Source organism: Puntigrus tetrazona, chromosome 21 (genome assembly GCF_018831695.1).
Source record: "Puntigrus tetrazona isolate hp1 chromosome 21, ASM1883169v1, whole genome shotgun sequence".
NCBI classification, from domain to species: Eukaryota; Metazoa; Chordata; class Actinopteri; order Cypriniformes; family Cyprinidae; genus Puntigrus; species Puntigrus tetrazona.
The window spans coordinates 520875-665053 of NC_056719.1; the positions used below are offsets into that span (position 1 = coordinate 520875).

Here is a 144179-nt window from a genome sequence, read left to right on the forward strand (position 1 = left end):
AGGTGTGAAAATATGCTGTAAACAAAGAATGCTTTCTAAAATAGAAGTGTTAAACATTTATTTTCATAAATGAACAAAATGCAGTGAAGGAACAAAAAGAGAAATCTAAATAAAATCACTATTTGGTGTGAGCCTTTGTCTTCAGACCAGCAGCAGTTCTTTTAGGTACACTTGCACACAGTTTTTGAAGGAACTCGGCTGGTAGGTTGTTCCAAACATCTTGGAGAACTAACCACAGATCTTCTGTAGACGTAAGCTTTCTCACATCCTTCTGTCTCTTCATGTAATCCCAGACACACTCGATGATGTTGAGATCAGCTCTTCCTGTACTTCTTGTTCTTCTTTACACTGAAGATAGTTCTTAATGACTTTGGCTGTATGTTCGGGGTCGTTGTCCTGCTGCAGAATAAATTTGGGACCAGTCATACGCCTCACTGATGGTACTGCATGATGGATAAGTATCTGCCTGTATTTCTCAGCATTGAGAACACCATTAATCCTGACCAAATCTCCAACTCCATTGGCAGAAATGCAACCTCAAACGTTCAAGGAACCTGAACCATGCTTCACTGTTGCCTGCAGACACTCATTATTGTACCGCTCTCCAGCCCTTCGATGAAAAAACTGCCTTCTGCCACAGCCAAATATTTCAAATTTTGACTCATCGGTCCAGAGCATCTGCTGTTTTTCTGCACCCCAGTTCCTATGTTTTCATGCATAGTTGAGTCGATTGGCCTTGATCCCACGTTGGAGGTATAGCTTTTTGGCTGACCAGACTTCTCCGGACAGTAGGTGGGTGTACCTGGTTCCCACTGGTTTCTTCCAGTTCTGAGCTGATGGCGCTGCTGCACATCTTCCGATTTAGAAGGGTAATAAGCTTGATGTGTCTTTCATCTGCTGCACTAAGTTTCCTTGGCCGATTACTGCGCCTACGATCCTCAATGTTGCCCATTTCTTTTCAAAAGCAGTATAACTACCTCGTGTCTTGTTGCTGTGCTCAATCTTGCCACAACATGAAACTGTTTTTCACAACCTCACCTTGGTAGCAGAGTTTGACTGTTTCTCACCCAGTTTTAAGCTTCCTACACAGCTCATGACTGGGTTTTAACCTACATGTGACACTGATGATCATTAGCACTTGTTTGGTATTATTGGTTGATAAAAAAAAGTATTCTCTGTGTTCTGTTATTATTTATATATATATATATATATATATATATATATATTATAATTTTTAATGGCATTGTCACTTTATACCATCTTTGAAAGCATTTGTAAAATATCAAGCTTTCTGTTGTGTACTTTATGAGCAGTCAGTGTGGTGCATTTATCTCAGGACTGTAAAAAGTCCCTTGGGGAAAGTTTATTACAGTGATTTACTGGCTAAGACTCAGGTTTTCCTTTGATTTGTTGTACTTTAAGGAGCAAAATAGGCTTGATATTTCACATTGAGGAAAAGACGAACCGCAGATCCTGGTGTATATTTTCCCCATGTGTAAAAAATGCTTATAACGAAACTCATTGTTTTCCTGAGCATCCGTCACTGCCACAAGCAGGAGCCGTGCTGTTATGCAGCTCTTCTAGCTCTTCGGCTCTGAATGGTCTGGAAAATAAATCAATACCGGGCAAAATGGCCCAGCCAGCCCAGAGGGTATTCAGCACGGTTAGCACTGCACCTCCATGCTGCTCCGCTCGTCGCTGCTGTTACGACTGTCATGTTTAGCTCTGCAGACGCAGCCCTAGAATACCGAATTACTGCTATTGCCTATCCAGATGGCAGGGTAATTAAGCATATAAGTATCAAAAATGGCTCAAAACAAGTTGAATGATATAAAGACTTTTATTTAAAACTAGAAGTTCCTCCTTTATGTCTTTACTGTATGTTTAAGTGACACCAGTGGTTTTTAATTTTTTATTTTTTTTGTGATTATATATCAATAAAATAACAATGGATGCAACCAAAATTAAAAAAATTAAGTAATTAATTAATTAATTATTATTATTTTTAAAGGTATTGTTTACTCAGCGGTTTTTTGCATTATCTCTTAAAATACTCAAAAACGTAAAATATACCCCCACCACCACCACCACCACCACAGATACAAAAAAAAATATACTTATTTGAATTTATAATTATTTAAATTTCATATTTTGTGCAATATATATAAATGAAATTTATGATAAAGCCTTTTTATTGTGATGAAACTGGATGGAATCCAGGGGCAAAATACAAAATAAAATATAAACAAATATAAATGAATAAATGACATTTACATGAGCTTTCAAAATTTTGAATGTGAGATTTTTCCAATTTTTCCTATAATAGCTTTGTGTAGAAAACCGACAGCAATTTATGTAATATTTACTTAAAATCTTGCCGGAGTAAAACATTGTGCACTGTTTCTCAGACGTGAGCGCTCGAGTTTAGACAACATGCTCTGATTGCCACACAATTTTGATACAAACATAATTACTGAGCAAAGAGAAGATAATGGCCAGTGCTGATTAAAATGATAAAGTCTCTGAACCCCGTGAATCAGAGAAATAAGGTGTGTTTTGACTGTAAGATGCTAGTAATATGTTTGTGTCTATTTTAGGCCACTAGCATGACGCTGTGTTCTCGATATATTTTCACCAATTACTCTCTTTTTATATTTCTCTCTCCTGCCTGCCTCTCTGGAACATCTTAATCCAAACCTTTCTTACCTTAGCCAGGGTGATTTCAATAGCCTGACAAGCTTTTAAATGTTAGCTTCCTTTGTTTTTGGTTCTTGCTATTTTTACATATTAATGTGAGATGGGAAAATAGCTTTAGGATGAATAGGATCAGGTATTTGCATCAGCGTATCCATCCATTCTTCAATCCATCCCTTATTATAGTCTTCCATCCATCCATCCATCCATCCAACGTTATAGTCTTCCATTTCTCCATCCATTCATCCATTCGTCCAATCTATTTCTCCATCCATCCATCCATTCGTCCAATCTATTTCTCCATCCATCCATCCATCCATTTCTCCATCCATCCATCATCTATCCATCCATCCATTGGTCCAATCTATTTCTCCATCCATCCATCCATCATCCATCCAATCTATTTCTCCATCCATCCATCCATCCATCCATCCATTCGTCCAATCTATTTCTTCATCCATCCATCCATCCATCCATCCATTCATCCAATCTATTTCTCCATTCATCCATCCATCCATCCGTCCATCCAATCTATTTCTCCATCCATCCATCCATCCATCCATCCATCCATCCATCCATCCATTCGTCCAATCTATTTCTTCATCCATCCATCCATCCATCCATTCGTCCATCCATTCATCCAATCTATTTCTCCATTCATCCATCCATCCAATCTATTTCTCCATCCATCCATCCATCCATCCATCCATCCATCCATCCATCCATCCATCCATCCATCCATCCAGTCTTTTTCTCCATCCATCCATCTATCCATCCATTCGTCCAATCTATTTCTCCATCCATCCATCCATCCATCCATCCATCCATCCATCCATCCATCCATCCATCCCCTGTTACTGATAGAGCCTGTAATAAGCTAATCTTCAAACACTAAAAAAGTAACATCCATCAATCTTTATTGGATGCCGCTTTATTGGATGACTATATACAAATAAAATAAATACAATTTATATTTAATAAAGACATTTGTAATTTAGCATTTATGTTTAAAATATATGATTTGCTTGTTTCACATTAGCTTGTGCTTGATGAGTCACTTTACAACTGTGAGGGACTCTGTTCTAAACCTTGTCTCGTGCTCTTTGGCCTGAGAGGTGCTGAGAGTCTCATGGCGCTGGTCTTGATTGACTTATCTCTCTCCACAGACTTCATTATCAGACAGAGATCAGGGGGCCAGGACTCTCTACATGACCTACGCAGAAGCCGTTGAACCCGACGCCTCCACAGCCCAGAGAGCAGCATTTTACTGCTGAAGTCAGGAAAGCACATCTGCAGAGTAGGCTTTTACCTTGGTGGGAGGCTTGGTCCACTCAATCCAGGCTGCAGGATGTGTATCATGGCTACTGTAGAAATATTTAGTCAGGTAGTCATGTATCTGATCTGATTTAAACAGCTTTTTGTATTATAATTTACTTCAATTAGCCATCATTTCAATGATCCAGCGTGCCTGCAAGCACAAGTCATTTTTATAGAGCAGAGGATGTAGAAATTGCTCCTTTTGCAATCATTACTCTTAAATTGCTTTTTTACCAAAGCAGTTTTAATGCATTCAGAGTATTCCATAATTATATGAACGGTATGATTTCAATTCTAATTCTATTAAGAATTTGCAAAGATTTGCTAAATTTGCCTCCTAAAATATCATTCAGTGTAACAATCTTTTCAGGCATATTCACAACAAAAATCTATTTATGACACATTAAACGTTTAATTACTTTCAACCTAAATACTAATTAGTTGTAATTTAACATTGTTATATGTTTTAATATGTAGTTAGAATAAGTATGTTGTTTGAAGTTTTACATAAATATTGTGTTACACTGAAGTTCTTCCAAAACTTATTTGAAACCTTAAAAACAGACACTTAAATTGCGGACATCTTGATGTCTTTGACACACACACACACACACACACACACACACACATATATATATGGGTCAAAGATGCAATGTAAGTAAAGCATGGGTCTGTGTGTGTGTGTGTGTGTGTGTAAGTAATAAAATAAAAATATATATTTTGTATATATACCCATTATATATTGTTTATAGCCATTAAACTATTTCTTGTTATGATTTTAAATCTTTATTCATCCTCAGAAGTTTGATTTTGTGGTGGCTGTGACTGAAAATATGATTATTCTAATCTTAATTCAAGTGATGAAGGATTCTGAAAGTCTGTCAGTAATTAGTGTTGATTGTAAGGTTAACCCTGACTGCTATAAATGTTTCAAAATGATTAACAGTTGAAAGTGTCCTTTAGAAATTTAGAAAAATAATCATCAAGTAATTAAATGTAATTAGTTGCATTAATAAAGTAATTGAAACGACATTTTAAATAGGGTAGTTTATAATCTGTAACCTGTCACATTTACTTTGCTCAGAGCAAGATAGTAGCAATATACAGATAAATAAAACTTGCTTAAAAGCTGACAATATATTTTCACTCCTAATAGTCCACAGCGGTCATTTTTTGGAGTAAAGGCTATTTGTTTTGCCGGCTCTGTTTGATTTAGTTGCGTTTCGAATCTTTAAAACTCAGAGGACAGAGCAGATTTCTTGGGCTTTATTGTGCTGCTTTGAAGTGCCTTTGGTCAGAACTTTTAATAACAGAAAATGTTTGCTCCAGGTCTCCGTGACTCTGCAATGACTCCGAAGAGAATTACAGGAAAAGCTGAAATCGGCGAAGTGAGAAAAGGACGAGATGGATGAGGAGCACCGCACGCGCTCTGGGGATAGACAGGTTCTTTTGTTTACAGGAAATCTGCTTTTGCGACGGTAGAACTACAAATCACAGAGCTGAAAAATAATTTGGGACTCCATTTGGAGATCTGGAAATGGATCCACTTGACCGCTCCATCGTGGAGCAACCTTGGGTCAGAGATTTGTGAGTGGGAGAGGTCGAGCTTTTACACATCTATTGAATGAAGCACAATCAAAAAATGGACGTATTGAATTTATAATTTAGAAAAGTGTTCTAAATTCACATAGTAATAATTATAATAATAGTGTTATTTATTTAATGTTTAATGTCAATTAATTTTTTTTAAAGTGAATCTTTTTGAAATTAATAAATAAATTAAAGTGACTTAAGGGGTTAAAACTTGACTTAAGGGGTTATTTTTATTTTGCATCTGCCCAGCTAACAAAAATATATTATAATAACTTTTTTGCTGACATTCCCATTAAGTACTCATATATCTCTTAATTTTATTCTAATGTTCAAATGATGATTATTGTAATTACTTGCAAATGTTAAACATTAAAAGATCTGTCCAGTTTTTAAAAACTATTTAAAAACATTTTATTAATTGCACAAATGTTCGAGAAAACATTGATCAAACTTTTTTTCGCCTCTGGTTATACCCAATGAACGATCCATTTATATCTATAAGCTAGACGAACAACCAAATAAAAATTAAATTAAATCAGAAAAAGGTTTCATAAATTAAATATAAATAACAGTTTTGTGCATTTAACATTTTACGAACATATAAGAAGTATAGGCCACATATAAACCGACATCCTATTATTGCTGCATTATTATATTGACAGAACATAAATGAACTTTTAGCTCGAATTTTTCGCCAGAAGTGATGATTTTGTTCCCCTAAACACAAATTGTTTTTGATATTCTTTTCGTTTGTATTCAATAAGTATACAGTGGGGTTTTTTAATTTAGCAAATATAATATTTTCACAAATTTGTGCTCAACACCGATATTCCAGTTTTGCCCATTCATTAAATCCCCAACTCGTATGAAAGCATACTTAATGATTCCGATCTTAGAAAGCATTGGTATAAAAAAATAAAAACCTTGGAGCCACAGTGATGTAAACACTGAGATGCGAATCCAACAAGCCGCCTGCAATCCTTGCATCATGACCGGGTTAGGAACCGAAGGCCGATATCTCTCTGCTAATTTCATTTCTGGCTCCATTTCTCAGTGAAACACGGAGATATGAAAAGTGTACCCGTGCGTTTCATAAGCAGAACAAATCTCCAGGAAGGAGCTAATGAGTCTGACATATAAAGGCAGTGATCACAGAAAACATCTTTCCAGCTAATTAAGAGAGCCAGTATGTAGTGAACGCCTCACGGAGAGAAAAGCAATGCTTACGAGAGACAGCTCAGTATGAGAGATCAGAACGGCCTCGGCTTTTAGAAGAAGCTTCCAGAGAACGTCTGATGTTCTGTTGGTGCTGCGTGAAGCTTTTCCCTCGGCGTCCTTTTAACCTCTCGCACCTCGTTTAAACTGAAATCTCAACCAGTGCGAGAAAACTAGAAAGCTCCCATTGCATCCGAGGCGCCTTTTGACGCGCGGCTTCGTCGATGGCCGCGTTCTAGTTGTTTGCTCGCACCTAGCAAGCACATCTCTGGAGATGCTAAAGCGCAGCCCCGGCGTGGCGCAGGTCACGGTCGCCTCTATTTTTGTCTTCTTTCAGAGCAGATAAAGCCTGTAATCTTGCTGTCGGACCGCTGTGTTGCGAGCAGACAGGAGAGCATCATTTTAGATCAGCTCAGATGAGCGAGGATCAGGATGTGAACTTCAGTTAAAGGCTTAGTTTATGTAACCGGACCTGTTCATATGGGACATCTGTCGGGAGTGCTGCACGGAAACACGGGTTGTAATAAATAAAACCATTACGAAGAGCGGTAACACTTTACAATAAGGCTTCATTCGTAGTTAAGTACATTATAGTTAACATTAACTGACAATAGAAAAACTATACTTCAGAAGCATTTATGTTAATCTCACGTTTATTAATACATTTTTTTAAATAAAAAGTTAATATTAGGTAATGCGCTGTGGAAGTCAGTGGAATAATATGTATATTACTCATTAATGTTTCATTTTAGGCGATGCATAAAATTTGACCAAACAGTTTAAATAAATGTTATCTGACATTAAAATAAAATATAAAGCTTGCTTTTTAATTTATATTATTTAATCATAATGTCATTATTATTAATTCTCGTTTTCATTTAGATGAACTTAAAATTGCTTGACTAATATAAAAAAAATTATTAATGAACAGGTCTGGAGATATAAGTACAATATAAAATATTTTTATTTATTTATTAACAATGTATTGTTTAATTCTCATTTTCATTTAGATAAACTTAAAATCACCTAATTAAATAATAACAAAAGTCACACAAACAAGCAAATAAAGGGACAAATTCGAAACTAATATTAAAACAGCCAATAGAAAAACTGAAAATTACTTGATGTGTTAAAAAATATGACAGTATCTCTTTGTGACTGAAATAACATCATTAAGATTCTTTTTGTGTATGGATGCATGTTGTGCCGTATTGTTTTGAATGAATCATTTGAATGAAGACTAGATGCCTTGGGCGTATTTATGAAAATGCAAATTCAGCTTTTCTCTATTGCTTAGGTGGTCAACTGATCGGTTGTCCTCTTCTGTTCTACAAATGCCCTTCATCGGTATCAGACCCATCTATTTCCTTCATGTACCCTCTGTGTACACTCATCAGGACCCTGCTGCCCGGACCAGAGGCTCCCAGTGGGGCAGCGGACCAAACAACCTCGGTCAGTGAGCAAACTGGTGTTCACAGCCAGAATGTCACCTTGAGAGCTGCATACACGAGTTCTCCTTTCATACTGTACTGTACTAGATATCAGATGACTGAGATCTATTTATCTTGTTGGCCTCATTTAAAAAAAAAAAAAAAAACATTCATGTGTTCACTGTGAAAAAAAGAAGAAAAACTACATCTTTAAAAATAGAAGTACATCTGTAATTTTGTGATAAAGAGTGTACATGTTTTTGTTCAACATGCTTTCTCTAGTATGTTTGGAGTATAGCCCATCACAATTAATTTGGTAAATTAATAAAATAATAATAATCACAATAATAATAATTATATATATATATATATATATATATATATATATATATATATATATATATATATATATATATATATATATATAATTATGTCTTGCTGTACTACCAATTTTTATATTAAAGATTTAGGTAATTTCAGTGGTTTATATATATATATATATATATATATATATATATATATATATATATATATATATATATATATATATATATAATATATCCTACGTTTGAAAAGTTTGCATACTTTCCTGCATTTTTACTGCCTTGAACTTTTAACGATTTTTATTATTATAATATGTTTATATTTACTATTCCGAATTTTTGTAGATACAATTTATTAGCTAGTGTTAGCTTTAAACCTATACAGTTTGCAATTTTAAACTCCCATTTAGAACTACCCTAGACAACATTTTAGAGGATAAATGCATAAAATAATTTTTGTTACGAATTTAAAAAAGATTACTAAAATGATGTTGGCAGTACTGCAGGACTAATATCTCATTTATTCTCTCATTTAAAAAATGCCAGTGCCTTGTTTTTTCATAAACTATAGTATCGCGCTTAACATATTAACCTCAAACAATTTCCCCAACAACCTCTGCGAATTCAATAAACTTTAATAACGCGATTAGCTGGAGGAAGCGGCATAAATTGATCTCAAGCTCTTGACAAAGCCGTAATGAAATTCCGATGTATAAGCAATCAGATATTAAATCCATACAGCGCAAATCTTTCTGGAGATATATATATATTTTAATTCGCTCCCACTATCAACGCCACCTATCTACGATACACAGCCATTATGAAATAATGAAATTACAGAAGTCACCTGACACAGAAGATTACAGAGCGGCGGCATCCTCCATTACCCAAAGGTAACCTTCAGCGGCGCGGGAAACCAATAAATCAAGAGCTCGTGTTTATCTGTGCTGAGGCTAACGCTAATTCTCTCTCTGCCAGCGGTTATTTACGTCGGCACACATTCTGATTAGATGCTTGAGAACGTCGATAAATATTCATATTCTGAAGATAGTATATCTATCTGTGTGAAACTTTTGCAAACCTATATTTACTTGAACAATGCGACGCGTTTTTGAATGAATATGGTCGCCATGATTTTGCCAAAGACTTGATCCTGGATCAACATTACTGTCCAAAAATATTGATTTATCCCAAACCCTACCCAAAATGTATTCTTAAAATCAGTGGGAAATGATAGTTCACTAACAAGGGTGTAGAAGCACACTGTCCATAAGCCTAAAACAGGTATTTCCTGAAAAATTATCCCTCAAATGAATGGTTGATTGGAATGTTTCAGGATCAACAAGAGGACGGTTCTAAGGGCCCGACGATGGAGGGGGAACCAGCGGAAAACGATTTGTAGCTACAGCCGCGGACCGCGATCTCGATTTCTACCGAGGAGGAATCAACGACCAGTGAAGGTATGTTAAGTGTCCAGGGAAGATTGACACCAAGTTACTTGAAGCTAACCATGCATTCCACTTCATCCCCGTCATAGATCCAAAACAATAGGTTAAATACAGGCTAAATCTACCGCCCTATCAATCGTTTTGCTATTCAGTAAAAAAAGAAATGCATGCTATAATAATAATAATAATAATAATAATATATAGACCTCTGAATGGCTGTACTGATATGAAAACAGTTGCATTGTTTCATAACCACCGACTAGCTATATACAGTGCTTATGAAGACTTGCCCTGTTCTTTTGACCTTTTCCAAACCCACAGCTTGGTTTCTTAAATTACTTTTGGAATATAAAAAAGTGCTGAATTGACATTTGCGACTGATAGAAATTCTAGCTGAACTGGTGTCATGCGAACCTCTTCTGTTTCTGCTGACGTTTAGAAGGTTGGGTTACGGAACGGATGAGAATAGCGTTTAAAATTAGGATGTACCGTTATAGCGTGAAGTCAATTTAAACAACGAATCCCGCCGAAGTTGCATCGTAATGTGTAGACTTTTCATTTAATGAGATAATTAACTTGGTAATAATTTTGCAGTCGTTTAATCACCCTCGTGTTGTTCCCCACCACCTTCTTTCTGACATCAAATTGATGCAGTACACTTCATGGAAGAAGGATTTTTCAGATTTATGTTGCGGTGTATCTTTTTCTAGTTTGTTAAAGCAAGGCAAGTTTCCTTTCTGAACTTTACAGTATGTGTGAATTATCCTGCTACTCTCCATGTCACGGTCCTCTTTAATGGATTCATCTGTATTCTGCTTTGCATGAATTCCATTAAGAGCCATTCGAATTCCGAGCGTGCGGATTTGGCTTATGTCAAAGGGCTCTCGCCTCGGCTGGTTTTGCGTTGCCATTTCATCTCCTCTGTGAAATAATACGTGAATTTGATTTACAGAAAAAGCCTGTGTTGTCAGTGTTGGATATGTCATATCTTGATAAATCACACTATTTAGTGCAGCATGTAGAGTTTTGTTGCGTTTGGTTTGATTCGCTACGCTCGTGGTTACGGATTGGCTGTGGCAATACTTTGCAGTAGTCACCTTATTTAGCTTTTAACCTGATCCAAAATGCACATGCATTTTGGTTATTAATAAAACTCTTGAGGATTTACATATGAAGAAGAGATGCAAATGTTTCATTCTATCTCAGACTTATTAGTCATACAGAAGTCTAATAATCCCTATTGTGGAGTTTGAATTATGAATCCAAACTGTGTGTAAGGTGTCCTGTTAATCAGGACCAACCGTGAGAGGGCTCTGTCTCAATGTATGAATACTTCATGACTGATAACAGCATCCGAGGGTAATGAATGGAAATCCTGACTATCCCAAAGAGATCATTTTTCATTTCGCCACAGGAGTCACTGACATCCATTCTCTGTTCCTTTCCCCAAATTTATATTTAATTCCTTCTCACTGTCACTGTGTCACACACTTTTTATCTCTGTACACAGAAAGAAGGAAAAGGATAACCAAAAAAACTATCATCTATATTGCTGCAACACATTCATTACGACATTTAATCTGTTTAATCTCAGTAATTCATTTTTTAAAAAGCGTAAAGGCAACTTCACTACTTGAAAAAACTGCTTTTTTTCCCAGCTTTTTTTAGGATTCTGGACACAACAGGAAGTGTAGGGGACTTACAATTTGGTTTCTTCCACCTGTATTTTCTTGCAGGTGTTAATAATAAATAAAACAAGTCAAAAATGAACAAATGGCCACACGCTACCAAAATAAAAAACACTGAAGCCCGGTGGTAAATGGCAATATTTCTTTTATTTTTTCTCTATATTTTAAAGGTTTATTATTTACAAAGAAACAAAATAAAACAAAAAAAAATGAAAATCAAAATAATTTTTTGACAAACACCGTTTGTCTGCATATAGGTGTAAGAAAGTATACATTTATCTTTCTTTATTCAGGATCAAGTAACTAATTGTTCATGTATATTTATTGAATGATTTTTCCCCATTTTTTTATTCTTTTTTTATTTTTTAAACCAAGCATTGGTGTACATGAACAAGCGTAATGGAAAAAAAAATAAAATAGCTGAGATTAAGAAGAGCTTGAGGCCTGTTCTAGTATTTTCCATCATTTGCATCACATCATTGAACATATCAAACAAAATGATTTCACCTGAATCGTGGAGGCTGCAAACCAACCGTTTTGGTTTTCCCTTTATTTAACCGTCACTCCTCCTTTTTCCTTTGCATTGTTCATTTCCCATCACATAAACACATGTATGATAAAAACAAATAATAAAAAAAACAAAACAAACAGACATAAGAAAATATGTGCTGGTTTTCTTAAACGCCTTTTCGGAAAGTGACAGCATTCTTTTTTTTTTTTTTTTTTTTTTTTTTTTTTTTTTTAATGTGTATTGTTGTATGAACGCCTCTCCTTCCTAATCCGCAATTCTAACAGAGTTTAAAGCTGAGAGGAAAAAGCACATTAACACGGGAAGCGTTCCCCTCCGAAGGCAAGTACAGTATCAAAAAAAAGTAGATACCCAGAGTACCGCTGACCGTCCTATCTGTACACTAGTTTTTATACACTATGGCATTGCAGGAGTTAAGCGCTTTTTGTTGCGTTTGAACACACAGGTCCTTCCGTCGGCCTAGACGCCACAGGCTGTGTTTCGGGATGATATAGCGCACCTATCAGATCTCATGAACGTGGGTATAAATTGTACGCCAAATAAAAACGAGAGCATTGATATGCAAAACCGGACTTTGGCGTGTATATGCTATGCGATGGGTAGGATCAGGCTTGCGGGGTATCATGTGTACGCGAAAATTGCTTATCATATGCACGACAACAAATTCCGTATCATATGCACACAAAAAACTGCGTATTATATGCACGCCAAACACGTTTGTATCATATGTAAGCCAAAGTCCCCTTTGACGTATCAAGTTTTCATTTGGTGTACTATTTATTTCGTGAGACCGGGCTCAGCAACCCCTTTAATTAACCAACTAATGCATGTGTTTCTGCTTTTAGGTCTCTCTCTCTCTCTCTCTCTCTCTCTTTAAACAGAAAGTGCAATTCACAATGAAAGTTAGTTTGAAATGTTTCACTTTGGCCAGTTTCGTTCCGTCAAACCCAACGTCAGTGGCTATACAGTTAAGTTCCACACACATTTAACCGACGCTCCGTCGTGACTCCAGCCGATACTGATTTGTTTGCGAATAGATACACTTTTGCTAGTACGTTAATCGCACACGGTCGAGCAAATCTCATCCTTTTGCTCCGATGCGTTTGGCCATTCCCATTGCTTTTTGTTCTCATCGGAAAACATCGAACATACACGTATACACTCGTTTACATACACGTGTGCGCGAGCTTGCGCGCACACACGAGTCACACTCATAAAATGAACAGGATGAAACATGGCTATAGTTTAGGCACAAATACTTAAGAATGTCCTTTTTCGTGAAAATTCAATGTTTCTGATACACACAGAGAACGTCTAGGCAGACAATGAACAAAAAAAAAAATTCACAATACATTTAAACGTCAACGTTTTTTTTAAAATAGTTCCTCTTTTTAAGTATCCGTGACAATGCATGCGTTTATGGTCGCTGTATGGGATTTGCACTGGTACAGTACTGACACAAGTGGGTTTTTTTTTTGTCTTTTTTTCGTTGTTGGAATATTGTCGTCTTTTTAACATTGTGCTAGGGGGCTTGGAGACTTTGCACAGGTCAGATGAGTTTTTGCGTTATTTTACCGACTTTTGGTAGCGGTATTGAAAGGATAACTTCAAAATAGATGGGGGTGAATGTTGCTAGTTACCCCTAGTAAAATCTGTTTTACCACCAATATGGATGACTGACATGCTATTTCAAAGTCTTAAGCCCCAAACTGAATGAATCGACGTACGGGAGAGATAAAAACCTTAATGCAAAGCAGCTTTTCTTTAAACGTCTATATTTGTTCATCTATGCATTGTTGGATTCACGTAGTTGCCCTTAAAAACATACAGAATAGTTCTGCTGGCCGTTTTCATAATTGTGTCTGCTGTGCCACGAGTTTACATATTTTTATGTTTCATAACTTAGACTTAAAGGTTGAGGTGTTTTCGTAAATCTAGCAGAGCGTTAGTATTAAATACATAAATAAATGTTAAGTTAGAATGTTTTTCACAGTCTTGAAATGCAAAAACAATGGAAAGTGCATACCCAGAACATCTATGTTTATGTAATATTACGAAGTTTGTACATCCATTAATACTGATCCATGCGGAAAAAAACCCACCAAAAACATATGAAACTATTATAAATCAAAGCATCTTTCGATGTATGCAGGCAGCCTATGGCTTCCTTGTTACATTACGCCAGGAAATGATCAAATCAATATTCTAAAATAATGATGTAAAATAGGCAAAATGCATTAAGCCTTGCTGCTGCTGCTGCTGATGATGATGATGATGAAGATGCATACCCCCCTCCCCCACCGCAGTGGTGTCATGCCGGTGTAATAACTCATCTTGTACCTATCGTTGACCAGCGTGATATTTTGGAATACAGATATTGTCTTTACTACTACCTACAGTGTAATGCTTCTATTTGCATTAAGGTTTTCTTATCTCTAATGAATGTTTCTGATGCTTGTTGTCACATATTACCATTTGAATATATATATTTATATATATATGCATATATAGGCATTACCCAGGCGGCTGACAGAGATAAGACATTGCCATGTTTGAGAAATGCACCACACATTACTTTTGTAAATACTAGTTCTACAAAACTATGTACAACACACATATAGGTAATCTTTATATCACAGTCTATTGCATAATGGTGATAATCTTTAGTTTTATAAATATTGTAAATGTACAGTCTTTAAGTGACATTTCATAATGTCCATCTCATTCTGAAATCAGATATAGAAAATAAAACCATCCGATTTGACCACACATCCTTTGTAAAAATAAAGTAAAATAAAACAAAACACATTGATTCCCTTTAATGCACAAATGCTGTCTTGAAACGCAACGCAATTACTGCACAACACAAAGTATTGCAGCGATCGAAACTGCACCTTGATCTGATGCTCCGAGCATTTTTTTTTTTTTTCCAGCCGCTAAAAGTTTTAGATGTGCTTTTAAAACATTTCAGTATTTCCCAGGTTTGATTTGCGCAAACATTTTCCACAGTGATGCCAGAAGCTGCTGAATGCTGGACTTGTTTTGTCATCTTCTTGTTGAGAACAAAAAAACGGTAACGAAAACACATTCAAAAGCATTCCAGTACCAAAAACAATAAGGAAAATCCGAACCGTAAAGGAAAAACATCAACAGAAAAAAACATCTTCAGACACGTTATAGTCACATATGTTAGAGAGGAAGACTTGCGTTTATACTAGAGTTTCTTTTTTCTTTCCTGTATGGTCAACGCCAAATATTCTAGTTGGATTTGAACACACACACACACACACTATATATATATATATATATATATATATATATATATATATATATATATATATATACATATATATATATATACATACATATATATATATATATTTATATATATTTATTTGTATAATATACATTCTTAAGTTGGAGGGGAAGTGTGTCTAAAATATAGTACAAGGAAATTCTGTACAGGATAGCTATGAGGTTTTTTTTTTCTCAGAGGAAGTTGGAGAAAAAAAAATAAGTGTCTTTTCCCCATTTTTTTGTCTCTCCGTAAAAATCAATCAAAATATCTTTTAAAAAAATGAACATGGAAAAAAAGTAAAAGCGGGATCATAAATTCGATGCGAACCGCATCTTGTCTTGTTCCGTCTCTGTACTACTTAAGACTGCCGACTCTCTCCTGGAGCCCGTGGAATCCCTGTGCTGGGCACTAGAGGGCGCCGTGCGCACCGGCGGTAATGCGCCCGATGACATCTGCCGGAAAAGGGCAACCCTCTGTGGAACATTGGTGCGGATGCCGCTTTGCAGAACGGAGCCCGGGGCCTGGACGCCTGCCGCGGATCCCATGGGTGGCTGGATGGAAGCGAGCGATTCGCCCGATGTGGGATGTGCCCGGGCAGCCAATGAGGTCTCGTGGGGCAGTGACGGCTGCGAGGCAGAGAGGTGGCGTATGTCCTTGCTCAGACTGCCCGACTGGAGCGCCTGCGTGCTCTTGTGGACATCGCTCCTCTGAGGGGACGCCCCTTGCTGTTGTTGCGGTGGCTGTTGCGGTATGGAGACGGGCGAGGGCTGCTGGGGTAAGGGCTGCTGTACAAGGGACAGTTGGGAGGCCGTCGGCGATCCGTACTGGAATGTTCGGCTGGCTATAGGGGTCTGCACCGGGGGACTGCAAATGGATGTGGTGAACGAACAAGGTGACATGATGGCCCCCACCGGCTGCTGCAAGGGCGTAGGAGGATTCTGGGAAGAAGTGCTCAAGTTGCCGTGAGAAACGCTCGGCGCCGAAAACGTGACGCCCTGTGAGGGCGGTACGCGGCCTGACGGGGTTATAGTGGCAGAGGTGCTGTAGCTTAGTGGGGCGGCCTGCTGCTGTAATTGGTTGTTCCCAAGAATAGCAGTCGCTGTAGTGAACGGTGGCTGGGCGGGAGAGTTAATGATGGAGTTTCCAGACATCGGCGTGGAGTTCATCCCCGTGACCGATTGTTTCCGATCCACCATCATCACCATCTCTCGGTCCTGCCGGATGATCTGCTTCAGCAGCTCGTTCTCCTGAGTGTTGAAGACGCCAGCGTTCAGATCCTTCTGGAATTTCTGGAGCAGGAGTGAGTTCTTCTTCCCTGTTTGGGGGGCGAAACCGGAAGATCGTCAGTTTTTAGTCTGGGCCGAGAGGGTAACATTTAGCCCAAAATGGGGCAACAAAGGGTGTTGAACAGTGAGAGGAGAAGCACAAAGGTTTCACAAATGTAGAAAGGGGAGGCTAGTCACTACTAAGTAGAGATTTTGAAGTAGGACTGACATCTGGAGGCGCTTACCTCATATGGTTATGCATCTCAATGCACATTTGTTTTTTTGCTATCGCTAGAGCAAATACACACATTTAGAGTCTAAAAATTCACAGTCTCCAAGCACATCATAGATACAGTACGAGTGTTATTACCCTGTTGAAGAACAAGCTTAAAGCTTTCCTGGTTTGCTTGTCTTCTCTGATCTCTTAGTCTGGTCGAGTTGGTCTGTTTGCTGTGGACAAGCTTGACCAGGCTAGGAGATGAGATATAAAAGGTATGGCTAAGCTGTTTGTTTTCCAGCAGGGTATCTAGTACTACTTTAAAAGGACAAACACACAGTCTTATTGCACTACACTAAGTAATAGTTGGCCTTTACTCTGAAAAAAAATATTTTCGTCAGCAGCTAATGATCCTATGAGCCTCTTCTGGGACATTTTTGTGTATAAATTTAGTTGTAGTTGTTTCACGTTTTTTGTTTTAATTGTCCATCTACTCTGAGAAGCTAGGATTTTGCGTTTCACTATGGAGGACTAGGAGTGTCGTTTAAAAAAAATAATTGACAAAAACGAAAAAGTTTTGTGTTAATGTAACGGTGAAAGTTAATTTGATTTAGCAGAAGGATAAAGAAAGGTATTTGGAAAAGAAATTAAAGAAGATTTTTTTAAATCAATTCAAATATATATATAAAAACTGATTTTAAATAAATTATTTATATTTTTATTTATACTGAATATGCCTATTTTAAATTTTGTGGGTTACTGTGAAATAGATGCCAAGGTTTAAACCAACAGTAAAGAAAATTATTGATCACCTAATGCTGTAAAAAAAAAAAAAGAATATTATTATAAAATATGAATTTAACTTCACTCCAGTGCCAAATGGACTTAAATCTGCCTCTTTTGCACTAGTCACAGTTTTGCTTCTATCATAAATGAGGGATGTATCGATTTTTCCATGAACCTCTACTATTACTGCCCTTTTGTATACAATAGCTGAGCATAGCTCTATTGTTACATAAGATGACTGAGTAAGGCTGTTATGAGCTGAAGGCATAAAGCAATAGGCTATCAATCTCTCAGTTGTAGCCGTAAGAACGAATCAGGCAGGATGCAGAGTTTCACGATCTAGCTGCTGTGGGACATATAAACTTTTACAATCAAGCTGTCTGCAGTGTTGAGCGCAGAAATGTTATATATTTAATCATTAAGGAAAGACTATTACACACTTTTCTGATTAGAGAAAAAATGCTATTTTAGTCCAGTTTTGGGAGCAAATGCTAATAGTTTTTCAGTGTATTATGTCAGGCGGTCACTGAATCGTTGTTGCATCATAAATAATTATCATACTTTGCAAAACTTTAATGCACAGTGCTACGGAGTTAATGGCACTAGCATTTATTTTTGATTTTTTTGAAACCCATTCTTAAATCAAAATTACCTGTCAGCCATCACTAAAATAGTGATTAATTTCAGAAATGACTTGCACAGCACAGGCATTTTATCGAGCTTTTAATACAGATTTCAAAATGTAATTATATAAATTATAATTAAAATTATAATTATATAAAATTATTATTATTTTTTTATAAAAATAAATGGTAAAAAGACTTTACAAACCAACCAAGACAGCTTAAAAGTGGACAGGCACAGATGATACGAAAATAATGCTTTTTTTGTCTAAACATATAAATAAAAATATGAATCTGCCATTAAGAGCGCAGGGCAGTAACTGTCAAGATGAAGGAATTTAAACACTCTCCTAATAACTTACTGTAATATGTATATTTGATTTAAGGCCCTTCCTATGGAGGGAAGCGATCAATAACGCAGTGTTTCAGCACTATATCATTTGTTAATATCTACGGGAGAAAATGAGAGATATCATATGTCACTGTAGAAAGAAATGGGCTCTTGAGGATGAGCAAGTCTGGTCTGGACAGGAACGGTTATTCAGGGGGACAGGAACAACGTGTACATAACTGCAGTAAGGGCAAAGACCTCCCTGGAGACGTCTCTGAGGTTTTACAGGCCTGTTGTGTCCTTGCATATCCAAATATACACAATTTCCTTGTTCACGGTTGCGTATCGACTAGTCTGGTAGCGGTAAACAAGGCTGGGTGAGTTTTTGTAGAGAGGCAGTCAGACCTGTGATGCATTTTGGTGTGGGGAAAAATAGTGACTGATCGCTCCTGATGTTTGCAAACCACCCTGAGAGAAACGGCCTTTGCGTATTCGTTCTCAGAAGGCAAAGGCCACGCTGTGTAATCTACTGGCAGCCACAGCGAAATGAATCCAGATGAACACCGAAAAAAACTACGGTCTACTTCTAAACGAACACGCATTGTATGCCTACAGACTTACGTGAGGTTTAAAAAGAGGTCTGGAGGTATCGTGAATTCTGTGAATGAGGATTTGATCAAAAACATGTTAATCACAGGATTCTAAAGGGCCAGTGGAGAAGCTCCTTCCAGATCAATCATGACCTCTAAGAGGTTTAACGTTCTGCCGGATATGTTCGAGGTGTAGATGTTCTCTGACACCCTTGCAGGAACTTTGACTTCGTGTTTTATTGACCGAGTGTTGCCTTCAACCAAATCTACAGGGGTCTTTGCAGGAAATTACATAATCTTGGGTTGTACTAAACTAAGAATTTGGCTCGCAGTAACCCAAAGATATTTAGACACTTCAGTCACATTTAAAAATGCATGAATGTCGTTGCATTACATAACAAAATATGAAAACCAAGTAGCATTAAATGGGAAGAATGCCATCTCAAACTGTGATTTAATTAGTAATTTAACCAGCTTCTAAAACATAAACATTTGTAGGTCTCTGATGATAAAATGCTTATGAACCCTTTTAGGCTTAGAGAATATTGAATTAATATGTCGATTTTATTTCAGTTAATTAATCAAATGAATTGCAGATGTTCAGTACTATTATATTTAAGTGTGAAAAATTTGTATTTTATGTCAGTAATAATGAATTCACTACAAAAATCAACAATATTCTCTATATAAAACATGATAAAGAAACCATTTCATTAAATCTTTATAATTTAATAAAAATGTCAAATTAGGTAAATGCATTTTAATATAATCATAACATTTCTATAAAATGGATAAATGTATGCTATTATATTTCTAATATGCTATAGATATAGATATAGTTTTAAATGTGCTATAGATGCTGTCACATGCTGTCAATGTTGTATTGTTTGTTCAGTTTATCTGACTGAATAAAAATGTAAACATTAAGCACAAATAATACACATAAAAAACAATTGCATCTTTACAGTATGTGTGCTTACTTGCACTTACTATGTACTTACCCAAGACAACAAGGTAAGTGCATGGGGTAGGGTTAGGTTTACAGACAGGTTCAGAGTTAGTACCTAGTTATTACTTGGTTATTGTACATGAATAAGAGGACTGTGAAATAAAGTGCTACCAAAATGATCACGCATATGTCTCAGATGTTTCAATAATTACAAGACAATTGCTAGGAGTCTTGGAAGAATTGAATGATGCATTTTATTTTATATTATAATAACTTAATGGCAGACTTATTTTGGCTTATCTAACCAAGGTTTGAGACACCGTTGAAGAACAGGGCTCAGATTTAAGTAAAGCTTTTATTGTTTTTGAAGAAACAATTGAGCGGTTTTTCGTTCCTGTGGGAAGCTTGAGCAAAAATATAATTCGAGACTGCCACAACATTTGATGGTGAGCAAGAAGACTTCTAAAAAGACATTCTGAACATTGCTTTAGCATTGATTTCACAGTAACCCACAGTCTCTTTTAAAACAAAATCTATTACATGGGGCTTGTATGGAGAAACACGCATCTCCACCGAATGTTCTTAGACATTCAGCAGAACGGAACCATTTATTTCACCTCTAAGCTTGACGGCCCCCGCTGAGACACATTAGCCCTCTGCTGCATTCTTCTGGGGCTGAATGGGGATACTGGGCTTCATTTCTTTGTATCTGTGTCGCTAAAGATGCCTAATAACCTGGAGTCTGCCTCCCATTCTCTAATTAATGAGTGGAACACAGTGAGCCGTGAATGCAGCACACCATTGAGCTCAAACACCTTGCCAGGTGGCCGCCATGACGTTTGGACCACGGCTATAAATAGGCAGAGAGAAAGCTGCCTACTGTATATTTTAGATTTGGTTTCTAGCATTTTGCGTTTAGTTTGACAATCTGCAATTTGGTTAGTTTGAGAGGTAGATGTCTAAATACACAGTCAACTTGAAAATATCTGAGAATTTGAAAACTGTCATTTCCAAGCCAGCGTTAAAATAACAGAAAAGTAATGGTTGTAATTCGTTGTCTAAAGGTGTGGGAAATCTGTGTTTGAAAGCCAAGTAGCTTGAAAGCTAATTTTATTACATTTATCAGTAGTGTAACAATAGCTTATCTATATTCTTATCTGTTTAAGAGTTTAAAAGTCACTTTTTGTGGTAAGCTCTTCTATTTTCCTTTTTTCGTTTTTTGACACATTAAGCATTTTAGGTTAAGTCTTTTAAATTAAATGTCTTATTTTTTCAATGATTATTAAAAGTAAAGCTGCTTCAAAAGGCTTTAGTAGAACCTTTTTGTATAAATGGTTCCATAAAGAACCTTCAACATCTGAAGAAGTTTCTTTGTGGTGAAAGAAGGTTCCTCAGATTATAAAAAGGTAAGAAAGAGATATTTCTTTAAAAAACCTTTCATTCTTTTGTGTTCTATGGCATCTCTTGAAGCATCTTCATTTTTAAGACTGTAGACTCTCTGAAATTTATAATGAAATCTAATGTATTAATATATTACCCCTCTAAGCGTCTTATCTTTATGTATAGCTAACCATTTAAAGTAGATTGACTGTAACTACAGTAGTCATCATTTAAAGTGGATCAAAAAGTAGTAACGCATCTTGATGTTAGGACAACTTTGATTAAACTTTTTAATCCACTTCAAATATTGACTACTGTGCTATAAATAGACTTACCAAGCTCATTTTAAAGCACCATTAAAGATACAGACAAATAATGAAAACAGAATGAAGCATTTTGTGTGTGTTTAGCAACATCATCACAACAAGCAGCAGCGTTGTTATCATTCTGATTATGTTGTTGCAGTAAAAACTTTACGTGAAGCACATCTTTCGGGATTTCTAGAAGCGATCAAATAGCATGCATGCATTTATTATTATAAAGACATAGTGATACATAAGATAAATGCCCCAAACATGACATCAAAATTACTTGCCTTGACTTTAACAATAGCATGCAACCTTGTTTTTACTTACAATGGCGTTTTATTAGTTTGATTTAACCTTGGTTTTGAGGTCCACTGGGTGCACTGAACGCATGCTGGCTGCCTTAAGCCTGTGGATCGTTTCAGATGTGAGGGGGGGAAAATCTGGATCGTCATGAGGAATTTACCTGCTGCCTACTGGTCGGCCAGGACACTCTTGAAAACGAGATGAGCTCATCTCAAGAGGGGCTCCTGGTCAAATAATTTTTAAATAAAGATAGATACATCAATTGTACAACATGTCATTCTGGTTAATGCATGGTAACTTTAGTTTGCTTTTTTTTTTGTCAAATTCTTTCGCTTAGGACGAGACAAGCATTTGCAGTCCAAAAAACAGTACATGGAGCACCAGTCATGTCACGGTCCGTATTTTTCCCTTGTATGAGACAAGACCCCTTGTTTTAGTTGGACTTATGTCAAATCAAAAGTTGTTTTGTAAGTGCTGGCAACTTGCGGTGGCAATCTAGTACGAGCTCGTTCTCCACATGAAAGGACAAATGCACGTCTTGGCTTTGTTTACACCGGACGTCTCGCGTTGTGACTGGCGTTTAAAGGGTGTTAACGTCAATGCCACAAACAGAGATGGGTGTAGATGCGGTCCTAGTTTTGAATTCGGACAGCGTAATGCATACTGCCGTCTTAGGGGTTCGTTTAATCAAATTGAATTTGATTTGATTGGCCCGATTACATCAATTCTTATCTGGTATCGATTAATTGTGACGTGCATGTCACAATAGTGTGGGCATATTGATCCAAACCAATCCAATCCAACTTTTAGCGCAAGGCAAGTCAATAGCAACATGCCAGAATTTAGCAAATAAACACAAAACTAAAAAGAACCAAGGAAAAAGGTTAAAAAAATAACATTAGAACCTATGTCTAACTCAGTTTTTTGTTCGTTCGTTTTTTTTTCGGATGCAGGCAAGCAGGTGCTACTTTTTTTTTTTTTATTCGATCCCAATGACTGTATAATGGAACTTAAAAAGGGATATCGTTTTAGATTTCTAGCATGTTTCATGCACTCGAGTTGTGAAATTATGCAGGGCTTCATGCTATATTAGTACATGTCATAACCGATTCATATGCTTAAAGGAGAAACATTTACTTTGCGTTCTCAGGTCACATCTTAAATTATCTTCCGGTTTTATCTTATGAACTGTGAAAAGGTGCACAAAGAAACAAGACACAGTTTATACTTTGTACAGTTCAACCCCTTTTTTTAAAAAAAGAAAAAATAATAATACATATTTTGGAGTTGTGCTCGGATGTGACCACTGAATTTAAGATGCGTTTGTGCTTCACTTCAAATCTGGTCTGTCACAAACTAGCTAAATATTCCTACTGAATAAAAGATTCATGGAAATGTCGGGTGAAGAGTAACAGGGCTCATGCTCTAGACTCTACTGTAAACCGTAGTGACAGAGGATTCAATCGAATAGCACAAAAAAAGTGGTGACAAGGTCATAGACCGAACCCATTGAATGGTGCAGAACATCAAACCGATGTTCTACGAATGTTCAGAATGCATTAGCTCACATTTGAATTCCACACAATTCAAATTCATGATGGACGGTGGCCTGTATCTCAACAATGAGACAAAGACTAAAATATGCAGCGTTACAGAACCTGATGTGTCTTAAGACAGCTCCAATAAAAATCCCTTTTTTATTTTCCATTGTTCCTTTGAAACTGGTTGAAAGAGAAATCCTCCTTTTCAGTATTTCTATGAAGAGTGGTGTGAGTGATAATGGATTTGTGTTTAGTGGGGAAATGTTAAAGAAAGTACATCATGTCGACTTTTTTTTTTTTTTTTAAATCATAGTATAAAAGTAATGCTAATTTTAGGACATGTTTTTATGGAAAAGAACATTCAGTAAAGGAGTAAATGTGTTGTAGTGAAAAATGAGTTTCTTAAATTTAAGTGTGATATTACAGATGTTAATGCTGTCATTTAATGAATGTTGAGGCGACTCATGCAGATTCTGCACAAATAAACTACAAAAAAAATAACACATTTGTAAAATAATCTTTAAATGCTGCTTTGGAACAATATGTTTTGTGAACAGAGTTCAAATAATGTGGTTAACACTTTACAATAAGGTTCAATTTATTAACATTAGTTAATACATTGGGTATCATGATTTTTTTGAATTAATTAATGTTAATTCATAAACATGCCATTATATAAATTCATATAAACAATTTCAAGTAAAATAAATACAATTTTGTATATTAAAGTTTGCTTTAGAATGTGTGCTGTCAAATTATTAATTGCATCTAAAATAAAAGTTTTTGTTTGCATAATATATATCTAAATTCACACACATAGAGTATATATTTTGTATTAATATATTTTCAAAATATTAGCATGTATTTACATATAATTTATATTATAAATAAATACATTTAATATATAAACATACATATTTTTCATGTGTATGTATTTATATATACATAATAAATAAACACAGCACACATACATATATGCCAACAAAAACTATTATTTTGGGTGCAATTAATCATGATTAATCATTTGACAGCATTATTTAAAATACATTTTTAGTCGTTCCAATTCAAAATGTCATGTTTAATTAAATTTAGTTCAATTGAATTTACAAAGAGTACAGTGACAATTGTTTCTGCATAAACATCTAACAAGATTAATGAATGCTATACTGTTTAATATTAGATCATAGTTCCCAATCTACTAACTAATGTTAAAAATGGACCCTTATTATAAAACAGTTAGTACTGAATTAAACTGAATTGAAAAGCTTGTTACCGTGTTTCAAAAATAATTTCTTCGTTTTAGGAAAAAACAAGTAAACAAATATAATAAAGTAAGCACTTTAAACGAGCAGGGACTATACTAACATGTGAAGAACTGGTTCTAATTGATAGGTAATTATTTCAGCCCTTGCCCTTTAGTGCACCAGCTCAAACCCCCTCTAGGGGGCGCACTGCTGCGGCTAGGGGTCAAGGGAGGACGGGGTGGTGCTCATACCCAGGTGTGCGAGGTGGGGGAGTGGAACGGAGGCTCATGCTGGTGAGGGTTTGCCTCCGTCCACCCTCCATGCGTCCATTTGGGGATGACATTGAACCAAAACCAGCTGGTCCCGGGCAGAACGGCTACATGCACTGTCGCTCACCGACAGACCGATTACTTAACACTAGCATTTACAGTTAGTTCTAACGATTTACAATGGCTATAATCCATACGAAAAACATTTGGAGAAAGAAAAAAAGAGAGAGAACCAGGTAGCATATATAGACACGTCATGCAACACAATGGAAGATGATTGAGGTGCGATGAAGGGCAGGACAAACGCGCAACGAACACACACGAGGTTCAGGCATTAGACTAGAAGAGAAGGCGAGGGAGGGCTTTCTGGTCTTACCGATGCGGTCCAAGCGGTCGATAGCGACGGTTTCGAAGGCGCGCCGCATCATGGGATATTCCTCCAAGACTTCGTTGAAATGGTCCACGGACAGTGAGAAAAGTCGGCAGTAGGTGTCGGCGCGAACGCTAGCCGTGCGACGACCTTTCGTCAACAGGCAGATCTCTGCGGGAAACAGACGAATAATGCCATAAGGAATTAGAGGAACTCGTTTAGATGGTGAGGCTATTAATAACAATTTAATAGCGCATGCATCATGGCTTTCCAAAAGTAGAATAGACTTGTTTCCTGACATGTGATCCGACCGGTCAGATTTTAATACCAGGGATTACTGCGCACACGCACATCGATATCGCATCCTTTTTCTCACGCTCAACAACAATATTTAATGTATCGGCATTACTGTAAGGGAAGGTTTAGGGTCGGGGTAGGTGTAGACATTAATACAACTCAATTTAATCGGTGGAAAAAAATATTTATTATTGATTTCCAGTAGCTGCATACCTTATAGTCAAAACTGCAAATACAACACATAATTACTATATTTATACATTGTTTTACTAATTTATGGAGCTTCTAGAAGAGCTACTTTGTGTAGTTTGGTTGGTGAGCTTTCCAAGAACGTATTTTTATAATTACGAAAAAAAGTTTAGACTGACTAACCATACTTCAGCACTAAATAGTGGATTATGAAGTATTTTTGTATTTGTATCATCTGTTTGAAATAATAATAATAATAACAATAACAATAACAAAATAGTAGTAGTAGTAGATATTTTTTGCATTATAAATTAAAAATATTATTATTATTATTATTATTATTATTACTAATAAATATATAGAGTTATAGTACTACTATTTAAAATACTACTAATAATTTAATTTCCTACTGAAACAATTATTACTTTTGTTTTTATTGTTGTAATATAAATATTATTATTATTATTAAATATTAAATAATTATTTGTATAATAACAATAACATTTTATTTCTAAATATTTGTATTACTACTACTTCTACTTACTAATATTTATTTGTCCAGTTGATTTTTTGTTTGTATTTTAGGGTTATATTTACTTTATTTGTATATAGCAATGCATTTTTTTCATAATGCTATGTATTATTTCTGTATCATTAACAACTATTTATTATTACTAATATTAGTAGAAGTAGTAGTACAAAAGACAATATTATTACATTATTAAACAAACAACAAGTATTATTATTATTATTATTATTACTATTGCTGTTAATGTAAATATTTTGAAAAAGGAGTGTTTTATTTTTTACCTAAATACCTGAAACTGCGCCCCATCAATGTTCGAGAAGTGTTTCCTTGAACAAAGTACACACTCAAAGTGTTTCACAGAGAGATTTTTAATGAACCTTGCTGTCAATGTGACAGTTTAATCTTGTCCACAATTTGGTTTAATCTCTATGTGGCAAGAAAAGTCCTTAGTGCTTAGAGAAGTGCAAATGGCCCTGTCTTTCACTTTAAGATGTGCACTCTTATATGTAATGTCTGTAAGCTGGAGTAAATATTGCCGGATGTACATCCTGTGCAGATCCTCAAAATGACAGATTTGTAGCGTTATTTACAGAGTCTGGAGATGATACCCTTGACATTTTGTCCCGGACAGGAGAAATGCTGTGGAAAAAGTCTGTGTGGCCCGCGGGACATGCTAACAACACTCTCCAGCTGGGAGCGGGAACAAGGTGTTGGAGTTTTTAATGGAAAAGTGCCATTTTTCTTGCGTCATGCGGCGCGGTATAAAGGTGAGGACGGCAAAAGTACTTTGCGCTTGCTGTTCTATTTCTAATTGGTTCGTTAGGCTCAAATGTCACAGTGATGTACATTTTCCCGGGCCCTATAACAGCGACAGAAAAGTCAAGAGAGACGGAGAGGGTCTGAAAGCAACAACATGATGAAACGTCATGAAATTTCAGATTTCCGTAGTAATTGTCTTACTTTGCACGTCTGTGGCCGGTGGATGAGTGCCTGAACGAGTTAGCGCCTGAGCTAGCAAATGTGTGAAGGTGTCTCTCTCTCCCTGACAAAAGAGCGTCCAATCAACCAGCCCTCCTCTCGGGCCTCTGCAAATGGAAATGACACTTGACCTCATAGCCTCATAGGTCCGTGGGTTTGGCACGTATCCCAGCTGTGAGCTAACGGACGGGGTTTGCCTGATTTATCGGGATCAGCTCTTTACCTTAACTGGCCCTCATCTCTTTAGTTTACTTACATGGAGGCTTTGAATCACTGCATGTTTAAAATAAAAATAAATAAATATTACTATTACTATGTTATAATAATAACATGAATAATAATAATAATAATAATAATAATAATAATAATAATATGCAACAACAATAATAATGATGATTAAAGAATAATAATTATTATAATTATATATTTATATTGTGGTTGTTGCTGATAAACTACTGCATGTGTTTTAAGATGCAAGAATCAGTGATTTCAGATAATCAAAAGTCATCGTTATCATCTTTATAATAATAATAACGTTTTTGTTTGTATTTATTAGCATTGAACTAAAACAGTAAATACAATAAATTTGTTAATTATATTAAAATAATATCAATTGTAATAATAATCATAATAACACAATAATTTGTCATAATTGTCATTATTTATTTACTTTACAATAGTCCTACTTTTCTTCATTTATATTTATTATAATTAAATTTATAATATAAATTATTTTATTAAATAATAATAACATTATTCAAATTGAACCGCTCATGGTATTAAAGTACAAATAATCTGCACATACGTTTTGGCTTTATTGTCTTAATTACCAATTACCATTTGTAATAATAATAATAATCGTAGTAATAGTAATAAATTGTATTTAAATATTTAAAATATATATATATATATATATATATATATATATATATATATATATATATATATATATATATATATATATTATTCATATATAATTGTTTTATTATAAATATTATACTAAATAACTACCTGAAATTAAAAGCATTTAGCTAGAATTCGAATGTATTTTTTATTAATTAATTGCTGATGGCTATATTTTGCTATCGATCTATTTCTAATCAGTCAATAAATAAGTACTAGGCACTTTTTTCCCCGAATTTTCCGTTCAGTTCATTGGTCACTGGCGGTCAAAAAACTACGCTGAACGCAGCTTGTCCTAACGCGAGCCATTAACAACTCTGTTAATTGTTACTGTCCTGCATGTTTTCATATGATCTCCGTTGGATTTTAGGACCAAGGTCGATGTGCGTTGAGCTTCTATCAGAAGGCAGTGAGGAGGAAGAGATTTCCTGACACCGCCAGCAGCTTCGACACACGTTCGCCCCCGTGTTCAAACACACACATGCCAGCAGCATTCCCGCTACGGGCTAAAATACCAGTAGCAGATGGTTTTCCACTGGAGCAGGTGGCTGGCATCGCAGTGCACCCATGCTACAGCAGGCACAACCTTCATGAATCGTGAGAAAATATGATTTAATTTCAATTTTTGTTCTCACGCTCGTGCGGCTTAGGTAACACCGAAGAACATGTGACACCAAGGTCATCCGTGACGTAATCTCTGAATTATAAAACGCCGCGTGGCCGTTCTCTACAGTTTGTGCTGTGCCTGTTTGATCTCGGCCCATCGGTACGAAATGATGCACTTACAGGAACCGCATTGCGTCGGTTAGGGTTGATGTCTGTATTTTGGTTTGATCGCGCTGTAATTGCGCTTCAAGCCGTGAACGATTCCGACAGAAACGGAGGAAACTAGTTCTGAACTGACCTCCAAAGTAGGATCCGTCGGTGAGTTTCAGCTCTTTGTTGAATTTGGTGATGACGCTGGCCACTCCGTGCTGAATGAAGTACATCTTTTTACCCACGGTCCCCTCACGGATGATGTAGTCGTTAGGCTGGAAGACCTCGAACTTTAGCTTGCTCAGCATTCCTGTCACAAAGTTAGGGTCTGCGTTCGCGAACAGCGGCATGGTGGCCACCAGCTTACGGCAGTTAAAGTTCACAATTTCCTGTGGGGTGAAACAAGGAAAACACGATCAACAGACTTCAAAAAGTAAAGAAAGAATAATTTAGATTGTCTTTTAAAACAGTATTACAGTATCTACGATGTTATGTGTTTTTGAATAACAGTCTAAAATGCGTAATATGAGTAATATAAACATTTATTTGTTTGTTTATATTTATTTATATTTTATAAATATTTGGTATGTATTATAAATGAAATGTTTTAAAAGATATGTTATTGATATTGTTAATAATAATAATTTATTATGGTTTTTATCAAAAACCTTATCAAAAACAGTAAAAAAAAACTCAACACATTTAGAACAGGAAATAAATGATTAAACACATTAAGAGAGCCTTTCTTACGTTTTATGTAATATAAAAATGTAATATTAACAAAAACAAAACATTTATTTATTTTGGCTGGTTGGTTATTTATCAGATTGTTTTTCGATATTCAATCAACAGCAGAATAGCAATGCAACGAGTAAAATATTTGATATAATAATTGATTGATTTGAATGTTTTTGCATTTTGACTCTCAATATTTATACCTGAAGTGATATGACTTTTTTTCGCAATTCCTTTGGGACGAAACAATTTTTTTTTTTTTTTATTTCATTGTAAAATAAAGGTGTCATATAAAAAATATATATATATATATTTTTTAAATGTTTTTGCCTTCTGTCAGCATTCTATATGCATCTCCGTGTTTATTTATCATTATTTATTATGTATAATCACAGTGTTGCATGCTTTTGACCTATCAGCAAAAACACATATTGTAAATATTTAATATATTATATAGTCGGTCTGGGCAATGTCTTTTCGAAATGTCACAACGCCTTTTCTTGTAACCTTTTGCTTAGCTCTCCTCTGCGACAATCGCCGGCCTCTATAGACCGTCTTCCCACTGCATTGCAGTGAGCTTATTTTATGGCGCCCATACAGTCCGTGTCAAGCTCGCTTCAGCCATTAGCTGAAAGCCAGATGCACATAATCTTCCGTCTTTCTCGTCTCCACGCTTCCCGGGGTGAAGGATGTGTTTGTTTGGTGTGGCTCGGGTGTGAAGAATAAATTTGCGCCGTGCTTCGATTGGTGGCGCAGTCGGAAAAAAGCGTCAGGAAGGTTCTGACCGCAATCACACGGGAGGAATAATGAGTTTGATAGCCACGTCCAACCCTTTACCTCCACTAGGGAGACAAGCTGGAGACTTTATCTATTTAAAGCCGGTTTGTCACAAGGCGGTGCATGTAAAAATAGCAGCCCTGACCAACTGAGGGAAAGAGAGAGATGGAGGAGCGAGGGAGGATGGGAGGGAGAGTTAAAGGTGTTTGGGGGATGAAGGCGTCAGTGTTATCTCTCATTTTGCTGTGTCATAATACACTCTGATCGTGATCACGCGTGACGTGAGCGCTGCGTTCTCGGTAATCTTGAGACTTTTCCAGTGCATTTACGTCTACCGCACGCTAATGTTCTGTACTTGTACAATATCTAGATGACCTTTAATCTTTATTAAAATGTGCAGCGTACTGTACAATAAAGCGCGTTGTGTTGGGTACTGTATCCCACAATGCAAAGCGCTTGACCTTTCCGTCATTATTGCATTGAGGACTTCAACAATGCAGCTTTTTTTTTTTTGTTTGGCACTTAAGACAATCCTTTTATTATCGTGCAAAGCAACCTAGAAGGGTGCAATATTTAATATTTATATTTAGCAATCTGTTGAATCTACTTAAGACTGTATTTAACAGTGTTGCAAAATAACACAGAGGTATAATTTATTTATTGTACTGCAACATATCATGCGAACATATTTTAATATCGTGCAAAACAACCAAGAACGTATTTATTTATTATTTATTTATTTTAGCTTTTGCCTTACAATACTGAATACGTATCTTCGAGTTTTTATTTAAATAAATGCCACTTTTAATCACAATCTTTAAGACAGTTAAGGCAATTAAGACAATATTTTTTTATTTTTGTGCAAAGCAACCTAGAAGAATGTTTATTCTCAGTACGTATTTATTAAAATTGCACAAAATTGCTTAATTTTATAGTAGGACAAAACAGAAAGAAAACAAAAGCGACAATTGAACAGTAATGCAAACAAATTCGTATTATGACACAACCTTCTACCAATATTTAATATGTATCTCATATGTATTTTTGTGTTGTATTTATGGGATATAATTTTATATAATGTTGGTATGAAATTGACTATTAAAATACCACGTAAAATATTATATGTTGTTTAAAAAAATATGTATTTCTTTATATTCAATCAGACCTACAGTAGATGTTAATCTTCCTTATAACGTCATAAAAACCTTAAAAGTCTTCATTATTATTATAAGAACATCTGTGTGTTTTGACAGCTATCAGCTATCACTGTTTATGGCCTGATATCAGATTTTAATAAGTCTAATAAAGTAAATCTGCTATATATATATATTACTTGGGCTTAAAGAACTGTACGTGGCATTGAAGTAATAGCAAAGTAGTAAAGATCTAAGATATGTTTCCTTTCATATTGAAATGAAAGCGACTGTGAGTCCAGACAGGGAGATTATGTTAGGTTGAAACGTGGCCGTATAAGCTCTGACCCTACGAGTGTGTTTGTGCCTCACCTCTTTGAGCGGGTCATTGAGTTCGTTAAGGATGCTGTCCTCGTCGAAGATTTTTCCCTGGTAGCGATGCTCGTAGTAGTCGTGGATTTTCTGCCGCATGTCAGCCGGCAGCTTGTGGAAGGACATGTACTGCTCCACTTGCTTGTACTGTAAGACAGAAAGAGTAAAGAAAAATGAATAAAACCGAAGCTGGAACTGATGCGAGGAAGCTAGGCTCGCAGGAGCTATCCTCACTGTTGTTTCTCCTGGATTGCATTTTGATTAAATGGAGGGCAAATGGAGACTTTCGCTCGAGGCATGTCTTTTTCTGTCCTTTACTGTTGTTTCTTGTCAGACTGTACTTTGTGACGAGTTTTGGGGTGATTTCAAGCAGAATGTGCAACATCAGCTGTACTTCACTGATTACGTTCGGCAGGACCGGGCGTTTCGACCTCGGTGCACACCACAGGAGTTCATCTCCTGCTTCTTTTACAACAACTATCAAATAATCATAAACAAACAAAAACATAAAGCGCAATTATTTATCTCAGCAATTCAGCAAAATGCTATAAATATTTGTATTGTTGTTTATTATATCAAAAGGACACATTAAATGGCTAAAAACACAGTGATGAGAATATAATAAAATGAACCCAACATATTTTTATTTGAAATAAATGTTGTTCTTTTAAATAAATAAATGAAACTTTCTATTCCTCACATGGTGCTAAAATGTAATATATATGTTTATTGAACAGCAACATATTATAATAAATTAATAATTAAATTGCATAATGAGAATAAAAACAAATCAGCTTTGCATTATATAATAACATTTATAATAAATACAATTTCTAATGGAAAACTTATTTTAATGACTACTAATATTTAATTACATTTAATGATTTTAATATTAGTATTTTCCTATTTGATCAAATAATTGCAGCCTTTATGATCAAAAGAAACTTAATTTTTTTCTTTTTACTTTTGAAGAGTGAGTGTGCGTCGAATGACTAAATGCAATTGTTTAAATAGTTCAGTATTTCGTCACGTTCTTTCATTTTTGCAATCAAACGTCAGAGATTTTGACAGCTACATTTCATCAGATTCACCCAAGACAGAATTATCTTTGCTATTATTGTCTCGGGCTGTTTCTATTTTTATATCCCCCGAGGAATCGCTCCTTTCAATGAAACAGAACTCTGAACATTTTACCTGAGCAGTGAAAGAGCGACCTGGAGCAATGAAATGATCTGTTTTAATTGGTGGGTGATTTAGTGATGAATCCTGTGTAAACGCATGCAGACGCGCGCAGGGAAATGTGCTGGGTCACTGTCTGTGGGCAGGTGGTGCGTGCGGACGATAACTTCCTGTCTGCCAACTCAGCTGATGACATCAGAGCAGGAATGTCTAATCCAGCACCTGCTCCCTGTTACCTAGCTCCGGTTACACAGAAATTCAATTACGTATGCTTTCTGCAGCTACGCAGGCTGCCCACTCCATACCGTCACAGGAAATTATACCAACACAGTCTATATCTGTTCCAGAGCAATCTATTTTAAACTTTTACATTGATTGACTTGCATATCTGTATCAGCTTTTTTGCTCCTGATTAATCAATAAATGCTGTCAGATGTATGAACTCTATTTCTGTACGAGCTGTTTTATCTATTCCCTATCAGTGTACCTTTTTTTAAAGAGACTGTTTCACAATTTCAGACTGGCTGTATTATGATTTTTATTTTTTTTGCTTTAATAAGATAATTTTGACATATTTACTATTTGTAAAAAATGAAGATACTAAAACTGACTTTAAAAAAATATTATTATAATTTTTAAATGACTGTTTGCTATTTTTATATTATTATAAATTATAATAAAATTTATTCCTGTGATGCAGAGCGAATTTTCCACTGACTCAGTCAGTGTCACATGATTTTTCAAAAATCATTCTAATTTTGTGCTCACAAACTATTTTCTATTAATGCTGAAAAAAAAGTATATTAATTAAAATATTAGATTAATATATTCCGATATTACATTTAAATCGGTATTAATATAATTGTATATAAATATTATTTAAAATTTAATTAATGAATAGAAAGTTTAAAAGAACAGCATTTGAAATATAATTTTTCTGTAACATTTTAAAGGTCTTTACTGTTTTATCTTACTGTTAATAATTTTTTTTACTTACATGCACTGTTAACGTTTACAGTATTAAAAATGTCTTAAATGAAATAAAAAAAACAATTCGATGCATCCACGCTGAATAAAAATAATAAATTCTGTAAAATATCAAACAAATAAATAAATATACAGACAAATAATAAATCTTATGATGATCTGGCAATTGTAGTATTCCTTTTACAAATGGAAAATGTAAGTAAAGCAGTGTTTTTCACTTTAACCAATTATAACAATTAATTTTATTAGAAATCTGAAAAGAGGTAAACATGTATGACACAGCTTTGTTTGTGTTTATTTCCAAAATACTGTTTTACATGGACAGCAATGTATGTTTTATGTGATGCCAGTGAGAGGGAAATGCAGCAGCACAGAAACAGGACAGAAAAGACAGCGTGATCCTTTATCAGTGCGGGTGAAATGACTTTAAATGACAATTCAAGCACCAAGCAATTAGACTAATGTCCCAAGACCTCCCCGTCTCTCTCTGCTGCTTCTGCGGTGGGGAGACGGCTAGACCCGACAGGAAGCCTTTATCCTTGTCTCTTAGACAGAGGCCTTTGAGATTTTAAGAGCTGGTGTCTTCAGGCGGTGGGACACTAAGATGGGACAGCCTGCTTTAGCTTGACCATTCCGATTTTAGAATATGTCTCTGAGGAGACTTTGTGTCTCAGAAAATGAAAACTGGAATTCGAATGCACACACAAAGGAACGAAATCATCAACGGTGGTCTGTTTGGTGCCTGTGTGCGTCCCTAGCCGGTATCATATCATATATATGCATATATATATATATATATATATATATATATATATATATATATATATATATACACGAACATCAAACATGCCTCTTTTCTATGTAAATTATGCCTACTCGATTATGCCTTATTCACCGCATCTCCAGGCTATTTGCCTGGACTAGTTAACACTGTGCCATAATTTGCATAATTCAGGCAATGGAATTGAATGCTAAAACAATGCAAATAAGTGGTGCGGCCACAATTTATTCCTAGCGAATTCCCCACATTATGTTTCTAATCTGGACAAGTCAGAGTCAGTGCTGAATATTAATATTATGAGTAAGAGTGACCTGTGGTCAGGCAGTCGGTGGCGGCGCAAGTGCCATCAGCCTCTTGTAGAGATACAGTGAGTCACTGGGCGTCAAGGCAAAAGCTAAGCACTGATATGGTCTTTGTGTTTATTCTCACACGCATTTGTAGACCATCGTTCATGAGAAATAACACTAAAAAGGAGAACACTTTGTAAGATGCAGTTAAGATGGGATAAAAAAAAAAAAACAGAACTTTTCCATTTAAAAAAATTTGCAGTGGCGTTTAAATTTTTTATAAAGGCAACTCCGCTAAACTTTTTGAATGCGTATGTTTACATTTACGTTTATTTATTTTAATTATTCAATAAACGCAATTACAAAAGAAAAGATATGACTAAGCGCTGTTATCGGTCAAATCAAATCTAGATGGATTTATCCAGACTGTTTAGACCTAGATGAATGATGTTACACATTATAAATTGCTAAATATTTTGAATGTAAAAATACGTTGGAACAATATTATGTATTTTTCTCATGTTTTAATTTGCCTATATCGTATGAAAATGGTTATAATCTGTGCCTTCTCCTGCATTCCTATTCATATTTAGTGCCACAGTTTATCAGGAAGTGATGTTTTTGTTCCCTTTGACTGGAAACGTACGCGCAAAACTGGAATATCGCGTACAAAAATATGCAAATGAAGCACTTTATTTGCATATGTTTTCTGCGATATTCCAGTTTTGCGCATATGTTAAATTCTAATATTGTAATGCAAACATAGCTGCTGTGTCTAAAATGTAGCTATTAGTTCAATATTATATAATATCAGTTCAAACTTAGCCATTGTTTAAAATCCATTTATTTAGAAATGAAGCCTATTGTATTGTCCTGAGCAGGTGGCTGGACATAGTATTTAAAAAAACGGACTCTCCGACCTAAAACCGGACAGATGGCCATCCTACCCTTACACAAACACATATTGAAACTTTAGAAAAACACAAGCTGTAGACCAAAAACTTCAGAAACTCCAGAAACTCATCCATTTTAATCAGTCTGCTCACACACACACACACACACACACAAACGCACTCACACACACACAGGAAGCAGAATCAGGGGATCAGCCTGTTTGGTTTAACGGATTGTCACAGCCTGGTGACGACAGCACCTGTGAATAAACATCGTCTTGCACACTGCAGGCCAGTGACGCTGCTGCAAGACGGCGGGTAGCGACGAAAATGAGGGCGAAAACAACAACACAAAAAAAAACGATGTCACTTCTTGTTCTACATTGATTACAGCGCGTCTGTCGGAGCATGATAAGGCCTGTTTGTGTTTGCCGTGCGTTGATTTACGCTGAACTCACGAAGAAGGGCAACTTTTTGGGAAGTGCAGAGGCTTTTAAAGGAGCAGTCCTGAGGTGGTGAGATGCCACAGAGAAGTCAAGCTGTTTTGGGCATGTGGCTTAAAGCGCAAATATCATTGGTACTGCCAGAGCAGATAAACTCACTTCATCCTGAGGGGATTTCATAAAGCTTGCTTACATGGGCTTCATGATTCCCACTGAGGTAATGCTAAAATGTTTCAGCCGTCTGTGTGAATGACAGCTGGCGTCCTTTCAGTGTCAGCGGCATGTTTATATATCCGCTTCAAAAGGCCATCGACACATGATTTAGCAGCCTGTTCCTGCAGACATGTGCCAATGTTCCTCAATTCAGTTTCTCCCCAACTCCCTTTATTTTTGCCCATGTTTCATGTCCCCTCTTTCCTCCTTTCTTGCTTTTTTTCCATTATCTTTGGCTTTCTTTTTCCATTCTCATCCTGTCCCCTTTTTTCCTTTTGTCTCACCATTTTCTGTCCCCTCTTTTTCCCTTTCCTATTGATTTTCATCTTCCTTTCTTCCTTCCTTCCTTTTCTGTCTTTTTTCCTGTCTTACCCTATTTCTTTCTTTCTTCTTCCTTTCCTTTCCTTTCCTTTCCTTTCCTTTCCTTTCCTTTCCTTTCCTTTCCTTTCCTTTCCTTTCCTTTCCTTTCCTTTCCATCAATTTCTCCTTCCAGTCTTTCTTACTCTTCCCGTTCTGTCCTCTTCCTTTCCATTTCTTGTCCCTTTCATTTTCAAATTGTCTTTCATCTTTCAGTCTTCCTACCTTCATGCAATTTCCCCTTCCTTTTGTGTTTTTCCTCTTTACTTTCTTTCCTTTACTGTAGTTTTCCCTGTACTTTTCATTGATTTGAACTAGTCATTTCTCTCTTCCTGCCTCCTCTTTGATTCTGTCACACTCTTTTCATTACCTTTCCTTTTTTTGCTTCTCCTCCTTCCTTCCTACTTCCCTTTCTTCTTTCTCCTCCTCTTCTGCCTTTCATTGTACATTCCTGTCTCTTCCTTTTCCTTTTTTGTACCTTTTTCATTTTCAGTTTCCACTCATCTTCCAGCTTTCTTTCTTTCCTTACTTTCCTACATTTTCTTGTTCTTTCCTATTCCTATTCCTTTTCCTCTCCTTTTCCCTACCTTTTATTTATTTGCCTGTTCTTTCCTTCCTTTTTCATTACCTTTCGCTATCTTTTTGTTCCTTTTCTGTGTTAATACTAGACTGGTTTCAGATTTTTTTTTTTCTCTCTCCACTCGTGCAAGAGCACAGAAAACTAATCCATGTCTGGGTTTATTATCAGCGTGGGAACAGAAATGCTTTGGCAAGATTAGGTTTGTTTATCACCACTCTCTCTTTTCCATTTCTTCTTGCTGGAGTGGTCATCACATTAAACGTGTGCTGGGCTCTGGCAGGGTTATATTAGATGTCAGAAACAATCCACCCAGCCTGTCTGCATCTCTCCCGCGACTCGGCTGCTTGCAGTGAAGACACGACACAACTGCCCAAAAAGTGCTTAGTTACAACAAATTACAAAGTGACCTGGTTGGGGAAGATAGACTGTGGCGTTCGTGCGAGGAGGATGATCGCTGTTGCAGCCATGCTATTTCAGCTTTGATTTGAGCTGGTTTGTCGAACCATTTTACACAGAGCTTTTTCACCACTTAAGTGCATCGCCGTATCGCGAGAGCTACAGAGTAAACCTACCGTAGTCAGTCGTAACACAACATTCTGCAACCAACTGTGTAAAAATGAGCCTTTTTTAAACCAAAATGTCCATGTAAATCACACTTTTGTGTGAAAAGGAAGGTTTTACTGCCTCTAGTGTTCATTTCAACTGGTAACTACAGCGAATCAGTTTTGCAGAAATATAGGAAGAGGCACGTATTTCCAATGAGCCTAGATCGATAAAATGCCATATTCTGCGAAGATTTCTGCATATGCATTAGAAAAGTGAATTATGTTTTGAATTAAAAATGTTTTGCATGCATGCAATGATACAAAAATTAAACAAAGCTGAGGCAAAGCTGATGGCTCTTTGCGAAAATGTGCTTTGATAACTTACGGTTAAAGCGCCTACAGCGGTAAAAATGCTGGCCACTGTAATGCCTTTTATTATTTAGTCTTTTTGAAAATTAAAATCTATATTTTGAATTCTGTTAAAGTAAAAAAACACACAAAAATACACCTTTTGCTGCAAGTCTTTTACTGCAATTGCAGAAAAATAGCAGCCCAGCAAGTGCTTGCAGCGTTTATATGCTGTATATGCTTAGTTTCCTGTGTCAGCATCCAATACATATTTATTAGCAATAATAAAATATTTATGTTGCATATCATATATTGCATTGTAATGCATGTTAACGGCAATTTACATAATATTATGCGCAGCATAAATGTCATTATTTATTCCTCTAATGTCACGATCATACAATCAAAACGCCCTTTCCTTTTTCGCCCAGCAACAACAAAATTCAGACGCCTTTTCTGTTTGTTTGTGCAAAACACTGATAGCATCAATTCTGTGAATTATCACCTAGTCAACACCGTCAGTCATGACCAAAGTCCCAAGATATGTATCACACAAAGTGACATATAAAAGGCTGTTGATGTCGCAGCCTGCTTTGAATTTGAAGCTCTTATACCGGGGACGCGGAAGAATCTGACAAGCAACAATCACAAGGAAGGACAGAAAAACAGGTCTGCACCTGGCTTTAGATGTCTTGTAGCATTCAACAAACAATCCATCTGTTTAGCCTTCGCGTTCAATCGCACGGCAACATGCATTCGTAAAGCATTACAAAACAGGGCCGCTGATCTGACCAGGGATTCTGTTTATGCCGTTTTGAAGAAGATCCTCGCCTCGCTCTCCCGCTGCGGAATTCTCTGTAAATGCCAGGAACAATGGCTGTGTTTATTCCTAAACTGCTATCAGAAATGACATCGGGTGAATAAGGTGAACGTCGACCTGGCATCAGAGAAAGTTCTCCTCCAAGCTCTCTCCTGCTGATCTTCTTTGATCTCGCGCTTTGAAAGAACTCTCTGCTCAGCACACGCGGGTGCCACGTGCTCTCCGGGTCTGATCTCGTCCATGCGCCGGTTTGATCTGCTGATCATAAGAGATCTGCTGCTGCTGCAAAGCCACAGATGAGTGGACTCATGGGAGATAAGGCCACTGGAGTGTGGCTACCTTCCATGAGTTGGCTTTCTTATGTTTGTCTTTGCAAATGGAACAGCAGATAGGATCAGGAATGAGTCAGATAATGCAAGAGCTGAGTCAGAAAAGAACTATTACTACTAATACTACTACTACCACTATTAATAATATTATTGTTGTTGTTGTTTCATTTCTCAATTTAATATGGTATGGTAATCATTATTATTAAATATGGCAATAAATACATTATCATCAACAACAACAACAACAACAACAACAACAATAATAATAATAATAATAATAATAATAATATTCATATTATTATATACATGTTTATTATATTTTACATTATTATTTATTATTATTATGTATTAATATTTATTAATGATTTTGTTAATTAAATATATATATATATATATATATATATATATATATATATATATATATATATATATATATGTGTGTGTATATATATATATATATATATATATCATAAAACTAGTGATTTAAACATTTACTATTATTGTTATCACTGTTATTGTATATTATCATTTCTATGAATGTATTTATTATAAATTCTGTAAAATGCTAAAGTATTGTAATAATAATAATCTATCATAAAATCAATTAAGCATTATTGTTATTACTACTACTACCACTACTACTACTATTAATAATAATAATAATAATAATAATTATTATTATTATTATTATATTGTGTTCATTCAAAATACAATAATTGTATTTCATTCAATTGTTGGTGCTCAACTAGTATCTAGATCGTTTTCAGATGTTTTTTGTTAGTTTTGATATTTTAGCTGTAGTGCCTTGCAGAACTTTAGCTCTGTAAAGACTAGTTAAGCTAGTTTGGACATCAACACACCAGTATCCCAAATAAGAGTTCAGCGATGCTTTTCTTCTCAGCAGTATGGGGCCAGTGACATTGGCTTTGTCATTTGACCTCCGCTGTTTATATATAGTGACCACTGAAAGGCCCGTTCAATATGAATGCCATTTGCAGATCTCTGGGCAGGGGAGCCGTATCTAATATCCATTTGCAATGGAGCCAGATTTTAATTGGCATTATGGCGGGATGAAACCACAGCGGTGACATTGCGATCCTAAATGGAAGAGGAACGCGTGCCTCGTTTGTGTCGGACGCTACTCAGCCACCGCAAGGTCAAAAAATCATATTTAAATTGGAGATAAGAGTCCGTGTTGGGACAGGCGGAGAGATGTAAATTCACCAAAGCCCTTTGTCCGTTTCAGACCGCTGTGTCATTGTCACGGTGAAGGTGACACCGGCTACGTGTGCAGCTCAGATAAGCCTGTGCACGGCGGCCATGACAGGGAAATTGATGGTAGGCATGAGCCATGGATGTGCGCAGAACCCTGTTTTCCAGAGTCAAGGAATCTCATTAGCTTGGAAATCCCACACTTTGTTCCGCTAAAGGGTTTCAGCTAAATGGCTTTGCCAATCAAGAAGATGTAAGGGCCGGCTGTAATGAGAAAATGCAACTATATGAATGCGAGTAAACTCCTAGATGGTATTTTAAAACCCTGTAACAGCATCACGAATGAGCTACGCTGAAAATATCTCTGGATATTGATTGGATCGTATGTCCTAATGTGTATGCGCTACTACAATAAATTTAGAGGATGCTGACGTTTAGTTGGTTGTTTAGCGGGCATTTTATTTCCGAAGGGAGCTTAAAGTTCACTCGATAAAGGAATGCAAACATTTTTCAAAATTGCATGTAGAGTTTATGCTTCCGCATTAAATTGATTTTTTCAACAAAAAGAAATTGTGTGTACATATACACTCTTTTATTACTTTGAGTTTTTTTAGTATTTTAATTAAGTATAAACTGTTAAAATTCACTCTCAAATGTATTTTTTTTCTTTATTTGCTCAAAAATACAGTAAAAACTTAAATATTATAAAAAAGTACTGCTGTTTTAAATAGTTGTTTTTTATATATATTTAAATTTAATTTATTTTATGATTAGTATTAATATTTTAGCATTTATTTTAAACAAATACAATGTTTTTACAATGTAAAAGTCTTATATTTATGTTTAATAAATGTAAAAAAAAAAATTAAGTTATTAAATTAAATTATTAAATTAAATGAAAAAAATATTTTAGAAATACAATTTAGAAACCTCAGCAAAAGTCTTCATTTGCTCGCTAAATTTTGATTTCAGAACTTATCAAATTTCAGCATATACATTGTTGAGATCTCTTCAAAAACCTCTAGAAGTAAGACACATAGTTATAGTTATTAGTTAAAGTAATTTTAAATGTACAACATCTTTTCACCGGGTCAGTACGAATTCATAGTGGATATGATTTTTGAGGATACTGCCCCGTGACAAGCTTACAAAAAGGTACGGTCTTTCTCCGACAGTGTTGTGGATGTTTTCTATTTCATTCGGTCTGTGCCAACTCCCCAGAGCACAATCCCATTCTCTCTGTTTCAATCTCGTCTTTCCACTCATCCACTGTAAAAATGAGATTACAGTGCATTAAACGGAGAACCTGATGGCTGGTGTTGGCATGACGTTGTGTGTGTGTGTGTGTGTGTTGTGACGTTAACCCGGCTCACCCAGGTCGGGTTTGCCGCTCCAAACAAAGCCCAGATGAGATAAGGCTCCCTTCTCTCACGGGACAAAGCAGCTCCGGCTCCCCTCGCGCATGCTTTGGCCAAGAGAGAGTTTCTGTCGTTCACTTGGGATAAATCCTCTTTGAAAGCACAGGGATATAATGATCTACTGACGGTACAACAAGCTCTCAAAGACAAGACGCTAGAATGAGGGGTAATCTGCCAATCCGTCCTCTCATGGTTTCTCAGGGAGGAAATAGCATGCTGTTTAGAAGAAGTGAAATCGATACGCAGTGGCGTCTCTGAGTTGATGACTTAAGTATCACAATCCTCGATTGAGCTCGGTAATGAACTGTGCAGCTGAGGTCAGAGAACTGCAGGAATGTGTCGAACAGTCACAGCATTGTTTGAGAAACCTGTGGCCTCAACTACTATGTACTTACATTTCAGTTGATCATTTGGTTACATCATTTTTACAAAACTACATTGTAGTACATTAAAGTAAAGCACATAGTAGTTAAGGCCACCTAATATAAAGTCTGACGGTTTATTGTTTACAATTGAACTTACGCTTTGGATAACAATTTGACTTGAGTAGAAATTATTATACTATTAATAATAATAATAATAATAATAATAATAATAATAATAATAATAATACTTTATATAGTAAAAATATATTTATTATTTGTTAATAATTACACAACATAAACTAAATATCAATTAGTAATTCATATTAATATTATTATATTAATATTCCTATAATGATTATGATTTTTCCTTGATAAAAAAAAAAATATATATATATATATATATATATATATATATATATATATATATATATATATATATATACACACACAAATAATATTAATTACCAAATATTACTGTTTACTATCAATGTGTTTGTTTATTTATTTATTTAATTGTATTTATTATTATTACAATTCCACCAAGATTTTAAATAACGATAGTTATACTACTATATCTACTACTACTAATAATAAAGCAAAATATTTTGATATTAAATAATAAATAATATTAATCATGCTTCTTTGATTATTCAACAACAGCTACAATAGTAATAATAATTATTATTAATAATATTATTAGATTAATAATAATTTTGTTTTGTAAACAATAATATACTAATTATATATCATAATATTTTGGCAAAAAAACTAATATTTATTAAAGCAATTTACTAATAAGCAATAAATACAAAAGATTTTCGTAATTATTAAAAAATCTAAGACAATTTGATATTAATTGTAAGTAATGTTCTTGGTTATTCAAAAATATAATCAATAATTATAAATGATAACTTTCAATCGTTATATAATTTATCTTTTAATAATATATTGCAAAGAAACTAACTGGCTCATTTTGGTCATATCGCTCACCCAGACATGTCCAATAAGTGTAGACCTGTAGATGTAAATCAGCCTGAAGCGTGCAACCGTGTATCAGAGGTAGAATTTCTTTGACGTGAGATCAATATTGATGTCATTCCTGAATGATTGATGAGCAATGAGCTCATAATGTGATACATGGCGATGACACTCGAGGTGTTGTAACATCACATGCGCGTCCAGCGAAGGCACGGTAGTGTAAATATCAAAATAACGTGTCAATACCTTCTCCTGGTACTGCCGTCGAGACGAGTCCAGAGACTGGATGAGAGCTGTAGCGTGACCCACGAACATGGCGTAACAGGTGGCGCCCACAATCATGCTTAGCATGGTGATCCAAAGGTCCGACATGCTGACGGGCGCTCTGGCTCCGTACCCGATGCACAACATGTGACTCATGGCCTTAAATAGGGCGTAAGAGTACTGCTTTCCCCAGGAGTCGTTCTAAGAGAGCGATAGAGACAGAGACGAGAAGATGACACAAAAAGAAAGAGTCAGCAATAGAAAAGCAGGTGGAGTGAATTTAACACATGCACGCTTGCGGGCAAAATATTCAGTGTATCAGTGAGTCTGTGTAGAGCATCCTGCCAACTTGACCTTCATGCATGGCAAACTATCTCTCTCCATGAATCTCCCCTGTGCTCTCTGTATTATATCTGCATTTCTGCTATTTTTTCCCGTATTTCCCGTGGCCTGTTTATTTATTGTAATCCAACCGATTTATTTTATTTGCCCAATGCAATGCTCCATTCGATTTTACGTGCTTAAAGTTATTTGTGACTGTATTTTGCCTCACAATAAGCAGCGGACAACCATTAATATGTAAATGAATAAAACAAAATATGTTTTAGAAATGTATATGGTTTGATGTATTGTGATTTTTATTATGATGATCAAATATCTCTCTCTTTTTTCATGAATAATTATTCATTAAAACTTTGTTGTACTAGTGCAATGATTAATCGCATTCAAAATAAAGGTTTTTGTTTGCAAAATTTGTGTGTGCTGGAAATATTTATTATGTACATATAAATACACAATATATGTATACACACATATACCTGTATATAAATTAATTTGCACCTTATAGTGATTTTTAAATGGGTATGTGTGGGTGAAAATAGTAACAGTAAATAGTATATATTAATATAAAATTATATATAGTATAATATATAATAATTTTATATTTTAAAAATATTTACCTTTTTTTTTTTTTTTTTTTTTTACAAAAGTGTTTTTATATACATGCACATTATTTTTAATTTTAATTTTTTTTTTTTTTTACACATCTCTACACCATCTTTTTAGTCTCTGTGTCAATTGCAGTGGTGTGTTAAAAGAAGTGATGGCTTTGGTGTCTGCTAATCAACTTGGATTACTTCCATTAGCTGCCGTCAGTTGATGTACGGCTCTGTGGATCCCTAATGCTGTACGGGAGAAGAAGAGGAAGGACACTTTCGGTCCTCTCGCATGCTATTAGCACAGCTGATTTTAATGGAGAACTGTGCGAATAGAAAGAGACAAACTGTACTGCAGATGTACTGCAGCGTGTCTGACCCTACTCACAATCAATACATCAGCTCACGAAAACAAGTCTCAAACTTTCCAAACATTTTTTGTTGTTGAAACTGTTATTTTTAGGCTTTTTTTTAGATATTATATTATGCAATTATACCTTAACTTATATTATATAGTGGTTTCAAATGATTCATCCAAAATAAAAGGTTTTGTTTTAGTATATTTTAATAAACATGCATGCATATATTTAAGAAAAATATGTTTATAAATTAAATATATTTAGATTTATATTAATATAAATACATGCATGTAAATATTTTCTGAATGCATGCTGTGTGTCTTTATTATGCACATAATAAATATATACAGAACATACACACATATTATTTTGGTTGTGATTAATCATTTGACAGCACTAAATTATATTAAATTACATATTGTTATATATTATAATAGTATTAGTTATCTATAAATATTATATTTCCCCATTTTATGTTGTGTTTAAATATTAGTATATAAAAGTAATAAAAAAATTAGTTATCTATAAACATATTGAAAGCAAAATCTTGTAAGACTTGAGATACTTTTTTAATTTTTTTTTCATAAAAATAAGCTATTTCGAATTCCATTTGTTTGTAAAATCCCTGTTGAATCAGCATTGGATTTTTTTGGGAGGTCGTACCAAAAGTAGCATTGCTCTGTTTGGGTCAGAATAATTTGCTTCTCCGACTTATTTTATACCCGGAAGCTATTTTCAGTTTGCTCTGTCACTCCTCAATGTCAGCATTACTCGCAGACATTAGTTAACTGAGAGCACGGACTAAAACAAGACCCATATGACTTCCAAAGGCCTCAGCCCGTCGTGTAGCTCGCTGGAGGGATGTGAGGATGTGACATTTCCATGTTCATGGATGGAGTCTGGAATGGAATTGCTGACTGTTTGAATCGCTTCCTGCTCGTTTAGAAGAGGAAAAAGTGCTGAGGAAGCCGACAAATGCTCGTTGCAGCCGCTCTTAAACCTGCGTAGCTCTGCCTGCCAACCCACGGGGCTCTCAAACGTTAGCCGGCACGCTAGTATCACATACGCTAGTTCTGCTGAGTGTGTGCGCCTGTCAGAATAACTTCAGGGAAATGCTCCTGATGTGCTCGCGTTCTCTCTCTACGGTTATAATAACTGCAGTACTGAGTCACCTATTACTGCCAAATCTAATCTCTATGCTGATTGCTGATGTATTTCAAAGACTGATGGAAAAATTAAGGCGTAATTGCAAACATAGTGGTTGTAGAGGGAAAATCTGCATCCTATTAGATATCCCCCATATATGCTGGAATGACATCAAGAGGTGCTGTATCATTGCATGTCATATGTTGACATGGCACATTAACTTGGATTGTGTGTTACATTTTCTGTTGTGGTTGTTTAGTGTTCGGAGTGGTTTCTTGGGCGTCGCTAGTTGTAGTTTTCTGGGTGGTAGCTATAGAACCGCTCAGGAAACTAGCGCTGCAAAGGGGCAGAAAATTACCAGTAAATTTTCTGAAACTTTCCAAAAGTTTTTCCAAAATTCTGGGAGGTTTGATGGGAATATACAGAAAATTGTCCTTCCGTTTGCAGGCGGCAGTGGTAGCTACAGAATGGCCTTGGAGTTCTTAGTAGGGTTGCAAGGCGAAGAAAATTACCTGTACATTTTTGGAAACATTCCAAATTTTAGAAATGTCTTTAAAAATCTTGAAAATTTCTAGTTCTGGGTGGGTGCCATTGATAGGTGGTTTATACAGTTTTCTGGGCGGTAGCTAAATAATTGCTCAGGAGTTCTGAGTAGGGTTGTAGAGGGGTAGAAAATTACCAGTAATTTTACAGAAACTTTTGGAATTTTAACATAAGTAATCTCCCCCTTTGCAACCTTAGTTCTGACTGGCTAGCATTTCTAGGAGCTTGATATAATTTTCTGGTTGGTTGCTACATAATTTCTATAGTGTTGTTGTGCATTGATAGATGGTTGATAGAGTTTTTTTTTAGGTGGTAGCTACAGAATTTCTAAGAAGTTGCTATGGTGTTTTGTAAGGTGATTGATTTTCTGGTTGGTTGCTGCAGTATTTCTAGGATTTCTGGGTAGTTGCTTGATCATTGCTAGCTGGTTGATAGAGCGATCTGAGTGGCAGCTACGGAATTGCTAGAGAGTTCTGAGTAGGGTTGCAAAGAGACAAAAAATTACAAGTAAATTTCCAGAAACAGAAAATGGAAAGTTTCAGAAAACTTACCAGAAATGTTTTGCCCCTTTGCTACCCTAGTTCAGAGTGGGTGGTATTGCTAGCTGGTTGATAAAGTTTTTGGGTAGTAGCTATTGCTATTTTGTTGCAAGAGCCTTGCTAGGTATTTCGGTTTTCTAGGTGGTTGTTACAGAATTTCTAGGGTGTTCCTATGTTGTTTATAGGGTCTTGTGATTTGCTAGAGCATTTCTGCAGAGTTGCTATGGGGTTGCTAGGATGTTCTGAGCAGTTGTTAGGATGTTGCTAGGTCACTAATAGGGATTTATTGGTCTTTGCAGCATTGCTATGGTGTTCCCGTGTTGTTTGGGTATTATAGCTTGAACTTTAATGAGTCTGCTAGGGTTTTCTGATGGATTGTTGGGGTGTTTTGGTTGCTGGGTGCATCATTGCATGGGTTTTGCAATGTGGTTTCTTAAGTGTTCTAAGTGGTTGCTAAGTTGCTGCTAGGATATGTAAAACCCAAAGGTTCTTCTTCTGTAGTTTCTGATGACCAAATGTCAAGAGAAAGGATCCGTCCCAATCAGACTCACTCCATAAACACCTACAATCTCTCATCCTCTGCACTCAGACACTGTTTTAACTAACACTTCATACCAGCGTATTTGATAGCTGTGGGTCCTTAAGTGGTCTGCCGATGATTAGAAGAGCCCACTTGGGAAATGTGTTGATTTGGCTGATAATCTGTGTGTGTTACAGTAGGTGCCATAGCCAGACAGCACCACGCAGAGCACCGCAGTGGGAGACGGCATACAAAAGAAACTACACACCAGGTGTTTACGTGTGTCCATGTATCGCTCGGCTCATAATGCTCAGCTAATCCGCATAACAGCCACACAAGATTTTCACGTGCGCACACATGAATAATCCAACATAAACCACTAAAACTTGTACACATGCACATGTTGGGAAGCTACTTCAAATCATTTCACTCAATGCACTCAATATATTGGTAAGTCAAAGTTTAGCTTATAACAATTTAAAGATAACTGCATTAGCTTTTTATTGATAATATATTAACGGGGCACTCCGAATAATAAAGAAATAAGCCACGAGAGGCAGTGTGTTACCACGATTTTGGTATGGTTATTTAGGGACATAAACTACTTTTTCAAAGTAATATAGTTTGCCTAGTAATAAAGAATTGGAGTTTAATTGACACTACTGAAAAATGTATCAAAGCTATGCAACGTTACATTTAGTTAGTTGGCTACTTTTAGCTTTATTTCAATTACCAAAGCTATATGTTTGTTAATATTAACCCCCCTGGGGTCTCATATTTTCTTTGTGACCTTGAAAAAGAACTAAAAATACTCAATATGCTTTTGTAAAATGAAAAAAATAAACAGAGTGCATTCTCTCCCATCTCTTAACAGACATGTCAATAAAACGACAAGAATCTCAGCGAAAACTTGCCTCAAAGACGTGAGAAATATATGTATAGAAAGCTAAATGAAGTAAGTCACGTCTAAAACAAATATTCTGTGATAAAGTAATTTGTCAGAAACCAACGCGACGTCCAGCTTTCAACAATAGTTTGATCAATAAAAGCTATAGATTTACATACACTATTTGTAACTCTACGCTTTCTATATGTTATTATTTTTAACCAGTTGCTCCAGTACTGCTGACACCTACACGTTTCCTTTTTACAAATTTGTGCTCTTCTTCGTGTGGAAAATTCATTCACCCGTTCAACGGTGGAAATCAATAGCGCCAATCGCAAACCTGTGAAGTTCTTTCTCTAGCGTATCACAGCCGTGGCCCACGTGTGACTGTGAATGTGTGGCCACTTTCCTCACTCAGGTGTGACTCTCTCAGACGTGACCAGACACGCAGTAATTGAAATTCAATCCGATTCCACCATTCCAGCTAATCACACGCTACGTTACCAGACCCAGTGTGTCAGAAAAGGGTAATCAGGGGCTCGAATAAGCCACCTCCACCTCAAGAGACATTTGCATCTGAACATGCAGTAGGCTGTGTCATTTTCTGAGTGTTCGTTTAAAACAAGGAAGGTGTAGAGAGTGAAAGCTCTTGGAGGTTTTGATTGGTCGCGGAACCCTGTTTCGGTTATTTTAAGTGTATGTAATGATGTCGGAAAAGAGACGAGAATTATTGGGAGGAAGTTACCACGCTAAAAAAAAACACTTGCATTTTATGATGCTTATTATAGCACTGGTTGTAATAAAAAGCTATTTTATGATTGCAATTCTAATCATTTAAATAAAATTTGACTGCAAATTACATTTTATTATTTTGTTTTGTCCAGGACCAGAATTTCTAAAAACTGTCTTTTCGAGATTAATTTTCCAGATTCGCTGTTAACTATCAGCTATTGCCTTTTTTTATCTTCTGTTTTTTATCTAGCTCCTTCTACCTTTTTAACCAATCTGTTTTTCTTCTTCTCTCACCTTTTCTCTTCTCCCGCCTCTGCATTTCTCCTGACGGATGTCAGCTGAGCTATCTAAAGTGACGTTTGAGATAAAACGAAAGGCCAAGCAATCGTCTCAACAGGCCTCTTGAGAATTAAAAGCAATCTTTTACCGGCTCCCAAACAGATCCCTGTTTCGTCCTTTACATCTAGTAATTAATTACTATTACAAGAAAACTTTATTAAATGAAAGTGTGAGCTATTGATTTGGGAGCATCTCGGGAGGCATAGCAAAACTGATGGAAATCAAAGTGAAAGGACACATTACACACAGTTTAAGCATTATTAACGTCATCTGAGGCGGTTGATTACCACAGTAAAACAGTTTGACTAGTATCTCGTGTAAACACCAGGTTTTTCAACACTATAAAACTTAACGTGAGTCAATTTAAAATATATATTTTTCCAAACCAAATCACATTTGCATTACTGTAATCCAGTCAGGAAGTTTCTAAACTCTCAAAAAGGGTTTAAACATCATGATTAAGACAAAAGATTTCCAAACATCTTGTCCTGCATATTTCCCTTTTGTTTAGGACTATTTACTTTTCATAAACCTGAGAGGATTAATGATCTCTAAGTCCTTCTAATTTGGTTTTCTGCGATCTTATCTACTCTCATAATCTCTCGCAAAATGACTCCTCGTTATGATCATCTCTTTATAATTGCCTTGGGAAATGCAGTCTTTTGTTCATTATGCAGATGCTGTGCGGTATACACCGATTACCGCCTATTAGTTTTTAACGGCCTATTCTTTAAGTAGTATGTGAAACAAAGTAGTATGCATTGGTAAATGATGAACACTAGTATGCTACCTCAAACAAAAAGCTGTATTTTTCTTTTGGTGTGTGTAAAAGCCTCTCGGTAGTCCGATCAAATAATATGTTGAACGGCTGATATCACTGCATTGTATGGTATTTTATGCGACCTGCTCTGGTCACTAAGTTTTAAAATTAACATATTGATAATACAATGTTTGCATACTGCTATATTTAACTAAAACTAAAGACTATTAAACAGTGTTCTAAAATCGCAAAAAAACTGAAATAATATTTAATAATATTAAAATACTAAAATGAGTCAAAATAGTATTAAAAACTACCTCAGTTATGCTAAAATAACACTGTGCCCACGCACACGCACTGTAAAAATATTAAGTAGACTACTATTAAAAATGCAAGTGGAAAAACAGCGCCCTTATCCAAGCCCACCTAAAGTAACCTCTACATTCCAAATAGTCATGGGCCCTTTTACATGCATTTAGGACAAAAACGTGACTGAGAATACGGGAGGATACCGTTGGAGCTTACAGTGTACATTATGCCGTGCATTGTGGGTGAGAAGTTTAAGCAGGAAGATAATGAGTCAGGTAGTAGCGCTTCTTATTATAAATAAGCTGGAAATCACCTTTGTTCTACTGGGCTTTTCTCCTCTGATGAGCTACTGTGCAATAAAAATTCAAATGAGGTTCAGTCTTTTCCTAAAACACACACACACACACACACACACTTAACAAAAGGCCAAACGCGTCTATATTTCTGCCTCTCTGCCTTATCGCTTTAACTAGCCACAAGTTTCAAAGCGTTTCCAGAATACAGGGGTCATTTAGAGAGTAAGGTAATGATATTCTTCTTAATTCAGCATTACAGAAGATCAAGAGCCATATTCGGGAGATAAGAGGACTTAAGGAAGTTGTGGGCTGCATGACATTACTGGATTTAATATGTATTATAGGCTCTGGCTCTCTTCAGAAGGGTCGGATGAGTTTCTTTTTGTGTGCTTGTGCATGCAAAATGTGTACAGATATTTCACTGAGAATTGTGTATGGTTTTTTTTTACTTTACATCAGTCTTTGTTCCAGTATTTTTTCCATTTATTGTTTCCAAGGTAAATTCTTTGTTGACATGAAAAATCATTTGAAAACTGAAGGGAAAGGCTAAAGCTATAAGCTCGCATGCTAGAATTCTTTTATGAAGAAACGAACTAGGCATTGAATAGAGCATTGCAAAGTGAAAAACACAAATATGAAAGGACAGTGTTTGGATAATGCTATTTTCGCAGACTCATTCTGCATGATACTTTTTTTTAACGAATCACTGAATCATTTGCTGAACTGATTCACTTAATACACTGTATTAATAAGTGATTCATTGAATCAGTTACTCAATTTATTCATTTTAAAATCACTAATGTATTTACAACTAAAACAAATGCTCGTCTTTATAATGAGGGATTCACTGAATCGTTTACTTAACAAATTCTTTCAAATGACTAAATCTTTCATTCAAGACCAAAGCAAATCACTCTCTTAAGGTGCAAACACACGTTCCATTGTTTAATGAATTTCCGCTGCCAAAATATTGTTATTGTAATAGGAATCCCATGGGAATTTCACGTGAGGGAGAACGATTTCCGCTCCCAGATTTCGCAATTTGTTTTTTTTTTCGCAATGTCGATTTGGTGGATGTATTGCTTTGACCGAATAACGCTCTTTATTCATTCAGACTATTGGTTTAAAAATGTATTTATTCAGTGTTGGTAGGGTTATTTGCAATACTTCACGGGAGCTGCTATCGATGTTTCCATGGTAACAAGAACGTCTCTGATTGGTAGATCTCCTATAAGGATTGTAGGTGGTGTAATTCCGCTTTGGGAATTTGAAAAAACTTATACACCAGCATATATTTTCTTGGAGCTCATGGTAGGTCTGTCTTTAAAGGTTTATACATTATTGCTAAAAATCACTTTCCCTATGGAGAAACTAAATAGGATTCTTCCCGAAACCCAAATAGCGCGCTATATTCTAGGGTGTGGGCTTTTACGGGGTTTGTTATCATGTCTGAGGACTGCAGTGAAAGACCAGTGGCCTGTTACCCAACACACATAAACCTGTCCCATATAGCAGCTGTTAGATTGATCACTCACACCCAACCTACGTAATTGCGTCACCTTTAACACCAAAACAAACCATCCAATCCACAGACACACGGAGAGCCCTCTGGGATACGTGTGTGTTGTTATGCATCTGTGGTTATTTATAGCAAAGGCAATAGTCACGATTTTGTGCAACGGTAACATACGAGGTGCCCTTACAGTTCAGACTGGCATTTGAAGTAATGGTTTAAACGAGAGAAATACGGCCACGGCCAATGAAACAGAAGATTAAAAATACAAAACAAGAGCTGATTAAAATTGCGCTCGGAGGGCTTTTAGTGTCACTTCAACACCAACCTTTTGTCTTAACATGGGGTGAGTCTTGTCTAAAGGTGTGTAGAAAATGTTTTTGTATCCCCTCCCTTTCTTTCCCTCTCTCTCGCTCTCTCGCTCTCACACCCACACAACCCCGGTTACTATCCAGCTATTCAAGCGTGAACCAATCAGCTGACAGCAGACAGCGTGTGCTTGAAGAGCGGTATAAGATCACATGTAGACTGTCCCTGAGGTAAAACTACACACACATTATACTACATCTAGGAAAGAGAAAAGAAAAAAAAGAAAGCGCATTTAAGGATTGCAGCATACGTAAAATGATAAAAAAGATCAGAATACACATGCGCATATATATATATATATATATATATATATATATATATATATATATATATATATATATATATATATATATATAAAAATTTGTATATAGATTTATGGATAATTTCTCTGAATAGAGGCTTTAAAAAAATTTCTGGTGATTTGAGGCAACAAATAAAAATCTTACTGAATCTATATATATTAAAAAAATATTTAACTTATTATACGGAATTAATTATAGTAATTTTTGAATATAGTGTATATATATATATATATATATTTTTATTTATTTTTTTAGATAAATCAATTTCAGTATAAATGTTCCTTGAGACCTAGAAGCATTACAGTAGGACCTTTTTAGAGATGCTTTACTGTTGATGCTAACTTGATCTGGACAAAATGTTTAAATGTAAAAAGTATCATTTCTGTACCACTGGTGTCGTCAAATTAAATTCTTCCTTGCATGAGCTGTATTCAAATGATTTATTACAGTCATCCATGGGAATGCTGTAGATTATTTTATTTACAGAAGATCAAATGAAGCGTCTCATTAATGTTTGGCAGCAGTAGTGCGGACAGTAATGCAATATTCATGACCGAGTCACATGTACAGAAGAACTTGCGTGCAACACATCATTCAATTAAAAACTCATTTATTATTTATTATGTGCAAAACAATTATAGTTATTGATGTTTCCTCTCTGCACTGTGTTTTTTGCAGAGGGCTCGTGTTAGAAACGTGATTTATTGACAGTGTTTCCCACGAAAACCTCTGTTGGTTTGGCTGCTGCCGCCGCAGCTTCATAATCACTCTTTCACATCCTTTATGCAAAAAACCTTTGTGAATATCTCAAGTGAATAAATTCTTAGCATAATTATCATTTTTTATGCAATAATTAATTATGCACTTAATGGGAGGAAATCTTCAGTGTTACTTTGCATAAATTGGCTTTGTATTCAAAATGAACAGTAACTTTAGAAGGGCATATTTTGGAAAACGGTTTGTTTTGCTCTTTTCGTGTACAAGACACATTAACAGGTGTTATATCTATAAATATATATATATATCTATATATATGTTATATATATATATATATATAAGCACTCCAAAAGTATTGAGTGGACAATGACCGATGGAAAGATGCAATTCACAACTTCCCAGAGGGACCCGGCTTGCTGTTTTGCATACATTAAAGCTTTTTTTTTTTTTTTTTTTTTTTTTTTTCCAAAAAGGTTACGAGCTTGTGTACTTGTATACTACGAGTACTGTATACTTATTCAACTAGATAAAATTAAATTAATATTAATGCATGCATGAAGTTCATTTATCCACATCTAATCATATTAAGCATTACAGACATGCACAGTAGCCATGAAATGGGTAACCTTGTACTGTAAAGGCTTTAAAGAGTTCAATATGTGTACTGATTGTAAATCTCTTAATTTGAGCTTTTCTTATGTGAATTATAAAATCTTAAAGCCTCAAAATGCATTAATGTCCATTTTCAGCTAGAAGAGATGCATAAGTTTTAGATTTAAATGCTTTAAGAGCTATTAAATACATATATATATATATATATATATATATATATATATATATATATATATATATATATATATAGATATATATGAGATATAAGCATAAGAAATGTCATTTTGGACCAGAGTATGTATGAAGGTATGAAAAATATCACTTTTATATGACAAGTTATGAAAATATGGAGAAAAAAATTACTTTTTCACCTGAAAGTTGAAAACTTTTCAAAATAATATTTTTGGTGGTTGACCCTAATCCTAACCTATCCCTAATTCTTGTCATTCTCAGATGATATGTTACTATAAGTTTAATATAATGCTTTTAAATAAACATTAAATCAATACAAAAATATTAGTTGAAAAATATTAGGTTATGACTGTTTTATAAAGTTATTATTCTTCGAGTACAAACATGAAAAAAATAGTATACCAATTCTGAACGCATTATGACATTATATATATTTTATAATATGTGGAATATAACCAATCTTGTACTATTTATTTCCAATAATGAGTTATGCAGTGGTTTAAAGTTACATTCACTTGGTTTGGATCCTGCTGAGGGAGGCATGTCGAGATCCCCAGACGTTCCTCCAACGCTAACCTCTCTGATGGCTAAATTAACCCGACAGCCTGGCCGGTAACACAGTCGGTGTCGCCTCCTGTCTGCTCCGACTCAATGTCCCAATTAGCACTCCCCCGCCAGGGCATTATATTCTCTTCTTCACTTCGCCCGCCTAAACCCTGAATTACTGAGCAGCAGGGCCACTGCCTCCCTCTGGGACCCCCATCCGTGCACGGGGAAAAGACAGCACCGGGAATCTTTGCTCATTTTTCATCTGCATTGATTTTTTTGGGGAGGAGAAAGTGGTGCAGAGGTAAACAGGGAGGTCATTGATTCAAAGTCACACAAAGACGCTGAGGGAAGGATAGATTGAGGATAAACGCTCCTTAGACTAAGAAGGTACATAAAAATGGATGCATGTAGAAAAAAAAGAAACGCCACACTTTCCCTGGCTTTTGATTTTCTGTTTGTTTCTGTTATGATTTTCTGGTTGTGGCATTTATCTGAACCAAGCCCAAGGGAATGAGACAGATGGAAAATAATGATGCAGTCTTGATATAATTTACAGAAAGGAGGAGGTGGTGCATCTCTATCAGTTTAGAAACCCCTCGCCGAGGAAATGTCGCATCAAAACACCTGCAGAATTGATGGCTCAATAACAAAAGCTCATTTTAAGAGAACAAACCCTGGCACAATTGACTGTTTCGCAAAATTAAGCGATCTGCATTCAGTAGTCGTGCTTGATGTGCATGTTTGTAGGCGACTGACATTTCAAGAGACAAGTTATGACGGAACGATCATATCTGCACAAGCTCAGAAAGTTTGAAAACAAACTTATCTGTTGACACTAGTGGCATAGAAATTGGTTTTTATTATAAACACTGATTGCAAGATTGTGATTATACAAAATTACAACATTATACAAAATTAAATATTCTAAAATATTATATAAATAAATAATATATATAAGTAAATAATAATAATACAAAATGTATATATATATATATATATATATATATATATATATATATATATATATATATATATATATATATATATATATATATAAAAACATTATTTTTGATTAAATAAATATATGCTCAATTATATTATATGCTAAGTTTTTTTTTTAAACATTCAAAAATCTTACTGATACCAATTTACATCAATTTGCATCATCTCCACTGGATAAAAAATTAAGATAAGCATCAGTTACACACTCACTGTGTGTCATTTGCTTTTCATTTTGTTGTATTTGTCATAAAGCATCTATGGTTCTTGTTGCACGTGTGAACGTTTTCAGTTGCAAGCACATTTTAATTATGACTTCTAGGCTTTTTAAGCAGAACTAGAAGGATGTGTTAATCGTTTTGGAACATTGTGATTTTAGAACAGTCTTCATTTTTTTTATGCTGTCTATAGGCAACTCACTAGGTTTTGCAACAGATCTCAAGTGTTCATGTACTGCAATAAGTTCTCATTCTCTGGTTAAAAAGGAAAAAATAAGGCACCTGAGGCTGGAATTTTAAATCAGAGCCGCAAGGGGCAAAATCAACCTCCTATCGCATCAAACCGCAGTGAAACGCCACAAGCGTTTGACCTCTTCTTTAGCTTTAGAAAGACTAGACTATTTTCTGAAGTGCATTTGAATGTTTAGAATACAAAAAATGCATATTTGGAGCACAGTAATGTCACTTCCTGTAAGCATTAAAGCTATAACAAGGGACTTGTTACGTTTTCTTGGTAGCTGCTTGTATGCATCGTTCCCATCTGAGGTAAAATGACGTAAAGCGTTTCTGAGGTGAAACAGACGGAGCTTAGGCTTCTCGAGCATCTTTAATTTGTCAGAAATGTCACGTTCAACATAGCCAGAGGTTTCGCAACATTTCAAAACACGACTATCAACGATTGCCGGTAAGGCCCTCCAGAGCCGAGGGGTCTGCAGTATCACATAGAGCACCTCAAAGTTAGATTGAGCCCTCTAGCACTTGAGGGGATATGGTTGCGTAACCGAGAACAGCCATATCACCCCACCATCACCACCCAAGACTGTTATCTAATGCGATGCCAAGCTAACAAGCTCAGACGAATATGCAAAGAGATTTGCACATGCCCATTACAGGCCGTCTGCTGATCTCTGCGCACGCTTTCAAAGTGAATGCATAATTTTTGTTAGCGGGAAATCAGAGAAATCTGACTTCCTAAAACAGCGTGACACAGTTGGCCTTGAACTAAAAAAGCCTAATGCTTTTACCAGCACTGCAGTTTGACCTGGAATGTGAGTTGAACTCATTCGAAAAAGCTAGGAGAAGAAGAAAAAAAAAACGATCTTGGCATTTTAACATCCATTTAGCACCAACATGATGTGCGGTGAAAAACTACAGCGAGCCATCTGTCCTGATTAGCTGAACAGCTCTCGTTTGATAAAGGTCAAGTGTAAAATGTTCTGCCCAGTGCTTCTCGGATTTTAACAGTAATGGGACGTGCAAGTCCAAATCTTCGCATGCTAGGGTTATTTAATTTACCTTTTAAGTTTTGGGTTTCGTAAAACATTATGTAGACTAAGTGCTGACATTATTGATGCAATCGGGTTGTGTAAGTAGGTTCGGATGTTTGTTCATAACTTTGTCAAACATATGCAAGTTTGAAACACTAACTGTTATAAAATTCTCTACATTTTACCACTTCTTTGTTGCACCAAAATTGCAGCGGAATTAACGGTAAAAGCCATTGACCTAATACAGCTTATTTTGGCCCAAAACTGCCCACTGGACAGTAAGAGAGAGTTATACTGTAAATTGTGTGATCGGGACTTTTGATTGTCTAGACTCTAGATGAACCAGGCACTTATTATTTCACAGACAAATCAAAAAGAGATTACATTATACTGCTAATTAAAAATCGTGGGTCTACGTGTTATTGAAAACATACAGGGGAATAAACCCAGTAAAATATTACAAATTTGTTCGAATTATTACAGCTTTAAAATGAACGTAACTTCATTTTAAGTTAATTAAGTTAAGTATGTTAAGTTAATTTATCTATTTATTTAAAAAAATAAATGTTTTGTTTTCCTCTGGATTTTAATAAATCAAAATGAACATTTGTGATTTAGAGTGTTTATTTTAGTTTGTTTTTTTTAACATTTCACTCTCTTTACTGTCACATTTGATCAATTCAGCGCATTTTTTCTGAATTAAAAAATATTGATATTTTTTGAAAAACAAAAGTCTTTCTGACCCCAGACTTTCGTAGGATAGCATATATAATTCTGTCTTTGAAATATCTATTTTTTTGTGGCTGGCAAATAATGGCCCCGGCAGAATGGCCCCTAAAAAAGCTATGCTGCAGAGAGTGCTTTCCGGTTTTGTATGCATTATGCATCAGAAAGTCAGTCAGACAAACAACCTCTACACATACTTCGGTTTGATATGGTATTTTATTATTACCATTCTTAGCAGGTGCTCTCTTTGTTCTTCTGTATTTTGCATAAGGTGAATTTATGTAGCGATTAAGTATTTTGCTGTCATAACCAACAAAGCCACTCTTGGGTATGTAAAAGTTGCCATAGAAACGAATAATTTCTAAGTCCCACAATATGAACGTTTCAGAGTAGTTGTCATCTTGTAATTACGGTAATTCTGACACTATGCGAACGTGGCATATATTTACTGTCACTATTAAGTCTCGTAATGAAGAACAGTTAAACATTTAGAGAACATTTTCACTAAATCATTTTCTTGTCCACTGATCAAATAATAAATTTGACCTGATCCAATGTGCAGTTCAAAATAAAATCTGAAAAATGGTTCTGAAAGAGCAATGAAAAGTTTTGAATACTTACAACCATACCGTTTAGCGACACCCAGCAGTCAGGAGGGAAGTCTTGCAGGAGAGGCACCAGAAACTGCAGGCATCCGTCCCAGTGACACAGCAACAACATCATGCCAATCAGATTAAAGATTCTTACCACTGCACTTGCCAGGTCATACGTCATATGAAAAATCTGAAGGAGGAACACAGGGAGACAAAGATGAGTGGTTTTATTAAAGAGCTCTGCACAGGATGGCGTATTGTTGCATAACAAAAAACATTATCTTGCATATTAAACTTCACCCAAAAAAGGACATTCTGTCACCCTCGTGTCGTCTCAAACGCAAAGTGAAATATTATTGATGAAATTCGAGAGCTTTTCGACCCTGCGTAGACAGCAATGCAACTGACACATTCAAGGCCCAGAAAGATAGTAAGTCTACAGAAATCTTTAAAAGTTTTTTTCAAGCTATACTACTTTCAGGGTACTTTTGCGAACACACATCAATTCACACAAAAGAGAAGAAAAGTCGTTATTTTAGTTTTCTTTGCTTACAAAAAAATATTCTTGTAGCTTCATAAAAGCATGGGTGAAACCACTGATGTCACATGGATTATTTTAACCTTACTAAATTTCTGGATCTTGGTAGTTGTGTTGCTTTCTATGCAGGGCCATTTCATGAAAAATATCTTCATTTGTGTTCCGAAGATGAATGAAGGTCTTACATGCTTGAAGGAATATAAGGGAGAGTATTTTAATTTTGGGTGAACTATCCCTTTAAGAAAACAGTAGGTCATGTGACTCTGAAGAGTGATTTAATGGCTGTTGAAAATTCAGCTTTGCCTTCACGATTAAATTAAATTTCAAAATATATTAAAATAGAAAACATTTAAAAGTGTAATAATATCTCACTATTTTAACTGCATTTTTGATCAAATAAATGCAGCCTCTGTGAGCAGAGACGTAGTTAAAAAAATCTTACCAAGTGTAAACTAAACAATAATCTTTCAGCAATTCGTACATATTTTACAAGCTGGCTAATCCGTACAACTCAATCGTACAATATCATATGATATTTGCTAAATCGTACATATTTTACAAATTGCACAATTAGTATGAATTTGTACAAATGATCTACACCTAATCTCACTCACACTGGTGTGTAGACATATTGTACACAATCGTACGAGTGAGATTGTACGAATTCATAAAATGCGTACGAATTGGTCGCGAGATAGCATTGAATATTGTGCTGCATGTATGTACATTTTGTTATTGTTTTTCTCAGCCCACGTGGCTTCGTGATTTATTAAACAGGAAAGTAATTTCAGAGTTCAGAGAAAGTAATTACATTTTGATTTTTATGTATAACATGCACTGATGAACCATGCACAATAAAACCAGTGACGTATTAAGAAAGTAAATTGGCTACATTTTGATTTCATTTCGACTATAACAACTCAACTTAATTGTAAAGCCGAAAAGCTTCTAGATACGCCTTGTAGTCAGCCTTGTGCGCTGCTCTAATCGCCCTGTTCTTAATAACCATTGTTATGTTGTATCAGGATCGCAATGTAGACAAAGCTGAGAATGTCATGCCTTTTCACCTCTTCGTAGATTTATATTGCCAATAATGCAGCGAGACGAAAGCAAACATCACAGGAGCACTGCGTCTCGCAGAATGACGAGTCACCGCCCTAAAGGATTCAAAACTATTATTCTCGACCCCAAAGACAATAGTCAACACGAGAAGAGATGTGTTATCCATCTCATCTCCGCCTACTAAAAGGTCTGATACTTAATAGCTCTGCAGCAATAAAACTGCAATGGAAAAGGCTGTTCTACAATCTGCAGCAGTTCTCAACTTATTTTGCTTGAGGGTCCAGAATTCACATTAGACACTGAGTGGGAACTCAACATGATTCCACATCATATAAAAGTCACTACAATGTCTGAACAAATCTTGAGATGTTTTTCATAGGACTAAGCAAAACCAGCTTAAGCCTGTTTAACTGCAATGGTCCCAAAAATAAGCAAAATAATTAACTTGGCGTGGACCAAATGGGAAACTTGACAATATATCAGTTCCGAAGTGTGATTTATCACGCTGGAACAAACTTTGGGCCAAACCTTAAAATATTTACCATCAAGTGAACCAAAATGCACTCATGTGGTTTCAAAAAGAAGCTTTAACATCAATGGAAGTGCTTACTGAGAACTGAGGTTGTTTGAGGAACCCGAAAATGTTTTTTTATGGAATTCACTTTTTCACTTAATAAAGGTTATTTACTAGAATTGATGCTCTCATGAAGAACTATATGCAGCCTTACATTACGCAAAAGGTTTTCAATTAGTTCACAAAAGGTTCTTTGTGGTTTAATCAAATTTTCTTAAAAAGAAATGGTTAAAAACTTTTTTTTTTGAAACCTTTATTTTTAATGTACCTTTGGCATAAAAAAATATATTCTTTTCCCTTTCATAAACAAGCTTATTGTGCTATCCTTAGCATGCACAATTTTACGGTAAGTTGCTTTTCGTAATTTGCATTTAGCATCGTCAGAGCAGACCTGTTACTTGTTTTGGTCACGACCCACCCGTTGAGAACACTGTTTCAGAGGTTTCATTGAGAATGCCACCCACAGGCACTTACGTGTAACATTAGGTTGCCTTACATGTGATTGCAAAAAACCTCGTAGTGGACGCCTGAGATATTTGCATGCGTTTTGAGCCAAGATAGATTTGGTTTATGTTTCACAAGAGCAATACTGCCAAGAGAAGGAGAGGAGAGAGGGAGATACAAAACAGGGGACATGGCCTGAAATGGTATGAGATTACATATAAACACGGCAGATGATTAGTCATATGCAAACTACATTGTGCGCTGGCACAACAGAGACTCGGAGGGGTGAAAGGCTTTGAATTCCAAAAAAATCAATTCAGGCTTGGCAAGACGGAAGCGGTGGCAATTTTAAATGGAGTGAAATAATGCTGAGCAATGGATAGGGGGTTAGAGGAAGTGTGTGTGTGAGAAAGAGATACGCATTTATTCTTGTTTTGTTTTGCTGTTTATTCGTGTAATCGACCGAAAGAGACTGCGCTTGTTATATAAATCACAGTGACTCTTTTTTACATTTAGACTAACACAACTTCTGTTAGTCTAAACTAACTATTTACAACAATATAATTGCATTTTACTACCATAATAGGACACACTGCTTGGTGAAACAAGATTTTCAAAGTGTAAAAATGTATGGCAGCGCTTGATTTCATCTATTACCAATTGAACGAATTGTAAAAAGTGGTTTGTAAAATAAGAATTTGATCAAGAACATTTTTTCCATGCATTTGTGAACACAAAAGACTAGAGATGTATATGAAACAATTCCTAATTTAATTATGTTTGTTTAAATAAAAACTAATTTAATTACGTACATATCAGTTCAGAAATTTTTATCAACCCAGGCTCATTAGAAAAACGTGCACGTGGTAGCATTTTTGAAAAATTATGTAAAGCTTGAATATATATCTTGCCACACTTTATTTATTTGGTTGATGTACGTACATATCAGTTCAGAAATTAATTGTTTATGCTATTTTTTATTTCAAAATAACAAAAATGTAATTTTAGCTTGTTCCAAGAAGTCTTTATCGGGATTTATTTCATGAACCTGAGCGATTTGCATCGAATGTGTAGAGAACCACTACCAGGTTAGCTACAGAGCATTTTTACTACACCAGAAAAGGTATGCAAACAGAGCTGGTAATGTGATTCAAAAATCTAAATATATTTCTTAGCAAATCATGCACTACGGTAAAAGTGTTTTGAGATTATTAGTCTATTTGGAGTCTTTATTAATCGATACTCTCCCCCAAAATCATAATTTGTGTAACAATCGTTGGTGTTTTACTGCCACTAGTGTAAATTTCAGCTGGAAAGTACATTAAAGTGTATGTATAGTTGAATATTTGCATTTTGATTTCATATTGACTTTTTACATCACTGCTCTGAAATATATTGACATTAAAATTCTAGTCTGAAACTCCAAACTCTTTTAACATCAACTCCTACAGCTTGATCATTTGAATTGGTCAGTTTCATCCAACATGAATAAAGAGACAGATCCTGTTGGTTAATCAGACGAGTTCATGTTATAGCACAGCATGCGCGTCCATCGTTAGCGAACGGCACGGGATAAAAGGTTTCAACGGCACTGGCTCCGAACAAAGCTGATGTTCTCTCCTGAACGCCTCCATGGGCACCCTCGCTAATTCAGCCATCCCTCATTTGCATGAAAAGCCCATTAACTCCACACATCACTCAGTTTCTTTTCTATCCGGCCCAGTTATTTCATTATACAGCCCTGGCCGGAGAAACTCAATACTTACCCCCCCAAAAAAAGATCTCTACTAATGTTTTTCCCAGCTCCAGTGGTCACTGGTTTTGCATGATAAACCCTGAATTGCGGTGGATATTTCCCCTGCCAAATTAAGGCAGGATTTGAAGCTGAAGGTAATTGTTATCTATTTTTAAGTCGATGGGATTGCTCTTGCACTCCGCATACGGCTGGAATTACTAAGGTGTGAATCTGATGGCGTTTTAACAGCCGCTTATGGTATGGGCCTGAACGCTGCGGTGATGGGTTAAGTTCATTTTATGCTCCACAAAACCCACAGTGAGATCTGGTGACCTTTTGTAGTCTCACACTATTTTTGAGTTATTGCAAAGAAGCCGAGGCGTCATTGTGAGTTAACAGAACAGACTGCCCAAACTGTCTCTGCGAATTTCTCTCGGAGTTTGATGCTTGCAATGTGATACAAAAGTACTTCTTCATGAAATACAGAGGCCGCCGAATTTCTTGTCATCACAGATGTATTTTGCTCAGATGAGAACAGATGCTTTAAATCTATGTGTAAAAGATTACTGTATGTCCCTTATTTGTGAATAGTCTAATCAATATGTAACTTTCCTCATGTCCATTTCTTGTCTAGTAAGCAAGAGAATGTGGATGGGGAAAATCCTGCTCTATATCATTTCTGAAACTGAAGAAGCTGAAAAAAGCTGCCTTCATATTCCTGGATTCAGATTTGAATTCAAAGTTAGATTCACTTCCTATCTAAAGAGATACATACACAGATATCATTTGTGAGTTGGTTCCTTTAAAATTCTAAACATTCTAGCTTTGTGTTGTTTTTTAAACATTGCTTTAAACATTTCTGACCAGCTCAGCATAGCAACAGCGTCTCAGCCAATGGCATGCGTTTGGGATGCGGTTATCTCTTTATTTAACAATGGCAGGTGGAGTTTTTTTTTTTTTTACCTGTTTAAAAACCAAATTTTTCAATATTCAATTTTTACACAGAAATAGCACACTTCACCTTTAAGTTTCTGTGAGAAAAAAAATGACAGAGAATATGGCTTCTGAACAAATCCTGCGGCACCTCCTGATTTAAAGCTGTAACAGTCACTGAGTTGTGAGGTCAAGAATATTGTCAAAACGCATTAACCTTCAAATTGGCCTGAGGGAATTTCTGTATCTTACATACACATGACTAGCATTTATCTATATTGGATTTCCTAGGCTTGCAAATACACCTCATGGGACTGACACGCAATATCAGAAAGTGCTGACATGTGAAAGATCCTCATTGCCAATGAATCTATCCAATCTGAAGTCAATATCCACAAAAAGGCCCAGACACAATGTTTCTTTGGATTAGGATTATGGCTAACTAAAGATGCATTACACAAGTATGCAGAACAGACACTAATGCTTAGCCGATGAATTGCAAGTGTCTTGTTAAACAACTCTTGCATTGCTCTAGCGGTTACAAGACTCAATACTCAAGGGTAGGATAGAGTTGCAAGATAGAGAAGCAAAAGTGTTGTAATTCAGGTAGCTAGCTATAAACATGTTGACAATGTACTGTAGCTAACTTTAGCTTTCTCTGCAAGATTATCAAAGTATTGTTCCGCCGTGCCATTATCCTACCTGAAGTAGATAATTGGCTGTACAAGTAGGTTATTTATGCTAATGTCTGAAGCAATGGCAATGTAATCCATACTTGTTTGCTTAAGAATTCTCTGACACATTTTGAAAAGCAAACTCCATCTTGGAAGATAGAAGTGTCTGTGTTCACATACTGCAGCTTAGCATAGATCATTGGCCATTAGCATCTCGCTCCAAAAAATTACCAAAGACAATTACCAATATTTTTGGTAACTTGACTCTTCTGTAGTCACATCATGTACTAAGGTCGACGGAAAATGAAAAGTTACGATTTCCTAGAACAATATGACTAGGAAAGTCATGTACTGTACCATGGATGCAGCAGGCACAATGATATTACACAGCACCTGAAAATAGTCTCCAGTATTTTCAGGAGCTGCGTATTATTATTGTGCCTGCTGCACCCATCATACGGCATCAAAGTTTCTTGATTATTATGCTGGAATGAGAATGTAGTTCCTAGCCATATTGGCCTAGAAAATCACTACTTTTCATTTTCTGTCTTAGTGCATGATGTAACTACATGTTAGTCAAGTTTTAAATCAGAAAAATATCTAAACTCTTTGGTCATTTTTTGAGCGAGACGCTAATGGTCTAATCAGATTCAATGAACTATGCTAAGCTGCAGCTAAATATACTACCGCCAGACCTGAATGGCTGAATGGATTCGAAAAGGGTAAAACTCAACAATTTAACTCAGCGGGGGAGTTGGAAAATTGTGAGTGTTCCTAGGCAAAAAGTCTATGTTTCAGTCATACAGTGGTTGCAGGAGATTCGCCATTGGAGAGTTACTGAGATCCCAAACCCCATTCTACCCTTGAACATAGCAATTAACCCAAGGTTGCTGCAATGGGACCATTTCAGTGATTGTTTTCCTGTAAGTCACATTGGATAAAAGAGTTAGCTAAATTATATTAGCAATTTCAACATACACAATAATCACATAATAGCTTGAGGATATTATTTTGGAGTTTACCTAGAAAATAATGTGTGTTACATGTTTGCCTTCAGGTCTTTGAACTCTAACATACAATGGCATTGTGTAGAGGTGAAGCACTATGGGAATGCTAACCATCAACACTCAATTGATGCTCAAGGTTACTGATGGAAGGGCACACAGCACTTAAAAGATCAGACCACCAGCGTCAGATAACCCCTACCAGGCTCTGCCATGGACACGGATCGAATAATTGAGTCAGCCCAAGGCATTCTGCGTTATTGTCCACCAGGGAAAAATCATACATGTGCAAGGTATTAGTTTTGTCTCCACAACACGCTGCGTGATTTGAGGTATTAATTTGAAGATGCTCAATCCCTAAACCTACATGAACAACAGTAATAGTGAATCTTGCTTTATAAGGAGTAAAAGAAAGAATACAGACTTATACATGAGTTGTTTAGACCAGGGGTTGAAACCCTGGTTTGAAAATGCCTTAGTTTCCTTATTCTACTTTGCATATAATTGTAAATGTAAAATGTGATCAGCTTGGTGAGAAACTTTAAAGCAGCAGATGAACAAGTCAAGCTGAGTAGGAGTAATAGACATAAAAAGCGAAGTAGTTTACAATGCTAATAAGTAGGCAATAGAAACATGGGCAGCTGAGTCAAGCGGAGAGTTCGGTGAATGCCAGAGCAAGCCTCGGGCACTCTGTTCTTACTTACTATCAACTTGCTCTCCTTCTCAAACTAGTTTGTTTTTGTCTCTGTTCTCCTCTCAGTAATGTTTGGAGGCAGATTCCTGTAGTTGGTGATTTGATTGTGTATCAGTTGCATTCCCCAGTGATGGTGTTGTCTCTCCTGGATATATAAACCCCAGTGGGGTTTAAATTGTCCCACTGTGCCCCCAGTGCCTCATGGGAAGTATGATCAGGCTTATGAGAGCAGTGCAACCCAAGGCCAGCGTCTCTCAGAGGAATACAAACTGATGCATGTATATACACACATAGTTTTAAGTTTACTTTGAGTACAAAAATTGTTTATGTCTATTTTTTTTAGTTTATACTGAGACTATACTAAAAGTGAAGTTATAAGTTTACTGATAGTAAATTAATTACACTTTGAAGTATAATCTCAATAAACTACTAGTTTTATACTTTACATCACACTACATACTTTTTTAAAACAAAAAAGCTGAAAAAAAATATTTTTAAAAGTCAATTATACTTAAATGTCATTTTACATTTCTGAGAAGTACATAAAAAGTATACTTTACCATTTTTACCAAAAGAAGTATAGTACTAGCACACTTGAATAAACTTCTTTTTCATAAAGGCATATATACCGTAAATTCTGGACTATAAGCCGCTACTTTTTTCATAGGTTTTGAACCATGCGGCTTATACAAAGGTGCGGCTATTCTGCAGATTTTTTCCCGCCGCTAGGGGCGCTCTAACCGGAATTAGAATCAAAACTAAGACAAAATAAATGCAAAGAAGAATACGCTAGTTCAAGAAGAATACGCTAGTTCCTCTTTAGCAGATATAAGTCGATAGAAGCGGATAGAAGGACGACAAATGACCAATCCTGTCAAACTCTATCTTTTCAAATCCTCACCCCTTCATCATGGAACCCACACGAAGAAGTTCGTATGATGCAAGTTTTAAGTTGAAGGCCATCGATCTCGCTATACAAGAAGGAAACTGCACTGCTGCTCGGAAGCTTAGCGTCAATGAGTCTATGGTGAGACGCTGGAGGAGGCAGCGGGAAGAGCAAAACTTTTTAAATAGAGCGGATGCGGCTTATATGCAGGTGCGCTTTATAGTCCAGAATTTACGGTATTATCTTTTATTTATTATCTTTCTTCTTTTGCTTACATATGTACCGTAACCATCATTAGTACAAAAAATTGCACATTTTTCACAGAGAACTTATTATCCAACCAATTATCCAAAAATATGGTAAAACACGGTTGCTGTGTCACTTATAATAGTAGCAAAAACAGCATAATTTCGAGAGGTTCGTGCTGTGGATTTAACCAGAACAGCAGCAGAAACATCTACATTTGTTTCATGGTAAATTGATGTTAATAATGTAATGTAGTTTAATTTACAGTACATGCTGAATGTTCTGTAGAAGCATAAGAGACATTTATGTTCACTTATACTGGTGATTTAATTTGTAATTATGCTTTTTCCGATTCAGTAACTGTGATAAGTGTTTGCATGGGTTCTGACCTGCAGTTTGTGCAGTGTTTAATCATGTTACTGTATAATGTAACCATTCAATAATAGAAAAAAATATATATAAAATGGCTTTGCAAATGGAGTTTATTCTAGAACAGATAAAATAAAATCCAATCAGTTTATTAATGAATTTTTACCCTAATAATCATTGGAAAAATGTGCCTCAACCAAAATCTCAGTCCAAAAATGTTCCTATACATACAAATCTCTGCAGTTTATTGCTGAAATTAACATTTGTGGGAGAACAAAATATGCAACTTTCATGCCAATTATGAATATGGGGAAGATTATCAGTCAGTAAAGGCTCAATTTAATGTGGTTCCATGCACAATACTATGTTATGATCTCTAAGCAATCTAACCACAGTGTATGGTTTGTAAACATTTGCATGGCATTTTTTGTAAAAATAACCAGCTCTATATGCATTTTTATCTCACATTTGCTTTTGTAAACATTATCGGTTTAGTGTAGGTTCTAATCTACAGTATTCAAATGTGACAAGGCATTCACTTTTTCACACTACTAACCAGACATTTCCAAACTGCCACGATATGTCCAATGACCAAAGTAAGAAAACATGGCAAGATTGTTCATTTGCTTGGGATTAAACTGAACGTGATAACTGAAATTCGAACGTGTCGCAAAACGTGCCAGAAGCACCATAATATCCCGTTTCCCCAAAGAGCCTGGGTTGCACATTTTACTAAAAATCCTGCTGACCGCAGCGATCTCTCATTTATTCCTATGCAAACCTAATGAACTGCAGCTCTGCAGGAAACGCTGCTCAAACTCCATAGTTTCTCTTGTTTTCCTCTCTATTCGTCTTCTCGACCTCCTTCTGTATCTCCACAGTCTTTCTTTCTCTCCTCCCACCGCTGTCTCTGGGAATGGCTCGGGCAACAGCAGTGATACAGTAGAGGCTTCTGTAACTCTATTAATCTGCCCGTGTGAGAGATACTGTAGCGGTGTACAGTGCGCCAGGGCTAAAATTAGCCCACGGCTGTGAGGCCTGATGTTTCACAGCGCCCTGACCCATCACCATTCCAGCACTATCTCACATGCACGCATGCTTAGTACACTCACACACCGCTAAAACATACATATCTTCACAGGCTGTATCTGTAGTAACATATATAAAGAATCGCTCTCACACAGATGCAAATCTTGAGAACGAGATTAACACTTTCTAAGTGGCAAATGCAAGTAGCAGTGTACTGTAAAGACAATTGAACTATTTAAATGTTAATGTTGTTGTAATAGATTCAGTTTTACTGAGATACAGAAACCCGTCTAAATCCCAGAATGCATTGCAACAATTTAATTTAATGTGGCACATGGAAATGTCAACTTTGTCATAAATGTGATGTAATATAGTGCAAATATGCATTGCATTATTAACATTGCCACAAGGGGCATTATAGTGAGAGTATGGTCAGATATTGGCATGGCAGAACAAAATGCAGAAGCATGCTGAGAAAACTAGTTAAAGTTAGACATTAAACTTTAAAAACTGCACTGCGGCAAGGTCAGTCATCTTTTTAAATTTTGTGTTAAAATGTGCATTGTATTTTTAGTATTGCCACAAGGGGCGCTGTTGTAGCAATTAGTATAAACATTCTTTTTATAGGGTTAGCTATCGTCATTATGGTGCAAAAGTTTTGCTGACAGAACTAGTTAAAGTTACATAATGCAAGTAGCTACCTGAATAACATTAAGCTTAATGGAACAGACCCTGCTGAAAAAACAGCATATGATTGTTTAGGTAAGCTTTGAAGCTGGCATGCTGGTTTAAGATGGTCCTTTGTTGGTTTATGCTGGTCATGTGCTAGCAAAGGACCAGCAAAAACTAGATAAAGGACCAGAATAAACCAGCTTAAACCAGCATCTCAGCTTCAAAACATACCTAACCAGCATATGCTGTTTATGAATCTAACGTTATTAGGGTTTGAGAATTGAGGCTGCGTATGTACTAGTCTACTACAAGAACATGCACTTGTAGTCCATAACTAGTATATCAGTCAAGCGTTTACATACTTGTGTGTAAAGTATGCAGTCTAAAGTTGCACATAGTTAGACAAGCACAGTGCTAACATCATACACTGACACAAAATTCAAATAAACTCACTCTCTCTTAACACAAACGCACATAAACAGATTGAAGCTAACAACATCTAAGGGTTTAACAGCTCCTTTAGGACCCAGAAAATACATGAAAAAGGGAAAAAGGAACAGGATTAACATGAAGATACACGTTAGCCTATTAGCATTGCTAATGTTTCACAGATCTGGATGGATACAGAAACCATGACAGCCGCCTGGGTGCTATTCATCAACTAAACATCAGTAAAAAGAGACACAGTGGAAGGGAGCAAGCAGACTGTGTACAACAGTGATCATAACTATGATCAAAACAGCATTAGCTTTGCTAACGTTCAACTCTGTTAGAGTCTAGTAGTTTCTGGCAGATAATAGAATATGATTTTAATATAGTATTTCTGTGCCAAGAAGGAATTTGCCTTCTTTCTTTATTTGTATATTAGCTGAAGCCTATACACACAGTATAACATGATATAACAACCCAGGCTAAATTATAATTTCACGGACAGTATATTAATAATAATTACTTATTTAAAAATTAATAGTTATTTTGATAAAGTTCCTTGCACAATTTTATGATCTCAAAATGCTTTTACCTAGAGTATGATTTATACATTTTTTCATGTTTTTCTCACATACCAGCTCTGTTAGTATGTAAACTTGCTCAGAAGTTCACTTAGTACAGCATTACATTTTTAATGCTTAGTGCTAGGGTAATATTATTTTGCATAAATGACTCCACAGGCATGTTTTCCCATTGAACCTGGGTTGCAATATAAATATCACGGGAAAAGAAGAGATAAAAAGAGACTTGTGGGTTATAAAGATAAAGAAACATTCTGATTGTCTCAAGCGGATTTGCGTATGTGAATCTCTAATCCTCATTACAGAGTTTATTAGTCAGTTCCTGAGTGGGGTTCACAGATGCTAACAGAATTATCTTCATCATTATAACAGCTCTGTTAAAGACAATGCATTCATGCACAGTTCACAGTTTAAACATTTCTTATATGTATCTAATCCAGTACTGCATGCTGACATGGCTTCTGTCACTCTAATTTGACATTGTTTATATGGATAACCTGTATTAAAGGTTATCAAGGATTAACAGACTAACTTGCTGGGATTAAAATCCACGACTGAACTCATTACAATGACGAAGAATGAAAATAGTGCCAGGCTATTTATATATATATATATATATATATATATATATATATATATATATATATATATATATATATATATATATATATATATATATATATATTCTAAAATATAAAATCTCTGAAATCTTGATCTTGGAATTTTTCTTTTTCTTTTTAGCAACTATTTAAATGCTACTATTTAAACTATTTAAGTGATTTATATCACTATTTTAGAATTTATATATTATTACATATTAATACTATATTATGATTATATATTATTTATATACACTACATGTACTCGACATGTCAAAGTTTATAATAATTATGAGTTTTTAATGTTAAATTAAACATTAAATCCTCACCAAGTGGTCTGAGATACAGAAAACAGTAATACTGTGAAATATTATTACAATAAAAAAAAAATTAACTATTTGAACATATTTTAAAATGTATACTGAAAATTCAGCTTTGCCATCACAGAAATAAATTAAGCTGAATTTTCAGCATCGTTGCTCCAGTCTTCAGTGTCACATGATCCTTTATAAATCAAGCTGACACTGATCACATGTATCTGTATTAATGTTAATATTTAATTAACAATGGTAATCTCAAAATACACTACTACTTAGAACAATATTGGTGGTATAGCATCATGTTGATGTGTTCGGCATTATGCAGCCATGTTTTGCTTACCGATTTCAGGCTAAGATGCATCTTGTTTAAGAATCTTTACACACCCTAACAAGCTAAATGAAGTGGAAGGGCTTTGCACAGAAGAGGAAATGTGACTCACTGCGTTTGCTTTGAGGGGTTTTCACTGTTCCAGAGGAAGAGGGCTTTTTACAGTTTGCCTGGCAAGCAGCCGCATGGAAATGACATCAGCCTCTCTGCGCTCAGTGAGGGCCTGTGAACCGGACCCCCGTGGGGTGACAGAGAATGGGCCAGAACTTTGAGCGCAGCCTCACCGGCTGTCATTAAACCTTCTGATTCAGCCCATTACAGAGCCATTTAGCACTTTCACGTCCTACTCACACCGACCTGACAGTCTAAGAGAGAGAAGGGCCATTGGGTAGCCTGCTGTCAGTGAAATATGTGTGAAAAAAATAGAGAAAAAAAGATGAGGGGTTTATTGGAGGGAGGTGATGAAAGAATTATGGTGAGATGAATGTACTCTAAGACAGTGGAAAACGATTAGTATAAAACAGTTGAAATGTAGGGATGGATAAAAGTTTACTCTTACTTTTACTACTGTACCAGCAAATTTTTGTGCAAATTGTTTTTGTGGGTGGAGCCTAACTTTTTTTTTTGGAAATATCAGTTAGCAGTCTATGGAAGCCGTGGAATAGAAGAATAAAATATGTTTTTCAACATTTAAAATTTTTCTCACAATTCTTGATTTATAAAGTCTGAACTAATACAAACTTTCTTTTGCATGAAGAAAAGTCAGAATAGTGGGATAAAATAGGTAAATGTTCTAAAGTGCACAATCAATTTTATTTATTTTCTTATTCCATACCCGTTTCCCTCTGATTGTTACTAGTGTTTATATATTGACAGATATAAATATATTAATTGCCAATATTTATTCAAATGTACTAAATGGTTAGTTCCATTCCTGGATTCTGATTGGTCAGCAGCTGTGTTTTATACACGATACAGCACGGCTATGACAGTTTCACCCACCAGTTCTGTGTATCGCTGAACGGCAAACTTAGCAACCACCGTTAGCAACGGAAACAACCAATAATACAGCTCCGTGTGTTATATATTTTTATAAACGCAATAAGGTACTCGAGGCAGTGCTGTATTGTGAATAAACCACGGCTGAAGGGGTTGCAGGCACTCCGTCTCTCGTACCTGTTACTTAATAAATGAAAACCAAAATATTAAACTTTCGTAACCCACAATAGGGGTACATTACAATAAAATTTAACTCAAAATGAATTGAAAATATGATCAGAATCATAATAGTATCTAGTTTTAATCCCTCTCCTAAATTTGTTTTGTCAAAATATTACGTATTGCAATATCCTTTTGAGTGCTCCACCGCAAAAGAAAAACCCTACGCTCAACAACATCAAGGAACAACATCAAGGTGAGTAAATGATGCAGAATTTCCATTTTTCACCTGAACTGTCCCTTTCATAGGAATGCAAATCAAAGTTATTAAGCATGAAAATATGCCGAAAGAAATAAAAGCAAACTGTGCAGTTTACTTAGCTCAGACCTAGTAGAAATGTCTTAGAACTGTCCAGACTGTGTCCCAACAGAGGTTGTTTTCTCTGATGAGTCCCTGATGTTGTTAAGCGACTACAGACATTATTAATTCAATCCAAGGTAACGATCAATAAAAACATTCCTTGAGTCGCTGCTGCATGTGTGTGTGTGTGCAGAGGATTTGGCAACTCAACCCTGTCGGCTATGTTTTACCTCAGAGCACAAAAACATCTGACACTTCGATTACTGAAGTTCAAAAGCTTTGTGAAGAGAAGGCAGCTGATCCAAAGGTCATCTCGCTGCAGCGTCTTTCACCAACGGAATAAATGCATTTTCTTTTTTCAGAAACACAGAAAAGGTCTACGAAAGTTCAGGGGTTGTCAGCGCATCACGATTCAGAGCGCTGAAATCTGAGACGTCCTGCTGAATTCTAATGTATCAGATGAGTGTGAGGGGAAGAGGCCAGAGAGATTTATCTTCTTTGATAAGATATGGGATATTTGGAAAGCTTACTTGCAAACATAGCATTTCACCATAATCTGGCTTCTGCATTCGGTTAAGAATGGAGGAACAAACATCAAACGTGTTCGCTCACGTGTCTGTCCATCTGTCGAGCATTTCAAGCTTGCCTTCTCTCTGTTGTGACATTCTGATGTTTGTTACTTGGAATTGGATAAAATATCTTTATCCTATAAAATCTTTTCAACTCTAATGAGAGTAAATCACATGGACAGACATCATTCTTTAATCTTCTCTCCATTAGTGGGTTTTCCTGTAAGCCACAGCATGATGTTGGTGATTTATGGCCTTTGGAAAAATATCTATTGTTAGTTTTATTCTTTTATATTATATAACTAGAATTAAAACTCGACGTCACAACATATATAGTATCTAACTTGTTTGGTTTTAATTCTTAGAAACCGCATAGCAGTGTCCTGGAACAATCTAAAACGCCTAAGAAACCATGTAGCAACCCCCTAACAACCACCAAGAACACTCTTGCAACTGCATTGCAGTGCTCTGGAATCACCTGACAACCAAACCATGTAACAATGTCCTAGCAAGTCCCTAGAACACCCTAGCACCCATTCTGACCTCCCTAGCAACGGCATAACAGTGTCTTAGAAACAACTCTGAACACCCTAGGAATTGCATAATGCACTTGAACAACTGATAACACCTAAGAAACCGTGAAGCAATGCCGTAGCAACCACCTAGAAGGCTGTGGCAACAACTTGGGCCACCCTAGCAACTGCAGAACTATGGTCTGGCAGCCACCTAAAATTGTAACCAACTAAAATAACCTAGAAACCATATATCATAGCCCAAACATGCATCCTTAACGGCATAGTAGCAGCTGCATTGTAATGCACTTCAACCACTATGTGATGTGATGCCCTAGTTACCCGTACACAACCGCAACTACTTGGACCACCCTAGCAACTGCATAGCAATACCCTAGCAACCACCTAGCAATGTAACTATCTGGTATAACCTAACAGCCATATTGCATTATCCTAATAACCATCCTGAACTCCTTAGCAGCCATCCACAGCACCATGTCTTTTGCTTCCTCAAATGCAGAATTCCAGATTCTTTCTGATATTTTTATGGTTCGTTTCAGTACTGTGGAGGAACACAGGCTCTCATGAGAGGCTTAAAACACGTGCTGAGTCTGGTTTAGTGGTCTGGAATGAGTGCTGAAGTGGAACAGAAATGAGTTAGGATTTCTGCTGGCTGATCTCTCCATCTTTACGTGCCCTAAGTGGCACATCCTCCCTGTGTGTCACAGCTCGGTCTGGGCTGGGCCGGTCTGGGCTGCAGTGGGTCTATTTTAGTCGCAGAAGCGTGATAACCTCAACTCCTCTGCTCTTTTAATCTGAGGCCTGAACGAGACGCAGAGCAGCTCTCTTAATTCACTTCTGGCTTCTCTTTACAGCTTGTCTGTCAGTCAAAACGGTGCACAACACTGACAAAAAGTACAAAAATCATTTTTGTATAAGTGTATATAATTTGTGGTATTATGGTACAAATTCACAGCACTTATACTCTCTCTCGGTCTCTCTCTCTTATATGAATGTATATGTATATACACACTCAATATGTATTCTATCTTTGTGCGTGTGTGTGTGTGTGTGCACAATGTGTGTGTGTGTCAAATTAATACAGATTTATGGAATGTATTCTATATAAACAGTTTGTGTATGTACATAGTATGCAAGTTATTTATTATATACTGTATATACACATTTAGATGTGTATTATAGCCAATAATTTAATTGAATTTATTTTCATTGTTTAGTTTTTTTCTTTTATGGTGACTTTGAAGGAGAGAATTAGAACAGATACATTACACGCCTTTTAATAATAACATGACACAAAAGTCCTATGTTACATTAGCAGCTTACATTGTGTGTTATTTTAAAACCGTCCTCTTGTGGAAGGTTTCTAAAACAAATACCGAAACCTATCATGCCCAAGGCCTCATATTTCAATGCAACACAGAACTTATTTATGGTCTGAGGGTAGAGGCAATCGATTCTTGGATGTAACACAAGAACATTGAACAAAACAACAACACAAAGTAGCTAGCTGCTGTTAAAACAGCATTAGACTCATTAGCAGCAATCAGCAACAACAAACTTTTCATTATAAAAATGGTTAAAAGGCCTAAATTCCATACATAGCTTCTTGATGTATTATTACTGCTCTGCTCAGTCCGTTTGTTACATGCGTAACATTAAACTAGGTAGATCTTGTTCAAGCTTCCCGCTTTCATTGATGTATCATTCTGTACGTCCTCAATATGAACAATAAGGGCCATTAAAAATGCAGCTACGGGAAAGCTGGATCGATTATAATCTTTCATATACTGCAAGTCCAACGCAGTGGCCACAATATAGTGCATGAAATATTTAGTTGCCGATATCTGAATTTATTAGCAGTCTTTCTGAAAGCAAAGAAAAATGCACGGCGGGTACAGAAAACATGGCAAAAGAACACATTCAGATCAATGTTCATATTGGAAGATATTTGATTTTTTTACCTGTTGAAGTGGTCTTGTTTATTTTTAAAAATCAGATAAATTGACTTTTGATATAACTTGTTTCTAGATAGCAGATATTAAATTTATTTTTCCTCCGAAGTGTCCGTATTAGACAGATGACAGACGTATTGCCTGTTATTTCCATCTGGCAACATCACTACGATAGCCACAACCTAGAAAGCGGCCAAGACACCATCCACTATCCCTAATTATAGAGCCTAAATTACCAGAGTTAAATTATTGATCAAGGCCACAGTTAATGGTTGTGTCAGATAGTTGATCTCCCATGATTCAAATGCCAAACTCCTGATCCCAGACAACATCGCTCAGCATGGCTGTGATCATTCACACAAATGAACATCCTCATGTGGGTCGGAATGGGAAATTCATTCCCTTCGGCGCTCTGGGAACCTTAGATAGTTCCTGTAAAACAGTGCCTTCGGGCAAAAATAATGGTGTGTGATGTTTGATGTAAAATGATGACCTGGCATGATCATCTTACAGGTTTGACATTTCAGTAAGTACATATATTCAATTATTTATATCATCGGACATTTGAAAACATGACATAGATACAGGTTAACCACAGGATGTTGTCTTAAAGGAGGAAGCAGGAACTTCGAAGTTAAAAATAGTGTTCATTGTCAAAACTGTATATACGTATTGTCATTGTTTATTATCAGATTTACTATGTTCTACACATTTTATATATATATATATATATATATATATATATATATATATATATATATATATATATATATATATATATTTATATATATATTATATATTAACTAAATTATTTAATTAACTACATTTAATATTTTTGTATTCTTTTTTATTTTATAGGTCACGTCAAGATGTCTGCATCAAAAAATTTTTACAAAAGTGATTTTATATCCATAGAAAGCACATTAAATGTAAGCAAAGAGTCTACTTTGGGGGAAAAAATTGAAATTGGTTGAAATAATAATTGACATTTTTAATTGAAATAATTGAAAATAAAATTGACATTGAAAATAATTGAAATAATTGACATTGTTATGTAGAAATTCAAACAACATGCTTATTCTGACTGGTATTAAAATATATAAAATAATAAAGGGGCATATGTGTTTTAAATTAGTAAAAAAATACCTATTAACAAATGGGTAAAAAGGATAGTGGCAAATATAAAAAATGTTATATTACAACTAATTAATATTTTAGTCTTTTAATATATCATAAATTGATTTCTGTTGTAAATATGCCTGACAAAATGTTACACTGCATGGCATTTTAGTTGGTATCTTCTGTAATTTATGGAAAAAATGTATTTATTGCAAATTAACTATTAATTATTGCAAAACATTTGCATTACCTGTAAAAATAAATAAATAAATAGATGAATGCATTGCAAGACTATACTATATCATAAAGATAGAATATGCTAGATAAAGACATAGAACTTGATAGTAAGATGCCTAATTGTATCAGAGCTATCATATAACAGCTAATATTGAGTAGAGACATATAATGTATCGATAGTAAGAACATATGGGCTGAATATATACATAAATCCTTCAGCTGCTCTAAGATCTGAGTGACTGTCTAATGTTTCGATGATGTCTCCATCTCAAACAGACTTCTGTAACAGACTAAAAATGTTGCTCCACTCTGTTCTTATGTTTGGGGGGGGGGGGTTCGACTGTCCTCGTAGCTAAAAAAAGCATCTGAGACTGCCAGAGCTGTCTGATCTCTTAGTATAATCAAGTCTATGATCAAGAAGCACTTTTTTTTTGGTCTTGCAGCACAATTGACGCATCCAGAGCATCCAGGCTCAAAGGTTTCTGACACAATCGCGTCAAATCATAGAAACTCTGAGTGCAAGACGATAAAATTCCAGCTGCGATATTCAAAGGAAGATCGAGACAGAAATTTTAATTAGTCAGATGCTGGCCGGTCAGCGTAGTTTTACAACTAACTAATCCATTGCGAGGTTTAAAGGAAGACGCTACTTCATTAACCTCTAACACTGTCTCTAATCTAAAAGACCGTATTTAGCCATGCTGGCTTATTCATTCCAACGGGAGCACCGTACTGCACGCGCACGCACACACACACACACACAGAAACGCATGTAGATATAGTGCACACACACACACACACACACACACACACACTGTAATGTTGCAGTGACAGATTGGTCGCAGTGTAATACCAGCAGAGAGCCTAAAAGCACATTGATTTAAAAATGGCTGACATCTCTCTCTCTTTCACTCTGGTGTCTCTGGACCAGTACTGTTCCTGCTTCCTCGTTTAAAAGGATTCCTGATCCCATGTGATGTCTATATCTTCAGAATTTCAAACGCGCAGACATGCGTGCAAAATAAGTTAGTGGTAATCCTTTATGTGCTTATCTTGTAAATATGTTCTTTCATAATTTGAAGGCCATGCGGATAAGGAAAAATTATATTATCCAATAATATTGCACCCTCAGATATACTCATCCAATCAAATCAAGCCCTGCCAACATGACTTCCCACTTCAATATTCTTTTTAATCGAAAGTATTATTACAATTTTAAATTGTAAAACTGTTTTGTATTTTAAAATATTTTGAATGTCATTTAATATCCCTGTGAGGGTGTGTATATATATATATATATATATATATATATATACGATATGATAAGATATAAATTATTAATCACATCTAAAATGAGTAGGTTTTTATATATATTTATTATGCATATTAAACACACACATATACACACATATATATTTACGTTTATGCATTTATATGATATATTCTTGTAAAAAAATAAATATATATATATATTTTTTTTATTAAAGTATTTTAACATTAAAGAATATTAGTGTGATAGTGTGAACAGTGAAATATGTTTATTTAATATACTTTATGATGATAATATAACATAGCAAACAGTCTTTTTGCCCGTGAACAAAAATAGGGGGAAACAAACTATTTGGAAGTTGTTATACCCATTGCTCAAGATGGTTAAAAATACAGTGCCTCTAGTAGTCATAAATAGCATAGCACTGAAGCCAAAGTGGTGTGAAGAAGGAAGTCTGTTGTGTGGAGGGAACAGGAGTGGGAGGATGAAGTCCATTCATCCCCATCTCTCTCTCTCTCTCTCTCAGACTAAACTCAATGTGGATCTATACAGCAATGGAGTGAAGCTTAAACCGATCCTGGTTCGTTCATTCTACTAGCTGGGCATCATGTGTATTTTCCAGAGGTGGTGTGAGAGAGGAAGGCAAGCAGTCAGTGGAGCTATAGAGGTGATGAAAAAAGAGTTGCGGCAGTGGCTACAGGGATAGTGTGCTCTAAAGAGAATGTCAGTTCATTAGGAAGTAGTCCAGTGTGCTTCTGTCCACTGTTGAAGGTCATCTGCCAAATGAGTAAATGAAATATAGAGCGATGGGAACGGATAGAGAGGAAAAAAGGGTGGATAGAGAGACTTGGCAGCAATTTGGCAATGCTTATGTGTACTGAGACTGCAGTCTGGACGGATTAGGACATGATAGAGAAAGAGAAAGATCATAGAAGAGGATCTGCGCTGGTGAGGTTACCGAAATCTGGGCCGGTTTTGCAAGATTTTGATGAGTAATATGAGTAATAGTTTAGTTTTTATCCTGATCTCTGGCATTTGATTGTAGAATTTAGTGTCTTGGCAAACCTGAGAACAGTATGAGACGTTGGGATCTCTTGAAACTCTAAATATGCATGTAAGAAAGAGGAGAAGCTATGAACAACTCTTTAAGAGCTCTTTATAACAAATCAGTCACCAATGATTATTAATGACTCTGAACTTGTGTTAACTCATTAAATCAGCAAGAGCACTTACTCGCTTCATCTACATGGTTTTTTCTTTTTTAAAAGTTGGTACATTTTTCATATACATTACATGTTTAAAAAAGTGTTATATTTTTTGCTTAGTATACAGTTAATATCTATGCCACTGAATAAACATTCTGACAATTCTGAAAACATATACGTTTTTTTCCATCTCAGAAATGGACTTTGAAGAAAAACATCTGAATTGTGAGATAAAAATTACATTTTTAAAAATGTTTTATACAGTATCAAAAAAATGGCTTCCATAAAGATCGGTTATTGAGGATGTACTCGAGCTCTAAAATAATTGTTATTGGAAATGAACTATTTAGAACTGTCTGGTTTAGTTAAACATTTTACAGCGAAAGTGGAACTGAATGAAGGACTAAGAGCTCGAGTCAATCATAAATGATTCATGAATGATTTAGTCTTGAACTCATGTTATTAAATTCACTAAATGAGTAGCTTATACAGCCAATTTTTATTCATTGATTTGTTTTATTATTATTGTGGCTTTTCGTAAATAAATAAATAATATATTATAAAAACGATTATATTTTTTGCTTAATATATAGTTAAAAACAGGTACTGAGGATGTATTCACATACTAAAAGTATTCATCGTTACTGAAATTAAGCTTTTCTTTACGTTCATGGTGTCTGTTTTACTTTTTGCTTTACTTCGATTTTTAAAATGTAGGTGGAACTGAATGAAAGAATCAATAACTCTTAAGAGCCAGTTCTTTACAACAAATCAATCGCAAACGAATGATTCAGTCTCATGTTATTTACATCACTAAATCAGCACGAGCTCTTATTCACTGAAATAGTCAAATATTTTTGTTTAGTAATATATAGTTAAGACTAGTTCATGTATTGAGGATGAACCCGAGTGCTAAAAAGCCCGTTATTGGAATAGAACTTGTTTTCTCGTGTTTACGGCGTCTGCTAATCGTTTCAGAGTGCAGAACGGAGCAGCAAATGATTATTACAAATTCCCAAGATCTGTAAATTCATGTCTGGACGACACTGGTGCACATTCGAGCCATGAAAGAGAAACGCACAAACATGAAAGAGGGTGAATAAAGAGGCTTAATTTCTCCTGAGAGTGTAACACCGCAAAGACTTCTTAAAGGAGGATTTGAATTTTCTACCCTCTTTCTCTGAAGAGCATCTGTCCTGTTTTTAGTGTGGCTCTCTCTATCGCATGTCTTGCTGCATTACTTAACAGCTCTTGGTCTCGCCGCAAAGAATCCAGCAGAGACATTAAGCTCTGGTTTTTCATAACCGTGCATAAAAATCATTTCCCCTTGGGCTTTCTTTTCTACCGTCGATGTCACCATCACCGACCCATTATCATCACGATCACAAAGAAAGTGTGATCGATTCAGCTACAGCACTCGAGGTATGAAAATACGCTACCGTATAAAACCTCCTTCGCTCATTGTGACATCTTTAGGATTTGAGTGGATTCTCACTGACGACTGTGTCATTTCTCACATGTGTGGAAAAATAACTATAGCGCTGTTTTCTTGCAGAATCTCATTTTGTTTTGGCCCGATTACAGCTGATCACACTACAGGGCGACAATCCGTTTAATTCTAAAAGGATTACTCTAAATTTGGTTCGGTTGTAGAACAACTTGAGTTGACCTGACAACACGCTTCGTGAACTTTAGCACATTAGCACGGTTAGCACATTAATATAAACTGTATAAATGACCGCCTTGTTTAAAGATTGCTTTCAGCTACAGTACATATCGGTAATTGGAAGTGCCTGATGGGAGCGTAATACAGATGGGCAAAAAAATCTGTGACAAATGTAACTCATTCCTTCGCATCAAAAAACACGTCTCAGTACATTAACTCCACAACCCACTTGGCAACAAGACATTAGCGTACCGATACATTATAATGAATCAACCTTGGTGCCATTATGTCACTCCTCGAGATTCTGAGACCCAATCAAATCTGCATCGGCGCATGTGTTGCCAAATCTTTCAATCCTTTAATATTAGTGCTTATAGAGAATTTGGGGGGGGAAATTAATATATACATTTCATTTCATATATACTATTTCATTTGAGGTCTGATGTAGTAGAGAACTGAATTAAATGAATAAGTATAGTGGAAGTTGTCAACATGGCTAAAAGTGCAATTTTGGCATTATCCTTATTATTTATTTAGACAGGAAGTGAAATGGGAAAGAAAGAGGGGGACAGGATCAGGAAAGGGCTATGAACCACTTAGGTTACGTTGGCCCACTCGGTGACAATGGGTTTAAAAGTATGACTAAAAGTGTATCAGGGGGAGGAGTTTGTTGTGAATGACCACAAACTCTGGTAGGAAATGTCCATTTTTATGATCCAGCCAATTCCTGAATAATTCTGCTGCTTTACTGACTGATTGATTGGTTGGTTGGTTGGTTGGTTGGTTAGTTGGTTGGTCAGTTGATTGATTAGGTGGTTGGTTGCTTTAGTGGTTGCTTTCTTAATTGGTTGAACATGTTTTATTATTAATATTGATCAAAACAGTTGCGCATCTTAATGTTTTTGTGGAAACTGTCATTATATATATATATATATATATATATATATATATATATATATATATATATATATATATATATATATATATATATATATATATATATATATATATATACAGACAGTTTCCACAAAAACATTAAGCTGCACAACTGTTTGGATATATATATAGTGTATATATATTGTGTACCTAAAAAAGGTTGCAAATATTTCTTCGGAGTTGACTAAACCATGATCTCTACTCACTGACATTGTCAAAATGTCAAAAAATGTAGGAGTCTTTTCTAGGTTGTGTCATGGTTTCTCACGGTTCCCTGGTGTGCAAGTTTATGGCAGCGGGACTTGCATGTTCACCCACCGATCCACATCTACAGCAGCAGATAGAGAATAAAACAGATTAGGCTAATCTGAGGAATTATCAGTCTTAAATAGTCCACGTTCCTCCTTCATTATCCAGAGTGGTCTTGCAGATGGAACGTCAACATGCGTTAAAGCTGCTCGGTGTAAATCAACAGCTTGCTGACAGAGTCACAGCTTAAAAGAATCTCAATGTCAGCGTGGAATAACGCTTTATTTTTCATTTTAATTAATCTGATTAAGTAGTATTAATCTGCCTTCATGAAGACAACCGTTATCCCATTGGGATTGTACATCTAAGTCTGCGTTAGTCACACTGTGTCCAACGCTGCGCATAAACAATGCAGTCACCTTAATGAACTTTTGCTGCTGCGGTTCCTGCTTCGGCCAACAGGGGGCAGCGCTTGGAAAATGGGCTTTTGGGTGACTCAGCATTTCAGTACCATATGTTTCTTACCGAATGGGTAAATGCTTTAAGGTAGTGAAGTATAACTAAAGACCTAAAGCCCCAGCGGCCTGTTCCTTCGAAAGGAAAGAACCCCAGTTGGTGCTCTTTAAATGTCACGGAAAACAGACAAATCTCATGTTGTGTTAAAAAGCAGTGGGGTGAAAAATAGTTGAGTTTCCAAAAACGGAAGCGTCCAAGTCCATCCCCACTGGCACGGCGTACGGCGCAGTGCGGGATGAAGCAGGGGGTATTCTCTAATAATTGGATCTAGAAAAGGGACGTCTTCACGCACACGCACAAACCTCAGGTGAAAATAATCCAGCTACCTTCTTGCCAAGGAGGTAGATAATGAATTATTGAATCAGATCCCACATCTGCCGCTCATGGGGATTTAACCAGTGCCGTAAAAAAAATAAATAAAGCTGCGGTTGTTTCCTTCTTTTTATAATTAGTGGTGTATCAATGCATGCTGTTTGTAGAGCAGTGGTGTAGTATTACGTTAAGTGATCACACATGAATTGATTTTGTATGCACACTTTTTATACTTCAAAGAAAACCTGAATAAAGTATCACAGGTGCCAAAAAAATACTAAGCGTACTGTTTTAAACACTCATAATGAATCAGCAAATTATAATGATTTCTCAAAGGTCAAATGACACTGAAGGCTTTAGTAATAACTGATAAAAACTCAGGTTTGCCACCACTGGACTAAATTATATTTTAAATTGCAATAATATGTTAAAACATTACTGTTTTTGCTGTATTTTAATTTAAATAAATGCAGCCTTGATGAGCAAAAAAAGACAGTTTTTTATATACATATCTTTTTTAATGTACATTTATATAAAATAGAAAAATTACATATCAAATTATTTAGGTCTAAATCAAGTTTTTATATTAGTCTCATTGGTAGCAGTAGTAAACTTGCACAAGAAATTCTGAATCCTGAGTGTTTTTTTTTTTTTTTATTCTTACTAGATGAATTATAAAAAATTTTTTTTGCTTTTCAGTGTTATGAAACATTTTGGATTTTTTTTTTTTTAATCAGAAATCGCTTGTGAATTTTACAAAGAATCAGGAAGTGATGCGTTGAAATTAAAATGAAATTTTGAACCCAAAACAAAAACGGTATCAAAAAAAAAGTACATAAAACGGTAAATCAAAATTGTAAATAAAGCGGTATTTTCAATCACTACAGATGTGCGTCAAAGTAAAATGCACATCAGGTTCACTGTATATGTAACGCTCAATGAACAGATGTTACTGTACATCTAAGCTGATCCGCAGTGTGTAAGACCCTGATGCATAAGCATCTGTGTAATTACAGTGTGTCAGGCGCTATTAGATGTACATACACACACAAACATACACAAAACGCAGGACAGACAGGCAAAGAGACCGAAAGAGACAGAGCGTGAGACTGAAGGCGAAAACCATGTTTGCGAAAAATGTTTTAATCTGCCACTTGCTCTAAACTCACTGGAGAATGAAGCAGCAGTGTAATAATTTGCTTTGGGTAAGAGATTGGTTCGGCATCGCTCTGTGTTTATGGTTTTTCCCAGCATCCCCTGTTCTCCTTTGGGGCGATGAGAGGATGGTGCCCACGGGCAACGAGCGACGAAACAACTAGTACTTGTTTATCCTCCTGCGAGCTGCAGTGCCGCCGTTCGCCTGCTCTTCCGTACGGTGCAACGTGGGCCAGTTTTGGGCAAAGATTAATTGTTAATTGAGAGGAAGAGAGGAGAAATTGCATTAGCATGCCTGGACAAAGGGAGCCTCTTGAGAAATCTAATTAAGCAAAGACACACGAGTTTAAAGAGCAAGGAAAAAAAACAACCTGGCCCTTGGAATTTATCTTCTCAAAGTATGACCACTGATCAGAGCATAATGGAGGCTAGCAGAATTTAAAAGGAAATATTTATATTCTTATGAATATTTCCTCTTCATATTCTTAAGATGAGGTTTTAGACTCCAAGTAATTGCCAAAATGTGTGTGTGTGTGAGCAAATTAATATAATATTATTTTTATAAAAGCATATGTAATATGTATACAATGTGATACAATGTAATAGTATTATAATAGTATATGATTTTGAATAAAATAAACAAGTGATTAGAAAAATGTATATTAAAATGCATTTTCTAGAAAAAATTCAAGACAGTTACTTCATTTGAGATATTTTACAAAATGGATATATATATATATATATATATATATATATATATATATATATGTGTGTGTGTGTGTGTGTGTATATATATATATATATATATGTATATATATATATATATATATATATATATATATATATATATATATATATATATATATATATATATATATATATATATATATATATATATATATATATATATTTTTTTATTTATTTATTTTTTTGTTTCTCTTTCTCTCTTTCTTCTTTTAATAGAAGACAGAAAAATAAGAATACTACAATATTTTGAACAGAATGTATTCCAGGGGAAAAAAATTGACATGAATACATGAAACGTTGATTCAAATTTCTTCTAATGAAATCTTCCAGTTCTCTCTTATGGCAGCTTAATAATCTCTGATATAAAGATTAAATCTGTACTTTTCCTTCCGGGATTCACCAGATGCCAGATACTGACATCAAGAGGTCTGTACAATATGACTAAATATAAAGCTTTATAATACTCGAAATCCTATCATACCTTACCTAATACCAAAATACTATAAGTGTTGTCCGAGAATGTTGTTTGAAATTGTTGTTTGAGAATGAATCTCAACTACAGACATTGATTAGATTCTTAGGACTGCGTGAGACTTCCAAACCATTAAAGCAGACGTCCTGCTAAAAAGACCTGCCTCTGTGTCCAAACAGCCAGTCACATACACTCGCCGCGTGATGAGAGCTTTTAGCCTGCTGAGGAAGGCAGACAGCTTTCACACACACACACACACACACACACACACACACACACACACACACACACATATATACAGATATTCAGCGGCTCAAGAGGCTTGTGTAAGAAACAATACTTTAGCCAATCAGGAGTGGCACTATAACCTGCGATTTGCATATCTATATATAAATAAAAATGACTATATCAACTAATATATATTAATGAAATATATTAGTTTATTCTTGAAATGGCAATGCTGAATTTTATTATTATATTATTATTATTATTATTATTATTATTATTATTAGTACTACTACAACTAATTTTTTTATTATTATTAGTTTTTATTGCAAAACATTTTTTGTGGAAAAAGCCATATTGAATATTTTAGTTTTTCAAGTTTTTTTTCATTTTTATTTATTTTTATTGACATTTATAGTATTACATTTATTACATATTACAGATTTATATTCCAAATAAATGCTGCCACAAAGTATCCCATTTTCCACAAAAATGTTAGGTGGCATAAAAATGTTTTTAGCAATGATTATCGGAACAATTCTAAATGTTTGAATACCAATAATAAAATTATAGCGTAATATCATGTTACATTAGAGACTGGAATAATCATCCTGGAAATTCAGCTTCAAAATCACAGAAATAAATTACATTTTAAAATATATTTAAAAAGAAAAGAGGAAAAAATAAGAAAGTTATTTTAAACATAATATTCTTCAATATTACAGTTTTTTTTGAGCAAATGAATTTAGCTTTGGTGAGTATAAGAGACATAAAAGCCGATATGAAGATATGAAAGCCGTTTTCTAGGCTGGTTTATTCGCAAATAAGTAAATACGTTTCCCAAATCTGAAGATATAATTGCGCATAAATCACTGGATTCTTGCTGTCAAGATAACCAGCTCAAGCTGACTCAGCTGAGTTCTACTTTCAGGGATCGCGTCTTAAAGGTGTGACTGAACTGTTTGTGCTAAGGTTTCTAATACTTGGCACAGATGCAAGATCTCGCTGAGAAGGCAAACAGGCGATATCCTCACCTGCCCTCACCTAGCATTAACTCCCTCACCTAGCATAGCCTCCTGACACCTGTGTGCCACGCAGGGGCGGGACGTTTGAGGAGAAGGGATGAGTCACCAGAAACAGACACAGGTGCTTTGAAAAACACACAGGTGGACGACAAAACACAGTCTGAGTAACAACACCGGAAAGCAACCAAAGTGATGTAGTGGCTTCTCAGAAGCAACATTTACTCTGGGATTTGGTGACCTTTTGTTTTAGAAAGGACGGTATTGACCCGTCGATTGTGACATTTGAATGCACTGTGTATTTTTGAGCTGCCGAGCACCTAGACAGTCGCCAAACAAACATGAACCAAGTTACAATTAAAGGAATATTACATTAGTACATTAGTGCGATTAATCACATCTAAAATAAACATTTTGGTTTACAAAATATGTATGTGTGTACTGTGTATATTTATGATGCATATATAAATACAAACACATGTATGTATATATATAAAAAAATCATATATTAAATATATTTATACATATTAGAATTAGAATATTTGGGATATTTATTTACATAAATATCTGGGATATTTAAAGGCTTCTCAGTTTATATAAACAAACAATAGACATTTATGCACTTTTAATCTAATAATAAGTTTCATTACCAATTAAAATTTAATTATTTAATTATTATCATTTTTATTTTTAGCATTTATTTCAATCAAATATTTATTTATTTACATCATGTATTATTTTCATTTCTTATTATTCAATTTTTTGGTATTTATTTTAATCAGATGTCAAAAATGACTAAATAATTCACTATTTATAATTAATAATTAATAACATTATTTTATATTCTAATATTTGAATGCAATATTTTAAACATCAATTTGTATTTCATGTATGTTTTAATCAAATCATAATTATTATTAAGTTATTAATGTATTATTTTAGTTTTGTGATTATTTAACATTTTAATGCAGTATTTTAAACATTTACATTTTTATTATGTTTATTTGTGATAATTATTTTAAGCAAATAATAATTGCATTAAATTTATTATTTTATTTTTATTATTTAACATATTAATGTAACGTTTAAACACGAATTAAATGAATATATCCGTTTATTTGTTATAAATAATTCCATTTTTCATTGTTAACTGATTGATTAAATAATTGAAACATCAATTAAATGAACAGATTTAAATGTCTATTTGAAAATATTATTATTTTTATTTTTGTTATTTTTTAATTAATAAACTGTAATTTTTTTTTTTTTTTTTTTTTTCAGACAGTCCGATCTGAAACTTGCACAACAAGGATCCTCACTTCTTTACAACATTAAAAAAATAAAATAAAAAAAACCTGCAGGTGAAATTGGGCCTTTTTGGATGACAGTTTCCTATAATTCTGGTGACATTAAGTACCTCTCTGCCCCCTACAGTGTTCCTTCCCTAAGTGAGCTCAGTATGTGGGTCTGATTTTCCTCTTTTAGATCAATTTACCAGCTCACTAATGAATCATTCTGCTCAATTTTCTTCCAGGTTGAGACACGCTTTAATAGACAGCATCATCTGACCTGTTTGGTTCTGATGCTTGAGGTGGTTTACATGCAACCCATCACTGTAGCAATGAATCACTGTAGCTATTTCCGCATTTTTTATTTTAAAGTCCTCTCACAATGTTTTTTTTTAAGAAATCGGACAGCAAAACGTTTAGTTTTCATGCTCTTTCCGCAAAGCTGTTTTTGCCACTGTACCTTTAAGACTTCTATATGTTAATAGCTGTTATGCTTGGCAAACCTCTGTATACTGGCATGCTTAACACTGTGATTTATCAGGACAGACCAAGCATGTAAATACTGAATATGCATTGATATGCAAATATTGCAAGGCGAGTGTTAATGTGCTTATGGTTGTGATATCATAACTTCTGAAAGAAGCCGTATACGCATCTTATTTTGGGGAGGGAGATTCGTGCTGAATTCTGAATATGGATGAAGCGTGGATGTTAAGAATTGCGTATTAACAATATTCCTTCTAGTTTTTATACCTGCTGCTAATAGTAAAGATATGTTTTAGAGGGGACAGCTGTGTTTTGTTGTGGGTTTTGCACTGACACACACACACACACGCACACACACACACACCCTCCAGAGCAGACAAAACACTGGTGTGAGAGCGAATGGGCAGATGTGACCCTCACTGACTTGGGGATTCGAGCGCTCACTTGTCTCTCCACCCTCGACTGTTATTTTTTTCCAAAATCGCACTGAATGTCCAATCCCTCCCATTTTCTGTCCACTCTTTCCATTTAATATACTGCCCGTGCATGCTTGTTTCTCTCTGTCCCAATCCAAATAGCATGCTTTTAAGAGCATTTCAGGGCCAGAATATAAAGAACGACGATCCCTTTGAAGAAAACAGAGAAGCTTCTAACACACGTCATGCAGTCCTCAGCGTCAGCTACGATGGCCTTTGAGAAGATTCCTGATGGTTGTTTCAGCTGCTGCTACTTGTTTATGAAAGTGTTGTATTAAAACAGTGCCACTATAATATGCTACTGAAAAGTTTGAGGTCAGTAATATTAAGAAATGAAAGCTTGTATTTAGCAACGACATAAATCACATAAATACATTCATGTCACAACAGATTTATCTTTTTATCTTTTTTACAAAAATATGAAGTAGCACAACTGTTTTCAACAGTGATAGTAAGTTTGAAATCAGCATATCAGAACAATTTCTGAAGGATCATGCGACAATAAGACTGGAGTAATGATGCTGGAAATTCAGCTTTGCATCGCAGGAATAAATGACAATTTAAAATGTATTCAAATAGAAAACAGTTATTTTGAATTGCAATAATATTTCACTATTTTACTGATCAAATCATCAAATAAAGGCAGCTTACGTAAGCATAAGAGACAAAACATTTAAAATCTTACTGACTCCAAACCTTTGAAATGTAATGTATTTGCTAAAAAATTGTAAAGTCTGATGTGACACGTTGGTCTTTTTATCCAATATGAGCCTACAGTTGAAACAGTTGAAACCCTGACAAATTATAGCAAGGAATGTAAGGTTTTCTGCTCAATAGACTTCATTCAGGAAACAGGAGCCGAATGAATTGTATGTGAAACCATTGTTATGTAAATTGCCACATTCGGTTCAATGCAAACATGAATAGATTCCCAAACCATGTGCGCAGATATAATATAGAAAACCTTCGTAGCACATGTGTGCCCTATTCCACGTCCCCTCCCCCTCGACTTAGGTGTCTCATCAGGAGAGAAACAGACACAGAGGAAGTGAGAGACAGGAAGTAAAAGATTGATAAAGCAAGGTTAAGTGAAAACAAAAAGAAGCAAAGCTAGATAATGCAAAGAAGATGGAGTAGGTAAGGAAAGGAGACTGAGATACGGAGAAAGGAAATGTCCGTACAGCATATGCATAAGAAACGTATGCGACACAATAATATAACCGCATTTTCTGTAAACCCTTTGAGCTCTGCTGAACGTCACGTCTGCTCTGCGTCGACCTCTTGATTCACACTTCAGGTTTGATTAAAGCCCGTTTAGACTCTGCACCATGTCACACTGCGGCATCGTGATCCACCAGCTAACTCACGCCACAGCTGTGTTTGAGCGGATCACGGTACCGTGACTTCATTCAACATGGCGGTAAATCCACAGAGGCGTATACACCGTGGTATATAGCACACAGACCTGCTCACGGCAGGATTTGGACAGAGATAGCGAACACGGGAATCACAGCGTGTGCCAGGAGCGCAACCCGAGGTCGGGAATAAACACGCGCTCGATCCTGACAATCAAAACATCTCTCTGAGAAGAGGGGAGGTTTACCGCTAACTGAGAGTGGAAATATGCAGTAATGCGTTCAACATGCAATATATATATGTAGATATAAATATGCAAGTAGCGCCTTGTGTTTCTATATATATTGCTTCGCGAAAAAGAAACAGCATGGCAATGAGAGGTCAGAAAACAAGACAGGGAGAGACAGGGCTGATAGTCATTTCCCAGAATGCATCAGTGCAGCATGAGAGAGGGGAAATTGTGTGTATAATGCAGATGCTTTCGGGGATGCCGTAAATAAGTGCTTCATAAAGCCTCTGGTCTGTTTTAGCCTGCGCTTCTGGATTGCTACTTCAAATTGTACATTTTACTGAATCATTTGATCATAAATCAAATTCACATTTTATATAATTAGGTCATATTTAGGGTTCGAGCTTCAAACACACACTTAACCCTAAACCTTTGCGCGTTTTTTGCCCCAAACCTTTAGCATTTAGACATGCCTCTACCTACATTTAGATTAATTTATTTTTAAACGAAGAGGCATGTTTTTTTTATTAGCATATGTTGTATTATGATTATAATTACAGTGTGATTTTTGAGTGATGAAGAAATATTAATGCAGAGTTCCTTGCACAATACTATGGTAACACCTAAACAAACAAACACATTTTGACGGTGGCGTCACATCACTAGTTCCATATGTAAGGGATTAAACTTGTTTGTTAGTCCGCCTAGTACAGTGTTCGTAAAGTATGAGTCCTATGAAGCAAGTCGCAACACTTGATAAATAAGCTAGCTGATGCTATATTGATGCTTCAGAAAATGTATTTTTAACTAGTGCTTGGTTTTCTTAACTTTATCAGAGCAACAAAGCATTAACCTTTTAGCATCTCTCACTGGATATTTCATCTCGGAACTACCACTATACATGCAGGATATGTAATAAAATGTTGCCAGATTAATGTGTTTCGGATAAAACTGAATGCTTTTAGTCCCACTAGACGCTGCACTTTAAACGTGACTGCATTGTAAATCCCTCATATTTACAATGTAACATGCTAGAAACTGCATAGCAATACCTTATAAACCACATAGCAACAGTTTGCCATTTTTTTATGCATAACCGGTGAGTTCTGGGCTGTGTTTTTAGCATTAGGTGTTTTTGCCAATGTTTTTGTGTTCTCTCTGCACAGGCGTAAAGAAAAAAGTTAATGGAGTCGCTGTCTCAACTAATCCAATGGTAGATGTGCAGCAGAAAACAATGGTAATGAATCAACCGTGATTACTGTCAGCCACTTCAGTTTGTTTTACTCTTCCTGAGAGGTACATCTGTATTTCAATTAGGTAAGATCAGAAAGCGTTGACTCTGCTCTCCACCAGTTCAGACTTGGGAGTCTGCCAGCTGAAGAGGAAGACGAACTGGCTTTAAGAGTTTAATAACCCACAGGACACCAAAACAAAGAAAAAGCCTTCTCCAGCTTTCAAACCACTGATGTTGCATTTTTTTTACCTTGGAAAGATCAACTAGCCATATCTTTTTTTTAACAAGCAGCAGTTGCCTGAGTTGAGTTAACTTTTATAACATAAGCTATAATTTACTGTACAACTGGCTAGGGATAATAGCAGGTGGGAAACAGAAACATGCAGTGTTTTTCAGACGAAAGTGACCTTAAAGTGCAACAACGCTTTTGTGAAACCAGCCAGTTGGGGAGGGCTTGCAAACCATATGCGTCATGTGAAGATTAATGCTTTGTATTTTAGCTTAGGGTGTCTCTTAGACAGAGGTGGGAGTGAAGTGCTTTAGCATGAATGCCGAGACATTTAATAGTTTTGCTCAATTGCTCTCGCAGTGTTGAAGAGGTCGGTTCTCGCTCACCAATGCGGCTCTTGAGGAGTCGCCGAGGGCTAAGCGGTAGATATGCTTACCCTAACCCCCAAATAAGTCTCTCCACCTCTAAAGAGTGTGCGTAAGAGGTCTTGGAGAGGTTCTGTATGCTGCAGAACAACACCTGAGCTCAAAGAACCTTAGGTCGATTGCATCGAACACATGCACACACACCTAAATGCATACGTCAACTAACATCTCTTCTGGTTCATACTGGAAGCTAATAAATCCAAGACGTGTTACTAAAGGCCATCTGCGTCATAGTTCGTTCACTCAAACACTCATACACACACTGTCCCCTCACCTCCTCCCACTGGTGGATGTATCTGATGAGGCGTGAAAGCCTGAGAAGACGAAGCAAGCTGAGGATTTTGGTGAAGCGTACGATACGCAGCGCTCGGGCCGTCTTGTAGACCTCCGAATCGAAGCCTTTCTCCACTATTAGAAAGATATAATCCACCGGGATGGAGGACAGGAAGTCTACCACGAACCAACTCTTTAGGTAGTTCATCTTAATGACTTTTGGGTCCAGGATGATCTCCGAGCTCTCCTCATTCACAATTCCCGTTCGGAAGTTCATGACCAGGTCCACCAGGAAGATGGTGTCTGAGGCCACGTTGAAGATGAGCCAGCTGGTGGTGGTTTGCTCGGAAAAGAAGGTAATTCCCACAGGAATGATAATTAGATTTCCCATCATCATGATGAGCATTATCAAGTCCCAGTAGAACCTGTAGGGGAGACAGAAAGTGACGCGTTAAAGTGGGACCAATTGAAAGCAAAACCGTTTTTCTCCAAGCACAATTAGAATTGAAAAATTGGTTCTCGTGTGATTTATGAGTGCAGATTTGAATTGATTTGGCCACACCTCACAGGAAGTTGAAGTGTTATATGAATTTTAATGACAGGAAAAGGAGTTTACTGAACTGAAGTGCAGTTTAACACAGAAAAATGCATTCTGGAAAATTCTACCCTGATCCACAAAAGGTATTAATTTAATATGATGACACATACCATTCAAAAGTTGTTGTAAGACATTTATAAAAAATAAACACTTTTATGCAGCAAGGATGTATTTACTTAATCAAAAGCGACAGTAAAGACTTTTATATTGTTAATTTTATAAAAACACTGCAAGTGTTTTAACATTTATAATAATAATAAGAAATGTTTCTTGAGCACCGAACATTATATTGGAATGATTAAAATAATTCCACTTTCAGAATTGTTTATATTCAACAATTTAACAGTTATTTGAAATTGCAATAATATTTCTTAATAAAATGTTGGTGGCATTTCAAAAACCGCCAAAATAAATGTTTATAAAATATAATAATTTATATAATATTTATTTTCATATTCTAAGGTTTTGTAATCTTTTCACAAAACATTTTGAATTGATAAATGTAAAAATACAGTTGCAAGGGTATGAACTGTTTTTAAGTCTACTTAGTTTCATCTAAATTGAATGAAAAAAAAGGTGTGCTATCTCAATTGAAACTGCTATTTCTAAAGAATTCTGAATAAAACATGACCCCTAAGCTTGTCCTGGCATGAATTGTTCTGGTTTAGATACATCGGCATCCCATCCATTCCAGGCCTGCATCCACAACACAACATTTAGTCTTTTCAATGCATCTCCAGTCAAACTTATATGGCTTAACTATTTCGATTACATCATCTATCAAAGAATTACCCACAAACTGAAAGCACCTTCACATTCCTTCCCATCCTGATTCTATTCCCGATAGCAGCAAAATGCTAGCCCTGTTCAGCATGAAGATGATGTAGCAGGGCTGGCAAGATTAAATTCCTGCTCTTTTCTGTTGGAATGCCCTCACTGCGACGGCCTTCAGATATCTGTGATGTTTCTCTGGGTCCTGTCTAACAGACTTCCTTCAGCGATCAGTACAGCTCGCGCCTGCAGTCCGCACATGATGCACTACAGCTCATTTCCCTGTCGCTTTTGATATCACCGCCAACACTTCCTGCTGGATTGCCGCCCTGTGACAGCGCAGCACGGCTCGCGCTTTGCTCTCTGGATGAGGAGGCAAAGAGCCATAGGACCTAAAAGGCATGAGGGCGATGGTAACATGAGAGGATTCTCTTATGTGAGAGTTGTATGTTTACAACCGTCTATGCGCAACATTCCGCTTTGCTCTGCTTGTACAATACGCAGAAAGCTAATTAAAGGTACAGGCTGTAATTGCTGAGGCAGCGGCACTTGAACCCTCAGGAATTAGCTCGTGTTTTGAAAACATGTGAATGGAGCCACCAAAGGGGTGAATGGAATCGAGGCAGCCGTTTGAAGGTGTTTGTTGATGTAGTACCACTAGCGACCTGCTGGGCCCAGCAACCTAGCAAAGTAATTGAAGCATTAACCAGCCTTTGCGTTCCCGAAAGTCCTCAAACAGCCCATCGGATATCTCTGGGCCGCTAGACCATCATTTTGTTTGTCAGCTTACAGTATACCGTTAAACCATGTCGCTTTGCTTAGCTTACGTTATATAATCACAGTGCAAAAGGTTAGTTACTTTTGAAAAGCTCGCTAAATTATTATCAGCTGTAGTCTGTGATATTATACGGTCTCAGTATGTCCTTCATTCTCTCTCTTCACCAGAGTGCTGAACTTGTGAGAGATTTTCAGTTGCTTGGCAGAAGATGCAGCGCACAGCTCGTAGAGTGAGAAGAATCGCATTATGATTTCAAACCTTCAGTGTTACATAACAAGACACCCAGTGTTAAACAGACATGCGTAGAATTGAAGGACAAAACGGCAGTGTTTGGACTGACTGCTTATTTAATTCATTCTGAGGGAAAAAAGGAAAATGGCACGGCTTGCTTGATCATCAAGATATCACTGTTTGCTTTTCATAGTTAGTTTTCATTTATTTGTAATTATTCATGTTATTTTTTGCAATTTAACTGATACCACTCTTTGAGTCCAATTTACCGATAATGCTGTCAAAATCATTTCTGACAGCAGGAACACCTGTGGGCCGTTTTGATATCGACTGGTCAAGAAGATGCTTTTGATAAATAGCGAAACGTCGATCCACCTCCATTTTCACTGTTCGTCTGCCTTCGCTGAAATGGCTACAGACTCTGCAACACAACGTTTTGCTTCTCGACATCTATTTAGCGCAGGTTAAAGACTTCCATTGTCATCTCGCAAGCGCGAATCTAATGTTTGACAACAAGCCAAAGCAAACACAAGTGAAGTAATTAGCAAACACTGCTACGTTGGTGGTATTACTCATGCCACCTAATGTGAAGAAATCTTCCTCAGCACAAAGTGAAAAATAGCCGGTTTTTATGTCTGCCGTGAGCAGACATGAGTCAGCTCTCTGAAAGCTCTCTGATAGGAGTCCAGCAGACAATAGAAGAGTTTTTTGCAACGCTGAAATGTTCAGAGGTCAGTGTACTGTACATGCGCACATGCCGTAATTGCATTAATGTAGCCTCTGTGTCTTGTAAAAACGAAAGCCAGACGTATTTTGACGGGCGCCGGACTGGCCTAGAGAATCATACAAAATGTCCCGGCCGCTGATAACGGCATACATCCATGAACTAAAATAGATGCTTTCAAGAATCCTATCTCTTGCTAAAAACCCCTGGCTGGTGCCTCCGATGAGGCCGACGCACTTGGCTGTAATGGATCTGAGCGAATGAGAAAAGCTCTCGGCCTTGCTTTATAAATATCCACCGATCCGGTATCTAATAATTGTCCGTGCTTCGGTCCAAACAGGCATCTTTGGTTAATAATATCCACCTTGGTTATTTTTACTTTTGGGAGCTCTAAAAAGATGAAAGAATTCATTATTTGATATTGCTTCTGCTGTTGGTTGCGGTATAGTTGGGGTTGTGAATGAATCGCGTTTGGAGGTAAATCGAGTGCTCGTATTGAGAGAGGTTTGACAAACTGCTTTTGTAACTGTAGCCTTGACTACCAAATGACAGACAGGCTGTATTGTCAGAGGTGGGATGGTTGCCATGTGACCATCTGTCCTACTGGTGAATGCTAAAGACAAGCATAGAGGACGTGACCCCCACACGATTGTTGTATATGCTCCAATGTGCTTTCCTGTCTTTCTACAGCAGCTACAACTTCATTTCGGTGTTTGGAATTGGAATTTAGGGAACAATGTGCACAAAAATTTGAATTTACATTTTAAACCGAATCAGAGAGTTAAACTTAAAAGTGCCCCTATTATGCCATTTCCAATATTGCAATATTCATGCAGTGTCTAGTACACAAAATGCTTGTTGTGGGAAGATGCTTCAGTACCCAGTTTATTTGGCCCAGCGAATCCACTGAATCACAACCTGTAAGTATGATAAATAATGGATGCGTATATTTCCATCGAGCGTTCTATAAGCACGCAGAACTATGGCAATGGGCCTGTAGTTCACGGCCTATAGTACGCGGTAAACCATTTACAACAGACTGGGCCATCTGACCAATCAGAGCAGAGTAGGCTCACGGAAAAGGAGGGGTAAGAGAGACTGAATCTTAGAACTGCTTCGAACGAATCGTTTGAGAATCGCTGGAAACTGAGGTGATATTAAACGCGTATTTTGAGAAAGCAAAAGAGCTGTTTCACCTTGCATGCATGTAAACCTATTGTAGGAGACTAACAAAATAATATTACGATTATATATATATTTATATATATATAAATATAAGCTTAAAGGGGCCGTTCAAGTAGAAAATGTTCATTTTTGTGTGCATTATCTCTTTAAGAAAACATTTTTATTTATCCGATTATTATTGGTTATGTAAAAAATAAATGTCTATAAAATAATAATGTTTTATATACAAAATGCATTTGCAAGATAGATAGATAGATTAACTTGTTGTGGCCTGGTTGCAGAGCTCTGCAGTAACACTGCATTCATAAATTGGGTGTTCTTCAGCATTGTATCTGAGAGAAAAAAAAAAAAAAAACAGACTTAGGCTATTTAAAGAGTACCAAGGGGCACCAATTTGGAAAGAATGAGACACGCACTCACAAAGACCTTCATTAGACTTTGAGACAAGCCTCCAAAAAGCAACAGCAAAAAGCATCAATAATGCAAGACAAACTTGCATGCCCCTAAAAATAGAGGTTAATCTGGGTTTAGAAATCAGAGGCCGTTTGATAGGGAGAAGGAATCTGCTCACATACAAATCCTGCTTTTCCACAACCTGTGTGATTAATTTATAAGCCAGAGATTTGACCCGAGCTCATCCGTTACCTGATAAATCCTGCCACTAAAAAAGAAAAAACACGCACAAAGACACTCAAAACGGTGAAGGAATTCTGGGAAGGTGACGTCACTCGTGTCTGGAGACCTTCAATAGATTTTCCTTTCCCCAAAGAAGAATTGTGGCCAAAGCAATAGGCTGGACAAACAGGGAAAGCAAGAGACAGATGACATGCAATATGGAGGACCGATAAAAGAAACATACGACCGAGTCACGCGTGACAAAAGCCGATGACAAAAGAGCTCAGGCCACATCAAGTCAAGCATGAGCCCTTTCTGAAAACAATGAATAATGAATCTTACTAACCTCCTATTAATCATTAAAGAACCACATTGAGATATTGAGTTTCCTAATGCTTCAGAACCATAACAGCACAGGAGAATGCTGTTGTCTCTCATGTGGCGTTGCTCGTTCACAGCTGGGACGTTATTGGAAGAAAATGAGCAAATTTCGCAAAATTAAGTAGAAAAAGCTTACAAACAAAAGAGCAGTTCCCTGTGTGGGTGAGAAAGAAAAGCCATTGTAAATGAGCAGACTATGCCGAAGCCTGCCAAGTGTAGCCAGTATCACACGGTTCAGGCTTTCGGCCATTAAAAGCAATAACGACTGTCAACTTCCTATTCACTCTATTTTTCTTTCCGTCTCACCCTTCGTATCTTCTGTTTTCTCTTTCTCGCCTGTTTTCGCCTTTTCTGGTTCTCTCTTTGATGTAAAGCCTATTTGGCAAGTGCGATCAAAGGCTCAATATCGTGTTTACCACCTGCAGTATTGAAGCGTGGCCATCTAAGAATGCTATGAAGTACTTAGCACCGAATTAATTTAATAAAATAAGACAATGCCTTTTGGCTGTTCATAAAGAGTGTTATTTTAGTATTGCTCATTTACTGTAGGAATACTGTATTCATTTTTATCTTGATAATGGCTGTCTAAGTTGTTACATGCTTTCAGGATTTTTTTTTTTGTTTTTAATTATTTATTATGTTTTGTTTTTATTTAGTACTTCAAATGTAACTTATCATTTCAGTTTCCAAGGTGACATTTATAACCTTAGTGAACATTTTATAAATTTAAGTTTGAGTAATTTTGTGTACTTTTTCATTGTTATTGTTTTTTTATATAAATTACCTTTAGCTTTAGCTTTATTTTTATTTTTCGAAATTATAATACTTAGTTTTTTCAGCCAGCTGCCGAGGCAACATTTCTAATTTTTCAGCTTTTCACCTAACAAAAATGACATTTCAATTAACAAAAAAGAAATTTAATAATACAATAATAACACAGTTTTTTTCTTTAAATAACTTTTAGTTTTATGCAGACATATCAACCAAAATAAAAGTCCTCATACCTGAAGTATCTAATTATGTTTTTAAACAAGTTAAACCCCCCCTGTCTGCCATTGGTGAGTCAGATAGTCCCGCCTCCAAATCAGTCCATTGGTTGAAAGTGTTGCTGAATTGAAATGCCCAATAATATATATATATATATATATATATATATATATATATATATATATATATATATATATATATATATATATATATATATATATGTGTGTGTAATTTTCTTTAATATTGATATCTATTCTGGCATCAGAAAATAAACTCTCTTTAATTACTTGGTTCTCAAAATAACCTCCTTGATAAGTTGTATATGGTACAGTATGTGATTGTTAAGCAGCCACGTCCTTTGTACATTATGGCAGAAAGGTCAATCATGTTACATCACAGGGTTCAAAGCGATGTTAATCTCGTTCAGTGTGTGTTGGACATCTAATCCGATCTCACCTTCTCTCATCCCTTGCTCTGATGTTGGAGGGCTTTAACACAAACTGTTTCAGGAGTGGCGTAGCCTAGTGGTTAAAGACCTGAAAAGTTGTAGGATTAAATCCATGAACTATCCCTATTGTGCTCTTGAGCGAGACATGTAACCTTAGGTTGCACCGAGGGGGGATTCCTGTAATAAGTGCACTGAGAGTCACATCGCATAAGAACATCAGTTAAATGTCAAGTATAGTAGTTGCGGTACAATTGGACTTCCAGCAGACATAATGGGTGATTTTATGATGCATTATTGGTGACCTCTATATCTACACAAAAAAATGTATATGTTTTTTTTTTTTAATTGCATACTTGTAAAGTACACCAGACTTTTACTTAAGAAATTAGCTTTCTGACTTGTTTAGGGACTTAATGTTTATTAAATGTGGCTTGATTTTTTGCACAAAGTAACACGATGGAACCCAATTTCACTACTGAACAGATGTCACCATTTGAGAAATATGGCAATTTATTAAGGAATGTAAAGGTTTTTCTTTATTTATTTACATGGTGTTGCCTTTAAGTAATTACTTTAAATATCTTTTAAAAATATGTGTTTTATTAAACCGAGTGGAATGTTTTAAAATAAGGCAAACCGACTACAGTATGTCAGTTCCTGGAGGATGATGTCATTGCTTTTGTTAGTTAAAGGGATTTTACAAGACTAACAAGATAGAAAGTGACATTGGGAATATTGGACAAACTGAGAAACTGGTTATGAATTTGAGCAATATTTGATCTCTTTAAGATATATTACAGAAGGAAGTACCCTGCTTTTGTAGTTAGGTAGTGACTTGGGAGTGCAACATCTGGTTTTTTTTGGCATATCATGTCACACATGATATGCCAAAACAAAGGACATCAGGTACATGGGATAAATAAAACAGTGAGACAGGTGGGAGTCAAGCTAATGACCCTGTATGGGATAGAGTTCTTTACATTCAGAGACAGTGTGGAGCTGTTTTCAGCACCATGGAGAGCGTTACAGCTGAAACTACTGATCAGGCTCACGTCATTGTTTTTATCTATCTATCTATCTATCTATCTATCTATCTATCTATCTATCTATCTATCTATCTATCTATCTGTCTGTCTGTCTGTCTGTCTGTCTATCTGTGTCTGTCTGTCTATCTGTCATCTATCTATCAGTAACATGTACTGAGAATGTTAAATGTACAGAAAATAACTCTGGCTGTACAAATGAAAGCCATATGATGACCTGAAATGTATAAAAAAACTGCAACAACTATGACAAATAATATTATAATATTGTAAGAAGGTTCATGCACAAAAAGAATTCAGGAAAAGTCCTGTTCTCCATAAATAAGATGGTCGATGTCTTTTACTGAATAAATAAAGTCAGATATTTATATGATCACTTATATATACAGTAGTCAAAATTTAAAGTGGATCAATTGATCAAATTATCAAAGTTGCCAAAAGACAAGAGGACATTTGGATTTTTTTGTTTTAGGAGAACTTTGGTTAATGTTTTTTTTTTATTATTTATCAAATTTTGACTACTCTCTCTCTCTCTCTTTATATATATATATATATATATATATATATATATTACCATGTATAGTATATATATATATATATATGTTACCATGTAAACCACATAATTGAAGACATTTTTGCAGTGTATTCGTTTATCTGTCCTCCTCAATCTGTCTATCTGCCTGCCTGTCTGTCCGTCTGTCTTGTATACATATTGGTGCAATGGGGTGAGAAACTAACTAGAGTCTGCAAACGTCCAAGTGGACCAACAAACTCCAAATGATGTACAACAATACGGAATTACGCCGTTGCTTATGCAATAATCGCCTTCCTAACAAGCTATTTGCCAACAATCTAGTGCCAAACGGCCAAATCCTAGCCCCTAGTAGTCTAATTCGAAGTAGAAGTTGTGCATTAAAACGTTCTCGTGGGGGGCACTGGGTTTGAAAATCCCCTCCATTCACCTGACTAACGCGATTAGCGTTAAACTGCTTTAGATCAACTGTCCCAGCGCTAAAATTGGCATGGGCTGTTACCTGGTGAGAGCCACACGGGATCATACAGAGCCACGAGATAAAACAATAGAATAATCCGCGTGCTTCTGCCTCAAAACAAGACGTGATCTCGCAGCCACCCTCGTTCCTCCTCATCTCGCGGCAGACACTAACAGCTATGTGTTTACAATGCCAAAGAGTGGTGCATCATTCCCTGCGCGCACCAGCACACGCGTCTTACACAACAGCGGAATCGAATGCCCAATGATGGCAGGTCGGAGACGTCCCATGATGACTGGCGTGCCGTTTATTCACCGAGATGACATTCACCCCTACTCGTACCAAGGGCATCGCGTGCGTTAGGTTGTGGCTCCCCGAAACGCCACGCAAAACGACCGCATACGCGGCTCGCGGCGCACGCAGAGCCCATTTTACCGTGACCTGAGTGTGCGTGGGAAGGTGACTTTCCACACTCCTTACCTAAAATCACTATAGGGGTGAATGATCCAATATCCAGCCGTCTGCACTCTCTCCTGCTCTTTCTCCACGGCTTTCTGACTCCCGAACATCCGCAAGGAGAACTTATTCACGCCGGGCTGCATCATGGCTCCAAATTGCCGCTGCATAAACCCGTATTGCCTGGACGCGGCGTCTATATCGTCAAACCCGACCATGGTTTCTTCCCGGTCCCCCTTTGCACCCACTGAGTTGCCGTGGTCTTTCATGTTCTGGCTCCCCATGCTGTTCTTCAAGATCGAGTCTTGTCTCTGGAACACATTATTCCCATCCGCTTTCTCCTCTTTGTTGCTCGAGAACGAATTGGATTTGTCTTCCATGGCGGTTTCAGAACGTGCTGTCTCCGGGTGCGGAGGACAGGCTACGCGTAAAAGTCGAAAGGAGCAGCTGGCGGCTCTTCTGTTTCATTGGACGTCCCTCAAACCACCGCTGCCTCCAGTGCGAGTGCTGCTGCACAACTGAGAGGCAGAGTAGTGGTGAACCCGACGGGATCAGCTTTCTTGGGCTGCTGCCATCTACTGTCGGGATTGAGCGCGGCCCGCGTCCCGTGGCTCTCCAAGCGTGTCGCGGACGCACTGCCATAATGCGCTGCTCCGATATGCGCCCAGACTGAAAGGGTGCCAAAGGAATAGGATTTGAACATGATGCTGCAGATGCAAATCAGGGTTATGTAAAGCATTTGGGAAGGGCATGTTTTATTATAAGGTGAATTGAAATGCTAATTATATTATGCCAGACTAACATGGATAAGAATACCTATAAAATATCATATGACAAAATCATGCATAGTTTTTTAAAAAAAAATGCATACGTATACGTATACATATATTTTCCCCACTTTATATTTTATAGAGTTTCCTTTATTTTTATTATTTTATATCCAGTGAATTCATATTATGAACGCTACGATATCTTATTCGACTCTTCTTTCTTTTTTTTACCCGATTCCTGAAACACAGCGGATTATTATTTGAACAAAACTTCAGCATCCGTTCAAAACCAATTTCTTATCATGTGACACGTTCAAAAAGAAAAGTCCCCAAACCATATAATCAATGTTACAAAACAGCTCTGACCGGACTGACAGTCATAATTATATCATGAAAGATTTTTTTTTATGATTTAATACAGTAACCGAAAGCCGTAATATAGTTATTTTCATGCAAATTCCACAACTGCATTTCATTAATTTATGTAGTTAATTAAATATTATTTTTTAAACCATACCAGAGCCAACAATATTCACTCTGCCTCTATTCCGAGTGCGAATTGAATGTATAAACAGGAAAGAAAAAAGCAATATTGGAGAGAGAAGAGGGATTTAGAGAAAGAGCTGTCATTTTAAGTGTGATGTAGCTGTTGACAAAAGATTGAAGGTAAGTGACAATGGTATTAACAGTACAGTCAAAATCTCTCCTAGTTGACACATTTTTTTACCATCACATGATAACCTACGTTATACTGTCAGCCCAATGGCAAAACTCACATAGCTATTTTAAATTCAACGCCGTCAACCTGCAAATCTGGTTGCAGGCTCTAAATCTACTGCCAATATAGGGACGTTTTGAATCTGAAGTAAGAAAAAAACAGCTTGAGATATGGCTAACTAATCTTTTCAGGGTTTTTAAACCCCACTTTCATCCGGTTCTTTCAACCATGAGAGAACCGCTCTCTATTAACACTGGAAGCACTGGCCCCGAACTGATCGTTTTCCCAAAATAAAGCTTTTCTTGTGAGCGCTCTGATATTATCTGTGAAAAATGTAAAAAAAGTCTACTTTATGAGCCAACTTTGTAGTCGAAGTGACGTCACTACAACTACAACTACAACTGTAGCGTTCGTTTTGTCCTTCAGTAGCGACTCGTCCAATTGGTTTAATTTTCTTTACAGTTCTTTCAGGCTGTTTCTGACTGATAATTGAGTTGATGATGACGGCGATGACGAGGCGTGCTGGGCAGTTGTGGACATAGGACGATATTCGCAAAAACTGTGAACTGATGAAATTCAGAGCGAATCCACCTGCTACCCTTCCATCCTGCTGTGATTGTGTGTGTGAGGCTTGAAACCCCACATTTTCCCATTTTGCACATGATGATTTTGAACCTGGTCACCCAAAGGGAAATCAAAAGCTACGGTATTCTGTAAAACTGAAGCAATTTCGGCTTATTAACTGCTTGTTTTCCACTTCTATCCAACACACAGAAGCCCACTAAAAGCATTAAATTAGTAAATCCGTCTTCTTTATTCCCTTGTAATTTACCATGGGAACCATAATAATTTTCAACAAAGTATCACGTCACATTTACATTTAGCCATTTATTAGAAAAGTCTTACAAATGTCAAAAATTAACTCTTACTGTTAGCAAAGCTAGCAAAGCTTTATATACTACAATTGAAAAGTTTGTAATCAGAAAGATTTAGGATTTTCTTGTGCTCACAATGGCATTTATTTGATAAAAGAAATCCATTAAAAATGCATTAATCAAATATGTTTCATATTGTGAAATATTATTCATATTGTGAAATATTATTACAATTTAAAATAACTTTTCTTTTTAAAATGTTTTAATATTTTATCCTCAGCATCACATAATACATAATTTGAATACGCCCATTTGATTGTCATATAATTAGCAATGTTGAAAAATAAATCTAATATTTGTAAGGAAACTGTGATATGTTTTTTTTCATGATTTTTCGATGCATAGAAAGTCTCAAAACAACATCTATTTGAAACATAAGTGTTTTATAATAATATAAATATGCCTTGACTGACAGTTTTGATCGATTTAATGCATCCTTGTTAAATAAAAGTATTATTTCTTTAAAATAATATTAATAAGTAAAATAATAATACATTTATAAACGTCTATACTTATTATTCTACTTCCAGCTATTGTAATGTTTGTGGATTCAATAAATCCCGAAAAGTAAAATAAAATAATAATAAAAATGTTTACAGCTCAATTTATCTTTTATGATATTAACAATTTTAAAATGTAAGCCTCGCTTCCTGGGCACAGATGGTTGTGGACTGTATTAAAAAAAAAATGATGATTCACCACTGGAAAATCTGTGTACAGGGAACTTCCTGCTAATGTGCAGCATTCGTATGAAGACTATCCAGCGTAGCACATTTGGCAGTGAGGTCATTATATAAGTTAACCAAATTAAAGCTGACGTTCCTTTTATTTCCTCCGTTTTGCTTTGAGCCAGAGTTTTGCCTGGATTAGTTGGCATACCAACTGTTCCCTTACAGGGCAGTCCAGAATGCTTGTGTAACTTTAGTTTTGGGGGCGAAGTGTTGCGTAATTTAAGAACACAAGGTAATAACTCCCAGAGACCGACCACGGAGCTTAAGCGCTGCTAGATCACGTGTGCTGGGGCAGCCCAAAGAAACTCTGGCATATGCAAAGGTCTCGCTGGACACCGACTGCAACAGATGAGACGAGTGAAGGGCATTTCCGATCACTGCTGTATGTTTTGATATCAGAAAATGCGATTTGATGCCCTCGGGCTAATTAATAAACCTGAATCTGGCTCAGCTGAATGGCTTAGCTTCCTGCGAGGCTAATGTTTTCATGTGCACCTATTAGGTTACATTCACTCATGCGATATTTTACCCCAGATGTGAAACGCTACATGCTATTTATGCCATCTATTCCTCACGCAACAAATATAGACTTCCGCCAAAAATATATAAAATTACTAGTGCTGGATAGTAACTAATAAGGATTGCATAATCAGATTGCAAACAATAAGTGCTTGTCATTAGGTTATATTACATTTTCAAGTGCTCATAATCAAATTTGAGTTATTGATTGCATGATTACGTATTATTTGTACACTACCAGTAAATTATTTATATTTTCCTAAACCATCTAACCTAACCATCAGAAAGTCATGGCGTAATATATTGTTTAATATCGATGTTAAAAACAAAAAAATGGAAAATAATCAAAAAGTAGTCAAAATACATAGCCATATGTAATGTAACAGATTATTAACTACAATTTCCTTCATAATATGTAATTTGCTTTCTTTAAAGGTGATTGTAAGAAAAGGTTTATTTTGATATCACCATTAAAATATATGTTTTTTGTTTCTCTTTGGGGTGTTATACGCATTTTAAAAATCTAAGCCACTGCGTAGCAATGCATTAAATGCAATAATGAGTGGCTAAGTGATCGCTAGGTTGTTGATATACCATTGCTATGCAGTTACTAGGTATTCTGAATGGTTTGTAGATGTTGCTATGTGGTTGCTAGGGTGTTTTGGATTGGACTAATTGGCGATTTCTATTCAATCGAGGTGTTCTGAAATTATTTGAATCTTGCTGTGTGGTTGCTTGGGTGTTGCCATGTACTTGTTATATTGTTTTGGTTCGTTAAAAGGCAGTTGCTATGTGCTTGCTGGGGTGTTTTATTTAAAAATTTTATTTATTCAAATTATTTACATTTTGTTTTTTTGTGTGTGTTGCTATTGAGTTGCTAGATTGTTTCGGTGATAATTGGCCGTTGTGTAATGTGGTTGCTAGGGTGTTGCCATGTAGTTGTTAAATTGTTTTGGCTTGTTAGCAGGCCGTTGCTAGGGTGTGATTTGAAGTTGATATTATTTTGGGTGACTAATATGCCATTGCAATGCAGTAGTTTTTAACATGTTGCAGTGTGGTTGCTAGGGAGTGTCTATGTAGTTTCTTGGTTGTTTTTAGTTGTTAATATCTCAATGCAATGCAGTTGTTTTTAGCATGTTGCTATGTGGTTGCTAAGGAGTGTCTATGTAGTTTCTTGGTTGTTTTTAGTTGTTAATATCTCAATGCAATGCAGTTGTTTTTAGCATGTTGCTATGTGGTTGCTAAGGTGCTGATATGCTCTTGCGGTTGCTAGGCTTTGGTTCTGCGTTGTTGATAAAACATTGCTATGCAGATTAATAAGGTGTTCAGTATGTATTTTTAGTGTTTTGCTATGCACTTGCTACACTCTTATTACACTGTTGCTAGGTTGTTCTGAGATGTTGCTAGGTTGTTGCTTTCCGCTGTTCTGAATGGATTTTATATGGTTGCTAGGTTGTTCTCAGTTGTTGCTAGGGCATTTGCTCTAGATATGACTCAGGCCCCTTCTTTGATGTGAATGAGCCTATATGATTTATTTTATTTTTTGCCACCTTTATTTGCAATAAAAATGATCCAATAATCGAATTATCTAAATAATCTGTGATAAGCATCGGGTTTCAAGCCTTTTGAAAATATAGTAAGTTAAAGAAAATCTTCTACTGCTGCCACACATTAGTAAGTGAGAAAGTAATTGCTTTACACACGTACAGAGCTCTTTGTGTTGTTCTGAATGGCAGCAACATTTTCTCACTCATATTCTTTAACTGTAATCCTATCTCAGATCTGTCTTGTATCATGGGCCGTTGTGTCTGCATTACGGCCTCTGGGGAAATAAAGTACTATTACTCTGATTCTGTCTTGCCATGTCAGAGGAGCAGAAAACGAACAGCAAACGGAGGACGATCCTGTTTTAGTTTCCATTCGACCTTGTGCTAGTTCACGTTCGATGTTTTGGGGGCTCATCAGGGCACTTTCACCTTAACTGAGCTGAATATGAATCTGTTATCTGGATTAGGGGAATTATAGCTGAGCTCTCAGGAAGTTTATAACATCTCTCTCACTCTCACTGTTGTCCTCTGATCGGTTATAACTTGTAAGACTGAAAAGGTCCTTGAGGAAAGACACAATAGTGATTTATATTATAACACTTCTACTACTTATAAGATTGTATTACATTTAAATATGTAACACTCTGGTCCTCTGGTGACCATTTCATTTCACTGTATGTCTCCTCTTCTAGCAGAATGACAATAAAGATCACTTGACTTGACTTGACTTGACTTGACAGTCATCTCTTTTTGATATTTGAAGCATTGAATAAATAAGGACCACCTTTTGGATACCCCTGACCTACCTTTGCAAAAAAGAGATCAGCTAGCACTTGCTATAAAAACACATTTTAAAAGGCTATTTAAGTGGATAGTTCACTCTAAAATTAAAGATTTGTCATTATTTATTTACACTAATATCACTCCAAACCCGAATGTCTTCTCACAGATTTTATTTTATTTTATTTTATTTTATTTTATTTTATTTTATTTTATTTTATTTTATTTTATTTTGGAGGAATATGCTTCCCGCTCCTTTCAGAATAACAATAATTCCTAAATGACAGGAGGGGAAAGGAAAAGACAAATCTTGAAGTTCTCGATATTCCAACTATATTCCAGTGACTTGTTGAAATCATGATAAAATATTATTTCCGTGTGTGATCTTTTAATATGCTTATTTTTTATATTATTTTAATTTGCCACCGCCATCTTTAAAGTATAGCTTAGTCCCATATTGTATACATATAGCATAGATATTTCATCAATAAATGTCAATGTTACTTTAGTTGTATTTCAAAACGAAATGCAATGCTACGGAAATATCTCGTGCTTGTTCGGATTTCACTGTATATGCAAGGAAATACATTTATTTGAATAAACCTGCTGTTTAGTTCCTCATTAAATCCACTGTCATATGAATTCAGATTGGTCTGTGGTCTTGTTTATTCACCCTTGTCCTCCTCTAGTTGTGGTTTGCTAATGATTGATGACTTTACTTCAGACGAAACTGAAGGTCAGTTCAGGGCCAGTTGTCTCCTTGCGAAGTCAAACTCTCTCCCACAAACAAGTGTCTAATGCACAAAAATACCGTAAGTGGTGTGGACCAAAGCAATCAAGTGGCCTCATTGCGGTATGGATTTATCCACCTTGACAGAAGGGGGCAAACGAGAAGCATCGGGGCATCGAAAATGAAATTGTCCTTCCAGCGACCGTGAGGCATTACCTCTAATGGAAGGACGTTAGAGAGAGAGAGGCAAGTGAGAACCGAGGCGGAGACTCACAGTAGGTGGTTGCCCAGGTGTTGCTAAGATAGCTGTGTGTTTCCTAGGCCGTTTACAAGAAGACTGCACAGAGAAAGGTAAAGGAAGAGGGGCATGCAGACATCAGAAATTGAAAAAGAAACAAAGAAAGATAAGGAGGGGTAAAATCAAAGGAAGACGTTGATTAAGAGACAACCTTGGTCAATTCTTCATGGTCACTTTAACTCTGAGAGTAAGTGCTCGTCTGTCTTTGTAGGGATCTGTGACTCAGCTCAGCTTTACTTAGAGTCAGTAAACACTAATTAAACTGCCTTGGCCATTGTGTTGTCTCTCTTCACCTGCACTATCAGTGTTCAGAGGCTCGCCACCGTCCATCCACTGGGACAAAGAAAGAAAATCCCTAATCAGAAGTCGAGTCCTGCCTGTCTTTGCTTTACAACTCCTTTTAAAGCTTCTGCAATTACTTCTAAACCTGACTTACAGATATTCAATCTTTAAAACACACAGTATTGCTCTTCTGTATTTATTTATTATCATGATTATTTTTTATTTATTTTATTTTACTTTTTTTTTTACTAAAAACCACCCACTTGAAGAGAAAGTGGGTAATTTATGGTAAATAAATATGGAACATAATAATAATAATAATATACTAACAATTATTAGTATATTAGTAGTAGTAGTTGTTGTATATTATACCGATGATGATTATTATTCATTTAATAATTATATTTAATTTAATTTAATTTAATTGTATTAAATACTACTACTACTAATAATAACAATAATAATTATTATTATTATTAAATTCTTTTTGACACTGAACCAATAATAATAATAATAATAACAATAATAATAATATGTTTTATTATTTTCTATTAAATTGCATTCATATATAATACCATTTAATAATTTTATGTAATACATTTTATTAAATAATGAAATTGTATTAAATAATAATAATAATGATAATATATCCAAAAGTATTTTTTATTTCTGTCATACTTATTAAAACATGTATGTGGATGCACTTTTAAAGCCGTAGTAAATGCATCAAATAAACAGTTATATGTCACAGATTAGCTTTTTTTTCCAATATATGACCAGTTACTTTTAGATTAATCTAATTTTTACTGTACCTGAAAAAAATGCACCTTACTTACATAGTGTACGAGGCAAATCTTTTATTATCATGTCCACTGTAATATTTTTTCAACCTTCTAAAACTCACATGGGGAAAAACAAGAGCCTTTTACATAAAGAGACATGTTTATTTTATAACAAGCGTCTGCATGTAATAAATACTTGCACTTGTTGCCGCAACATTTCCTTTACATCGTCTCACCTCTTTGTTTTTCTCTACTTCCTTTCCTCTCGTCCTCATTTCCTTTCACCTTTCTCATGCTCTCTCTCTTCGTCTCTCGGGACCCCCGGGGCCAGGCCTTGCTGTCTCAGCAGAGATGGGAGGATGAATATGTGAGGAAATCAGGATGTTCCCCGTCGCGTCTCTCATTAGCACATACAGTGGCCGCTTAGATATAAAGTCTCCTGCACACAAGCCCGAGCGCACGTACACAAGCCAGAGGATCAGGCTTGATTATACATTTAATGTAAAAATAGAAAAAAATCGCTGAGGGGCAGAACAACCTGGATGTCCTTGTAGAGCAGAATAAATATTAATAATAACCAACAGTACTATGAATCGGAGATGCTCGGACACAACAGGAATATATTTCAGAATGAACGCAAACCTCATTAAGATCTTATTTTATTTGCTGTGGTTATTATTTGTTATTTTCCGTCCGCTCTAAGTGTGAAATAAGGGTCTGAAGAAAACAATTTCTACTCAAAACTGATTTTAATATTTTACCATTGTCAGAGCTGGAGGCGCTAATTTAAATTTTAATAGATCTCAGCGGACCTTGAAAAACAATAAATTAGACCAGTTTTGTTCAGTGAAAATATGAGGAGCAAATATTAAGAATTGACAAGCATCAAACTGAAGGATATTTCTACACTAAGTATCAATGTAAGTATTGAAAGAGACCAGCTCCATCATTACCTTTTGAGTAATCGTTCAGATTTCTGTTCGCATGAGTGGCAGACTTCAATTTCATTTATTTTCTGTTTTGCTTATGGTGCAATTTCAGTGTTTGTTATGTTTATAATGCTGCCTAACTCTTCAAATGCAAAAGGCTCGGTCTAACCATCCACTTCAATCTGTGCACCTAGTCAGACGGACCGGGTGGTAAATTAGAGTATTGTGAGGGAGGAATATTATTTATTGCAGAAACCTTTGGGGACGTGTATGATAAATGTTTTCATAATCATGCACTTTTACAAATGTCCATCGTAATCCTGCAATAGAGGGTTTTTTAAGTGAATTTAAAGTGTTTTTTTTAACTGCTTTCTGTGTGTGTGTGTGTGTGTGTGTGTGTGTATTAGTGTGGTCAAAATCTGAAATAAAAGCCTTTGTTTACATAATATATGTGTATGTATACTATGTATTTTATTATTTATATATATATATATATATATATATATATATATATATATATATATATATATATTACATTTTAAGGTTATGTTAGACAAGATAAGTTATTAACAGGGTTGAGTATGCTACTTTAAAAAAGTAATTAGTTATAGTTACTTGTAACTTCTCACAAATAGTAACTGATTTAGTAACTGCATTACATTATTATAAGAGTAACTAATTACCAGGAAAAGTAACTATTCCCCAATATTAAATATCTTGAATGAAATGGAAACTAAATAAAATAAATCATTTTTATAAAAAACATTGTACACTAACCTACAATAAGTTTATGTTTCTGTGGGACAATGTGAGAGACACCTATGAAATTCAATATTATTATAAATATTATCAAATCTCTGTGGACACCTTGACAATAAAATCGTGGTGTTTAAGATACTGTTCGTCATTTAGTGTTATAAAAAGGCGGAAAAATTAAATAACAGTGATAAAACTTAAAAGTGCTTAGTTCTTAAAAACTGAAGGATTCCAAAGGTTTACACATAGTGCATAAATTCTATTAATAATATTAGCCTATAATAACACTGCATTTTATTATCAGTAAAGGTAAAATTAGTTTGATTACTCGTTATTGGGGAAAAAAATAACACCGTTAGTGACGCTGTTTATTTATAATGCCGCTGTTTCCATCACCGGTCATTAAAAGCAAAGTCATTGTTTTTCGGTGCATATCCAAACCTTCTTTAATCAGCTATCAGCACTTCCTTTGGGGTTACGGAGCTGGACGCTGAGACGATCTTTCAGCAAAAATCTTTTCCGAATAATGTCCTGTGAAAGTGAGTCATGGAGATTTCTGAAAAGGCAGATGAAAGGGAATGGCTGATGGGAAGGGAGACACAGCCGGGCTGGAGGGAGGAGAGGAGAGCGGGGTTATCCAGGTGTGGAGGCTGATCCATCATCTCCACACAGCATTAGGAGTGAGGATGGAAAGATTGCGGTACCAACTGAACCGAAAAAGGACAGTGGTGTTTTTGTTTTTTTTCAGTGTACTATCTTGTGAGTTTTAATGCAATACCATGAACATCGTGTTGCACTAAAATACATAATTCGCGCACAACTATAATTGGCATGTATTTTTTAATATAAGGTGAAAACATGATGCAGATTTCTTCTGTGGTTAACATGCAGTCTGTAATGCTTTAGATGAAGCAGTTTGCATGTGGACAGCTACACCACAGACATTTAACAAGATTTTTTAAATCCTTATTTAGTTGTAGATCCCTTGCGTGAAATCACAGCGTTGAGTCTGCGACCCAGACTTCACCAGATCCTTGGTCTCATCCTTTGAAATGCATCTCCCAGCCTTTAATGGAGCCAATTACAACTGTTGCTTGTTTCTGGGAGTTTCTGCCTTTGGTTTCCTCTTCAGCTAGTGAAATTCATGATTAAATCTGGATTGATTTGGGCAGTCTAGAGTTTCCATTTCTTTGCACAGATAAACTCCTAGACTGGTAGCTGTGTTGGCAAGTCTGTGGTTTTACTACTTGAAGACTCTTTCCGCTGGATGTTTTTCACGCCTGCTGTTTAAAGCGACCCCACTAACATAATATTTAGCTCCTGTAATGAGACTTTTTTTCAGTGGAACCCTTTGCCCCACTGGATTGTGATTTTTTTTCTATTGGGAATCCCCCTCGCAAAGTGATTAGGTTAATTTTGGGTGGGATTTGCTGTGAAAACCTGGCAATTCTGACTGCTAGTGTGTTTTGGGTCACTGTCTTGATCCGATATGAAGCACTTTCTCATGAGCCTGGTGGCATTTTCTTGAATACTGGTAGCCAAGATGTTTCTGTACACATCTGCATTCATTATGCTGCAGTCATCATATATTAAGTCATCATTAAAATTGAGAGGGCCTGTTCCAGAGACAGCTTTACAGATGAGGATGTATGCTTAAGATCATTTGCGGTTCCCTTCCTCTCTGCATTTTTGATTTCCCAACACTTAGATAAAGAGTAGTTTTTTTTCTCATCTGTACATAAAACTCAGTTCCAAAGCTCTACTGGCTCACCATTGGGCTTTTTTCAAACTTTTGATTTCTCTGTGCCCTTCTTTGTGACTTCCTCTTTTTAAGCATTGCTTGCTTTTCTCTCAAAGTCAGCTCCCTCATTTTCAGGTTTTTGTGTGTTGTCATCGAATGCAAGACTCATAATGCAGAAACAATGGATATTACTGATGCAACACATTCAACACATTTATTTTTTTTAAGAGTAAACAATGTCCAGTCAGGTTTTCAAGAAATCAGTAGATATGTCTGTGATTGGCTTCATTACTTAGGTAGTTTCGCTAACATCACAGTGCCCATGTTATGGCTTATGAAAGGTTCATATTTTGGTTTTGGGAGTCCCCAACAACTCTTTGACATATATGTAAGGTCACACAATCTACGGCACTAATCTGCGGTGATTGGTCCAATTGCTCAATTTCATTTCTATGTTTTGGAAGCCGTCACCGGCTACAGCTACTTTTCCGCTCCAAAAGCAGGCCATATATCTATGCAGCGGTTCATATTCTTGTTTCATGTTGACAACAACATGATGAAACAGCTCCATGTTACGTATGTAACCATGGTTCCTCGAGGGAACGACATGCTGCGCCGAAGCACTTATGGGGAACGCCTTCAGCATGACGCCTCTGAATACGTGTGCAATTTGTGTAATGAAAGGGCGGGATGTCATAAGCGGGTGACATCATCAGCCAGGAAGCTTTAAAAGCACATGGAATTCAACCGGCTTCACCTTCTAGGCATGAAGCAAGCACCAGCAGTGATTCCGGAAATGTGGTCACGAGAAGCAGCACCTCGCTCCCTTGAGGAACCATGGTTACGCACTTAACCTGGAGACATCGAAGTCCCTTAAGGTGAAACGAGATGCCCACGCCACCAGACTTGCAAATCCCCGCTTAATGTTTGAGATGCACAGCTACGGCGAGAGAACAGAGGAGACCAGAGTGGCTCGCAAGCCCAAACTGTAAAAACAGACAAAGGTCAAGGAACGTGGACCACAACGCAGCACTACAATTGTCCTGGATGGAGATTCCAGGCCTTGGAGGCTGCCGCACTACGTGTCGAGTGAGCCTTGATCTCTAGAGGTGAGGGGAGACCAGAGTACTCGTAAGAAATGTTAATGGCATCCACGATCCACCTGCTAAAGGTCTGTTTAGTAGCAGGGAGACCCCTGTTAATTCTCTAGAGAGCTCCCGGGAGCAGAACAATTGAGGAAAGACGTACCCTCAGCCGTTCTATAAGAAACATGCAGCATTAACTAGTTTCCTGAAAATGAATTTCAAGGTAATGAAATGCAATGGGGTTATAAATATAAGGTTAGAAATGTACATAACATATTATTATTGTTTAAATGGTCTAAATAACTGCTATATTCGCGATGTTGATAACTGAAAAAGAGTCAGTCCGTTTGAACGTGATGAGCAGGGGTATGAGCAAAGGTTAGGCATAAAAAGTTACGCTACTTAAGGATTAAGAGATATATCAACCTCTAATTCTTAATATTAATAGTTATGCATGCCACATGCGCACACGCACGTACACAAACAGTATCCCTATGCGTTGTGCGTCATATGGTAACAGATGAGGTGTACAGGATTGCAAAATCAGGGTTTTTTCTTGACCTAGTTTTCGTACGTTTCTCCCTCTCCTTTTCCTCTCCTTTGTTCCTCTGCCAGGCCTGTCATCTCAAGGCAAAAGACAGCATGTGTACCGCGGAGGAGTATTTGCCAAGCGTAATGAGGAGAACAGTTTACCCATGTGCATGTTTGGTGCTGAATCACGAGTTTATGCGTGGTTTTCTTCACTGTGAGTATAGTCTACTGCTGTGTCAAGTTTGTACAGATTGCTCCGGTTGAAAATATAAATGAAGCATCAAAAAGTTAAAGCAAACCAAAACCCTAAGTGCATCATATTTTTTTCTTTTAACGCCTGTTATAAATAATGAAAAAAATACAATTCCCATTCCTGGATACTGATTCAGCGTTCCAGCTCTGCTAAAAAACACAACAGCTGTGATAAGAACATTCCCAAGACTGCATACTGTACCTAAAAAGATGAAGAATAAAAAAATACTCAATACATTTAAATAGTATATATATATATATATATATATATATATATATATATATATATATATATATATATATATATATATATATATATATTATTGTATTTTAAAGTATTTACAACATAGATATATATATATATATATATATCTGTCAAAATAGGGAACAATATACAGTTTTTATATTTTCCATACTGATAAATAAAATCACATTTCTTATGTTATATTTTAGGTTTAACAAAAATATCCATATGGATAATACCAGTATATTTTTCTTGTTCTTGTTTTCTTGTTGTCTCTTTTATTTATTAGCTCTTTTAAAAATACAGATTGCATGAAAGCACTGATAGTAATGTATAATTTCAGGATTAAACACTTAATTTTTATTAAATGCAGAGATGGCCTGTGTAATAAAATCAACAATAATTGCTAGAAATTAAGTGTCCTAACTAAGCAAGCCAGAGGTGAGGAAACCAAAACCCCATCTGTGACAGAATGGTGAAAAAAAAAAAAAAAAACTTTTCCTCTGGATACCATTTTTTCACAGTGTGCCTAAAGAAAATGTAACTCTTAAAACAATGATTGTTGGATAAAAAGTCTCTCTGGGGAGAAACGTGCCCCCTATTATATTGATTGCTGTGTCTAATAGCAGTTGAAGCAGTCAGTTGTGAGTGTGGACTGTAGGGCTTCCAGGGAAAACAGTCCATCTGATGCTTAAATAAATGTGTAATTCTGCTCGATTTGGTTCAAGGAGAGGATTTTAGTGTTCTCGGACATGTTTTAGTATCACAGCACTTGAGCTTTCAGTGGAAAGCTGAGAAACATGAAGATGACACGACGGAAGGTGTAACGCTCAACGACCACTCACCGTTACCTTTATGTCATTCCTCGGTTGCCCATTCTCTCTGTGCCAAATGAAATATTCATTGAAAGCCTCGTCTTGCCAGTATAAAGACGAAAAGATAAGAATCTGCGGGTCACAGACATACCGGCCGGACTGAATATTTCAGTGGCCAATAGGAATCAAGTTTTGGGTTGAAATGTATCGCAGAAAATGATCCGTGTGACGAGTGAAGTGGGTGAAGATCCCAGCGGTCCGGGTTTGAGATTCTGTCTGATTGTGATGGATTAACTCATTCTGCGTTAGTCTAATCGCTTCATTCCATGTTACTGTAGATTCTCACTAAACCGGTTTAAGCAGAAACATGATAAGAACCTCGAAACTGTATTACGTTATATAGTGATTATAGTGAAGGCATTACTGTATATAACCTAATTCGCTCATTTTACTCATTTTAAAGAGCATTATTCTAATTTTAGTCCTACAATTTAATTGTTAATGTTAGATTTTTGTGTGTGTAAATGATTTACAGATGTATTTCTTTCCTATATGGCCTTGCTAAATGGTTGCTAGGTGCTTTGCGTGGTTGCTATGGCATTGTTAAATGGTTTATTACTGGTCTAATTAAGATATCCTGGGCCAGTTGCATAAACGTAGCCTCTATGTTAATAGAGTCTCTTAAGAACTAGTTTGACCAAGTTAACCCAAAGGTAATCATGTCTTATATTTTGGATGTTTTTATGTATCAAATTTTTAAAAAATGTAAAAAAAATGACCCGAACAAAATTAGATGACTAACTTTTAAGACCTTTTTTTGCAGCTGTCTTGCTTTGTTAAGCTATAGAACAGAATCTCCAAAATATGAATTGCAATAAAGTTGACACAATAATTTTATTATTATTTTTTTATTCATTCAATCATTTGTTGATTAAAATTTGTTAATGTACGAACTAACATGAACAAACAATGAACAACGCATTTATTACACTATGTATTAATCTTTGTTAATATTAGTTGATGTAAATACAGCTATTCATTGTTCATTCGTTTTAGCTCACGGTGCATTAACTAATGTTAACAAACACAACTTGTGATTTTAATAATGCATTATTAAATTCTAAAATGAACATTTACTAAGATAAATGCATGCTGTCGAATTATCGTTCATTCTTAGTTCATGTTTACTAATGTAGTAAACCCATGTAAACTAATGAACCTTAAAGTAAAGTGTTACCCATTAATTCAATTATTCATTCATTCAATCAGTCAATCAATAATTTGTTTGTTATAGATCCAATTTAATAACATATTTTATTTGTTTCTTTATGCATTTCCCAATTTAACTAGAAGCATGTTCCCTCTTTAAGTACATCCAATTTAATTTAAAAAAGTGTGAAAAATAACTAATTTCAGGTTTGATCAGATTTATTTACTTATTTTATACTTTACACTTTCTCCTTTTTAAATAGATCCAGTATAATAAAAAAAAAACATCTGTTTGTTTTTGTTACTCTTATTTCTTTGTTACCGTTTTTTCCAAGTAGATTAATACTTTCCCCTTTTTAAAGTAGATTTATTTATTGATTTATTGATGGTCTATTTTAATAAACACATTTCAGGCGCGAGGAATATGATGGGTGAAACAATTATTTTTTTTATTCCCTTTTTTTGTCATCACTGTTCTACGAAGGCAGTAAATAAAATACATTTGCGTTCTATTTCATTTGTAAATGTTAACACCGTGCAAAATTTTTAATTCTTTTTACGTATAGCATTCGCCTTGTCCTGGCATCCTTTATTCATTAAATAGCACTGTTCGCTTTTTATCTGATCCCTGTCAAGATACGACACCAGTCAGTTTGGTCATCCAGTTGAGCGTTACTATATGCCTGAATGGAATGTTTAAACATACCTGTAACAGGCTTCGACGTAACATGAGGTTGTGTGGCAACGTAACGAAATCTCCAACCTATTATTCATTAATAGTCTGTGTAAAGTTACGCCTCTTAACTCGGGCCTAATTGTGACGAAGTGGACGTGCCGTGTCCTCTGCACTCGGCAGCATGTGAAATGAACAGGAGATATGGAGCGGCGCCAGAGGTCATCATGTCTCTCGGCGATGTCATCGATGATGTCATTGCGTGGTGTTGAGATGCTATAACATCCGCTATTAAAGGACGCGTGCATGCATCTGATATTCGAACTGCGCACTCACGCATCGGAGGTGAGAAGCGCGCATGTTTGATTTATGTGACAGCGCAAGACGGTCACTCTCTTTAACCCTCTTTGTCAGTGTGTTGGCATCTTTTAATTATTTTTCACCTTCAAATCCAAGCTATTTTGTCAGTGTGTATCTTATTCTCAGAACAGGACATCGTGCAGTTATATTATAGATTTGTTGGATCAAACATCTCGGCAACGTCTGGACTCATGTTCCACTGACCCAAATTTATCCCTGAGTAAAACAAAAAGGCTCGGTCTTCCTTTTAGCTTGTTACCAGACAGCACAAACAATCAGCTCCCGGAGGAGTTGACGGTGGCTTCGGATCGTTCACAGTTCAGTTGTTCACATTTATAATGGCAATAGAAAACTATAACTGTAGTGTAGCTTTGGCGTTTCGAGAGTTCGTGGTTTTGCTGTTTAGCATCACCCAGCTTCTGCTGATAGACATATTCATTTGGGCATAAAATCTATCTATTTATCATGTAAACATAAAAAACAAAATTGGAAACAGATAAAGTGTTATGTAAAGTATTGTAAGATAATAGTAAGAGACGTGTATTTTGTGTATTACATAATTAACGTTGCATATCGTAAGTATTATAAAAAATAAACAGACAAACTTTTTTGGTAATATTATTTATTTAAATGTAACTTTATAATGACCTGCATAAATGTGCAAATATATGTGTGGAAATATGTGCACAGTTATGAAGCGTCACAATTATAAATATGTAATTATTCAACATATTACTTTTTAAAAATATATAAAACAGAAAAAGTGTTACGTAAAGTATCTTAAGATAATAGTAAGATGCGTGTATTTTGCATATTATTAATGTTGCATATTATAGTTATTATGATAAGAACAGATAGTTAATATTATTTATGTAAATTTAATATTATAATGACCTGCATAACAATATTTGTAAATAAGTGATAAATTATGATGCATCACAATTCTTAATATATATTTATTTAACATATAAGCATTTTTAAACATAAAACAGAAAAAAGTGTTATATAAAGAATTGTAAGATAATAGTTAGAGCCATGTATTTTGCATATTCTATCGTTAATGTTGCATATTGTATGTATTATGAGATAAACAGATTGGCTATTTTTATGTTAATATTAAATTATTAAATATAAAATGTATTTAAACCTGCATAACAATATGCACAAATGTGTGTATACAAATACATGGGGAAATTATGATGCATCACTATTTAAAATATTGATTTATTTTTCTGTTTATTTCGCCCATCTCTCATCTAAGTAGCATTGATCATGAATGGGAATGCTAACAGGGAACTTTCTCCAGTTATTATTGACCTCCTTGGGTGGTCCCTTCACAGGTAATCATGAGTGATGGAATCAGCCGAGACTGAACTCCAAATCCAGGTTAAGGCCATTGGGCTAAACCACCTCATTAAACATTAACTGTCCCTGAACCAAGGTGCTCAAGATCAGACTAATGAATCAATCACGCAGGCCTCAGTTTATTCAGGTCCATTTACTCAGAGGTGATGCTGATGAGAGTCTGCTAATGTAAAGGCTAGGATGAAGTAACCCAACACTAAACTCGAGGAAGTTCTTCCTGGTCATTGCTGGAATTACATTTTAGTTTCTGAATTGATGAATGGATGGATGGATGGATAGATAGATAGATAGATAGATAGATAGATGGATGGATGGATGGATGGATGGATGGATGCATGGATGGATGGATGGATGCATGGATGGATGGATGGATGGATGGATGGATGGATGGATGGATGGATGGATGGATGGATGGATGGATGGATGGATGGATGGATGGATGGATGGATGGATGGATGGATGGATGGATGGATGGATGGATGCATGGATGGATGGATGGATGGATGGATGATTGGATGGATGGATGGATGGATGGATGGATGCATGGATGGATGGATGGATGGATGGATGGATGGATGGATGGATGGATGGATGGATGGTTGGATGGATGGATGGATGGATGGATGGATGGATGGATGGATGATCTGTGTGGCCGGGAAGCAGGTACCGTATATTAACAGGTTAAGTACTGATTGCTTTTGATTGAAAAGATATGTAAAATACACGCTCCCTCTCAACGCTGATTGCAGAGAGCCGGCTCTCAGCTGCTAATGTTTTCTACCATCACAGATGTCCCATGTTTCCCCAATCAAGTCTGTGAATTTAATCACCACATCCATTTGTCAGACCCCAAGTTTGTGTTCGCCTCTGCGTATCGGATATATCCGTTGCTGGTGCTGCGCTTCTGTAATTGTCTAACAGATGTTTAATTTGACTGTTTTAACATATGCTGATCGTTTGTACACTTGCGAAAGGCCTGGCCGTCCAGAATCCCCAAACGTGTTGAATGTGCTATCGGAGGTGTTGACGGGGCCGCCACGAGCTAATAAAACCCTCACTGAAATAGCATCACTGTGTGTATTTGACCACCACATCTGTGTCAATAATGGCTCTTCAGTCAGAAAGACACTCTCAAATGCCAGTCAAGTTTGAAACCACCTCCCCATTAGTCTTGCTAGTAATTTAACAGTGGCACAGATGCAGGCGAGTTTATGGGCTGTGTCTTTTGATGGAGAAAAGGGAAAATGTCTGTTTTTAAGAGACAGAGAGGCATAGCTGGTGGATTTTTTTTTTTGAAGGCATCGGTGGTGGATTAATGTGCCGCACAGACCCATTAAGCTCCATAAAGGGAAATGAGGGGTAGTAAATAGAGATTCTTTATGTGTGTCCAGACAAATTTGTAAAGAGGAAGCAGAAGCTTTTAGTGGATCTCTAGACAGTTGTCGGATTTGAGTTCCTTGATGTTTTAGCTTTAAATATATCCTTATATAAGTACTGTATTTGTCTGATCTGAATTTATGAAGAAAATTGAGATTAATTAAATAGTATGTAAAAACAGTTATATATTATGAAATTCCTTTTAAAAACATTTATGCAAAAGTCAATATTGCATACGACGTACTCTCTTTATGTATAACAACATGATGTTACAGAAAATGTATACTTTAAAGAAATGTTAACATTTTATTAATCAAAGAATTCTGGAAAAAGTACCTCTGGGTCCAAAATTCGTATTTGTAAGATTCAAGTCACACTGAAGACTGGAGTAATGTCTGGTGAAAATTCAGCTTTGTGTAACAAATACAAATTCTATCTTGATGTACATTGAAATAGAACATTGATATTTTCAATTGCAACAAAATTTCATAATGTTAGTGTTATTTCTATATATATATACGTATCTGATCACAAACATTTGATTATCAGTGTGTGTGTGTGTGTGGATATATATATATATATATATAGACTAACCCTAATCTGTGTTGAGTTTTACTGTAAAGTTAACCACACCTGCTTTAAATGCTTCAAAATCATTAAGAATTTAAAACAATTTAGATAAAAAAAATTCATAATAGTAGTAAATAGTGAATAGTAGTAAATAAGTAATCAGTTACATTACTTTAATACAGTTATTGATAAACACTACTTATTACAATCTAAATAGGGTAACTTGTAATCTGTAACTTATTACATTCCTGAAGTAACCTTCTTTGTACCACTTGTGTACACTTGACCATTTTTTCAACATTTTGGAAGCATTTATTTATTTATTTATCAGTTTTTTCATCAGTTCATGACTTGACTCACCGTTTCATCAGCTCAGCTACAAAAATTTCATTACCATCTCTCAGCGTGAGTCTATCAGCACACTGTCCCTTGACTTGGCTAGCGATGAAATTGACCTCATGTTTTAAGTGACTGCAGTGTAGTCTCGTTCTCGAGACAAGAACATATTTCCGGCAGTTTTGTTGATAAAGCATACATTTTCACGCACTTGCTTAAAGCAAACCATGTTATGACTTCAAAACAATAACTTCATATCTTTTGGTTTTCATAGACGGTTTGTTCGATAGCTCAAGGAGTAGAGAGATGAGGCAAGTAGTTCCGGTTCAAATCCTGTGTAGCTACGGTTTGACGAAACAGTTAAAAATGCATAAATAGTAGTTGAAATGGCACGGTTGCATTAACAAATTCCTTTTTATACCTGTTTTGCATTTGTTTTGCATTTGCTTTTGGGTAGGTTTAGGGTTGGGATTGGTGTAGGGCACATTTCCGACATTGATAGAGCATTAACATTTAGCGACAATCCCTGTATATTTGAATATACGTTCCCGAAGCAACATAATAAAAAACAGCAATACGTACCTATATCAACATAATAAAAACATGCCAGGGTTCATGTATTGAAGCTATGTTTTAGTGCCACTCAGTAGACGTAGTTTCTCTTTGAAACCACGTAAAACGGTGTAAATATTTTTATGAGACCAGGTTGTATTCTCCTGATCACAACAAATGAAGACTTCACGGTCATTTGACCTTTTGACATCAAGAACAACGTTTTTCTGAAGTGCGACAGGCCTGTTTAATTGGTGCGACTGCTTGCTTGCATTTCATTATCTGCATTTAGCATGTTTTCTTTCACTGCTGTCCCGACCTCCGATCCAATTTGGCGGTCGTGACCCAGCAGTTAAAAAATCTCTGTTGTAAAAGACAAGATTGGCGTCTTAATGTATGCGACTGAAGATTAGGCAGCTTTCACTTTCACGGGCCGTCACAAGACCTTGTCCAACAAGGTGAGGAGCGTACCAACAATTTGCAATGCTGCCCGTGTTATTGCAATATTCTGATATCCATCAGTTAGCCACCCAGAATGAGAGATGGATAGGCATTTTTGCGCTGCAGGCGAAAAATGTAATGCTGGGTATTTTTCTTAATACCGCTTCCCCGCTGACATTTTCAAGCTGGCCAAGGTGTTATTGTAAACAGCGCAGAGTAATGATAAGCATGAATCTATGTCAGCCGCCATCATTACGGCAGACCCTAGAGATTGCACGGTCACGGCTATAGCCATTTCTTACAACCTGATCTTTAACAATAACGCGTCCATGAGGATAAACAGCAGGTAGTTTATCTTCCTCGCACACTCATAGACGGCCATTTAAACGGTGGTTCATCAGCATTTAATTTATTATTACAGTGCAATTATCTGCACGGAAGCATATTACTTCCTGCGTGGGCTGGTGGCGATCACGTGGACCTTGGAGCGCAGCAAAGGAGGTCGTAATGTATTTTTCACACGTGACTGAATTATCTGCGATTATCTTCTGCCCCCCCTGTTTGGGGAAAATGATGACACTTTGTTTAGATAGAAACCTCCAAGGACTGACCTTCAAGACGCACGGTACAGAAAATCTCAAAACCAGCAATTTTCCCAGCTCTGGAGGTTGATAATTATAGATGTCGCACCAGGGTTTGCTTGTTTGAGTTGGGCTTGAAATTGACGTGCGAAAGGTGCAAATCAGTCCCTTTGTGTTTTTCCAAACGTAAGTCTCTGTTGCAGTTGTCGTAATCCGGTTGAGAACTGTTATCTTCTTTCTTCAACAGATTTGGAGAAATTATATTAATAACAAACAGATTCTCTAGAGTGAATGGGTGAAGTCAGAACGAGCCTATAAAAACATCCCAATCTTGTATGAGGCAAATCCACCATTAGGGTATTTTAACTGTAAACTATAATTTAGCGTCAAAATAATCCATAAACCACAATAAAGCTTCTTCAAGTTTTTCAGTTAGACTGGAGATGTTTGGATTGTTTGCGCATCGTTGTGATGTTTTTATCAGCCGTTTGGATTCCCTTTCTGACGGCACCCATTCACTCCAGTGGATCCGTTAGTGTGCATGTGACGTAATGCAAATTTTCTCCAAATCCTGACTAATGTACAATTCATCTGCGTGGCCTGAGAGTGAGTCGATTCTTTCAGCAAATCTTTGGTAATCTGTTCCTTTAAGTTGCATTTGCTAGTAAGTTTTGTAGTGATTAAGGAACAGCTGACTACACGACGTCTCACTCTTGAGCTTGTTCGAAGCTATAAAACATGTTTCTATAAAACTTCCCCTCTCATTATAGTACTTCGGCTTTAGCCAACTTTGTAGGACGAATTTAATGATCAGATGTCATGTTTCATTACTGCAGGCTGTGAATTTAATGCACTCTAGCCAGAGGGCAACTTTGACCGTCACAGACATTTGTTTATATCAGACTTGCACCTGGTTCCAACTCACCAGATAATCTCAACATAATTGTTAACGTTCTTGAGGTAGTCTTGATATTTTAATTAAGCATACCAGCAGAAATCATTTCCATAGTGTTCCTTTGCCAAACTCAAACCACATATGTATGTAAATGTTATTTTAAAATGGGTTATATATTTACTGTGATGCAGAGCTAAATTTTTTGCATCATTACTTCAGTCTTCAGTGTCACATGATCTAGATTATTTAGTGCTTACAAAACAGTATTATGTTCATAATAGAAAATTAACAGTTTTGTTCCACAAGGACACATTAAGTTAACAAAAAAAGACAGTAGGCTAAAGACATTTATAATTAAAAAAAATTATTTTAAACTTTATATTCATCATAAAATCCTGAAAAAAATACACACACATATATGTATGAAGAGTTTATTTGCAAAAGCAGATAACTGTTTTTTGTTTTGCTTTTTTCAAAAATCATGATTGTTTTTAATTGTGTTATCATTGTAATTAAAGTGTTTTATTATAATAGTTAGCTTTTTTATATATAACTAATCCAAAAATAACTAATTATTTCATAATTATTTGAATGCACAATTATATATATATATATATATATATATATATATATATATATATATATATATATATATATATATATATATATATATATATATATATTAAATAGAAAATAATAAAATTACATAATACATCAATAATGATTCACAATATTACTGTTTTTACTTCATTTTTAGTATAAATATGTTAGTATAAAAGGCTTCTTTTATGAAAATGTTATTTGCAATAACTGATTACTCAGATTTTTAATTTTCAGAAATCATGTTTATCTATATATATATATATATATATATATATATATATATATATATATATATATATATATATATGTATATATATATATATATATATATATATATATGTGTGTGTGTGTGTGTGTGTGTGTGTGTGTGTGTTATCACACAACAACGACTGCACATATATCACAGTAAGAAAACCTGATTTTTGAAAGGTTTTTAAATTATTTTTACATATAATTTATATATATATATATATATATATATATATATATATATATATATATATATATATATATATATATATATATATATATATATTTTTTTAATGCAAACAAAAAAATTTTGTAAAATAAAAAAATTGGTAAAACAGTGTTCCACAATTTACTTACTTTTTTTTAAGTGCAATTTTGGTTAGTATAAATAATTTCTTTCAAAAATTACAAAAATACAAAAATAAAACAAAAATGTAATAAAATGTAAATCACCCCAAACTTTTAGCCACCAGTCTGTACATTTACATTTGCAGTGCTTCCATCCATTGGCACGATGGATATTAAAATTCATACAGGATGGTCGGGCTTTCTGTCATCACGTTTAATTATCTGATCTTCTCATCATCTTGCAGGCCACGCATGGCTTCCTCCCTAAAACAATCCGTCGACACGTGCCGTCTCTCCTACACCCGCTTCGCTCCAGATCACTCCATCAGTGCTTCTCTGTACACAGTGTCCTTTTTCCTCCCATGCACCAGCCCGTTTTTATTTCCCTCAGGGTATTTACACCTGACAACAACTTAATTATTGAATTCTGAAGAGCGGCTCATCAGTTGTCTTCTCTATTGCTCTTTCACCCCTCCTTCCTGGGCAGGTTGATGGATACACGGCTCTGTCTCCACAGGGGTCGATGGACAAATAGAAGGGTGGCTTTCATCTCAACGATCCCATGCGCTGCTAAATGCCTGTCAGAAGCTGTTTGGCGTCCTGCGGCATAGGGTTGAGTGAGGTGACCTCCAGATGTCTTACCACCAGGTGGACCTCAATCAAAGTCCCTTTTGGGAAGAAGACCACCTTTAGTTCACAAACACTGTCCAAGATCAATGCACTTACTGTTAGCACACATATATTAACCCCAGTAGCTGTTTTTAGAATCAGAACAAGATCATTAAAGCTGCTTTTTTAAATGACAAAGCACTTTCATCTATATCCCAGCTCAATATGCAGAGGAGTATAACTTAATGCTGGGGCTGCTAGTGGTACATTAATATGACAGACTTCACCTTAAACCTTTAGCTTTTCGGATATAACTTTTGTGACATTGTATAGTTTAAAAGCTCTTCTTAAAGTTCAAGTTCTCTTTTCAGCCCCTCAAGAAATCTGCAGGCCACCCTCTTGACCCACAATGCTACACATTTTTTTAGCTGACACCTCATTACCTGGTATAGATCGAGCTGCTGGACAACAACAGTCTGGGGAGAAACCAGGATTACGCAGGCAGTCGAGGCCTCTCTACCTGTCTTGTAAAGTGAGAGACTGTATCTTCTTCTGACTCAAAGGTATAACAGCCATGCTTACCTTATATTTGTGTGTAATGAGACAGGTGAGACTGCTAATTTTAAGGTCAATTATTGAATTTTTATTAGTTGAGGGATTTTTTTTTTCTTCTCCAATTAAAACGTAAAAAAAATATTTTTTTCCTATTACAGATTAAACTTACAAAAGAAGTACTTATATATATATATATATATATATATATATATATATATATATGTGTATATATATATATATATATATATATATATATATATATATATATATATATATATATATATATATATATATATATATATATATATATATATATATATATATATATATATATATATATAAGAAATTGTATATTTAAATTAAAAGAATATCTGTGAGTGTGTGTGTGTGTGTGTGTGTGTGTGTAATATAAGCATTCAGCTACTGATTAAAACTATTTAACTATTATAGATAGAACATACAAATAGTATAATTATTCAGCCACTGTATAAAAATGATATATATTATATTATATTTTTGTGTAAATAATTATGAGCCATAAATAGATATTAGGCTGATTATAAAAAAGTGACAGACCCAACAAAACTATGATGACAGTTATTTTTAGTATATCTGTTATGGTTATTTATTTATTCATTTATTTATTTATTATCATTTGAAGTTCATATGAAAATCTAAGTCACTTTTCACAAAAATTACTGTGAAAATAACATTTAATATTAAATCATATTTTGTTCATTTTTAACTATTGCACTGTGTGTGTGTGTGTGTGTGTGTGTGTGTGTGTGTGTGTGTGTGTGTGTGTGTGTATGTTAATATTCATAAATCATTTTGTCTAGACAGGAATTTCATTTACATTTTTTATTTTCTTTAAAACATAGACTTGTTTTCTTCTCTTCTCTTCTGTTTTTTTTTTTTTTTTTAGGTGAAATATGGCCCTGAACATTTCTTTGTTAGATTCATTTAATTTCAATTATGTAAACTGTTGTTTTGGCTGAAGCTGGAGACCTTTTAGTCCGTTCCCCAGCTCTAGCTACAACAACAGTCTAGTATCATGTATAATTGTATGTAAATTGAGACAGAGCCAAGGTGCTTGTTCAGTCCTTCAGTGCTGAATACCCTGATGACATTTGTTCTTGCCCTGCAGAACAACATCTGATTCTAGCTAATGAGCTAGCGTTGTAAGCCAGGGAGGCTAACACGTTTGTAAAACCAGCTGGTGTCATGCCTCGCCAGGTCAGATACCCAGAACATGTGGTCCCACGCTGAAAAACTCACACAGACAGGCACCTCCAAATGGGAAGAAAGATTTACATAATAATGCAGAGGTATACGGGTTCAGCATTGTGTGCTCATACAGTATGTATGTATCTCTCTGTGTGTGTGTGTGTGTGTGTAAAAGGGAGAGAAGAGAAAGTGAGGGAAAGATGTTTGTGGAGTTACGGTGGATCCTCAGAGACGTTTGTTTGTCTGGCTAAGATCCAAAACTAATCATAGATGTTGAGTTGCTTCCACAAGTCAACTGAGACTTCATGTTAACTTTCCACACTCGCCATTTGAAACAGTTTTATACAGGACTAAAATGAGTTAAAATTAGTTTTTTTTTACAAAGATACTTTTAGGAATCTAATCAAAATATTTCTAGGTGACATTTGCATTAAAATATGAAATAATGTGTGCATTGAGAATTTGTTTGAGAGTTTATTTGCATTGTGGTTTTATATCCATGACACATTTGCGATTAGAGAGAGAGAGAAAATTATGTTTACTTTAGAACAATTAAGTTATTATTTCCCCCGGAAATCTCATGTTACTTTTAAATGAGTTGAAATTATTCCAAAGCGTCTTATTATTATGAAAATTACATACATTTTTCTTAATCATAAAATTTTCTTTATTAAAATATAATTAATTTTTTTCCTTCTTTGGAAACATCATTCCCCCACATTGTGAGGTGAAACGTAATATAACGTTCTTGACAGATTCACTCTAATAGGACAACTAAAAATATGGAAACACTTACATAATAAATAAATAAACAAAAACGGGCCATTGTAGTCTGCCTGCATTTGCATACATTTACACCACGTTTTATACAACAGCTGAGGCACTTCATCCACGCATGTAGTGATCTATTGGAGCACATGTTTGACGTCTGGCATTTTTCTAGAGGCTTGTTAGAGACAACTGGACCGATGAGTCCTGCTCCTCTCAGACTTCTCACTGTCTAACAGCACTTACTGAGATCTGAGAAACAAACTGTAAACAGTTGCGTCATAGCGAGAGATTTAATACTGTCACATACAGCCTTAATGACATCCTAAATGATCGTCTCTGCCTCTTGTGAACACACCACACACGCAAGAGAGTAATGAAAATCAATGAAATGCCAGTTTTGAAATAACCTCACTGTATAAATCTTGGTGTGCTGGAATAATAGAGTGCAACAGTCGGACCCCAGAAGTGACAAATTCTCTTTAATTGTCACCACAAGGAAATAGATTTTTATTTTTCACAGTAACTTGCAAATCTTTAAAAAACAGACCTACTAAGAAGTCCAAGGTTGTTGATCAATGGAATGTGCTTTTGTTACAGCCTCAATTTTGCATAATTTAATTTATTTTTTTTCCACATAATCAAATTTAGCAAAAATTCCAGGTGATAAATTGCATCACATGCGTATGATAACTCTTTATTTAAGGTATCCTTAAGCATAATTGCATGCAAGTAACCCTAAGCCAAACCATAAGCCTAACCCTATATAGTAAGTGCATGTATTTAATTATTACTACATAGTACTTAATGTATAATTACGCTGTAATGACACCTTATTATAAAGTGGTACCGAAATCTCTGCTAATCAAAGAATCTCATTAAATACTGTATGCATTGCGAAAAATGCTGTTTTCCGGTGCTCTCAAAATATTGCAATATTGTGAACATACCACTGATCTGAAAATTTCCAAATATTAATATTGCATGATATTAGTATTTTCCGACAAGCTGACTGTACAATCATTATCCTTTACGCAATGTTTCCTTGATCATAAATGAACTTTTACATTTGATGCTGATTTCACATAAATCTGCGTTTCTTTATCCTGAGGCTCTCCTATCAGTCACAGATATGACTCATCTCAAGTTATATGACTCAGCAGTCAGCATCGCAGAGGCTCTTCAGAGGTAAACACGCGCATCTGTGAGCACTTCACACTTCTCTGCTCTCTGTAAGTGCCTTCACAGGAGGTCAGGTTTTCTCTGTCGTTAACGTTCAAAGCTTTTCCCTTGGTACGTCCCTGTGATTGGGACTTCACATTCAGCTGTTGGTCAGTGTCCCATTTTGCATCTGTCATGGAGCTTCAGTAACGTTTGGTTCCCTTCACTAAAGCTCCGGCTATTTGATAATTAATCTCAGATGTTCTTGTTTTTTGGGAAAGGCAGTGGTTTTGACAGATGCATAGCACACGATGACCTTTACACGAGTCTGAGCCCAGCGTTTAAGGACAGTTTATTACAGAACCCGCCAATCAAATGGCAGAGATGGCCGAGATGGTAACTTTGATACTAAGTTGCTTGCCATGTCCTCATTTGACTCATTTATAGACACATGAAAAATACATAGACATTGCTAGACACTAATTAGGAGGGCTTCAGGCCCCCTCTTTCATCTCAGCGCTAAAAATCTGTGATTATGTGGTCTCTTTTCACGTTTGCTGAAAACAGCAGCTACATTAGGCTATCTAAGGATATTGCATTATGAATCCTCCCCATAACAGTCCTACAATTTTAAAAGCACTCATTTAGTTTGTTCGTATAGTTCGTAATTTTTCACATACGATCAAAAAATGACAATAAAGATAGCTAAAATAAAAAAGTTAAGATTACACTGAACATGAATTACATGCCCACTACTTCATTTTCCAAATGTCTTTTCTGATAATTGTCACCTCCGGTGCTGAGAAAATGATATTGTCCTTCCCAAAAGCCACGTGTTTAATTGTTACCATAATGACCTTTCAGTTTAGTAAGTGAGCATCAAATTGCGAATAAATTAAGGGCGTGAATCGCCTCTCTGCCTCTAATTTAGATCAGCCCAGAGTTTGTGGTTACTTCTTAAAAGCTTTCTGCAATTAGCAGTTTGTTGTGGCGCACCAATGCTAATTATCGGATAATTGCTGTGATCACATTTGCAGAGGTGAATGAGAAGGTTGGTTTATTCTTGGATCTCAGATTTTAGTACCTGGATAGGTAAGTGGCATTGCAGGTAGATTTCACAGACATATGGAAAGCTGCTAATATTGATGAACAAATAAAATGAATGAATGAAAGTATAAAAGTATAAAAAAGAATTACACATTGATTCCTTAAAGGGATAGTACACCCAAAATGTAACATTCCATCATATCTTAATAATCATCATGTCATTCTAAATCTATAAAACTTTGGTTGATATTCCAGTATTTTCAATTGTCTGTTTTTAAAAGATGACATAATGTTAATTTATAGTGGAAGCTATAAGCTCAAAGTTTTTTTATAAAAAGTTTTTTTTGCTTTGTTTCTTGATGGTATGTGGAATGATTTATCCGTGCGTCTGCTTTACAGGTTAAAGAAACCTCTCCAGACACATGTGCACCTGTCACCAGAGGACCTTTGAGCGAGAGACTACGGTCCTCAAGGAATCATGTTCGGTTTGTTGCGTTCTCTGGCATCAACTGAAATTAAACTCGACGTCTTACACACAAGTAACCCAAGCCGTTTACCCGACCTTCAACCCCAGAACAAATCCATCATGACTGTCTGCAGCCCAAATCCCATATTTTGATACTCCATAAAGTGCCGTTTAATCCTGTGTGGCTTTCTTTCTTGTGTACAATTAGATATTGAAGGAGATGTTTCACACTCACCGTTTTTAATGGTCCTTTGTAGAGACTGAGAAGTAGTTCATCGAAATATGTGCTCACACTCAGGCCAGAAGATGTAGATGAGTTCATTTCTTCATCGGAACAGATCTCACCAATGTGAATGGGTGCCGTCAGAACAGTTAAAATCATCACAATAATCCACAAGCAATCCAAATGAATCCAGTCAGCTAACTAAATATTTGTTTTTGTAAAAAACGAATTCATCATTAAGACATTATCGGCTTGATTCTTGAGTCCATCAATGTGAGTCCGTAGTATGGTTTTCTTCATTGAAAAATCTTGTCTGACTGAAAAAATGTACACAGATCTAACACTGTTTACAAGCAAACAAAGTCCAAAACAGTTCTAAGCTTTTAGATCTGAGAGGACAATTGGGAATGGACTTTTTCACTTTAGTCAGTTTGATTACGTACCCATATTTTGGCCAGAAATAATGATTCAAAGCAGCTTTTTATTTCATAAAACATTGCATGATGGACCTTATTGTGACCGAGTATCCATTGGTGAGCAAGTGATGCAATGCTAAATTGTTTTTAAATGTGTTCAATGAAGAAACAATCTCATCCACGACTTTCACTTTCTGGGTGAGTACATTTTCAGCTAAATCTCACTTTTGGGCTAACTATTGCTTTAAGTTTTTATTGATGTTATTCATTTGTTGCTCTGATATGCTTGGTATTTATCAAATGTTTGCAATGAACTCTTTGGAATTGTAATGGACCGCTGAGCGCTCGTGCTTCGGTACAGCTGAGGGTATGCTAATGTTTACGCTTGCGTGTGTGTTTGCAGGCACGCGGTTCCCCGTTTCCCTGTGCAACTTGCCATAGCTCACAAGAATAGGTACATGAGACACAGCAGCAGCTGTCCCAGAAATGTGACGCTCCGCCATAAAGGGAATGAGGTGTATCATGATTGATCATTCTTCACATCGCCACTATTGAAGTGAAAGAGCCAGTCACCCATGTCAGAAACGGCTCCCAGATGTGTGAGCGTCTCTCTCTCAGTCTCTCCATCAGCTCTCTAAAGCTTTCCCGAAATTCTCTTATGCAACAATAAAAATCACATCACGCTAATAATGCATTTAAGACTCATCTGCACTCAAGGGAACAGCTGGTTGCGATGATCCGCTGAAATGTTTCCCACCATGTTTCTCAAGGTCAGGAAAACTATTTTTGCCTCATGCGTTACATAATGATTCTCTTTTGATCTGTAATGTTTGCTAATAATATTTTACTTGGCAGCGCAGTCATTAGAATGGAACAAAAGAGACGTGGCTTATGTCACGTGGACATGCGTTTTCTCCAGAGGCCATGCCCTTGAGTAGCAGTGTCTTTTAAAACGCTATTCATGGATTCACAAATGTTAGACATGGATTGCCGGGACAGCGTGGAGAGAACTTATGGTGATTGGAGGTGAGTTTCTTTGTCATTAGAAGCAGTGACAAAAATAAGAACGGTTGACAAATGTTCTGTTTTTGAACCATTTGTGTTGATAAAAAACTATTTTGGTTACAATTGGTGCAGAAATTCTAAACTTTTGTGCTGGGTTGTGCTGGTAACGGAAAGGTTGTGGGTTTAAAACACACTAATAACAAGCAATACATAAACAATTACCCTTAATGTAGACCCTTAAAGTTGAGAAAAAACATTTGCAACGCATTTTAATTATGCATTTTTACATATTTATATGGCAGCTTGTTTCTGCCATGACCAAAAAAAGTTATTTTTTTAATCTGATACGAAAAGTCAGAATTGTGAGAGAAAAAGTCACAATTATTTTTTTACACGTACACACACACACACACACACACACACACACATATATATGTATATTAATTCCAAGGTGGGAGTTAAACAGAAGTGAATTTGGAAGCTTACAATTATTTGAAAAAAGTATAAATATGAACGAGACAAAAGGGTTAAGATTTAAACGTCAATATAAATCTTACAAGATATAATGAGTTTATACACGATTTTGAAATGTGAACTCAGAATCGTAAAAAAAAAAAAAACTTTATATCTCTCAATTCTGACTCAATTCTGAGTCTATTATATTGTAGGTGTTATTTACCAAAATGAAAGAAAAAAAAGGTAATAATAGGGACATTTTTCTAACAAATTAGATCATTTATAAGCGTAATTTATTATATTTTGGTGATTGATTGATTAATTGTTTGATTTTAAATATAACAATGTTGAATACACTAGCATTATTTCAAGAATAACATTAAATGTATTTGACTAAATAATAATAATATGTTAATAAATTTACACAATAATATATTTATAAACTAATATTAATCACAAATAATGCATGTTTTAAAAATTGTTGTTTATTACTATAGGCTGCTTAATGCATGAGCTAATATTTATTAATAAAATAATACAAATGCTATCATTTATTATTTAATATTTTAACCTGTACTGAAAATATGGTATTTTATGCTCAGCAATGGCTATTAATTTTCACAAGTAATTACTTGCCACATTAAATTAAAGTAGAAAATAGTCTCTTTGTCATTTTAACAACTTAAATCTCATTTTAGATACAAGAGAAAATAAAACTAAATTCAACAAAGAGACAAATTGAGAGTAAAAGGTCTGATGGCCTGGCTTCAGCTCTGTAGGACGTCTGAGGATAGACTCCTTTTGCTTGGATGCTTCATAGAAAGGCTTTTTGAGCCAGCTAATGAGGCTAGCAAGACTAACAACAACAAAGCAAAAAACAAAGACATAAAGAGATCTTCCCTCAGGCATGTGGGTGCGAAGCATTACCAAAGAGATCTTCTGGCCTTTCCTTTTTTGAGGCCTGGAGGAAACGCACTGAACCATACGGATTCTGCTAGCGTATTAGATGTTTATTACGTCCTGTTTTGATGGCACTGGACGTACAAAACTGTACACTCAATTTGGCATATCCATTACGTTTAGAACATCGGATGTGATGTGTATCTCGATAGCCTAGCCTATGATTTGAATAGAAATTAGGATGAACAATAAAAAATTAGGTGAGATAATAATATGCCAAATTAGCGACTTGGCGTCTAATAGATATTCTTCATTCAACTGAAGATATGCCAAGTTTTAGGAGAGTCCCGCTGGAAATAACAGAAGTTAAGTGATTTACTCAAGAGTAAAAAAGCTCAAGACAGTGATCTAATCAGTTTCTTTGGCACATCTATATAGGCTGAAGTGTTTTCTTTTTTGTTGTTGTTTGTTTGTTTTTAATTGTTAGGCTTCAAGCATAGCCTTTTTATAGCATAACATTTTTAAATTCATTTTTTAAGAAATTATTAATTTATTCAAAAATGTATAAAGACTTTTATTCTGATACAAAAAGTTTATTTCAAATAAATGCTCTTATTTTGAACTTTCTACTGATGAAAGAATCATGAAAAAAAAAACATGTTACACTTTCCATTGTAATATTTTAATGATATTTCACATTATTTCTTGGTGGGCTTCAAATATTTGATCGGTAGTTGGTGAGGTGAATGGAAACGCTTTTATAGTAAGCTTTCTTCAGGTACGATAGACATTTTTGCTCTGGAATCATAACTGACATTTGCCGACTCTTATTTTTGTAATTTACTGTAGAATTACTGTGAATTTGGAGAGAGTTACTGAAGAATTTGACTCATTTTAGATGCTGCATCCTTGAAATGAAAATGATTTTATACTACAGTAAGTCCTGATCAGGTGTGATGTGCTTAAAAATATTTAAAGGGGTCATCAAACAATTTCACATTCCACAATTTGATATGATTCTTTAGGGTCTCAATGAAAACACCTTTGTTTAAAATTTCTCAATAGTAGTGTAAAAAAACCCTCCATTTTCAGCAAGCAAGCCATTCTAGTCCATGTTATCTTTAAATGCTAATGAGCTCTGCTGACCCCGCCCCCTTCTTCTGTGGGATAACGAGCAGACTTTAAACTTTTGCCACGAAACTAGCTAACTAGCACATTGTTAGGAAAGCGCCCGGATGTCTGGAGTGAATGGCGGCTGTTATATTCATTATTACATCCAACAACAAAACACCTCGATCGATTAAAAGGAGACATCTTGTCTTCCCCTGCACCGGAGTCGATTCATTTGCAAACTGAGGAAGGCTCAAGCAGGGCGGGTCTAAGGTGAGACGATCTTGTCGATCAACCATCGTGGGAGGGGCCTGTGCAGAATGACGTCATTCTACAAGGAATCCCAGAACAACCTTCCAACACATTTCCAACACACCTTTATCTTCAAACAACGTATAAAGAGAATTATGCATCCAGCGACCCCATTAAAAATATCTAAAAATCTCTAGAATGTACTTTTTAGCATAGCCGATTCTGCAACCAGCAATGTTACTATTAATCCAAATTCAAATAACCTTCAAACACGTGTAGATTTACTTCTGTTTGTTTTTGCCGCTTAATCAGATCTGCGTGCTGCATCTTTTGAAATATTACAATAGGACAGCCGTTTTATTTCATCACGGATAAAGCGGCTTTGCGTGTGTGTTTACTAAGGTGAGCGTGAGGGCAGACCCTGGCATGGGCTGGGCTGGTTGGATTACCATGTGCCCGGTTTCATTGTTACCAAGCTGGGATGTGTTTACACGCAACTGAAACACAAGCCACCTCACCTGCCTCTCACATACAACCACAGGGTTTGACTTACCAGGGTCCCGTCTCTGCAAACAACGGCGTTACGCTTCCTATGTTGAAGTGTGATTAAGATTTCCTCGAGATGGTCCGTTATTTCATTTTCACGTGCGTTCTCCGTGGAGATAAACGTGTTGGGGAAAACAACAGCGTCAATCAGCAAGGCTGAATCTACCACCGGGGCGGATCTGAATAAGCATAACGATTTCTGACTGAACTACAAGAGGCAATCACGTTAATTAATAAATACGCTCTCCGCAAAATCAAACATACACAAAAAAACCACAATGTTGCCATGGAGATGAGAATAAAACCGCACACAATGATGACTTCCTGTGGAGAGACTGAAATTGGGGCATCGGAGGGTACAGCAGACTAGCTGGTAAAGTTGGTTTTGTTGAATGTGCAGATTTTCAAACTATGCACAAACGGCATGAAGCCTCTATATGATTGATGATGTAGTTATCTAGGCTCTGGCGGATACATCGCCCGCTGAATTATGGCCTTGTAGCTTATGACGACAAAATAGTGTAAGACAACATATATGGGCCAGTGAAAACAAATGAGCCGACTACTCGAAGGCTTAATACAACACTGTATGTGCTATAAGACAGCATGCAAAGAATTTGTAGCTCTCTCAAGCGTTCTGTCCTGTTTTTCCATTGGTTTCTACAGGAAAAAAAGCTCTGTGGCCAACATGGTTTATCATTCTTACAACTTTTTTTATGGTTTTGAAACCATAATGCAATTTTAATGCACTTGGCAGCCTCTGTAGTTCAATTGTAGTCCAAAGTGCCCCTATTATGGGTTATGAAGGTTCATATTTTGCTTCCCCAATAACAAGTCGACAAGCATGCTAGGTCAAAAAACACTTTCATCGTCTGATAACATGAATTTATTTTTACCTTACTTGCTCAACGACTCCCAAATGATTCGCTCAATGATTTCATTTTTGCTCCAAAAGCAGCACCTAGTGGCAAAGAATACGTTTGCATTTTTATGCAGACCAATGTGAAAATATGAAACGGCTTGGGATTTGTTTTAAAAAACACTCGCTTTACCGATTCAGAGACTCTATTTTATACACGGTGCACTTTCAGATTTAAAACTTTGCAGGATGCTCTCGTTCACTTACATGGCATGCAGCAGGTTGTAATCTAAAAGCATAAATATGCTTGAACTAGTGTTTTAATTAATCTCTTTTCCTCACTTTTAACTCATGACTACTTTAAAGGGAGGTTTATAGGGTTGGGTGCAAATAAAGGTTTTTCGATCCATTATCGCAAAATAATCTTGCGCTATTTGAAATGAAAGGACTCAATGAAAAACAATTAAAAAAAAATATTAGAAAAAAAATATGACTGCAAAGCAGAGCTTGATTACTTACAAATTGTAATCCATTATTGATTCCAAATTACATTTTTAAAAAAAGGGTAGTTAGTAACGTAATCCATTACAGTAGAGATTTTATGTATAAATCAGTTTACCTTTTGATTATTTTTAGATTATTTTTGACCTATTTTAAATGAATCAACTATCATTAACAACAATCATTGATTTAAATAGGATCTTGTATGTTGGCCTTGTGTGTATATATATATATATATATATATATATATATATATATATATATATATATATATATATATATATATCCATTCACTGAAGTACATTTAAAATTAAATTATGTCAAGTTTTCCCAGAACAAAGTTTTATTAGAAAAAATCTGAACGTATATTAGCAATAGGTTATAGAAAAGAATGTTTAAAATATGAAAAAGAGGGATTAGGGGAGACTCAATAAATTAAGAATAATAATAATTTATTTCTATTGTGAATAATATGTAATAAATAAAAGGTGACTGTTATCTGATATGAGTATTTTGAAATATAACTTTTAATGCAATTACAAGTACTTCATTTTTGGAATCTGATTACGTCACAAGAACTGGTCACAAGGCATTATGAAATTATTGTGTTTTATATACATAGTTCAGAGTGCTTTGATTCATGTGTTCAACACCATGTTTGAAAGCTTACTTTGGCTTTTGTCCAGTTATAAAGACATGCTGGAGATGTGAAAAATGACTCATTATTTTCTTCCATTGCTCAGGGCTCCATATGTGACATTCCTTTGGCCTTGAACAAGATAAACGACGGCCCAGCTATAAATTCCAGCTTTGTGAATCTTACATAGTCTTCAGTGAGAAAGAGTCACAGAATCGATTCTGAGGTGTTGCTTTCAATTTAATGATTTGATGACAATCCATAAATCTTTTTTACTTTCTGTGTGAGTCACGTGTAGAAGTTTGAGAAGATTTGTGGTTGAGAGTTTTCAGAGGAACAGATATTATGGTCACATAAGCTCATAGGCATTCAAAAGCGGCTCTGTTTGTTTCTCTCTCGTTGACTTCTTTCGAGTCTACTTTTTCTTGTCCTGATGACTAAGCAACGGGGAGTCAATGTCCACAATCCCTCTAGTGATTATGTGTCATCCTCAGACATTATCACGGAATACAAAACACAGTATCACCCTCTTAGGTTTCTTACAGAGCAAACACAGACACACACACATGCCTTTCTATTACGTTTTTCTGCAAACAAAAATCAATATTCTCTCTTCAAACCTTCAAACCACTATTTGGAACATTTTCGATTGGTGCTTTGGTTTTTAGTGGGGGTTTTTAAGCGATGAGTCTTTCTAATTTAATTCCATGCATTTGTAAATTAATTGTAAATAGAAATCAGGAAACAAATCTATTGTCGAACGGATTCCAAACTGTGGTGTTCATTTCATTCAAGCAAGTGATTTGAGTATTCTTTCAGTAAGCTTGTGGAATATGTGACGTTTTCTTTGAAAAAGAAGCTGCAGTATAAATAAACAAAAAGCGTTGAATAAAATGACATTCTTCACCTTTAAACTAATGGAATTTTAAATGGAATTTTTTAGAGTAACAGGGCTTGAAGTGAGAGCTCTGTTTTAAATATCAGGTCACTGTATTTATTGGAAGGCGTTTTCTGAAATTTCTCTCTGCATTGCAGTCAGTCAGGGCTTTTAATATTCCTGCTTTTCTCAGTGCTCTCTGAAATGCCTTTTATGATTTAATGATCATAATGCTTCGGTCAGCAGCATCATCCTTTCATCCGGGTACTTTCCCAAGTCTCTCTGAGGGAACATGTTCACTATGCGTTTGTATTTATCAGATCAAAAAAAAAAACTAATCTTGAAAGGATGGGATTGGTAATATTTTATGTTTGAAATTTTAAGTATTTAAAAATACAATAAAAGCTGTAATATTGTGACATATTTTACTGTTTCTAATTTAATATATTTTAAAATGTAATATATTCCTGTCATGGCAAAGCTGGATTTTCAGCATCATTTTTCATGTGATCCTTCAAAAATCATTCTAATATTTGCTCAAGAAATATTTATTATTACCACGATTGTTGAAAACAGTTGTGCTGCTTAATATTTAAGCGAACCGTGGAACTCGTTTTCTTTGAATAATATAATGTCATTGCGTTTTTTTTTTAATAATAAATGTCTTTACAGTCACTTTTAATTAACTGAATCCATTCTTGCTGAATGAAAAGTGTTGAGTAAAAGCACAAATAGGCTTCTGTGGATTGTTGTTTTGCTTATACAGAACATATATTTGTTAACTCTGACCTTCTGCTGTCTCTAAATAACCCTGCCGGCCTGAACCCCAACATTAATATATTTTTTGGTTTTATAATCTCCGCGTCCCGTCCACACATCACTGCAGCAGATGGGAATCACCAGATGTTCGTGATTACTAAGAATGCAAAATGATTCCGGATAAAAAGAGAGCGGGCACTATAAAACAGACACGGGTGCCCTTCATGTTCGGTTGTCATTTAATCACAGATGATTATATGGAGAAATCAAACCTCAGTTCAGCAGATGTTGCATAAAGCCGGACTACAGGACAGAGTGGAGCGGTGTCCTGGGGCTGGGCTACAGAAGTGGGCGATTTTATCCACGATTGGTCAGTACCTGGAAGAAACGGGTTGAAAGCCAGAAACAAGACAGGCAGAGAGAGTGGTAGATGGACACACCATAAATTATGCATGTGTTTGTCTGAATAACGCACCTTCAGACCAAGGTCAAAAATCTATCGAGATCTGTAAGAGAAATCTATTTATCTGAGTCTGAAACCTTTTACATAACTACCTGAGGGTAGTAGATGAAAGCCTCCTTGGCAATCATATCTAACCACAGGAGCTCTCTTTGACTGTATAAAACTCTTCAGATCTGAGTGGTTAGATTAAAACCTTCATCTTAAGAGCCTAAAACTGCTTTTGAGGCTTTAGTGTCAAAGTTTTTCCCACTGTGATTTTTCTTTTGAAACATTTTTATTATACCGTAGCCCACCTATTTAAACAGATCAAATGATAATTTGCTTTTAAATTTGACAATTAGGTTTGACCATTTTAAAATGACAGATTAGACATGTAGCAGATGCTTTCATAAAAAAAAGTGCATTTTAATGTAAAGACAAAAAGCCTTTTTTAGTTCGTGCAGTTTTTGTACCAAATATGATGCATATACAAGAGATCAAGAGTCCTTTTCATTGTTTTTTGTTTTGTTTTCTTTTTTAGAAATGAATATTTTTTTATTCAGCAAGGATTCAAAAATGTATCGACGTGCTACAAAAGATTTCACGATTTAAAGAAATGCATTAATCAAGAAATCCCGAAAAAATTATAATTATAACATTGATAATTATAAGAAACGTTTCTGAGCAGAAAATCAGCTTAGAATGGTTTCTGAAAGGTTATGTGACAATGAACAAATGAGTAAATCACAGAAATGCATTACATTATTGCATTATTATTATTGCTTGATGTTACTGTTGCTATATTTTCAAATAAATTCTGCCTCTGTGATCACGAGGCGCCAAAACTTTTGAGTAGTACTTATATACAGTCTGTTTTATATACTTTAATTATTGTCTATTTATTTGTAACTTATTGGACGCAAACCAAAAGATTATTCACATGAAATGAGTGGCATCAGTGTAAAAAACAGTGGTAGGGTTAAGTGCTGAAGGACACAAAAGAAAGCATACTTCTTTCCAATTCGGTGATTTGACAGCCCTTTGCATTATACGAATTGAAAGTGGGATTTTAAAAGATTTCTAGCATCGTTAGTGTGAAAATATAACAAAACAGACACAAATACACAAACATTTACAACGATATGCTGTCTGGTCTTCCAGGCGGGGATGTCACATTGATGTGAAGGAGACACATGATTGGCAGTCACCTACAGCCACAACAACCGGCTCTGAAACACTAGAAGACATCATGCTGTTTAAACAAATTACTTTCTCGAACACGTAAACTGCCATGAAATAGACACAAAAATGAAACATTCACTCAATAACTTATTTATTAGTAAAGAGGTAGATAGATAACGTAATAGGTAGATAGACAGATGCTGAGTGAAGGACATATAAACACACAAATACTCAGTCTCTGGTTCCCACACTTGCCCTTGTCGGTCAAAACTTCTTGACCCAGTCCGATTAAAGTCTAGAATGACTGTCTAACTGATTTGGGTAGAGATCAGGTGACCTGTCTCTCTCT

General features: G+C 35.8%; 1 protein-coding gene across 2 annotated transcripts; it reads right to left on the reverse strand.

Moving 5' to 3' along the window:
• Positions 1-11835: 11835 nt before the first annotated feature.
• LOC122326632 (potassium/sodium hyperpolarization-activated cyclic nucleotide-gated channel 1) lies at positions 11836-104465 on the reverse strand. 2 transcript variants are annotated; one of them, XM_043221694.1, is made up of 9 exons: positions 103853-104465; positions 94621-95044; positions 59830-59991; positions 44362-44580; positions 32381-32527; positions 29512-29752; positions 25718-25882; positions 22448-22511; positions 16513-16850 (listed from the first exon to the last, which is right to left on the reverse strand). In XM_043221694.1, exons 1-9 carry the CDS (start codon positions 104206-104208, stop codon positions 16664-16666), a joined length of 1965 nt encoding a protein of 654 aa, XP_043077629.1. In that variant the 5' UTR covers positions 104209-104465; the 3' UTR covers positions 16513-16663. The 2 variants fall into 2 exon arrangements, with proteins under 2 accessions (XP_043077628.1, XP_043077629.1); XM_043221693.1 differs by lacking the exon at positions 22448-22511 and having other exon boundaries at positions 11836-16850; positions 103853-104460.
• Between the last annotated feature and the right edge of the window lie 39714 nt (positions 104466-144179).

Bases quoted from the DNA above. Each gene is read 5' to 3' on its own strand.
- LOC122326632 (XM_043221693.1), bottom strand. From the start codon at position 104,208: ATGGAAGACAAATCCAATTCGTTCTCGAGCAACAAAGAGGAGAAAGCG. The intron at 95,045-103,852 runs GTAAGGAGTGTG...TCTCCCCTACAG, and splicing joins CACCCCTATAGTGATTTTAG to GTTCTACTGGGACTTGATAA. The intron at 16,851-25,717 runs GTAAGACCAGAA...CCCCCCAAACAG, and splicing joins CGACCGCTTGGACCGCATCG to GGAAGAAGAACTCACTCCTG.